At 33.1% G+C, this 129,393-nt stretch overlaps 11 protein-coding genes across 16 annotated transcripts in view; 4 read left to right on the forward strand and 7 right to left on the reverse strand.

Annotated features, from left to right (window-relative positions):
* The window catches only part of LOC117783913, a 5,887-nt gene extending 1,101 nt beyond the window's left edge, over positions 1-4,786 (reverse strand). Inside the window, exons 1-2 of the mRNA XM_034621522.1 lie at positions 4,745-4,786; positions 1-1,227 (exon numbers count right to left, since the gene is read on the reverse strand). The exon at positions 1-1,227 is cut by the window's left edge and continues 702 nt beyond it. Of these exons, the coding sequence (XP_034477413.1) occupies positions 1-1,227; positions 4,745-4,786 (1,269 nt within the window). The remainder of the gene's footprint in view (positions 1,228-4,744) is intronic.
* An 8,307-nt stretch (positions 4,787-13,093) lies between these two features.
* Positions 13,094-15,075, reverse strand: LOC117784002 (cathepsin L1). The gene is made up of 5 exons (XM_034621632.1): positions 14,962-15,075; positions 14,755-14,907; positions 14,299-14,685; positions 13,444-13,604; positions 13,094-13,357 (listed from the first exon to the last, which is right to left on the reverse strand). Exons 1-5 carry the CDS (start codon positions 15,073-15,075, stop codon positions 13,162-13,164), a joined length of 1,011 nt encoding a protein of 336 aa, XP_034477523.1. The 3' UTR covers positions 13,094-13,161.
* A 19,760-nt stretch (positions 15,076-34,835) lies between these two features.
* Positions 34,836-51,654, forward strand: LOC117789363 (paired box protein Pax-6). Its single transcript, XM_034628417.1, has 9 exons — positions 34,836-35,098; positions 36,632-36,812; positions 43,507-43,738; positions 45,669-45,842; positions 45,944-46,026; positions 47,598-47,864; positions 47,930-48,081; positions 49,654-49,862; positions 49,928-51,654. The coding sequence occupies exons 1-9, from the start codon at positions 34,836-34,838 to the stop codon at positions 50,020-50,022; spliced, it is 1,656 nt and encodes a 551-aa protein (XP_034484308.1). The 3' UTR covers positions 50,023-51,654.
* A 4,147-nt stretch (positions 51,655-55,801) lies between these two features.
* On the reverse strand, positions 55,802-67,426 carry LOC117790980 (plexin A3). Its single transcript, XM_034630992.1, has 9 exons — positions 67,042-67,426; positions 63,436-65,025; positions 60,978-62,223; positions 58,048-60,387; positions 57,777-57,972; positions 56,996-57,382; positions 56,804-56,934; positions 56,593-56,738; positions 55,802-56,342 (listed from the first exon to the last, which is right to left on the reverse strand). The coding sequence occupies exons 2-9, from the start codon at positions 64,693-64,695 to the stop codon at positions 56,175-56,177; spliced, it is 5,874 nt and encodes a 1,957-aa protein (XP_034486883.1). The 5' UTR covers positions 64,696-65,025; positions 67,042-67,426; the 3' UTR covers positions 55,802-56,174.
* A 765-nt stretch (positions 67,427-68,191) lies between these two features.
* On the forward strand, positions 68,192-68,821 carry LOC117785628 (eukaryotic translation initiation factor 5A). The gene has a single exon (XM_034623779.1). It carries the CDS (start codon positions 68,258-68,260, stop codon positions 68,738-68,740), a length of 483 nt encoding a protein of 160 aa, XP_034479670.1. The 5' UTR covers positions 68,192-68,257; the 3' UTR covers positions 68,741-68,821.
* Positions 68,822-70,021: 1,200 nt separating this feature from the next.
* Positions 70,022-72,500, forward strand: LOC117793348 (ATP synthase subunit beta, mitochondrial). The gene is made up of 3 exons (XM_034633682.1): positions 70,022-70,154; positions 70,855-71,169; positions 71,225-72,500. Exons 1-3 carry the CDS (start codon positions 70,091-70,093, stop codon positions 72,364-72,366), a joined length of 1,521 nt encoding a protein of 506 aa, XP_034489573.1. The 5' UTR covers positions 70,022-70,090; the 3' UTR covers positions 72,367-72,500.
* Positions 72,501-75,533: 3,033 nt separating this feature from the next.
* On the reverse strand, positions 75,534-89,433 carry LOC117790252 (calcium/calmodulin-dependent protein kinase type II alpha chain). Of its 6 annotated transcripts, none has more exons than XM_034629738.1 (16): positions 89,222-89,432; positions 85,569-85,858; positions 85,388-85,482; positions 85,264-85,323; positions 84,850-84,904; positions 84,168-84,493; positions 83,286-83,380; positions 83,034-83,156; positions 82,833-82,959; positions 82,688-82,780; positions 81,733-81,789; positions 79,067-79,132; positions 77,944-78,019; positions 77,765-77,859; positions 77,577-77,691; positions 75,534-75,950 (listed from the first exon to the last, which is right to left on the reverse strand). In XM_034629738.1, exons 2-16 carry the CDS (start codon positions 85,631-85,633, stop codon positions 75,806-75,808), a joined length of 1,593 nt encoding a protein of 530 aa, XP_034485629.1. In that variant the 5' UTR covers positions 85,634-85,858; positions 89,222-89,432; the 3' UTR covers positions 75,534-75,805. The 6 variants fall into 6 exon arrangements, with proteins under 6 accessions (XP_034485629.1, XP_034485549.1, XP_034485709.1 ...); XM_034629658.1 differs by having other exon boundaries at positions 77,944-78,022; XM_034629818.1 differs by lacking the exon at positions 81,733-81,789 and having other exon boundaries at positions 89,222-89,433.
* A 2,317-nt stretch (positions 89,434-91,750) lies between these two features.
* Positions 91,751-97,164, forward strand: LOC117790169 (lipoma-preferred partner homolog). The gene is made up of 9 exons (XM_034629529.1): positions 91,751-92,168; positions 93,779-94,274; positions 94,527-94,795; positions 94,859-94,912; positions 94,978-95,260; positions 95,323-95,613; positions 96,533-96,590; positions 96,655-96,775; positions 96,849-97,164. The coding sequence occupies exons 1-9, from the start codon at positions 91,956-91,958 to the stop codon at positions 96,969-96,971; spliced, it is 1,908 nt and encodes a 635-aa protein (XP_034485420.1). The 5' UTR covers positions 91,751-91,955; the 3' UTR covers positions 96,972-97,164.
* Positions 92,680-93,414, reverse strand: LOC117790629. Its single transcript, XM_034630165.1, has 2 exons — positions 93,044-93,414; positions 92,680-92,887 (listed from the first exon to the last, which is right to left on the reverse strand). Exons 1-2 carry the CDS (start codon positions 93,378-93,380, stop codon positions 92,793-92,795), a joined length of 432 nt encoding a protein of 143 aa, XP_034486056.1. The 5' UTR covers positions 93,381-93,414; the 3' UTR covers positions 92,680-92,792.
* Positions 97,165-97,708: 544 nt separating the features above from the next.
* LOC117790088 (apolipophorins) lies at positions 97,709-110,529 on the reverse strand. The gene is made up of 8 exons (XM_034629405.1): positions 110,418-110,529; positions 109,962-110,055; positions 109,171-109,200; positions 101,499-108,733; positions 101,163-101,383; positions 98,470-100,606; positions 98,219-98,339; positions 97,709-98,149 (listed from the first exon to the last, which is right to left on the reverse strand). Exons 2-8 carry the CDS (start codon positions 110,020-110,022, stop codon positions 97,827-97,829), a joined length of 10,128 nt encoding a protein of 3,375 aa, XP_034485296.1. The 5' UTR covers positions 110,023-110,055; positions 110,418-110,529; the 3' UTR covers positions 97,709-97,826.
* A 3,616-nt stretch (positions 110,530-114,145) lies between these two features.
* LOC117784092 (inhibin beta chain) lies at positions 114,146-121,334 on the reverse strand. Its single transcript, XM_034621752.1, has 6 exons — positions 120,830-121,334; positions 120,481-120,673; positions 118,876-119,895; positions 116,346-116,611; positions 115,623-116,275; positions 114,146-114,296 (listed from the first exon to the last, which is right to left on the reverse strand). Exons 1-5 carry the CDS (start codon positions 121,289-121,291, stop codon positions 115,625-115,627), a joined length of 2,592 nt encoding a protein of 863 aa, XP_034477643.1. The 5' UTR covers positions 121,292-121,334; the 3' UTR covers positions 114,146-114,296; positions 115,623-115,624.
* Between the last annotated feature and the right edge of the window lie 8,059 nt (positions 121,335-129,393).

Below are 129,393 nucleotides of genomic sequence, written 5' to 3' on the forward strand. Positions count from 1 at the left end.
GACCGCTTCGGTTATTTTGCGAGCATTCTTGAGAACGGTGCTACAATTCGACGGATGTTGGGATTCGTTTTTTATAATACTTGCATTAAATGGCGATGCATTTATTTCCGATCGGATCCATGATGGTATCGGGCAGGATTCGTTTTTATTTTTTGAATGGTGCTGTTGCTGCTGCTGTTGTTGCTGCTGTTGCTGTTGGTGTTGTTGATGTTGTTGCTGCTGCCACATTGTGTAGTCAACGACAAAGTTTCTGGAAAGCGGCATTATAGATAAATCATGCTCATTTCGCAGTGATTGCAGTGGAGATAAAACCGTCGAACGATGATGATGATGGTGATGATGCAGATTGAAGGGCATACCAACAGTTGTTGCCACTGCTGTAACACCAACAACCGCTGCAGCGGCAGCAACAGTGCTGTAATTATATTGCTGATCCAACGATCTTTTCGAACATGGCATCGTCTCCTCGCTGAGGGATAATCTTTTGTCATCACTGTCACATTCTATGGAAGATTCCACCAAGCCAGTTGTTGAAGGCGTTGTTGTTGTTCTAGTTGTTGCTGTTGCAGTGATTGCTGGTGAGTTCTGGGAATTGCGATTGTTGTTGCAGCTCACAAGTCGCTTTCTTGTGCCACCATTAAACATTGCCTTCACATCCTCCCAAGCATGAACAATCTTCTCCTCCTGTTCATGTCCGCAGAGTGTCATATGACGACGCCAGGAATTAAAATTAGCCGCATCCGGCTGAATATATCTATCGTTGGTGGTCAAGCGATGCGAATGAAATATGAATTTATTGGGCGAGAAAAACATTCCACAATAGGAACACTTGATGCACTTGGCACGAGATGAATTATAGCGCGATGGTAGAAATGATCCTCGACATCCCCAAGCGCATTTGTGCTGTACGTTGAATGCAAAATCATCCGGTAATCGCGGGGGTGTATTATCACCCAAGAAACTCTTGCACAGCCGTTCAGCTTCACGGCGTGTTATCATTCCGCATCTACGCGAACTTACCGGCATTGCGCCGGCTCTTCTCAGTATTTCCAACTGGACGGGTGTGCACTGTACACAGGTTATGCCCAATGCCACTCGTCGATTGTGAATCTCATTGTAGCTGAATTGCTTGAGAAGAGTATTTGAAATTTGCGCCAAACACAGACGTTCCTGGCCCTCAATGTACAATGATACGATTGGTATACCATATAGCAATACTGAACTAACCTAAAAAACAAAAATGGATAAGGGAAAATACATATAATATTACTTAGTTCATAATAAAGCACTCCTCCCACTCCGAAATAACATGTAAGAACACCAAGAGAAAAAAGGAACTGTTCTAATTTTAGCTGATTGGTTCCCTACACAATTATTCTCAAACTACTTTTTCCATAAATAAAAGAATATTTCTCGCAGCTTTTTGATAAACTTTAAGTTGTTATAACTTTGTCAAATTTCCACCAATTTTAATAAGTAATGTACTTTTAGACATTATTTGGCTTTTAAATTGATGCTGCGTTTAAATTAACCTTTTTTCAATATTTTCAATTTTTGGACAACTCTCATAACTTTATTAGATCTTAACCAATTTTAAAAAGTAATGTCTTTTTAAACAGTATTTGACTTCTTAATTAATGCTGCATTTAAATTGTTTTAAAGCATGACCTATTTAAATGTTGTCTAAAATTTTTTCATTATTTTCCCTTGTAAATTTTTCGAAAACTGAACTTTAATAACTTTGTCAAATCTCAACTAATTTTAATGAATTAATAAATTGATGCTGCATTAAACTTTTTTTTTCATTACATACAAAATTTTGTTTAATTAAGGGGTATTTAACTTTTTCCCAAAATTACCTACACAAAAATACGAGGTAAAGTCTAGTGTAGTATTTCTGGTCTCAATTTTGTGAACAAAATTCAGTTTAATCTAAAATTTTAAATAAAAATATAAATTAATAAAAAAAAAGCGAAAATTGGCATTGTGCACTGTGAGCAAAAAGGGTGAGCTCTTTGTACATAAAAATTACTTTTTGCGCAGTGCCGAATGCCAATTTTCGCTTTTTTTTTTTATTAATTTATATTTTTATTTAAAATTTTTAGATTAAACTGAATTTTGTTCGTCTCAAAATTGGATATCAGAAATTTTGGGGCCAGAAATTGCTTTCGTCACTAGACTTTTACCTCGTGTAGAGGTTTCTAAACTAGCGGGAAATTGAAAAAGTCGTAAAACAAACATTTCTAGATTTTCAAAGAGGAATAAATCCCCATCATTACATCTTAGCTTTTTTAGCGCTTTGATACAAACAGACAAACAGACAAACAAAGAAACTAACTTTTCATTTCATTTTGAAAAGTCCACTAAAAATTTCAAATTTATTTATCTTTTGAACCAGTTAACGGATTTGGGTCATCGAGGTATCAATCGACGCGTATTTTTGATAAAAATTTTAAAAAATAAATAATTTTACCAAAAGCCCCAACGGCCACAAGCTGCGATCATACAAATTTTCCCTCCACTTACACCCCGTATCTCATGACGCAGGTGAATTAGAAAAAGTTTTAGTATGCAATTTTGTAAGTTAAGACTAAACCTTTCGATCGGTATATAACTCGATCTGATCGGACAGTCGTAGCAAATTTTTCAACTTAGCTGTATATATAGTTAGTCGCCTTTCGCACCCTTCGTGCTGCTTTCGTCACTAACGCGAACTGCCGTCCGCAGTGATTGTTTTTAATGTTTCCCTTGTATATTTTTATAGAACTTTCAACTCTCATAACTCTTTCGAATCTCAACCAATTTTAATGAACGATGCATTTTTAAACATTATTTTTCTTCTAAATTTATGCTGCATTATTAAATTAAATGGTATATAAATAGTATTTAAAAATTTCCCAAAATTACCCATTTTTCTAATATTTTCCCTTGTAAATTTTATTAGAACTTTGAATTCTCATAACTCCGTCAGATTTATTTTTAATTACGGAGTATTTAAATTTTTCCTAAAATTACATATTTTCTTAATTTTTTTCCTTGTAAGTTTTGCGAAAACTTTTAACTCTCATATATTTTTAAAATCTCAACCAATATCTATTTAAACATTATTTATCTTCTAAATTGGTGCTGCATTTCAAATTTTTTTTTGATTAAGGGGTATTAAACATTTTCCAAAAATTAACTATTTTTCTAATGTTTTCTCTTGTACATTTTTATGGAACTTTGAACTGTCATAACTCCGTCAGATCTCAACCAATTTTAATGAACGATACCTTTTTGAACATTATTTGTCTTTTTCTTCTTCTTCTTGATGCTGCTTTTTAATTTTTATTTTTAATTAAGGGGTATTGAAAAATTTCCTAATATTACCGATTTTTCTAATGTTTTCCCTTGTAAATTTTAATAGAACTTTGAACTCTCACAACTCTGCCAAATCTTAACCAATTTTAATGAACAATGCTGTTTTAAACATTAGTTTTCTTCTAAATTTATGCTGCACTACAATTTTAAATTAAGGGGTTATTAAAAATTTCCTAAAATGACCTATTTTTCTAATGTTTTCTCTTGTAAATTTTTATGGAACTTTGAACTCTCATAACTCCGTCCGATCTCAACCAATTTAAACGAACGATGCCTTTTTAAATATTATTTGTCTTCTATATTGATGCTGCATTATATTTTTTTTTTTAATTAAGGGGTTATTAAAAATTTCCTAAAATTACCTATTTTTCTAATGTTTTTTCTTGTACATTTTTGTAGAACTTTGAACTCTCATAATGAAAGACATAATTTGACTTCTTTATTAATGCTGCATTTAAATTATTTTTAATTACGGAGTATTTTAATGTTTTCCTTAATAACACATTTTTTTAATTTTTTCCCTTGTACATTTTGGGAAAACTTTAACTCTTATATCTTTTTCAAATCTCAACCAATGTCTATTTAAGCTTTATTAGACTTCTTAATATTAATCATTCTTAATCATTATAAATCGGACATTAAACTTTAATAAATTTTAAACTTTAATAAATTACAGGATGCATCTGACCCACTGTCAATCCAAAAATTAACCCAAATTCCCGACCCAGTCGCGAGCAGATAATAACGTCTCCTCCTGGCGATGGCATTAATTGGGAATAAGTTATTATAATCTTGAACCTAATGGATGGCGTTTATAAAAGTAAATATTTACGACAATCTCTTGAAAAACATACATTTGGTTACTCTTTTAATGGCCGAAAACAAAAAAGTTTGTACTGTATTGTCAATTTGCTGGCACCTTTTTATTTAGTTTTATCCAATAAAGAATCAAAGCACGTAAACTGCAATTGCTCAAGGGAAACATTTGTCTATTTTCGATTTATTTTCTGGGCGTAAGGAAAGCAAACACACCCCAACAATAAATTTATATGTGAAAAGCGTCCTTATTCTTAACGCATTATTTGTAGATAATCCAATTAAAATAAAAAACGTTCTAGTCGTAGAATTATGTCACTTAAATAAAAGTATCAAAATAGTTTTATTAATTTATTTAACGTTCACTTAAATCGTTCAACAAAAAGATAGAAATTATTATATAGTATACCTACAATTTTAAAATTGTAATTTAAAAAACACAAAATGATAACTATGTTTAGTATCTAAAATAATTTAAATGTGAAAATCTTGATACATTTATTTTTTGATATAATGAAAAAACATTGATTATATGAAATAATTAATACATTTTTGCAAGTCAACGTACGTGATTTGATTTTTGGGTTACGGGTATTTGATTGTTTTCCATTCCATTTGATGGAGTTGAAGGCCGAGTGGATCTTTGAATAGGCTCAGGGAATGCCATTTGTTAAATTCTGAAAAACAAAAGAATTTTCCAAAAATGTATACATTTATTAATATTTCCCTTTAATTTTCTAATAAGATCAAAATCTAATCATATTTACAGGCTACGTAATAAGAAAATATAAAATATACTAAAAACGCGACTGTAGCGACTATATATATATATATATTTATTAAGTTTGAAATTGTCAGTAAACTTTTAATAAAAAAATAGCTAAACTAGAACCATTCAAAGTATTAGTTTTGACAGCTTTGAAAGCCAATATGGTATGTGTTGTACAATTATTTTGGCACTACAAATTTATTCGATCTCAATGCGAGTCCGAATCCGAGTCCGAATCCGCCCCTTTATGAGAGGAGTTCCCATCCGCATTCAATTATATTATGCGTGTGAATGGCATAATTGAAAAGGAGATTGTCCCTAGAGACAATTCGTTAAAGATAATAAGGTTACGAAAAAATGTGGTAAGGCACAGATTGTTAAGCTTACTCTTAATGTATTCCAAGGCAAAAGCGAAACAAATGATTTTTGGACTTCTTAACTCGTAAAAGGGAGGAAGGCCATCAGAGGGTTGAACGAATTACAAACCAGTGAGGTAAATAATGACAAAATTCTGTTAGTATTTATAAAAACAGCAGATTGTTAACAAATCTGCCAGATGTACTTATTTAGTCGGCAAAATAATAAGAATACACTGGTGCTGTTTCCGGCATGGCTAGGGAATTTTTGAATTGGGGATGAAACGTAATATATACAATGTATACAGCTATTGGTTTGATACAACATTATAATAATACAACGTCTAATAATTTTTTTCTTTCCGTGTTATATTCATATATTAAATTGATTGGCAATCAACGAGCACCCCAACTCCTAAAAAGCTAAAAATATAATATAGGTAAATAACATCTTGAACAACTTTTGTATGCAAACTTCTTAAAGAAAAAGTTTGATTTCGAAAAAAAAAATTTTGTTTTGGTATTCGGCGCTGCGCATAGAAGAAGACATTTTTTTTCATTATTCGTGTACTAAATTAAATATAGTCTGTCAAAAAATTGGATATTAAAAATTTTGGGGCACGGCAAGACTTTTGTGACTAGACTTTAACCTCGTAAAGTGGTTTTTTTTTATGTTACCATTATTTCAAATTATAATACCTAAAAAGTGCGTTTTTTTTTTAAGTTATTATTATCTTAAATAATGTTGCCTAAAATGTTTTACTATTTTCCAATTAAAAGTAATAAATATTTAAAAAAAAAACTAAGAAACAATTGAGTATATAAAATAGGCCTTTTTAGTAACCCTTCGATAGTCTATCATAAATATATGCTTACATAACTAAGCACATTAAGACACATTTACACATAAACAGACACGCCGCCAGCTACAAATATATTTACTTGTATGTATGTTTTGGAGTCAATGTTCTCATTTTGTTCCCTTGGTGCGGTAAATAGTGTTGAGGGTAGAGACTTAATCTGAGTACCTTTTACTTATCAAAAACAATAAGTGTTATTATATCATTGACGATTGCTACAAGTGTCTACAACAAGTTAGCATGTCAAAGCAATTACCTTAAATTAATTTAAGTGCTTTGTTTATATTTTGGTGTGTGTCCTGTACTGTGTTCACTCCCTGTTGCTCTTCAGTTCTCATGTTTCAATTTAAAGACCACTTGAATTGTTGTGCTCGACTTGCAGATACTGTGTAATTAAATCTAAATTTTTATACAGCAAATAAGCGAATATTTTTTAATTTTAAGGGCTTTTTCTGCTTTTGATGTATAATTCTATTTTGTGTTTTAATATTTTACTTTTCTATATAATAATAATACATATATTTTCTATTTTTAGTGCGTACAGGGTATACATCAAGGGTAAGTACACCATTGAAATAGAAAACGATTCGATTTGAGGGTTGTTGAAATTTGAAAGCATATGTCCTTATGACGAATACCAATACGAATACGAATACGTAAGCGAATACTCGAACGAATAGAGACAGATAAAGATACAAAATACCCACTGATGAGTTGGCAATAATTCGGTTGAGTGGTTACTGTCAACAGGCAAATAATAGGTGTTCCATTTAAGGGCGGGTAGACATTATTACACTGATGCCGATCCCAATACCGTTGATGGTCTTTTGTTTACACGTAAAACATCATGCATATTTAATTGGGTTAAATTGCTGGACGATTAACGTTTTTAAACGAATTGAAATGAAATGAAATGCGCCGATAATTGAGTTTACTTTGTCTAATTACAAGTGCTTTTCCTACAGGTAAGTACATAAGTACCTGTACCTGTAGCCGTAGCCATAGAAAAGCTGCAATCCACCTGAAATTCAACAGATTTAACAATTTGCCGACAACTAAATCCATCTAAAAATAATCGTATAGTTCTTTGAAATCGTTTTCAATCATATAACGACAAGGATCCGATGGTTGTCTAGATCATTATTAGCCCAATTGATAATAATTAAATTTTCCATTAGAAAATTTCGTTTTTTCTAGAACAAACTAACATAAAACTTTTCGTTGGACAGAGGGATATGTTTATTGCTTACATTGACATGCAAACTTTTAACTTGACAAATCTCAACCAATTTTAATAAATAATGTATATTCATAAATTTTTTGACTTCTAAATTGATTTTACATTTAAATTATTTTTCATTAAAGCTTATTTAAATTTTCTTTTAAAATTCCCATTTTTTCAATTTTTCCCCTTGTAAGTTTTTTGACAACTTTGAACTCTTTTAACTTTGTCAAATCTCAATCAATTTTAATAAGCCATGTCTTTTTAACTATTATTTGACTTATAAATTGATGCTGGTTTTAAATTAATTTGAATTACTGACTATTTAAATTTTTTCTAAAATTGTCCGAGTTTTCCAATAGGTCCCAATTGAGTTTTCCATTTAAAAATTTTGTATTTTCTGGAACAAACAAACATAGAAATTTTTGTTGTACAGAGAGATATGTTTATTGTTTACATTGACTTGCAAAATTAACGCGACGGTAAAATGAATATGGGACCCGGTCACTTGAAAGGAACCAGGTTCCAAATTGAAAAAGTGCTTCTAAATTGTTTAAGCCGACGGAATAGTTCAGCATTAAAAGGAATATTTTAATAATCAATAAAATCAGTTTCAGTAGGAAATTTAACTACAAAAAATATTTACAGTTCAAAAATTAGGAATAAAATGATTGAAAAACAAAAATGTATGTCTTATTGCCCGATAAAATTGTCTCAGCTATGTTGTGTAAAAATTTCAGCCTCCTAGTTTTTACGGTTTGAGCTGCGCAATGATCAGTGAGTCGGTCACTTAGTCAGTAAATGCGGACAGAGAGATTTATATATAGATTCATTAAACTGTTAAAATCTTAATTTTCTTTCAAATATATATTCGAATAACTGATGAATAGGATGTTCATTGTGACTGTTATTGAGCAATTGTGTACAGTTCAATATATAAATAAATTAATTGTTCACCTTGTATGAATGACCAGCAGCTATTGAACAAGAGTATTAGCACATAGAACACTATTATCATTGATAATTATCATCATTATAATTGTAGTCAAGATGATTCACTTAAATTGGGATAATACCCAAGTAAAAACTTTGCTTTCAATTCGAAAATTTTTGGGAATTAGCGCCGTATTGAAGAAATCTCGCGTCACGGAATATCCACGAAGACTGAATATGAAAAACGATTTAATATCCGCAGGTCCAAGTTCTCCTGAAAGCCACCATCCACCATTCCAATTTCCCAGCGTGTCCAATAAATAAACAGTAGCTAACGAAATTAACCAATGAGAAGAGCTTTTCTAGGTTTTAAAAATACTACTCTCTCTATCCGGAATTTTACTCGCCAATAATGGTAGGATTCGCGATAAGGGCGTGGTTCCGGATTTCCGATACGCATGCGCCCCAAATAAGACTCCTCCCAAGGATGGTCTGAATTCCAGCACCCTCTCTTCTCGTCTCACTCTTCACAATGGGAACATAATTTGCACATAACACGTATTTTGTATTTTGAATTCAACGAACTGTGAATATTGCTTTTAATTTAATTAACTTTTCCAACAAAATTGTTGCCTGAAAATTAAATTAAGCGGTTTTTTTTGGGTACATAAGTTATACATACATACACACGTGTATGTATGTATCTTTGACAGGTAATGTGATTATTAGCCCAGTATTCAAAGTGTACAGAGATTACCGGATTTGTGACAATGTCTGATTGAAAGGTTAATGAACAGAGAATATAATTTAGATAATTGAGATAAATACAAATTCATTTATTATTTTTAAAAATATCTTTCTTTTTTTCCCAAATTGTTCTAAGAATCATTGACATTTATAATAAAATGAAAATTCATTAAAAATATATGTATATTTTGCAAAAAAAATACTAGTACAAGTAATATAATAACTACTTAGTATTAGTAAGGTCAGGGATTTAACGAAAGGTATCGGAAACGTGAGGATTTTATCAAAACAGTTTTTTGACTTACTGTGAGCACAACTATAAATTAATTTATTAATTTTATTTATTTTTTTTTAATTTGTATTCTATTTATTATAATTAGCTGCGAAGATAGGAATACTAGGCATACAACAGTCGAGTACCTTGACAGTAATGTTCTTACATGTTTCTACATTATTTTTTAACCCTCTAACAGGCAAAATCGACATAGTCATTCAATCAAGTTGATATTTATTTTATAAGTAGATATAGGTTAAATAAGCTTAAGGTTTAAATTTCATAATTTTCCGTTGGCTGTAACGACCGTCAGGTGCAAATACTGAAGACAGTCTGTAGACGGTCTTGTCGGCTTGAGCGTGAAAAAATATGGCCGTTCGCTTGCATTCCATGCGACTTTTGGCGATAACCTTTGCTATTTATTGGTTCTAGCGTTTTTTTTTTTGAGTTAGTAATCAATAATATAATTATAACAATATGCCTTAAAAAATTTTAATTTAAATTTAAATAATTATTATAAAATATATCAATTTGTGAGCAGTTTTAAATGAACAATTGCTTGAGTTGACCGTTACTATGTAATATGTGAAAAATCCCTATTTACAGCTATTTTTTTAAGATAGATGTCTTAAAATATATTTTTTTTTGTAATGGTTGTCTTAAAAAAATTTTGGGAGATAGATTTGTATAAATTGAGCATTGACTTCTACTAAAATACTAAATACATGCATAATTTTTCCTTTTTATCCAGCCAAATTGAAAAATGATTTGCATTATCATATCTTTATCTAATATCAGATGAACAGCTCGTTTCCAGTGATTGCTAAGCCGGTCAAGTCATTGCATGCCATTTCCTTGAAGGAAACAAGTCCTGCTGCTATTTTTGTAAGGAACTCTGCATGCTTTAGCTGCTCTCCGATCCCATACTCTGAATCGGAAACTTGCAATACAGGAACTAACCTGTATAATATGTTTGCATTAGTGGTGTGGAAAAGCCACTCATCATAAAGTAGAATAGCTTTCTTTCCTATCTTCATCCTTGGATTGTAACTGCCCATAAGGCCGTCCATCAAAGGGACTCCTTCAAATGTAATTTTTGTATTCCTCATTTATTTGCAGGCAACTGATTTCTTCCATATATAACTTCAGCATCCTGCCATAATGCAGTGCTTTAGCTATTTCCTCATTGGAATTGGCTCTGAGCAGTGGTGCTATTCCAAAATATATAGATGCCAGCCTACCGCACTTGTTATCTTCCCACAATACCGAATTTACGAAAACTCCTTGAATCTTGGAGCAGAACTTGGCGGGAAGTAGACTGGATTTGAGGAGTAGTTGGTTCATGTATGGGCAATGAAGATCGAATGCTTTAGAAAGGCTTGAAGCTTGCAGTTGTTCATGAAAATAGTTCTTCTACATCGATGGGTGTAGGACATACACTTTAGGTGAAACTGTTGCCTGAGTGTCCTGGGAAGCATTGAATGAGAGGCTTAAATCTTAAAGAAATGCATCGAAATTATCATTTTCAATAATTTTCCAGTTTTCAAATGGTTTTGGAATAGTTTGGGTTTCTAGATCAAATGTTGTCGACAACATAATCGGAATCCCATCACTTTTATCACTGTTAAACTTATCATCGCTTCTACCGAATCTATCAACTCAACCAAATGTTCATTTAAAATTGCTAACAAATTAATATATTTTATAAATAATAGACACTTAAATTTAAGTAAATTGCATATTTGTAGCTGTACTAGTGTTTACCAACTCAAAAAACTCGTTAAAAGTCGCGTACGATATTCCCTTGTGATGCAACGGCCATATTTTTTTCACGCTCAAGCCGACAAGACCGTCTACAGATTGTCTTCAGTTTTTAGCTTTTTAAGAGTACTTCTAGCTGTATTTTTCTATCACTGCGGACGGCAGTTCGCGTTAGTGACGAAAGCAGCATGAAGGGTGCGAAAGGCGACTTTAAATATATACAGCTAAGTTGGAAAATTTGCTACGACTGTCCGATCAGATCAAGTTATATAATGATTGAAAGGTTTAGTCTTAACTTACAAAATGGCATACTAAAACTTTTTCTAATTCACCTGGGTCATGAGATACGGGTGTAAGTGGGAGGGGAAAAATTTTTATGATCGCATCTTGTGGAGCCGTTGGGGCTTTTTGGTAAAATTATTTATTTTCTAAAAATTCTTATCAAAAATACGCGTCGATTGATACCTCGATGACCCAAATCCGTTAACTGGTTCAAAAGATAAATAAATTTGAAATTTTTAGTGGACTTTTCAAAATGAAATGAAAAGTTAGTTTCTTTGTTTGTCTGTTTGTCTGTTTGTATCAAAGCGCTAAAAATGCTTAGATGTAATGACGGGGATTTATTTCTCTTTGAAAATCTAGAAATGTTTGTTCTACGCCTTTTTCATTTTCCCGCTAGCTTAGCGGGAAAACGCTAGATCCCGCTGAAATTGAAGCTTCAACAGTTTCCAGACCATAGAAGCTACAGATATGTCCTATATATCATTGGAAAGGTGTGTTTGAGGGCTTTTATGCGTACCTTTCTAAAGTATTCAGATAACATTTTACAGGTGATATAATGTTTTTAAGCTTACATTTTGGCGAAATCTGACAAAACGGTTCTGTTAAATTTTATTATGTTGTAATACGTATAATTTCGCGTTTTTTGATATATGAAACATAAATTTTGGTTGAGGGGTTTGGAAGATATTACCTGTTAAGTGAATAAAAACATTTTCTATCGGTCGAAAATCATGCTTTAGTACGAAAAACTTTTTGGTTTTATGAGATATCTCAACCAAACTGATACAATATGCATTTAACTTGGTTTTATATATCCTGACCAAAGTTTTTTCAAATCGGACTACTATATCATATAGCTGTCATAGGACCGATCGGGTCAAAATTAGGTTTTAGAATAAAAAAACTTGATTGTTTAGTGAGACATTTTAACCAAATTGATAGCATATGCATTTAAGTCAGTTTTAAAAATCCTGACCGTAGTAAGTTCTTATCGGACCACTATATCATATAGCCAAACGGTCCAATATTAAGTCATAGTATGAAAAACTTATATATTCTGATCAAAGTTGGTTCTAATCGAACCACTATATCATATAGCTGTCATAGCACCGATCGGGCGAAATCCAATTCTTAGTATGAAAAACTTTTTTTTCATAGTAAGTACGGGGTCTCCGACAGTAGAATATGCTCAGCGAAGCCCCCTAGTTTTTCTTTATAATTAAAAAAAAAAAATTTTTTAAATATGCAATACGGTTAACAACTTTATAAATTTATATATTTAACTTAAAAAATAAAAATAAAAGCGAAAATTGGCATTCGGCACTGCGCAAAAAGTAATTTTTATGTACAAAGAAGCTCACCCTTTTTGCTCACAGTTCACAATGTCAACTTTCGCTTTTTTTTCATTAATTTATATTTTTAATTTAAAATTTTTAGATTAAACTGAATTTTGTTCGTCACAAAATTGGATATCAGAAATTTTGGGGCTAGAAATTGCTTTCGTCACTAGACTTTTACCTCGTTTAGAGGTTTTTTTTGTGGGATTTATTTTTCTACAAATCATAAGAAAATAATCTTACCTACTAATTCACAAATAGATAGACTTAGTCAATATATTTCTTTTTGGCGATTGAAATTGCAACTTTATTGTTCATAATTAAAATTGGTATTTTCCACAATTTTAATGTTTAACAAAGTTCTGTAAAATAACGGTTCATCGGAAAATAATCATTGCTTTTTATTATAAAAGATAATTAAGACTGTATTTTTATAATTACAAGTTAAACTATGGCGTAGGCAGCGTAATTCGCAATACCACATAAGTTAATACCTTTGCGGAGTCTCATAAGTCCGGCTTCCCCCCATCTTTCTCCCCACCAGTTTTTTAGTATCCAATAGTCTTTGTCGAATCCAATCACTAGCATTGCGTGATTTACAGAAGCTGATGAACAGGAGATGTCATCATATACTCCATCACTACGAGTATAAAATATTTATAGTACAATTAACAATATAAAGTTGTAGAAATTTCTTCGACTTTCACCAGCAATTTTTAATCTTACCTATATAATTGAAATGTTTTTGGAGTGGCATTTATAGAGACTGCAATTGGACCAATATGAGCAACTGCTGCTTGTATTGCATTTTCATCATTTGGCGGCAAAATAGCCCAAGATGTCACATTGACAACAGCCAGTTCTTTTACAAATTGACAATTCCCTTTCTGTAATAAAATAAACCAAATTTGATTTATAGAAAATAACATATTTACTTAATTTATCTGTATATAATAATTAACAAAAATTTAAACTTAATGACAGTTTTTCTAAAAAAAATTTTTTTTGTTATTTTAATTATGGGATATTTATAATTTTCCTAAAATAACCCATTTTTCAATTTTTTTCCTTAAACATTTTTGGACAACTTTGAATTCTCATAACTTTGTACAATCTCAAGCAATTTTAATAAGTAATGTTTTTTTCATCATCATTTGACTTCTAATTTGATTCTGCATTTAATTTACTTTTAAATATGGGATATTTAAAATTTGACTAAAATTACCCATTTTCTTAGTTTTTTTTTTTCTTGTAGGTTTTTGGACAACTTGAACTCTCATTACTTTGTCAAATCTCAACCAATTTTAATAAGTAATGTCTTTTTCAACATTATTTGAATTCTAATTTGCATAATTTGCAGGCAAATCTTTTGGCAATTTTGAACACTAACAACTTTGTAAAGTCTCAACATTATTCGACTTCTAATTTGAAGCTGCATTTAATTTATTTTTAATTATAGGATAAATAAATATCAGTTAAACTTGTGTGTGACATTTTTCTAACATTTAGCAGCTGTAGTAATTAATTTTATGTTTCTAATCTTCTGAATTATTTCAAATGGATTATTGATATTAATATTACCTTTGAGGCATATCTATAATCTAGAGCTCTCATGAGACCCCCTGTGGCCTGTAGATATTTCAGGGTATTCCGCAATGATCCACCCGTACAGCCTCGATTGCCATAGGGTATACTGCAGTCCACAATTTGCTGTTCACTCAAGTCCAGTATTTTGCCAGTTCGCTTGAAAATCTGTCCTTCTATACTTTGAGCTATACTGAAGGCATAACAAGATCCGCAGGTTTCTTGATTATGCGATGTTGTGATAAAGCCTTTTTTGCGCCAGTCAAAACTATCTGGAACATTATTCATAAGCGTTGATCCGACCACATCGGACATATTATCCAATGTTGAATTCGGCTGATTTTTTAATAGTCGTAGGTAACCTTTCAGATACGAATTCGTGGTCTGCAAATAAAGGATTGTTTTATTTTGACACTTTTGTATATAAACTTATATACAGGTTTATTTAAATACCATATCTGCCATTGTGTTTGTAGATAATCTAAAGCTGCTTTTCCCATTTTCGTAATCTTTATTGTGCTTGTCGACAATTTCTTGATTCACTTCATATGCTTTATAGCTTCGGATTTCATCGTAGACACGTCTATAACTTTTATTGTTAAATATCTGTAACGATTTTCCTTATGAGTCTTAAGGTCTTTTAAGTTAAATTTGCATCACCTTAAAATTTTCAAATTCTTCACTATATTTGAAGCTTGATTCGTTTTGCTGGCACTTAACAAATTCTCCATTTAGGAAATTGTATATTATAAATAATATTACAACTGACCGCATTGCTACACTTTGAAAACTGAAATTTTAATATCATATATAAATGTATGTATAGCTTATAATTATTCGATTCGTATATGCATTCGCAATTCAGCGATATTACTATACTAAAAATGAGCCAACAACAGGGTATATTAGTCAGTATAAACCAGAGCTCGTAACGTTTATAATTCTTAAGATTTAAATTAAGAAAACTAAAATAAATGAATACAAAAATTCAGAAACTAATTAATTAATTATAATTCCTTTAATATACAAAAGAAAATAAAAATGATAGAGTACAAAAATTGAAAAATTTAGTAAATTTAAATTTTCGGATTTAAAATAACATTTCAGCTCCTAAAAATGAAGTTTACAATGCATACTTTTGTATAATCAAAATAGAATAGTAATATAATATTGTCATTAGAGTTACATTGCGATTTTAAGTAGAAATTGATTTCTAATCATTAATGAATAATTTCTTAATATAAATAAGGAGAAAGAGGTTTTTTTGTATATATTTTTTTTAATTTATTTTAGAATTAATTATAAGCTAAGAAACAATAAGTACAGGGTAACATGCAGTCGCGTGCGCTCAACTATAGCCTTTCTGTCTTGTTTGATTTTGCAAGGTAATGCAAAACATATTCAAGATACAATACTAATATATATATGTGCCATAAATGAATGATCCGATTGCAAGTGTTTCAATTTCAAGGGGGTGACTGTGGTCATAAGTTAATGCTAAGCACACGACTCAAATTACGTTTAATGACCAATTAACGGTACAAGCTACAAACCTATTTATTATCCTATTGAATTCAACCTTTAAGCATACCTGCATACAAACATATAAACCTACATATCAAAGGAACTACCCCAAGGAACAATTCTCTTCTAAGCATTTGGTTGTCATGCAATATTTTATTTAATGCCAACGGTTGATAGTCCCCTAATTGATTGATAATATTTAATATAACAAAAACATACAATCTTTTAAATGGAACATTTTACATAAGTTACTGGTCTGCTATATATTCATTTAAACTAGTTTAAAATATTAATAAAAACCATAGAAATCATTTTTTTAAACAATTTTTTCACACTCTATTGCTATAGTTGAATTTTTAGTATGTGCATATTTAAAAAATACTTAAATGCCAATCGGCAATTCTGAAATAGTTTTATTTCATATGTATAACTAAATATCATTTCATTAGCACACCTTCCGTCTGTTAAATTCTGTTTCGTTAAATAATCCTTAGAAACCTTAAACCCGATAACTCAGCTGAACTGCTTGCTAGAATATTGTACCGAATTTATCTCTGTTTCGTTAAATAATCCTTAAAAATCTTGAACACGAAATCTTAGTTGAACTGCTTGCAAGAATATTGTACCGAGTTTAACGAAGCTGATATGACGAAAAATAGAATTAGACACCAACCTTTTTGTAAGACTTATTTCATGACATATTAGCTTGTATCTTAACCTTTTTGCAGATGTGTTTGCACTGCTTTCTATGTAGATTGCCGAACCAAAGCTGGTACTGTAAAAGCCAAGACACAAACCACTTTAAGAAACATTATCTTGAATCTCAACTTTTCTAATATCGAACCGGTTATGGCTGAGACTAATCAAACTATCGGTTAATAGAATTGGTGAATAGTTATTTAAGACACAAACCCAATGCTTGGACAAAAACCAGTGAATACATAAAATTGTAGTTTAGAATTGCTTGAATCGCACATCAAAAAAACTACAAGTGCTGACAAAAGCTGGAGAAAACAGGTTTAAGAAAAAGATATAGAATAGATTGCATAAGTTGAATTTTAGCAATAGATGACGCTTTGAACTTTTGACTTGCAAGAAATAAATATAATATAAATATAAGCAATTTCTTTTTAAACATTGTTAGACATTTAAATTATTTTCCACAAAAAAGTATTTAATATTTACCTAAAACTACCCACTTTTTCCCTTGTAATTTTATGGACAACTTTGAAATCCTATAGCTTTGTCAAATCTTAATCAACTTTAACAAGTAATATATTTTTTATCAATGTTTGAACTCTAGATAGATGCAGCATTTAAAGTATTTTTAATTGTGTGATATTTAAAATTTTACTAAAATCATCCATTTTTTCAATTTTTTTTTTTTGTAAATTTTTGGACAACTTTGAACTCCCATAACTTTGTCAAATCTCAACCAAAGTAATCATTATTTGACTTCTCAATTGATGCTGCATTTAAATTATATTTAATTAAAAAGTATTTAAAATTTTCCTTAAATTACCCATTTTTTATACTATTTTCCCTTGTAATTTATTGGACACCTTTGAACTCGCATAACTTTTTAAATTCTATTACAATTTTAAAAAGCAATGTCTTTTTAAATATAATTTGGATTATAAATTTATGCTGCATCTTAGTTATTTTATTTGAGAGCCGATTCAATTTTTTTTAAAGAACTGCCAACTTCTGTCATACTTATCCAGGTTTTTCCTTAATAACTAAATTTCTTGAATAACTACTACGTTATAATTCCATCGCATGCATAATATGTTATAATGCATAATAATGTTATAAATAAGTGAATTTTATAACCTAACTTTACATAGAAATTAGTTCCGATTTTAAAATAAGATCGAGGAAAGGGAACAGGTGGAGAAACTCTCAGGACTCATTCGATACACACCAAATATGCATTTCAATAGAACTCTGTATTTGTAATTGAATTTGCCCAAAGGCATTTGTTATTGGACGGGGTTGATTTTGAAAATGTTGTTATGCAAACTTCAATTCACAAGTCCCCAAATTCGTATCAGATGGAGAATTGCAAGATTTTAAATGGATGTGGCCATATATATAATGTTATATTAAAGCTGATAATACTTTGGCCATAAAAAAATTCCAATTCAAATCAGGTAAAATGCAGCAAAAGCGACAACGACAACTACAACTTAAGTAACAACAACACCGTCTCGTATATGCGTCTGTGTATAGTAGGGTGCATCGATATTTTTTTTTTACAAAATGGGCAACTGAAATTCGTAATTTACGGTCAATTCTAAGATGTTTTCACCCAGAAACAATAGTTCTAAAATCAATTCCTAGTCCCCACTTTTTAAGTTGAAAATGTTTGTGTTCTGAGTTCATGCATGGACGAAAATTGAGTTTAAATGACAATTTTTATTCAACGAAATTTTGAAAGTACCGTTCTTAGCAAGAGTTTTGATACAAATCCTGTCAGGATCGGACTAAAGTCACTGAAGATTTGATAAAAATAGAAAGCTAAAAATTAATAAAATATACATTTTCAACTCAAAAAAGCGGGGACTAGGAATTGATTTTAGAACTATCGTTTCTGACAGAAAACATCTTAGAATTGACTGTAGATTACGAATTTGGGCTACCATTTGAATTTTTTTTTTCACCCTTACAAATTGATGCACCCTAATGTATACACACTTCAGTCTCAGTGTGTGTATGTGTGTGTGTGTGCGCTAGTAGAGAGCCAGGGAAATCAGATTTATCTCAAAAAATTCTTATCACATGTCAATTTAGTTCCACTTGACGGGCTGATGCCGAGCGATTCAGATTCAGAGATGTGCTGAGTTGGGAGCTCTGGGCTCTCAATTCTGAGTTTTGGATTCTGAGTTCGGGGTTCTGAGTTTTGGGTGCAAAGCGTAAAGCCAAGCGGGATCAGCTGTTATTTTTCACGTTGCGGTTCGTTCGACTCGAAAATTAATGACACACACATGAAATGTGGAAAGTGATGCTGTCAACAACACTTGTTGGATTAAAGACATCCGCAACAATGCAAACAAAACAAAACAAATGCAATAACAAAAGCAAAACTAACATGAAAATTAATACCCAAAGCATAAGCGATAACATTTTCGGGTTTTTTCTTGAGTTGCAATATATTTATACAATTAATTTAATTGCAAATACATGTAGTTGACCTTTTCCTTATACTTGTAATTGTTATTTGTATAAGCTATGATAATTATATTTAGAAACAGTCAGACTTCAATAAAAAAATTGGAATTAAAATTTAAATTCAAGAAAAATTTAATTCTTCAACCCCTACAGTCTTTTAAGGCGAGAACACCTTGAATACATACTCTTATCATTACCTATCTACTTACGATAGGTTAAATACAGTAAAAAAAAAATAATGATACTTTGTCTTATAAAACAAAAAACATTAACATGGGGATGCAATTGGTTTTAAAAATTTATATTTAATAGTCATAAGTGTATTATTGAAAAGTGGTGATATTTTGTTTGTTGTCAACTTTCTTGACTTTTTTTCAATTTTGTTAAATACTTTGAAATCAGTATAAGTATTATTATTAAAATTACAAAATAATTATTATTTTTAATTTATAATTTGAGTTATACTTTTAAACTTAAGCAATTATCATTATTTTTTAGTTAAAAAAGATTTTTAAATTAAAATTCAAGTTGTTGCTAATTGAATTAATTTAATGCTTAATTTTCGCAGTTGTAATGTATAATTTATTGAAGATCCAAGTTGTAATCAACATATTGTAGCTTATAATTTTAATAATAATGAGAGTATTAATAAATTATATTCATAAAAGGTGCAGGGTATCTCACAATTGAGCACTCTCGATTTACTTTTTCTTTTGTTCGGTTTGGCGCTTGTGTCACTTTCAATAAACAACTTAAAGTCCAATTTTGAATAAGGATAGTTAACATTTTTTTGTATAACGTTGAAAATATTTAACGCTTCAACACAGCAATAAACGCATTAATTCCGCTTGAGTTATTGGTAATCTTGAGATTTCATAAATGGACTCGATCTGAAACTGAAACTGAAACTGGCATAAAATCAATGTTGCTTGCATAGTTATTTAATTATTGTAATTAATCAATATTTAGATTTAATTACTATTGTTAGGTCCGTTTGAATGCTAGCTTGAAAATATCCACTATCATTTCTCAAAGTTGCAATTGAGCCGTCTTCTATCGTCTGCTTTTTCTTCTTCTTCACCTACAACCCCATAAAACGATTGTAGAAATGTGCCACTACCAAAAAAAAAAGTGTTCCCAATCCGAATCTGCCAGTATGTCTGCTAGTTATGTTGCTCCTTCGGTGTGAATACCAGGAGCGAAACTTGCACAGTGGACAAATAACAAAAAATATTAGTAAATGAAAATTCAAAATAATCTTTTTATTTATTTATTTAAAGTCTACTAAAAGAATTCGACACAAGAGTTAATTAAAACAAAAATATAAAATAATAATTATTAAAAGTGTGAATTTCATTATTACAACACAATGTTATTACCAAGCAAGTATCTTGTATAAGCAATTGGTGTTTTGCATTTTAATTATTAGGTTGACTTAATTGAAAAAAATGTTCTTGAACTTATAAAACGGTTTTACTTAGTTTTTATTAATACATTAACAGTCGACGCTAATATTTAAATGAATTATCGTAATAATAATTTCAAAAATACTAAGCATATAAATGAATCATACATTTTAATTAATTAGAATGCAATATAGAAATTTAGAATATTTGGTTTTGATTTAATATACGATTTTTAAGAAAAAATCATAAACTTGAAATACAAATAATTTAATTTAAAAACTCGAAAATTGGATTCGAATTTTGATTTCTATAATTTAATATAAGCATTTTAAAATTAGAATTCTTATTTTAAACTTGGTCCACTATTCGTTCGAGATTCACAGAATAAATTTGATCAAATCAAAAGTTAGTAAGTATAATAAGATTTTCTAAAATAAATCACATTTTGGCAATCAATAAACTCGACTCATTTTTCTAGAGTCTAACGTATTTAAACTAATTGCTTAACTAGATTACCCCACTGTGCGACTGCAGTGTGCGGTGAATGCGAGTGCGCACTGTCTGAACTGAACACAGAACACTCTGTTCTTATAGCTAGGGTGCAAAAATTCACAAAATTTACTGCGAGCATCATAGCTATTGCTTTTGTTGCTTTTGTTGTTGTTGTTGTTTAGTTGTTGCTGTTGTTGTGCTGAAGCTCCCTTTTTCCTTTTCCAACTCAATGGTTAATTGCCCAGTCAACTGGCAGGGAGAGAGCGAGAGAGAAAGAGAGAGACGACAGGCAAGTAGAATTAAGCTATAGGTCTATCGGTACTATTTGTCGTTCCCATTCCCGTTCCCATTCCTGGTGATGATGGCCATCCACCGCAGTCGCGGCCAAATCCTCATTGTAATTGTCGTCATCGTCATCGTCATTTTCATCGTCATCTTTATGCCGTCAGTCTGAGTCTGGGTGCATCGCATTGTTGTTTAAATGATTGCTGTGTTGTTCATTATTGCGTTCAAAGAAATAATAATGAAACAAAGCATTGTTCGGACCATCGCCGAAGCTAAAGCCAAGCCAAATTCATGCACCCTATAGGCAACAGACTGTTACGGATACGGAGACGAAAACAGAGACGGACAGGGCGTGAATTGTGTTTGTGTCTGTGTGTGAACATCGTGAGTAAAAGCTCTTACCAAGTACATACAGCTTGTCAACAAATATGCATATATTTTTTTCCTAAAAAATGTTAAGCCAAATTCGTAATCTACGGTCAATTCTAAAAAGTTTTTCCAAAGAAACCATGGTTCTAAATTTAAAATTTTCCTATAGTTACCGATTTTCTTAATTTTTTCCCTTGTAAATTTTTGGACAACTTTGAACTCTTATAACTTTGTCAAATCACAAACAGTTTTAAGAAATTATGTCTTCTTAAACAGTATTTGACTTCTAAATTAAATTTTTCATAAATTGACCGATTTCCCAAATTTTTTCCCTTATACATTTTTGGACAACTTTGAAAGTTAAGCTTTGTCAAAACTCAACTATTTTTAATAGGTATCGTCTTTTTAAACAGTATTTTACATTTTATTTTATGCTGCATTAAAATTATTTTTAATTGTGGGTTATTTAAAATTTTTCTGAAAGTTTTTGGACTAATTTGAACTATTTTTAATAAATTGTGTCTTTTTAAACAGTATTTGACATCTGAATTCATATTATATTAATATTAATATTTAAAATTTTCCTAAATTTAACCAATTTCTTAATTTATTCCTAAAATAAACCATTTTCTTAAAAAATATAAAGCTTGTACTTTGTCAAAACAGTTACTTGGCCAACTGTATAAACACTAGTTGTCGGAAAAGTTGGCTAACAATTAGAGATATTTATTCATATGTCTATGTTTCGCATAATTCTCACATTGCTATGGATGGCTGAACATGTCCCACACAGGCTGAGGAAAAAGCCGACTGCTAATTTAACTTTATCAACACAGATACGCCCTCTTTGGTATTAACATGAGTCCCTGCAAGGACGAAAATGTGTGAGTGTGTGAGTGTGTGTGTGTGTGGCCACCAGCAAACACGCACGCGTGCACACACACACACCCAAACACAGAGAGAGATACACACACATAGAGACACCCCAATAGCAGCAGGATCAGGATCTGGAATTGGTGGTAGGCCAGTTGGCATATAAAAAACACCTCATTCAGCCTTAAAGCTGAGCCTTTCCGCCCTCCGAACAATTTATATAAAAAAATGGGTATCCCTTTGATTGTTTTTTGGGATTTTGCATTATTTCATTTCAATGATTTTGAATTCAAGAAAATTGCCGTAACATTTGTTATACAATAATTTAATTTTTTTTTTTGTTCCTTATCCCACTCCAATTTTCATTCAACCATCTAAAATAGTATATGGAAAATGTACAGATATAGCAATGCCTATTCTTATGGAGATATTTTTATTTATTAACAAGATCGGTAAACGGTATACATAAATTAACAATCTACATTTAGAGTCTCTTTCTTACAATAGGACAGATGAACAGACAGGACTCATAAACTACATATTTTTATATTTTATTAATAAAATATGTCTTCATCTGTCTGTTACAAAATGACACAGTGAATTTCTTATTAAATTTTAGGGATACCAAACTGATAAGCAGTAAAAAGTACTTTATCATTGTTATGATTGACATTGACATTTCATACGATTATTGTGCCCCGGCTAGAGTGATTGAGTAGGAGATCAAGGAGACACTAGATGTACATTGTAGATGTGCCTCAAGATTATACAAAATACGAGATGGGAAACTCTGCAACTAGTTTTTGATACAGGTGCATTATGCTATGACACATATGTCTTTTTCTTATTCTTCTGAGTTAAGTATATTCAAGGCAGTTATAGCAAACAAATTATAAAATCTGTAATTCATAATTTTAATAATAGAAAATACATATTTTTATATTCCATACACGAAAACGTAAGTGAATAAAATGAATTCTTGGTAATTGCAATTCTTTTGTTTCATTAGTCCTGCTACAGTTTTCACTTTCAGGAAGATATTTATCGGATTAAAATTTCTTTAACCTGTTCTAATTTTGAATCGGAACATTATGCGGATTTTAATTACTTTAATTAAACTCCTATAGAGTGAAAATCGTTCATTTTTATATACTTAGCCTAAGTGCAACATCCAAAAATACATTTTAAAAAACTAAATTTCATTTTTATTTAAATTTCAAAACCCGAACCGGTTTGTGTTATTATTATGGGATAGGGAACTATAACTGCTACTTATATGATCAATTGTACCCAACTGTGAGTCTATAGCTCTTTTATTAACCCTACCTTAAAAAAATCTATATCTGCATGACTCCATTTTATAACAGTTTTAACTCAGCCAAATACTATCTTTATAAATCTTTTAAATTACAATCTGACAAAAAAAAAACAAAAAGTTTTATAGAACAGGTTTCCAAAATTTTTAAAATTATGTACTAATAAAGAGTATGGGGATATAAAGTGAAGAACATTGCTTTTAAAAAATGGTTGGTTTCTGTTAAAAGTTAAAAAAAAAAACTATTATATTTTGAATTTGTATGATATTTAAATATTTTTTTAAGACTAACGCATTAATTGGAGGTAAGAAAATAAAAGTTATCTTTTATTTTTAAATAAAAATTATGGAATAATTAAGGTAAAATGTTATTCCATAAATTTTTAATTTAAAATATGAATTAATTGGGATTTATGTATATTATAAAAATTATAAATAGTTGAAAGTTGGGAAGAGTTAAGTTTGATTTTTAAATAAAAGTTAGCCAAAAGCTAGTTATTGCATAATTTTTAATTACCAATATGAATTAAATGTGAATCAAGTATATTATAAAAATTATAAATAGTTAAAAGTTAGAAAGTAAGAGTTACTTTTGATTTTTAAATAAAAGCTATAGAACAGTAAAGAAAAAAGGTTATTCTATAACTTTTAATATAAAATTTGAATTAAATGTGATTTATGAATATTTTAAAAATTAAAAATAGTTAGAAGTTTTTGGAGCAGAAATATAAACTTTGGTGTAATCCAAACATATTACAAACTAAATAACTTATAAGATTAAACTATAATTGTTAGTAGTAGAATATTCAATTCAATTTAATGTTTTCACTAATAATTATTTATTCAGTTCGATGATGACATGAGTACGTTGGACAATGTAAGTCAGAAGAGCTTGTGTAATATCATTAATATCGTGTACACCTACAGCTTAGCATTGGTGACCACCTACTAATCCCTTTTTACATGTGCATGTTTAACGTACTCCTTGTCTGTGTGTGGATGTGTGTGTGTGTGTGTGTGTGTGTGTGTGTGTGTGTGTGTGTGTGTGTGTGTGTGTGTGAGTGTGTGTGTTGGGCTTGTGTTTGCTTTCGACTTGTATTCGATTGGGTCTTAAAACAAATACACACTCATATCTATGTATGTATGTATGCTTATCATAGCCAGTAGTCCATATAATTAATCACATTTGTGTGTGTGCCCAATATGTTAATTAGTTTTTGGGTCTCTGTGGCGATTCAGGAGGATACTTACGAACCTTACCTCTACTCTCAGCTCATTCAGATTATTGACAACATCACCCCAGCGGTGTAAAATGTACACTGACACAAAAAAAATAGGTTCGAGAAAAATGCGTCGAGAACATACAATTCTCAAAGAAAACACATCTTTGTTTTCAGAACATTTTAATTAATAAAATATTAATAAAACACAAAATACGTATATATTTTCAAGAGCACAGAATTAATGTTCAGACGGGTTTTTAAACATGTTATATTTTTATTGCTGTTTTAATTTAATATATATACATTTTTTTAAGTGATATGAAGAGTGGGATTCGAAAATCCGTGTTTTTAATCTGAGCCATTTTTAAAGAAAAATATAACATATTGATATGTTCCTAACAGTTTAAGATGTTTATTTTTATACAAGGTCTAATGGTTGGGACTGGACAATAATCAGGGACTGGACAACAGTCAGGTCAAAGAGTTTTATATATATAGATTAAGAACTGCGACTTGTTAAATCAACATTCTTAGTATTGGTAATTTGGTCTTCAAATTGTCATATTTTAAGAACAAATTATGTAAGATATATATTTTTAATTTAAGAAGTTGGTCTTTATTTTTGTTAGTGTATAAGATGTCTCTGATTTGCACAATTGGTGCTTGTCTGGTTTGGCACTTGATAATTGGCAGCCAGGCGACCAACGATCGATAACAATAAAATTGTTAAAAGCGCAAAATGCCGCAAAGTGTGTAATTTTTCGATGACAGGGACAATGAAAAGAGAGAGAGAGAGAGAGCTGGCAACCCTGGGCGAAACAACTCTATTTGAATTCATCAACGGTGTGGCGTGTTTAAGCAGTTTGTCAGCGACACGTGACCGACCGAACGACTGTTCCTTTCTAGTTCGCCTGGCAACAGCAGGCGGTTGATTTAGATTGGGCTTTTTTTCTCTCTTTTTTTGGGGGAATGAGTGGGTTGAGCAGCAGAGCGAACGATTGACTGCGTATGCCGATGACGTAAAGCATCAGCATCATCATATGAGCATAAGGGTACAGAGAGGAAAAGCCACCCCCCAATTATTATATTTAGTTGTGCTTGCAACGAGGTGTACTAAATAGAGATTTAAGCGCCTGCCAAGTCTGTAAATGCTCACTTGGCTTGTGGTTGTCAACGCAACTGCCTATGGATACTCTTTTACTTCATTCTAATTGCTTATGTATAGTATATCTATCGGTGAAAGTGAAGCGCAGAGACTGAGAGGAGCAAAGCAGTTACATCTCAAACGTATGCCTCTTAAATTGATCCTTGGGGACTGGACATTTATCTTTGATTGTTGCCGCATTGCTGAACCCTTTGACAGTAACTGACAGAAATTTACTCATATCCGTTGAACACAGTTGGAGATCACCTTATCCCTGTGCTCCTTAACAATTTATTCGAAATACAGAGAAATGTTTTTTATTTCATTATTTTTATAGGCTAAAAATGGTTCAATTGCCAATTTGTAGGATCAATTTAGGAAATAATACATAATTAATGTTAAATTGTATTTTTTTTTAATTAGTAGATACGGTAATATATATTTAATAACAAAAAGAGTACAAAAAAGGTATGGAAATGTAAAAATAAGTTGTCTTACAAGTGGTTGTCTTTATCTTTAAGAATTTTTGATACAGATATCATAACTATTGTTATATTTATTTGCAAGCAATTACAATAAGTAGTCACATATTTAACAAACTCCATAATAATGATAAAGCCCACGGTATTTTGATAGAAGCTAAGCCAAGCTCAAATGCCCATTAATAAAACACCCATTCAATGGTAAAGCTCCTCAGTTTCGAGTCCTTTTAAGCTTCAATGCAATCGTTGCGTTTTCATGAATTCCACAAAGATTCTCAAATATAATCGAAGTGTAAAGGGTCTGCTTTGTAGCTCAAATGCCAACACGTGGCCTTTATTTCTTTCCAGCGTAGAAACCGCCAATACTCGTATTCAACACCAACAAATCCCGCCAGGACATTGTTATAGCTATGAAAAATAATTTTAGCTAAATTATCATGTGCATTATTTTATATTTTTTTATTACTCATTCGAAAATGCAGTTGAAATTAGATTTAATAATAAATAATCACTTGCACAAGTTGTACAAATATCATAAGTTTATCAAATGTGCCCCAATTTGAGCTCTATATTCTTTTGTACTTTGACTTTAAATTTATCTTCACAACAAACAATTAAAAGAAAGTTAAGATATGTTTATAACATCGAATTGAACGACTGCAAGCTTGTACAGTAAAAGGGATACCGATACCTTTTTAAGGCTAGGCAATAAATTAATAAATGACGGTAGCTTTTAGTAAGCCAATATTACGAATCTGATTCAGCACGCTCCATTGTTAATTTCCCGTGCACACGCACACGTCTTCCCCCTAAATACACTTTACTATTAAACAGAACGGAACCAGTCCAGTTAAAGATACCGGGTATTCGAGTTTAACATGGATTCTGACGATTCTATACAGTCACTCTCTCTCTCTATCCCCCGACAAACTGCCGGCACGCCTTTTGCTCCTTATGGATGGTGCGCAGTTATTTAAAATAATATTTCCGAATCCGGCAAGTAATACGCGGCGCGTGCACATAGACGGACTGCCACTTCAGGACCCAGAAACCAGTACCCAGAACCCATAAGCAATGGCTTGAACCAGTTTACTAACGAGTACAAGTACTTTACCAGAGCATATACATAAAAGTATATTAAGAAAAAACTAATTGTGTTGACTGAATATACAGACCGTTTAAATTATTGCATGAAGTTCGTATTTTTGACACCAGGAATCAACTTCCACACCTTTCAACCTTTCAAATGATACTGAAAATGCACCTACAGGAATATAACTAAAACTTGAAATAAACTAACTAAACATAGTAAACGAACCAGAAATAAGGAAACAATTATATAATTATATGTGACTAAAAATCAAAAATGTTATTGTTGAGTTTTTAAAATTAATTATTAAACATTATATAGTAACTACAAATGATGAGTGCCGTAAATAATGGGCTTTAGCTTGTAGCACTAAAATAAAAGAAAAAAATTAATTAAAAAAAAAAACATTCATTCTTTGATTACATTTAATGAAAAATGGGTAAAGGTCTGTTATATGTAAGATAAGACTTTGAAACTTTGATGGAAAGGCATCAAAAAATCTGATACTGTCTTTAAGTTAAGATTTACGTTGACCTGAACTTTAAGTCTCCTATATTTAATTTTAAACATATTCTTATTTTACTCCCATTATTTAAATTTGTTAGATTTTCCTACTAATAATTGATATTGATAAATAATGGCTATAAAATATAAATAAATGAATAAACGCTTTTAGACTATCGCCTGGATTTCTTTCACAATTTTTGTATTTTTTTGAAATAAGTTTGAAATAAATGTGGTGACTCTAACTGTTTTAGTTACTCAGATAGTCGTAATTACTTGTTTTAATTGATATCTACAGCTGACTTAGCCTGGCCCAAAACGTATATACTCTTACACGTGCCAATATATGATTGCAGGTAGGGAACCCAGGGGCGTTTTAACATCCATCCATCGGTCCTTTTCACAACAGCTCACAATAAATTTGTACATTCACATAATTATTTGTTCGAGCGTGTGTGTGTGTGTAAGTATAGCCTATTTTAGTTGTTATTCATGCGGTCGAGTACAACAATGCAACAAACATTTCATTTACGAGTAGGATAGTTCCTGATTTCAAGGGTAGACTTCGCTCGGATCCGCTTGGATTGGCTTGGCTCAACACAGCCCTCTAAGTAGGGGCTGACAGTCCTTACGTTTACTCTCAACGCAGCGGGTACTCATACTTATACTCATACTCATACTCGTACTTGTATTGTGTTTAGTGTAACTACTTTGACCTCTTTTGTTATTATTATGAGACCTTACCATCCATCGCCATCAGTTGATGTTGTTGTCTTTCGGCATCGACTGCGGTTTTTTTGTTGGGTTCATCTTCTTTGTTATCTAAGCTAAATTATCTCCCTATTTTCTAACTCTCTCACTCTCTCGTCTTCAATAATATCTATACCCTGTGACCATTGAAAATTAACAAAAGGAGAATTACAACTTTGTAAAAATGAACAGAACAAACAGAAGGTAGAATTTCTTACACTATAAGGTATATCTATATATATAAATTTATTTGTCCTCATTCTGACTCAGCATTATACAGGCCAAACCTCTTGACGTGGGACCTTCATATTTGGGGACAATATTCCTAAGATAATTTCATGCATATATAAAGTATCTATATATACATTTGATTAAGTAATTTTAATTTGAGTATCAAGAAAACACCACCAAATTTTTAAGATATTTGCGTATAGATTTAAATGGACACAGGGTAATTCGTAGTCGAGCATCCTACAGTTCATGCGGTTTTTTTTGCTTCATAAGCCATCGACTGACGTTGACTGCAACTGCGGCTGAGTTTGTGGATTATGTTTTAGTCTGGCACAGAGACGAGCTCAAAGTAGGTATAGAAATCAGGTCCGGGATCGGAAACGGGGAATGGAAGAGGGTTTGGGATTGCGATCGGTATCGGGATGATTGTGATTTGGCAAATGTTACGCATATTACCTTTTGTTTGTTCTCTTCGAAACAACAATGAGAGAATAGAGAGCTGTTGTCCGCACCTTGGGATCGTCAAATAATTTTGTTGACAGAGCTAATCAATAGGCCAGCCTTCAGTTACACCCCTGACCTTCCCCCTCCCTTCCTACGTCAGTCATTCCGCAACTCACGCCCGCCAGACTTTTCACTTTCATTCAGACTAGGTTGCGGCATTTTGTGAATATGTGTTTTTTACAGTAGGTCAGAACTCGAAGTTCACAATAAATGTTTATGTGTTATTTGATTCCAAAAGTTTCCAGAATTTTAATAGTTGAATTAAACTAATTTTGATACAATGCTCGTTTAATATTAAAAAATAGAAAATAATATTTGAATTATGTTTTAAATCTACCTTATTCTAATTTTATCTTCATTTCAGTTTAGAATTCTGAATTGTAAGTCTTAATGTAGACCTAAGAAAGGAAAGACCCTTTTTGTAGAGTACACCCAGAATATAATTTTCTTTTAAAATACAATACACAATGTAAAAGAAATTAAAATTTTTCACACATTCCAGAAAATCTGATTCGTCACCTCCACAATATTCCATGCAATTTTTTACTACACTCGAAAGCCGTGCCAGGAATTTGTCGCTTTGAAGAAGCCCTCGACTCATTTGCTGGTTCAATGCTGGCAAACCCGATGTGGGTGAGATGGGTGTGTAGTGAGGGAGTTGGTAGAAGTTGGAGTGAGCGGGCCGTTGATGCGTGTGACTTCAAAAATCCCAAAAACGTGTCGGACAGCATGTTGAAATTGACGTTCTCTTGGCTTACACAGGGGCATCGGATTCTGTATTCTGGATAGAGTGAGTACCATTCAGACGTAACACTGGCGCAAATGTGGCTAGGGTTTGAAATGGGGGGCGGGGGGTTATGTCTGGAATATAGAAGCTTCTGCGATAATTTTGAGGGTAGAAATGATTGAAATGCCAGTTTTAACTTTTCAGACATTCCGATTTGTATATCCTATGTCCATTAAGCCAGACAGAAGGCTGTTGAATATTTCTCGTCAATTGAAAGATATATATTTAAAATACATAGTGAGCAACAATAGTCGTCTAGAATTAGCCTGAATCGGTTAAAACTCTTTAGATCTTCAATCGATAAACACAAATCGATTTTCCAACTATTAAAGCTTAAAAGAATATCACTGCGAACGGCAGTTCGCGCTAGTGACGAAAGCAGCACGAAGGGTGCGAAAGGCGACTAGCAATATATACAGCTAATTTGGAAAATTTGCTATGACTGTCCGATCAGATCGAGTTATATACAGATCGAAAGGTTTAGTCCTAACTTACAAAATGGCGTACTAAAACTATTGCTAACTCACCTGGTTCATGAGATAAGGGGGTGTAAGTGAGAAAGGAAAAATGATTCAATGATTGTAGCTGTTAGGAGATTTTGGTTAAATTTTTTATTTTTAAATACGCGTTGATTGAAAAATGTATTTATTCACTTAACAGGTAATATCTTCCAAACCCCTCAACCAAAATATATGTTTCATATACCAAAAAAGGCGAATTGTACGTTTTACAACATATTAAAACTTAACAGAAATCGTTAGAGCCGTTTTGTCAGAAATCGCCAAAATGTAAGCTAAAAAACTTTATTTTACCTGTAAAATGTTACCTGAGTACTCAAACACACCTTTCCAATGATATATAGAACATATCTGTAGCTTCTATGGTTTGGAAACTGTTGAGGTTTCAATTTTAGCGGAATTTATCGTTTTCCCGCTAAACTAGCTTTTTTCAAAAAGTCGTAGAGCAAACATTTTTAGATTTTCGAAAAGGAATAAATCCCCATCATTACATTGAAGCTTCTTTAGCGCTTTGATGCAAACAGACAAACAGACAAACAGACAAAAAAAACTGCCTTTTCATTTCATTTTGAGAAGTCCACTGAAACTTTCTAATTTATTTATCTTTTGAACCAGCTATCGGATTTGGGTGATTGATGTATCAATCGACGCGTATTTTTAAGTAGAATTTTTTAAAATAATAAAAATTTTATTTTTTTTTTACCCAAAAGGCCCAACAGCACCATTAGCTGCAATCATCTAAATTTTTCCCCTCCCACTTACACCCCCGTATCTCATGACCCAGGTTGGTTAGAAAAAGTTACGCCATTTTGTAAGTTAGAACTAAACCTTTCGATCGGTATATAGCTCGATCTGATCGGACAGTCATAGCAAATTTTCCAACTTAGCTGTATATATTGTTAGTCGCCTTTCGCACCCTTCGTGATGCTTTCGTCACTAACGCGAACTGCCGTCCGCAGTGATAAAGTTAAAGTCAAAAGCAAAAGCAATTGCAAAAATTTCTGATATCCCAAAAAATAAACTCTACACGATATCCAATTTTGTGACGAAAAAAATAAAGCTTAAAATAAAAATTGTAAATAATAATATAAATTAATAATAAAAAAAAAACACGAAGATTGACATTCAGCGCAACGCACAGTTACTGCGCACAGTAACTAATTAAATAATGCTGCATTTAAGTTATTTCTTATTCTGGGATTTTTCAAATTTTCCTAAAACAACCCATTTTCATAATAATTTCCCTTGTACATTTTTGGACAACTTTAAACTCTCATAAGTTTGTTAAATCTCAACAAATTTAAATAAGTAATGTTTTTTTAACAGTATTTGACTTCTAAATTAATGCTGCACTAAAGTTAACATTTTCCTAAAATTACACATTTTCTTAATATTTTGCCTTGTACATTTTTGGGCAATTTGAACTCTCATAACTTTGTCATATCTCAACCAATTTTAAGAAGTAATACCTTTCTAGACAGTATTTAACTTCTTAATTAATGCTGCATTTATTATTTCCAACTATGGGATTTTTAACCCATTTTCATAATAATTTCCCTTGTAATTTTTTTTGACAACTTTGAACTCTCATAACTTTGTCAAATATCAACCAATATTATTAAGTAATGTCTTTTTAAACAGAGTTTGACTTCTAAATTGATGCTGCTCCTAAATTTGTTTTTATTAGGAGCTATTTAAATTAGTCCTAAACCTGCAAGTTTTTGAACAACTTTTAACTCTCTGAATTTTGTGAAGTCTAAACCAATTTGTATAAGAGCAAAACCTGTTTATTCAATATATGACTTATAATAGGTACATATTTTTCTTAACATATTATATTCCATACTCTTTAAATTTTTATTTAAGAAGTTCTTGTTACTCAGGAATTTATTTAAGGAGTTATTTGCTAATCATAATTATGCGACTTACAGTACACACTCGGCTCATGGATTCGTAGTCCTGAGCAAAGTAAATGCTTTTAATTGCCACATACATATGTTAAATGTATGTATGATCTTTGGTGCGTGTATGGTGTTTTAAACATTTACAAAAATATATTTACATACATACAGAGTGATGTGTAAGAATGTATACACAAAAATGCAAAAAAAAAAAATGACAGCTCTAACTGAAAATGCTCAACTAACAAATTCCCTGTACTAAAGTCTTAAGTTCTTAATTGGAATTATAAATAACGTTTGCTTTTATTCTGCTCATTATTTACCTAGATTTCTAATAGTACGGTTGTAATTCAGTAGAAAGTTGCAATGATATTTCGTCGGTTAAAGTTTCTTTTTAAATATTTATGTTGTACTAGTTAATTTAAGGGTTAGAATCCTTTTAAATAGTAACGCTTAAAATATTTGTTTTTCTAGATTAAGAAAAATAAGTGGTTCGACAAAATGTTATGTTTTTTGTTGTTTAATTTTTAATGGAATTTTTTAAACTATGCCAAGAATACGATTTTTAGAGACTGAAAAGCTCATTGAATTTTAATATCCCAGTAAATATTATACTCAACTTTTCCTAATGTTTATCACTTCTTTTGTTTCAAAATTTTGGCATTTTTAGCATTATTTGTTAAAACACTGGTCGGGAATATTTATCGTTTGGAATCCTGTTTGTCTATAAGTACTGGGTATAAGAAACCCACGGAAATGCATACATAGATCATGTATCTGCATACATATGTACGGTATGTTGTATGTTTGGTATGTTGGTATGTATGTATGAATGAACATATATGAGATACAACTAGTACTTGCTGTCATAGTATTTGTAGCATGTAAGTATGTATGTAGTTGTATGGATGGATGTAGTTATATTTGTATTTGTATATTTGCCAGTCGTCGTCGGTCCGTCCTTATTAAAGTTCCTTGCAATTTCTCGATTATAAATGGCTGCGAAAGGTTGAGATGATGATGATTCTACGCCCTGTTGCGAGTATAGCAGTGTTGTTGTCCCATTTTCGCAGAGTTCGATGTTAGTATCGTTGTTTCGCTTGACGGCAGCATAAGATTTAGAGCGAGTCATCTCGCTCGCACTTGGGCAAACAAGCTGGCAAAATGGCTGCGCTTGGGCATTTGCCGTTTGCCTCTAACCTCTGGGGTGTCGGGTATGATAATGATATAGTACCCTGGCTGGGCAGGTCTGGTCTTTCGCTTGAGAGCTCATTAACGTTTCGCTTGGCTAACCAGTTAGTCGTCGTCAACAATTTCGTTCAAGGCACACCAACAACGCCGCCGCAAGTTTGATTATTTTACATTTGATTGCAAACAAATTGTTGGGAGAAGTGACGCGCTCGCAATCCGTGGCGTTGCCGCCGGGTCGCTGGCTGCCTACGGCAGATCGGGACCAATATACGTTCATACATATATACATATAGTATTTCTCTCAAATCCGCAATAATTCAAGAGCACATGACAAAAACGTGAGAAATCGAGAACGTATTAAAATAAATATTCAAGTGCAAATAATTGTACTTAAAAGCAAGAGCGTTGAAAACCAACTGGCGATCATATAAGTACAAAAAAAATGTATATTAATTTCAAATAGAAATAATATTAAACAATAACAAGCCCGCCGATTGGAATCACAAATTTAAATGTAGATTAGCCTAGTGCAGAATATATAAGTGAATAATGCAAATACGACTCCAAGAAATACACAAATGGATAAGAAAAAGCAACAAAACAACGAAATAAACCATAGTCAATAGTCAATTTCTCAGTGCAATCTCTGGATTTAACAAACAAAGGGGATAAATTCAACATACAACATATTTAAGACTACGACTAAGACTAAACGATATTGGTAAATTGCATCGAGAATCTAATTTAAAAAAAATTTAATTTAAAAGTGTTAAAATGATGCTAACAACGGAACACATCATGCACGGTCATCCCCACTCATCGGTGGGCGTGGGGATGGGTCAAAGTGCACTATTCGGATGCTCAACTGCAGGTCACAGCGGAATTAATCAGCTTGGTGGGGTTTATGTTAACGGTAGACCCCTACCGGATTCCACACGACAGAAAATCGTCGAATTGGCTCACTCCGGCGCACGCCCATGTGATATTTCCCGAATACTTCAAGTTTCAAACGGATGTGTTAGTAAAATTTTAGGCAGGTGAGAGATGACGGTATAAGTACTAGCTATATACTAAAAAAAAACAGATTGATTAAAAACAGTCTCGTTCATCTAATTCATTTACAATCGAATTCGTTCACATTCAGAAATACAGTTTGGCATAATAGTCAAATTTTAGTTTTCAAATAAATAATTCTATTACTATCGTCGAAAATTTGGATATATATCTATTCATATATCTATTATAAGTTCTTAGAACTGAATTAAATGTAAATCAAGCAGGCTAATCTAAATTCAAAGTCCCGACTTTTAGATACATACATGCATAAAATGTTTAAAAACTAAAACCAGCCATTGCGACCGTTATATTCGCCCGATCTTGTTGCGATTGAGTAGAAAGAGATATAATAAGAATACATAACAATAATTACCAAAAGCTTTTGAATTGAAAACTGGGAAATTAGGAGCTAAAGAGCTAGCAAGAATATATATTTTTTATAGGGCCAGTCCCTGTTACATAAATTTCAATTAATACAATATTTCCTCATACTTGTTTTTTAAGTAACAGGTATATCAAGATCCCTTTTTTTCTATGTCAAACCAATTATCAAACTAAATTTAACAGAGTTACTTTCTTAATAATTAATACAAAAGCATTAAAAAAAGCACACATACAGGTGTGTTCTACAAATTTATAACTGCGCTAATTGTTAATGTTCCGGAAAAAAAGAAACCATTACTTTCAAATGTCTAAAAGAATTTTGAGAGATTTGACAAAATTAAATATTTATTAAATTCTATAAAAATGCAAAAAAAAAAAAAAAATATGTTTGAAAATATTAAATCTCTGACATTTTAGGAACACCAATATTTTGAATGGTTGTTTTCAAAAACATTTCTCTTCAAATCTCTAGGGATTTCGGGAACACACCTGATAGACAATCTGAGAGTCGACCTAGAAACTAGAATTTTGACTATTTTAAGTTTTAAATGCCTCTCCCCTGCCCCTTTCAATACTTTTTTATTCTGCATCAACCACGTAAGCTACAGTGCTTATATTGAATATACTTTCTTACTAAAATACATTTTAAAAAATACAAAAAAAAAATTTTAAAAATAAACAAATAGATTATTTACCTGATTAAAATCGAGGTACACATTCAGTCCAACATTTATTTGTACACTCCATAATAGAGTCTAGTTTACTAATAAAACAAAATATTTTCCAGCATGATAAAGGAGCATTTTCAACATTTATTTGAAAAGCAAAACAAATTATAAGACTGTAAATCAGGGTATTATAAAAGGTTATAAATAAGCGTACGATTCCCCTCAGCAAATATTTGACTTTTCGGTGTTCTGTAAGGTTTTATTTAAATAGATCAAAAATTTTAGGCTTCTTTGAATTTCTTATTGTTGAGTCGATGTCAATTTATTCTAATATTGTCTTAATTAAAAAAATTTTAAATACATAGTACATAAAAGAAACCAACAAGTTTTAACTTGTCTTTTAAAATAATTTGTTTTTTCCTGTTCATATTAATATAAGGAAAAATGTATCTCTATTTGTAGATACTACGAAACTGGATCAATAAAACCTCGAGCGATAGGTGGTTCAAAACCACGAGTAGCTACAACGCCCGTCGTACAAAAAATTGCCGATTACAAAAGAGAATGTCCTAGCATATTCGCGTGGGAAATAAGGGATCGATTGCTGTCGGAGCAAGTATGCAATAGTGATAATATTCCAAGCGTAAGTACTTCGCATACTTATTACCTTATACTTGTTTTTCTTGCTTACCGATAAACCGATAAATATTTAGTAGCAAAGAAATCGATGACTCCAACGAATAATTAAACAAGTGGGCGGTTACAATCAAGCACGCTCGACAGTAGGCTACCCTGTGTCCAGGTACTCTGTACTGAGGTTGATTTTCGACCAATTGTTCCTATGGCAGCTATATGATAAATAGAACCGAATTAAACCAAATTTGGTCAGAATGTTTAAAACTAACTTAAATGAATATTCTAACAGTTTGGTTAAGATATCTTAAAAAACAAAAAACTTGTTCATACTAAAGGTTGATTTTTGAACGATCGGTCGTATGACCACTATATAATATAGTCGACCGATTTGATCGAACTTCGGTCAGGATGGACAAAACTAAGTAAAATGCATATTCTATCAGTTTGGTTAAGAGATCTAAAAAAACAAGATCTTTTTCATACTAAGACTTAATTTTCGATTGAGCGTCTCTATTGCAGCTATATGATATAGTGGGCCGACTTAAACCAAATTTGGTCAGGATGTATAATACCTTCATACCAAGTTTAAATTGTCTAGCTCTTATGGATTCTGAGATCGACGCGCTCAAGCAGACGGACGGACGGACAGACAGACGGACAAGGCTCAATCGACTCGGCTGTTGATCCTGATCAAGAATATATATACTTTGTTACCTACATTCTGCCAAACACATTATTTATTTATTTATTTATTTATTTATTTATTTATGCACGACTAAAAGCAGTCGGCAAACAAAAAATTACCGAGTATAAGAATTAAGTTAAAGATTAAAAATACAAATATAATTAAAAATAAATTATGAACTGTAACGAGAAAAAAAATTATAGTTAGATCTGGGGTAAGCAAAATTATAAATGATCCAACATTTGTTGCTAGGATTGGGGAAAACCCAGAAAAACCCAATCAGATCAATTAAGATTAGTATTGTTAATAGTATAGATAGATATGTTAATAGATAGTATGAATGTTAGATTAGTATAAAGTAGCATAACAAGTTATTAGTATTAGTAAGGTCAGGGATTTAACGATAGGTATTGGAAAATTGCGGATTTTAGGGAAGGGAGAGAGAGTTCTGAGGAGAAAACGTGAAAGAGGCTATTATAGGTAGTGCATAAAACACGAAACGAATCGTGTGAAGCGTAATCAGTTGTGCATGTAGATAAAAATAAAGGCTTGTAATTCCTAGTAGACCTGCGGGCGACCGAAAAGGTGAGGCGGGCCAGAAGGGAACTAGAATCTATCTCGCCAATAATCAATTTGTGAAGAAAAACAACACCAAGAGTTTTCCTACGATTAATTAAAGACGGAAGATTGAGAAGGCGAAGCCTATGGGAGTACAGTGGTAAACGAAGGTTGGGATCCCAGTTAAAACCACGTAAGGCGAAAAGCAAAAATTGCTTTTGAACTGATTCAATTCGATTCTGGTTTATTTGATACTGTGGGCTCCATATGCATGAACAGTATTCCAGGATGGGACGAACTAAAGAAACGTAAAGGAGTTTAGTGGTGAAAGGATCATTAAATTCTTTCGACCAACGCTTAATAAAACCAAGTACTCCCTTGGCGTCATTAACTATAGTGGAGATGTGCAAATTGAAGCATAATTTGCAATCAAATAAAACTCCAAGATCCTTTACAGTTTTTATACGTTGCAAAGGGGTATTGTCAATCGTATAAGAACCTAAATAGGGCCTAGTTCGACTAAATGTCATGAACATACACTTTGAACAATTGAGATACAACTTATTGGCCGAGCACCATAGTTGCATAGCGTTCAAATCGTCTTGCAGACGATTATGAAGAAGGGGATCAGTGTATGAAAAGATAAGCTTTACATCATCTGCATACATTAAAATATATGAATGGGACAGAATAGTGGGTAGATCGTTAATGAACAGAGTGAAAAATAAAGGCCCCAAGTGACTACCTATTATACCCTTTTTTGCCCATTTTCAATGGCTCAGGCTATCAAAAGTATTAAAAATTTCAGTAAAAATTAGTGATTGAGCAAGAACTCAATTATTAATAAATTCGTTATCATATTTAAATGTGTTGGGGAATCCAAACGTTAGCCGCAAGGTATCTATTAGTCGAGCACTCTCGTTGTTACTTGTGGACTTATCCTTTTGTATCCGAATGTGCAAAATATAATTAGCATTGCCATATACTATTGAAAAGTACATCTTAATGTATTTGGAGGGTTGTTGCTTATATTATTTGCTGGTACATAGGCTCTAAAATAAAAATGCGACTATCAAGATTGTAGGAAAATAGCAACAAACTGAATTCAGTAGTAGCTGAGTTTGGCATGGACAATGGATTAAGTAATTTGAAAACAATGCCAGCCCATCGCTCTTAAAAATGGATGAGAATTTAGATACACTTTGATGTAGAGCTACTCATCCGCAAAAAGATATTTTTATTATTCGGTCAGGTAAACAAATTCATCTAGTTCAGCTAATCCCACTCCGTGTACACAATGAAAATGAAAAGAGAGCGGTTGGCGGTTTACTTCAAACCCAAGAACCCATGAACTTTAAACCTAAACCTTAACCTAAACCTAAACCTAAACCATTGAAAGACTCTAGGAGCGAGCAGTAAATTATTATATATAGAGAAACATTGTTATATATTAGAAACATTGTTGAAATAAAGCCACAATAGACATTGCGGTTGTGCCTTAAATGCCACAGACAGCTATGTACCTATTACCAAGCTGAAAACCCTGTTGCCAATTCTCAGATACCCCCTTACATATATACATATGCATAAAAATTGAAATTATTTCTGATTTTTAATAGTACACATTTAAAGCAAAGTTATTTAAAAATGGATCATAACCGTTAGGAGGAATAGACAAAAAATGTCTTTTAATGGTTATTTAAAGACATATTTCATATAACAATTATTTGTGAATAAAATATCAAAATTAGAAATTATTGCTATTATTGATAATTATTTTTTATAAGAGTTATTAAAAATTGTTTTTTAATAAAAGATTTTACAGACGTTTCTTAGAAAAGAAATAAAATAAAAGCCTTAAATAATATTTATTTTTGAGCAAAAAAAAAGTTACATTTTTTAATAACTAGTATATTTAATTAAAAAGCAATAAATTCCTAATGGAAATGTTTCCTTGCAAATAAAAATTTTAAAAAATTTGTATTCAAAAAAATGTTATAACAGACTGAAGAAAATTCAATTTTAGTAATTATTTGAAAATTCATTTCTTTAAAATTTATTTAACACAGTTTTGTCGATAAACATAATAAAATTCAGCAATAACCATCATTCGTATTAGTTGTTAATAAATTTTCAATTTTAGCAAAACCTTTTTATACATTTATTTTAATATATATGTATATTAAAAATAGCATAGCATGAAATGAAGTGGGACAAATAAGCTGTGAGTCACTGTTTGTGATTGCAAGTTTCAATTATAGGTACAGCTTTCTACCGTTTTTCCATCTGACATTCCGTCGGAAATTTCGAAAATGCCGTTAAAGCGCTATACAATGATATAATTTATTTTGCTTTTTATAATCCGTACGAATAAAAGTAAAATTGTATATTCAAATATTAAGGATAAATATAAATATGAATGTACGGGAAAATGTAATGTAATTTGAATTAACGTTATTACGAAGCAACGAAATGAAAAATGGGCGATGCATATCGCAGTAAGATAATTAACCGGACCAAAACAACCTCGACAAAGCCATTTGTAAAGAGTCGTATACACATACATACTGTACATACTGTGCATATATATGTATGTATATATATGTGCTTATAGGACCCCTTTTCCAAATCGGAGTGGAAACTCAGTCTACAAGTTGGAAATCACCCCTTTTAAACAGAAAATATTAGAACAGAAATTCGTATTTATTATGTATGTGTGTGTGTGAGTGTGTGTGTTTGAATAACTAGTAGTAAAAATGAATTTGGGAAGAAGTAAAGATTCGATGGAATTAGTGGTCGATAAAATTAAATGCTTAACGTCATTTGTTGCATAATGTAATGTGTATCCCAAAGGCATTCGGCTTACAAGATTCCTTCTTGATGTATTTTAGTATGCGTGGTGTGTGGCACATACATATACATATGTACATTAGGGTGCATCGATTTGTATGGGACCAAAAAATATCAAAATGGTAACCCTAATTCGTAATCTACGGTCAATTCTTAGATGATTTCACCCAGAAACCATAGTTCTAAAATCAATTCCTGGCACCCGCTTTTTGAATTAAAAATTTACTAATTTTTTAAATTTTTAGCATGTTATTATTAGCATAGCTTAAGTGTTTTTCGTCCGGTCTTGACAAGTTGGGTATTAATACTTTTGTTAAAACCAGGACCTTATAAATTTCATATAATAAAAAGACCAATTGCCTTTAAGACGCAAACATTTTAAATCAAAATAATGGGAGTAGGAATTGATTTTAGAACTATGGTTTCTTGGTGATAACATCTTAAAATTGTACTTAGATTTCGAATTAGAGTTACAATTTTTTTGTGGAAATAAAAATCGAGGCACCCTAATGTACATATTATACATAATTATGTATGTGTGTACATCTGAGTTGGACAAGACGAATGTTTGAAACGGCGCTCGTCAGGGTCCTCTATCCTTGCCATTAACAAGAACATGGAAAACAGCACTTTCAGCCTTAAGTGTTGCCACGTGTCCTGCGCATTGAACTTGCCATTCCTTTTCAATGGGATGAATGGAATGCTTGTGGTACTCCTTGATGATGACGCTGACAATATCGCACTGTTGCACTGTTTCGATTTTAATGAATCGCTGGCCGTTTTATATTTTTACATAAAGAGATCAAAAGAGATCAAAGCTAAAGCTAAAGGTAAAGCTACATCTGAATGTAAGGGTCGCGACAGGACTTCGGCACTCTAAATATGCCAAGTAATTTTATTTTTTTGCTTTTAAATTAGTCATAATCAGTTAAGAATGCTCACTTTACCGGTGCTTACAAGTTCAAAAGTCTTTTTTTTTGACAGTTGATGCTGACTTTACAAGTAAATACATACACAGAGCTAAATAGTCAAGCATTTCATACTTAAAACGGTACATTTCAAACTTAGTTCTCAATAAGGTTGAAGCTACTAAAGTACAAGAATTTAATTATTTTAGTATTTCAAAACTTAAAATTACTTTAAAGCGAACTTGATTTCAGAGCAATGTAAGCTTTATTAATATCTCAGTTCCTATCAAACTGCTCCTAATTACATACAAGCTAGAACCATTTGGGAACTCTATTTTGACAACGCAAAATAATTTTATAAGTGTTTTCTGCAAAAAACCAAGTGCCGAAGTTATAGAAAGAATTTTCGTTCTCATTAATAGTCATTTTAGAATTTTACTAGATTTAATATAATTTTTTTTTTGTATCAATTGTAATTCCTTTTTTTAGTAATTGCTTTTTATATCACTTTAATCAAGTTACTGCAAACATTATTTATTTTAGCGACTTTTTTTTGTCAGTGTACATTATCAGTCTTATGATTACTTTGATCGTGAGCTTTTAAGATTCGCTTAGTGTACTTATAAACACCAAGATATGGAAGAAAAAACGGACATCATAAATTTGGAAATTTAATTTAAAAAATATTCAGTATTTAAAATTTGGGAAAATATAATATATTTCTACATTTTGGGAGTAATGAGAAAATTTTACTTAATCTGCATTCAAATTATTAGCTTTTTGAGATTGAAGAGTACATAAAGACAGAGCGGCTGACAGACGGATAGACTAAGGAACGGGACTAAACCAATTCAGCTTCACAAAACCCTTTAAAAAAACTACAATTTTACAATATTTTTTTTTTGTTTTACAAAAGCATTTTACTAGAACTATGTTTAGTGCAAAATATAGATTCTGTTGATTTGAGGTTATTTTTGTCTGCATTTCATTACAGTTTATTATGGTTCTAAGAAAAAGTTTAAAAAATAAATAATTGTATTAGTTATTAAAGAAAAAATAAAGGATGTAACTTTTTTAAATTTTAACGAAACATTAACATGACTAACTGCATGTAGTTTAAAAGTTAAAAAAGTTTCGACTTTGGCACCGACGCAAATTCCAATTGCTTTTGGTTTGTTTATATTCCTGGAACACCCCTGATGTACATAGAGTAAATAATAATATAATTCTATGTTCAATTTTACATTTTCTAACTTATGAGTGCAATTTAATAAATGCAAATATATAAAAATATAAGTAATACAAATGTAAGCAATACATACACATATGAGTGTGTGCCTCTGTTTGTGTACAGATTTTTACATTTGTATGTTTTGATGCCGACGATTGCGTGCGTGTAAATACGTTAGCCTTATTTGCAAAACGTTTGCAGTTGCGTCTCACAAGTGTAACCGAATAAAATGTTGTACTCGATAGTATAGCCATCTCGCTCTGGTGAACAACATGAGCACGGGATTGGCCAGACTGCCATAGCCAATGGCAGCAAGTTGCATTGTTGTATTTTAGCATTTGAGGGTTGAAATGTGAATCAAGCTTAACGAAGCTCACTTTATACAAATACTTACTTACTAAACTGTATGTGTGTGTGTGTATGTGTTTGTGTGTGTGTGTGTGTGCCTGAACATTGGCTTTAATTGCAGGTTTCATCTATTAATCGGGTGTTGCGCAATTTAGCTTCACAGAAGGAACAGCAGGCTCAACAACAAAATGAGTCTGTCTATGAAAAGCTTCGAATGTTCAATGGACAATCCGGTGGTTGGGCCTGGTACCCCGGCAATACGACGACGGCCCATTTGACGCTACCACCAACGCCCACGGCAGTACCAACGAATTTATCGGGTCAGATTGTCCGAGATGAAATTCCAAAACGCGGTAAGATACAAAAACTAACATTAAGATCGAAAAAATATTTACAAAGCCCATTTTTGTCATAAGTTTGACAAATCTTGACCGGTTTCCTTCCGGAATGTAAATTTTATATTGCTTTGACCTCTAATTTGATAAATAATATTTTTGGCTTCATTATCAATTTTTCCATGGGTCACTGTCCATTTTCTCCATACTTTTCCTCAGACACTATTTCAGACTTAAAACTATCATAGCTTTGTCAAATCTTGACCGATTTCCTTCCGGAATGTCAATTTTATATTGTTTTGACCTATATTTGTATTCTGCAACAAAATTGGAAAATATAATATTTTTGACCTCACTGTTAATTTTTTCCATGTTTTGGGTCATAGTTCATTTTCTCCCTACTTTCGCTTAGACACTATTTCAAACTTTCAACCGTCATAACTTTGTCAAATCTTAACCGATTTTCTTACGGAATGTCAATTTTATATTGTTTTGACTATTTTGATTCTGCAACAAAATATAATATTTTTGCCCTCACGGTTAATTTTATCCATGTTTTGGGTCATATTTTATTTTCTTCATACATTGGGTCACTGTCCATTTTCTCCATACTTTTCCTTAGAAACTATTTCAGACGTCAAGCTGTCATAACTTTGTCAACCCTTGACTGATTTCCTTCCGGAATGTCAATTTTATCTTCTTTTGACCTCTAATTTGATTCAGCATCAAAAATTGCACTGCACTGTGATTCACTGCAATTACTTCACTAACTGTTTACAACTGTATATAGTAAAGACCGTTTTTCACTTAGTGCGGTGTATTTGCCTATTGAAAATGAGACAAAGCCAATGAAGTCAGTACAGATTGCCAATTACTCAGTTACTGACTCAGTCAGTCAGTACAAGAGCAATTGTTTATATAGTGATGATAAAAACAACCCCAAGGAGTCGTTTGCAACATTGAAAACATTTTGTCACAGATGATCAAACATCAGGGCAAACAAGTAGTTAATTTGTTGGTCATTTGTTATTTGCCATTAAATCTAATTGAGGAGAGGATTTCGGCCTGCTTTCAATTGTTTTTGTTTATTTTTCGATCGATAAATAAGGCTGACATATGTTCGTTTGCCAATAAGCAACATTCTAGCCCATTCAATCCCATTCAATCCCGTCCCTTCCATTTACCGCTTCAACCACATACTCGTAATACACAAAAATCCGTTTGCTTCTGGTTTCTTTTACGAGTACTCGTATTGTGTCATATGTATGAAGAACGGAAAAATACGTGCTGGTCAAATGTTCCGTAAAGATAAGAAAAGCAATCAGTAAAATGAATTTCAATCAATTGAAATGCTGCAATAGTTTCATGGTATTACCCAATCTTTTCGAGAAATCATTGAACGGAATTATTTACTTTTTAAATAATACAAGTAATTAGTTTTGAGAGGCTCAAATCTGGGTTATCTAAAAAAATATGAAAAATTCTTGTCACAAACTAGGTGGAAATCTTGTCACTTTCGCGATATAACGTTACAAATTTTAGTTAAGCTTGTGAAATAAGTAAGTTGATAGTAACATATCAAACTAATTCATGGAAAGGAAAACAACATTTTTTTATTATGGTTTAAGAATATTTTCTTCCAAATTCGCATTTTTCTGGATGATGTCAAAAAAGACTTCCATTTTTTGTAGCGTTCGCGATGCATTGTGCTTTATAAATAATTCGAAAACGACAAGTCTTCAAAGCTTGTCAATTATAATAAAAATAGTGTTGATAAAATGCATAAAAAAAGTAAAAAATTACAATTTTTCCATTTTTTTTATTTCATTTAAAGACGTACAAATGTCGCTGTCTCGATCCTGAAAATACCCATATATTATGAATAATCCAAGCTAAGAAAATTTAGTTTATCTAATTTAGTTTAATCAAAGTTATTTCCTATTTGTAGATATTTATCCAGGCGACATTTCCCATCCAAATTCACATGAAAGTACATCGGATGGTAACTCCGATCATAATTCATCCGGGGATGAGGATTCGCAGATGCGACTACGATTAAAGCGCAAATTACAGAGAAATCGCACTTCTTTTACCAATGAACAGATTGATAGTCTGGAAAAAGGTTCGTCTTTAATTAAATCTATTAACCTTTTACATTTACGATTATTATCTGAGATGTTTTCTCGTTTTTCTATATTTTTTGGAACTTGCTATTGGCAATAGAATTTGAAAGGACGCATTATCCGGACGTTTTCGCACGGGAGCGGCTTGCAGAAAAAATTGGTTTGCCAGAGGCACGTATTCAGGTTTGTCACTTAGTTTTGTTTAATTATATTTGGTTTCAGCTCTATTTTTGTTTTGTCATTGTTTATTTTGAATTGAATAGTATTGTTATGTTTACAATTGTAAAAAGGGGTATATGTAATCCCAAACAATTTACTTGGATCTCTACAGTTCAAAAATATCCGACACTTTAGACCCATCCGTTTTTTTGACGGGGGTGCTTAAAGTATTGTAACCGTTTGTTTATTATAGCTTTGATCCATACGAGTAAGAGTCGAGTCGAATTGAATCGAGTCGCAAGTCAAGTCAATGTCAACCCTCAACTTGCACCCCTCTTGCTATTTTGTTATTAATGAACTTTTTTTTGGATTTTTATCGGGTATGAGTACGGCTTGAACCTTCATCGTTCATCGCTCATCACTGTGCTTATGATTATTTTGTATAAGTGAATAAAAACAATTTGACTGTAAAAACACTTGAAACTACTTGCGATTTTCACATTGACTGCATCCGGGATACGGATCCGGAGGAACAGCAAACTGTTTAAGAGTTTCCAAACAAGGGAGCCCAAAACTGATGATTACTCAGTACAATAACCCAATGTAATAAATGTCATCCATGAAAATATGAAAGCATAACAAATATTGTAATCCCATTCACCCTTTTGTCACCAAAATATTAAAACTCCAAGGGTTCTTTCGACTGCGAGGCTTATATACACATTCATTACACTTCGAACTTGAGTCGAGACTCAATGAAACGAATTGTGGCACTTGAGAATTTATTAATGTCACATCCTTGATGTGAAAATCGAAATGAAACAACAACTGCTATTTTTTCTTTAGTATGAAATTGCAAGTGCTTTCAGTTTTGCATAATCACATTTATCAAACATCAAAAGTAATTAGGGGTCGCAAATAATATTTATATTAATTTTTACAATTAATTTAAACTCTCTTTTTCGATAAATTTTGTAAATTTATAGGTCAACAATGAAACTTTTTAATTTTTATTTAAAAATCATTTGGCAACTCTTTATTTTAAATGGAAAATACAAATTATTTTTCAATTTATATAATAAAATTCAAAAAATATTTTAAAAATTAAAAGTTGAAAGTGAAAATCTCTAAAAACATTCAATACCTTTCATAAGATACTTCAAATGTCTTTAAAGAACACATATAACCTTAATAATAATTGCAAAATGACTTTTATATTTGATTTTTTAAATAAAAATTTATAATAAGAGCTCTGGTTTAATATTTATATAAAACTTAAATATATAATATAATATAATAATTGTTTTTTTTTTTTGTATTATTTTTAAATTAATTTTCATAATTTAAAATCATCAAAAAAAAACTATAATTCTAATAATTTTAACATCTGGACCCTTATTATAATAACTTATGCAAAAGTTAATTAGCTTTAACTTTAACAATTTCTGTACTATGTATATTTTATTCTATTCTATGCTATTCTATTTTTTTCTTTTTATGTTAGTATTTAGTTATTTTTGACTCTTTTTAAATATACATAAGTATAGTTGGGAATTTATCGAGATACTTATTTGTGGAATACAATTCTTAATTAGGTGTGGTTTTCGAATCGACGGGCCAAATGGCGAAGGGAAGAAAAACTGCGCACTCAAAGACGCTCGGTTGACAATGTGGGCGGTGGTGGCAACTCTGGACGAGCCAGCACAAATAATCCTGCTGGAGGCACTGCACCTACTAGTACAACGGCGGCCAACAATTCCACTTCCGGCATTGTCAGCTCAGCCGGAACGGACGGAGCCTCGGGAGCATCCCATCCAGGTAACAACAACAACAACCTGGCTGAGACTTCTAATGGACCAACAGTAAGTACTACATTTGTGTAGTCTGAAATAAATAAATATATATAAATATGAATATTTAATTCCAGATACATGGAGGAGATGTTAGCACTGCACATACCAATAATTCTGAGAGCCCGCCCCTTCAAGCCGTTGCACCCCGCTTGCCCCTAAACACTGGTTTCAACACAATGTACTCATCTATCCCGCAACCCATCGCAACAATGGCTGAAAATTACAAGTGAGTCTTCTCCATAAAACAATATAAATGCAATTTTTATACATATATATGTAAGCTATATACAAATATATACAAAAGAATATATCCTTGTTACTTAAAGTGCAATCTATTATTGTATCGAGAAGAATCTTTTCCAATTTAGCGATTTTTTCAAACTTTTCTCTAGACAATTTTAAGCAAACTTAACACTTTTAAAACTTTGTCAAATCGTATACGATTTTGATGATGAATGCCTTTAAAATGATTTATGGAAATATACAGATATGTGCAAAATAATAAGAACAGCATTTGTGAAAACTTAACTTGATAAAAAAAATTGCTATAAAAACATTTTTATAATAAGCATTAGTACTATTATAATAGTACATATATTATATCAAAAAAGAATGCATATCCTGTTATGTAATCATGAGATATTCCAATATGTAAGTTGGTATCCTTGATACCCACGAGCCCAGCCAGAGACCCAGCCAGATTGGACCACTAAAAATTTCACATACAGAAAATTTTGAAGTGAACCTGACATCGTTTGGAGTTACATATTATGGTCAAATGAGCAGAATGTGGAACAGTTCGGTTAGGGTACTGACCAACAGTAGTTTAGAAGCCGTCATAAGCATAAATTTGGATGCTTAGACCATTAAGCACGGTGTTGTGAGACCGGTGCTATAGGGACGAAAATTCTTCCATGTGGTTTAGTCTACATCTAGGGTCGTGGACATCTTGGATGCAACCATTGCGTTGGAAATATTATAGAAAGTGTTATGCTGAAGATTAGATGACAAAAGTTGGACTTCTCCGCAAGTAAATGACCCGAAATTTACACCAAGGCAAGCGGCGTGTTAAATCCGATGCCACAATATTGATGATATGAAAGAAACGTCTCAATATCCCAACCCCCATCCAAAAGAAAAAACAACTTGGTTGAATATTATAATCTTCATATGCCACGCTTTTTTAGGATCTATAGACTGCAGATGTGTCAAAATGATCCAGAAAATTGGTGGATATCCTTCCTGATATAGGAATCTGTAATCCATTAACATCCATCTTTGTTTTTATTTTTTCGCACAGCTATATTTTGACTATACACAACAAAGTTGATGTTATAATAGATAAGGACATAACAGGATATGCATTCTTTTTGGATATAAATAGCTTAACATATGTACTATTATACAAGTACTAAGACTTATTATAAAAATGTTTTATAGCAAATATATTGTTTTCACATATGATGTACTCATTATTTCGCACACGTCTGTATGTAAAAATTTTTCAACTCTTTTTCTAATTTTCCCAGGCAAATTTGCAAATCTCATTACTTTATCGAATTTGAACCAATTTTAATAAGCAATGTCTTTTTAGTCTTTTAGTCTTTTAGTCTTTGAAGTCTAAAAGCTTTATCAAATCTTAACCAATTTTAATAAGAATTGTATTTTTAATCATTATTTGACTTTTAAATTGATGATCCATTTAAATTGTTTTTAATTAAGGGATACTAAAAATTTTCAAAAAATTACCGAGTGTCAAGTGTTAATTCAGTATTAATTTTGATATGTTTGCTTTCAGCTCGATGACATCGTCATTAAGTTCTATGACGCCCACATGTCTGCAACAAAGGGATAGCTATCCATATATGTTTCATGATCCGCTATCCCTGGGATCTCCCTATGCGACACACCCACGAAATGCAACATGCAACCCTGCGGCGGCTCATCAGCAGCCACCGCAGCACGGAGTCTATGGTAACAGCTCGGCAGTGACAACAGCTAATACAGGTACTGATTACTGATAAATAAATTAGTAAATAAATAAATAGATAATTTGATTTTTTACTTTTCAGGAGTGATTTCTGCCGGCGTTTCGGTACCTGTACAAATATCGACGCAAAATGTATCCGAATTGGCTGGCAGTAATTATTGGCCGCGACTTCAGTGATCCTCGATCTTTAGCTTGCCAACGGAACTGCTTTCCAAGGCGGCAGCAGCTGCTGCAGTTGCTGTTGCCCATGTTGTGGAGGAGCAGCATCAGCATCAGCATAAGCCCTCTATGGATATGGATAACCCACCAATGCTTATACCACAAATAGCACCATCTTCAGCCATCTATTTCAACTTGACGGAGAAGTCAACCACACAAACAAGTCAACATCTAAATCTAAATCTTACGCCACCGACAACTCCATCTGTATCATCCGTTTCCGTGATGTCAACACCACCATCCTCCATGTATACCGGTACTGCTCCGATTTGTCATACAAACGCCCAATCTCAAATGCCAATCCAGAATTCGAGTAGTTACCCCTCGTCAGTTCATTGTCATCTGCTCTAACAGAGTTAGTCATCTCAAATAATCATGTTTTTTAATGCCTTATCAAAGAGAAAAAAGAAAGTTCAATTTAATTGATTATGATTATTTTCTGAGGGTAGGGTCATTCGATTGTGTTCTTTTAAAATCGTGTTTCCAATTAAATTAATTGATCAAATTCTATTCAACTTTAAAATCAGAAAGACCAAACCAGGTTTGATATCAGGATTGAATATAGGAACCTTAATCTAAAGAAAAATAACTTCAGGAAACCATTAAGAAAATCTCTCTTTTTACTAACTTACAGACTGATTGACAATTTGACAATCAACGCAAAGTTAGTTTGTTTAGTATGGTGGAAATGTTAAAATCGACGTTTTTATTCTTTGTCCGAGCGGATAAAACTTTAAACTTAATTGCAAGGATCTCTGCCAGAAGTATATCTGTACATGTCTTACCGATTTTAAAAATTCGTCTACCTATACGTGTTTGATTGGCTTCAAAGTCTTTTTATTATAATTACTAATCTAGAGCCAAAGAGAATCTTCTTAAATTTACCAAAAAATAGATACAACTTTTAAGTTATTAGATTATCACATTCAAAATCCCAAAAAAAAAATATATATATATATATACATATATATATTTATGAAAGTTGTTACCTTTTTATTTATTTTAAGATTAGAAAAGTACTATACAAGAGAGGCTTATACAAGAAAGCAAACAAATAGTAAACCGAAAATATCGAAGGATAGATTCTCTTGTTCACGAACATTCTGAACTTCGGCTTGACTAGTAGAATTTGGATTGGGGTTACAAATGTATGAATGAGGCTCGTGCGTAACGTTTCAAAATTGATTTCATCATGTTATCTGGATAAGCACACATATACATACTCAAAAAAAAATTAATGTTAAGACACTAGACAAAAAAGAAAATAGATCAATATGATCCCTTATAGCGGAGGGGAATCTAACGAATACAAATAAAAAAACGAATAGAATTGCAACGAAATTTGAATTACAATTCCAACAATGACAACCATGCCAACCATACATCCTAAAGCACCTCCCTAGAATTAAGAAATACAATTAAGTTAAATAAAGTTAATTATAGAATCGATATTTATGTATTGTATGTATTTAACCCATGGTTCGAATTTACGTATATGTAGATCAAGTGGATGTAACATTTTAGTATACTCGTATATCTAATAATTTCAACAAGAAAATAATAAATTCATATATGTATGTAAAAACAAAAGTAATCTTTTTTAATCTATATATGGGTATACCCAGGAAGAAAATATAAAATGTCTAGCCTAGAGATATGGAAAAGCTGTGCGTAGTTTCCGTTAAGGAATATCCATTTCATAGGTCTTGAGCTTCTGTATTGAAATTCGAAAGAACATACCTTTTTGAGCTCACCGAAATCAGGACTATCGATTGCCATTTTAGGATTTACAGTATCGTTCAGTATAGAAAACTGATCTCAAAAATAGAAAATCGCTGATATTTGCTAAATTAACAGATCGATTTAAACGTCCTCTGGTCCATCAATAGTACTGTTTAAGAAGCATTAGTTGTCGCTAGTCTCATCGAGAACCTTCAAAGGATATTCCAGTTGTTGCTTATTTTTGATAAACAAGGAACTGTTTATCTATACATATTTGGAATTAATATGATTAGAACTATCTAAATGCAAATGGTCTATAGTCGTTAAAATGACCGAGTTACGACCAACTTTCTGATTTCATGACGAATTTTGTACCTGTGCCTCTTCTATAAAAACACCGCTCAAAAGTATGCAGCACTTTTCTCAATGCATTGCAACTAAAAGTATACAATAAATTACTTACCCATTGCAACTAAAAGTATGCAACACATTCTGTATAATTACTTCTATAATAATGCAAATTATAAGAAACCATTCGATACCCCGCTGAAAAAAGTAGAAACTGTATTTAACAGAGCAGCCTACCGAGTTAACTCAGATCTCATTACGTTGGAGCTTAAACCTGTTAGGAATTCTAAGCATCAATTGATATAAATAATGCCGCGCATAAGTCCGCAATCTTCTTAATTCAACTATTATTTTATGATCATGACAAAAGTATGCAGCGGTAATTTTTTCTGAACACAAACTGCAAAAGGCGCGCAATTTAAATAACGGTCTTCTGTGATTTTATTTTTCTATAAACAAGTGAAAAAAGTTGTCCGGTAGTATCGAAAGAGACCCAATGTTGGTAATTTTCTCACAAATTTTATTCGTATATTTTTTAAAATACTTTACACGCACAGACACACATAGATGCAAATACAATAATCATATTCTGATACAGTTACATTGTAGTTATGAATTTTGTTGTTTGGTTTTGTTTTTGGTTGTTTTTTTGTTTTTTGAAGCTTTTAGTGTGAGTTGGAGCTGTTTTTGGCTTACTCATAAATTACATTTGATTAGAGTTGTAATGTGGCGATAAAACTGAATGAATCAATTACATATAAACCCATACATAGACATATACACATACATATTTGACCATTGACCGTGTTCGCATGTAATTCATTTGGAGTTATCGCTATAGGACTAATCGCAATTTAACTAAAATTGAGTTTTGATTTTTTCCTTTGAAAGTGATCAGCATATTTTCTTATGTTCGATTGAAATAATTAGTTATAAAGCTTCTTCATACTCTGGATATCTATTTAATAAACAGAACAAAGAAATAAATTGTTCAAACAAATCAAATTAATATATGTATCTAACAGATATGTTGACAACAGCGGAAGCTTTAATATATTTATTTATGGATTTTTCATTATATATTTCGAGTTATGTTAATTACATACTTATAGCTGACAGTTGTATTATATTTCATTCAGCTATTCTTAATTTCCATTCGTAGTAAATATAAGATTGCTAGATTAATTAGACATTAATGTACATCTTTATTATGGACTATGTATAGATTAAGTTTCTTACGCACAACCACAAAAATTTTTGTATGCATATATATCCTTTATCTGGTACATATATATATTATACAATGGTAATGAGTAATATTTAAACTGAAATAAAGATTTTGAAAAATCAAACTAAAGTATAATAAAAATAATGTAGTTCTTATATTTACATACTTATTGACGCAAATTTCTTTCCTTTCTTTAAAAAATGCAAAATAATAAGTATTATAAACTTTCAGATATCTGTGCCAGATGACATTTATCAATATATTTATTTATATATACACACATATACATATGTGTATGTATACATGGTTCTGTATCGGTGGTTCAAAAGTACATATGTTTAAACATATATAGCTTACTAAACACCCTATAAATATATTGCAGAAGGCGCATGCACGACGTGAAAATAATAACATTTAATTGAAACAAAATTAAAACAACAATACTAATGACTGTGTATTAATGTGTTCAGTCTTCAGGATACAGTAAAAACATCAATTCTACTTATTTTAAAATTTAAGCGAATATAACAGTTAAAATATTATTTTTAAATACATTAAAAATCCAGCAGCGTCTGCGTCAAATATCTAAAGCAGTTTGGAACAAAAATATATTAATATTACATTAATTGAAGTTTATTCATGTACATACTTAGTTGTTTGTAAGTAGTTATTGGTGGGTTATTGATTTTTTATTTTCATCTTTTTAGTATAAAATTATAGTTTAATTCGAGTTTTATATTTTTGTAGGTCTTTGTTTGATATCCATAAGTTAGACGGTTATTCACATCGTATATTCATATATTATTATAATTATATTTTAGATATTTTTGAAACATATTCTAAAAAAACAGATAACTAAATTGCAGTAATTGAATTTAATCGCGACTTTACATCTTTAAAAACTGAAAAATCGTTGCTAAATTAAATTTTTGATTGAAATATATACCCTAAACTCTGCTGTATTAAAAGAATCGTAAGTCAGTAAAACCAAATTCAGTAAAAATCAATAAATTGATACAGTTTCTGCTAAAGAAAAGTTTAAATCAACGAAAAGCCCAAACTTAAATCTATTTATACAAGTCTACATGCTCTTTCTCGTAATTCTGAGCTTTTGCTTTTTAATTCTAAGAGTTTGCTTAATTATTTATTAATAAAATACAAACATACACACAGACATACATATAAAACATTTTCTTGCTACAACTCACTTATCGATACTAGATACATACATATATACGATGTACGTTCATCATATACTTATCTATAATACATACATATATATGTATATTCGATTAGTGACAATGAATTGACCAGACGAACCTCTGAAATTAACGAATACTGAATGAGTACGATGTACAGCAAGGTATTCGTATTCGAACACGATTCAATCATTTCATGATTAATGAATGACTGAATAAATTACTAGTAACTTCAAAATAAATGAAAAACAAAATTAATTAAATGAATATAATTTATTCCATTGCACTATTGTAAGCAATAGTTTTTGTTTAAAAGTAGATTATAATTAGAAGTAAAAAATAAATAATTTACATACAAGATGTTATTGAATATTTATATCATTGACCAAAAATGTGATTTAATTATACTTATAAAAAAAATAATGCACATCAATAGAATGAAAACAAAAAATTGCATGGCGTATAAATTAAATGATCGATTGGTATTCCCTATTCCACATAAAGTTCGTATTGCTCGGATCAGAAAATCCTGCTAATAATTGGTAAAGTTATTATTATACATTTTTCCAATATCGATTTTCTATTTACTTTTGTTTGTAGCGTTAAATGCGGGATCGTAACGGTACCTTGAGCTAACGGTACGATTCGATTAGGTTAAGTTAGTTAGTTGTTACGCTTAGTTTCTTTTCTGTAGGGTTACCAGGTAACATAGTATTTCATAGATAGAAATTTTGATAAATACAAAAAACTACAAAAACTATTTTCGTCTGTTTTACTACACGTGACATTGTAGTTTGCAATTTTTCTTATCCATTCTTTTATACAGATTCATAATTAAGTATAAATTACATTTTACATACATATATATATAGATACATAAACTTGAAATTAAAATATCAATTACTTGTTGTTGTAATCAGTCGATTTTTGCCTTTTGGATTAATTGTATATTATTAAATATATATATTAGCCAATAATTATCATATAAATATTACTTACATGCAGTACGTACACATACATAAACATACATATGTATCCATCCCACATATACATACACACGAAGAATATGCCAAAAAAAAACAAACAATTAGTTAAAAACTCTGATATTTTTTTCCTTGACATGTAGTGTAGTGTAGTGTAGTGATAATCAATGGAATGCTGCTTGTGATATTATTGATAATGAATGTGCAGAGTTATTGTTCATTTTAATTATTTCTTCCTTTTACTTTTATCGTTTTCCTTTTACTTCTTGTTCTTTATGGCAGTAGTATTATTTTGCAGCTTGAAATATCATGTCCTGCATCACATAGTACACACATTACATATACATACATACACATATAGGTTAAATATTGGAACATATCAATATACTTCACATACTATACTATATTAGTATATATATATTCATTATGAGGCTTACACATGCGGTACACTTACATATACATACATTCATACATATATGCATATGAAATGTTATGGATAGAGAATGGCATTTCCTGCTAAATTCTAATTGGGTTGATGATAATACATAAAAACATTCAATATCATATTATCATATTATTCTTCTCATCTATTGTTTTTGTTATTTGTTTTTTTTATCAATTGGTTGAGATTTATTCAGCCGACATTATATTGTGAACCTGTTCCAATTTAAAAGCAAGTCGTTGTTTTTGCGAAAATTCATCCTCCTCCAAAGTGACCGTTAGCTGCTCATTATACTTGACAGCGTAAGTGTAGAGCTCATGTAAAGCACAATTTGTATTAAACTCGGTTGTGTGTAGCTGAAATGTCAACAAATAAAACAATAGGAAAGTTAGATATATATAGTTTGCAGGATAAATTTAAATGAGTCAGTCAGTCAGGACAAACAGTTTTATATATACATATATAGCTTGTCTGTTTGCTTTTGTATACAATATTGTACATTTATACTTATATAACCGATTAAACAAAAAACAGACTTTCGACCTCTTATATTTTAATATTTCAAAATAAGTAAAATTCCAAAATTTATACAATTTTTTTACTTACTCTGGACTCTTCAGCGAGCATTGCATTCATGTCCTGATCAGATATTGACGACATATCCCTAATATCTCTGTAATATCGGTCAACCCACTTGCGATATTCGGGTATATCCTTTGCGTACAATAATTTTGAGCTTGGCGAATCTTTGCCTACAATAAAACAAAAGGATTAATATTAAAAAATAATAACAATAAAAATAGAGTTGATATCATACCTAATCGATGGTCGGAAGTCGAACAAGAATCCATAAATGTTTGAGCCACGACAGACAGACAAGAGTCCACTATATTCGATTTATGAATATCAAATACAAAATTTGGATTTTTTATCAAGTTCACCCAAAACCTGTAATCAAGTAAATCGCGATAGAATTAATAGTAATAATAATAGTTAGATTTAAACATACCGCAATGGTAAACTGTTGCTCTTCCAGGTGTGGACCACTTCTGGATCAGTAATTCCATGCAAAAGGGCTTGGTCATCCAAAAAGTCAAACATATATTTAATTGCCAGGGGCAATGCAGATCCTCTATGAGCCGTACTGAATATTGTCTCAAAGAGATCATCCACAAATTTCTGCAAAGTACCCTTAGTTGCCAGCAGTCTTGTCAAATAGATTTCCGAGACGAGTTTATTAACGCGTTCCCCTTCCTTTTGTATGTCACTGTCATGATGTTTAACCAAATGCCAGTATTTCAATCCATTGTCATGCATATCATTATTCAATGGACTGCCAGCACGACTGAACGTTGGCGAAGATGATGTGTACTTCGATATATTCAGCGTTTCGTACCTATAACGACAATTACAATTTGTATAAGCAATAGAATATAAATAGAACTGTATTTTAAATCAAAATTTTTAATGCATATAGCAGGGACCCTAACAATTATAATTATGTATTATACTTCAATTTTTATATTAATATTAAACCATAACTCTTATTTTTAATATTAATTTGCAATATTTATTTCAAAAGATTTTTACATTAAATTTTATATTTGCAAAACTTAAAATATAACTTTTATATTTGAGTTTTATTTATTATTTTTAAATAACGATAGAAATGTAATAATTATTTCATGATTTTAATAAAAAAGAGAGAGTTTAAATTCATTTTAATAATTAAAATAATTATTATTTGCAATTTCTGGTAGATATATAAAAAAAAAAAAAATAAAACTTACTTGTGAGATTTTTCGTTTTTATCGGATAAAATGCTAAAATTATAGATGGAACTTTGCTTGGGTACAAGACTGAGTCCAGCACCATCTGGTACATTGTAATGCTGCAATGTGTTCAATTTTTTCCATTCACTTTCCGTTTTCGAAGTGGCATCCTCATCATACAATATAACCCGTCCAGTTGCTCCGGTTCGCCATTCTGTTACGGGTAATATTCAATAATAAATATCATTTTAAATAATGAATTAGATGAGTGTGAGAAAAAATGACTTACCCAAGTCTAAATCATCTTTACGCGGCCTTTGACTGGATGGTATATTCTTATAGATAGTTTCCAAGCATTTCTCCTTCACTTGGCCAATCGTGTCACAGTCGAGGACCTTAACGGACACATTCTCCGTATGAGGTGGCAACATATCCAGGTTATTGCAAAATATGGGCTGCTGTATAATGCTGGCATTGACAGTCATTGGTCGAAAATCGATGGATTGACGGATTAGTTTCTCCTCGCTTAAGGAATAACGTGCCTCATGAGTACAGGCATCGACTGGTCCCTTATCCACCTGTCCCTTAACAGCACGAAATAGCATATAAAGCGGTTCTCCAGCGCATTCCTTTAAAAATTTGTATAGGAGAAATGTGAACCAAGCACTCAGCATTTTTTCAGCCACACTTTCAGTACGACGCAGCAATAGTTTTGGATGACTTTTGCCCTCAATGCACTTCTCAATTAAATCGCCCAATAATGTCTTCAATATATCCGTGCAATATTCGAGCTTTGATTGTAGGGTTACCATTATTAATGAGGCGACATTAACTCGCTCTCGCATCGAGAAATAGCGATTGGACTCCAGTGTGCGTATAAATAGCAAAAGGAATGTTTTATTCATTATAAGTTGAGCAAATAAACGCAATCCTTTCTCTTTGCGCAACAGCTCGGGCCGCTCCCATTGCAGGACAATGTGATCCTCATGATTGGGGAACAATATCTTCATGGCATAGGAGCGATAATCCAAAAATGGTATACCACCCGATGTCAGATCGCCCGTGAGGTCTGTCATTTCGGTTTGGAGTTCGGCAAATGCCTCCTTGCATTCGGCAGCGACACGTAGCTCCAAAATATCCATTTGCTCCTGCATATTGCGTAGAACACGATTCGATTCCGAGGTTTTCTTTCGGTACGCGACAAGCAATGCCACAAAGATCAATAGGAACACAACACTGCCGGCAATGACGCCAAATACCACATTGTCGCCCCAGTCCATTATGATGTTGGAGGACTCGTAACTGAGAATCCCGATGCGATACTCCAGCGACGAGCCGATGCGGACAATCACCTCCGGTCCACTGGGACTATCGCTGGCAGCAGCGGCCTCTGTCGGCGGTCGACAGGTCAGTTGTTGTCGCGATAGTGATGTTATATTACAGTAACCATTGCCGATCTTCACCTCGACATCGGTCTCCTTGCACGCCCGATCCAGATTGCGTCCGTTGATGGTTAGATATTCGCTCTTAAAGTATTTGACACGCTCCTCGAATGTAAAATATTCGGGATTCGGATACAGTTCAAAGTAATTGTTGTGCGTCTTGGATAAATTCTGCACTCGCAATACATTATCCATAAGGAAGCCGTATTCCAGCAACTGTGGATTCTCCGGATCAAAGATTTGTCCCACCTCCGTCTCAATAACTGGCGACGGACATTCCATTTCCGTATCCGACATCACTCGACACAGACTCGCATACATGCGATCCTTGTAAAAAACATAGATGCTCGGCGCTTGGATGCTTGTAAACTGAGTTCCCGTGACTGCAATCCGGATGCCGCCAGCTGGAATGCCCTTTGGCACTTTAATTTGTCCACTAGGACCAGAGCTCACTTGCTCAACGGTTGGATCGAGTACATATTTGAAATTGTAATCGTTAAACTCTCGCGGCCCATTGTCGAAGGACATCTTGAGGCGTCCTTCAATGATGCCCGGTGACGGGGAAGTACGGCAAATTGTCTGAGACGAGTCCGTGCTAATGATCTTACACGGCAAATGATCGTTGATGAACGCCTGAATTCGAGATCCTGCATTCAAATGTTTGCCCAATATCCGGATCTGTGTTCCTCCCGATGTTGGACCAAATCGCGGATGAAAATTGGAGATTTTCGGATCAACAAATTCATAGTCCTCCTTCGATTCACCGCGATAATCACCGATTTGGACAACAATCCTTCCATTTCGGTACATTTGCTCGCCGGGACTGTCCACAGTGCAAACGATTTGTTTCGTGTCAATGTAGAACTGTTGAAATGGCATACAATTGATGCCGGCAATTCGAACACCCGAATAGATGTCATTATAGTTCTTGCCAAGGTTAATCCCTTTAATCGTTATATTTGTACCACCCTCCCAGGGTCCAGTTTTGGGACCAAACGAATGTATCTCCGGATTTGGGCAGATCTCGCTGCGATTCAACCAATCGGTTTTACCCTCATTATTCTTGTTGCACTGCTCAACCACCTCGCATGTATTCGTGGACGAGCACCAGCCGCAATTATATTTCTCATCCAGGGCCAAACATATTCCACAGCTATCGGCCATATCCCGACATCGATATATCACAACTGTTAATCAAAAAACGATACCAAATCAAATTAAAATTAAAATAACGTTTTAAAAGACATTGCTCATTTGAATTGGTTGAGATTTGACAAAGTTATGAGTTGTTTAAAAATGAACAAGGAAAAAAATGTTAAAAATTAGTAATTTTAGGAAAATTTTAAATATGCCTTTATTAAAAATAATTTAAATGCTGCATCAATTTATAAGTTTAATAATTATTAAAATGAAATTTTTTATTAATATTTGTTGAGATTTCACAAAGTAATAAGACTTCAAAGATGTTCAAAAATTTACTTGGAAAATAATTTAAGAAATGGGTAATATCCCAATATTAAAAATAATTTAAATGCAGAATTAATGAAGAAGTCAAATACTGTTTAGAAAGACATAGATTATCAAAATTGGTTGAGATATGAAAGTTGTGAGAGTTCAAAGTTTTCCAAACGTTGCCAGGGAAGATGATGAAAAAAATTGGTAACTTTCGGCAAAATGTAAACATAATTAATTTAAATTAAAAAATTATTATAAGTTTTCCATTTTGAAATTTGGAATAATTATGAGAGTTTAAAGAAAGGGTTTCTTTGCGACTTACCGTGTATATTGTGGGGATTATCGAGGGGCTTCGATCCACCCCAGATGACGGCGAAGGTGGCTGTCAGATTCGGAGATCGTGATGTATATTGAAACTCCATACTGTCACAATATATGGTATCGCCGAGTAATTGAGCATTTAGGCTCGTGACTCGACCTTCGATATTAAACTGGCAAACGAAACGTGTCTGCACAATGAATTGCCCGATGATGTGAACCTTGACCTTGATGGATTTACTGGTGCCGGCGGCGACAAGAACTTCACTGCCATCGCCGGTGGCATTGATGGTTGGACAGAAGCCGGGGCCGGAACGATAGCTAGGACCAATACGGCTGACACCGGTTACCAAGATATCATTGCGACAATTCTCCGCCGTATCGTGGGTGCAACGATGTGCCTCCACACACCAATCGCAGGGGAACTCCGAGGAGACACAACGCGTACACGAAGAGTGGGTGCTACAATCGAAGAATGTAAAGTCGGTGGAGACGAGATCGGGTCCGTTTCTGGTGCGAACCGAGAGCTTGGCCGTAAAATGATGTTTGCCCTGCTCAATTTGTGGCAACATATCCGTTCGCGGTGTGGTACAATTGACCCCGTTGCGCTTCTTGGTGGCATTCGTGAACAGAGCCTTGTCCTCGGTGGTGAAGGCGCAGATTAAGTTCTCCTTTAGCTGCGGTAAATGATCGATAATCAGCTCCAAGGTGCGGGCGGTGGTGCGCTGCAATTGATGTGGCACTACACTGGTGATTGTGGTGCATTTCCCAGTCTTATAGCTCACCCAGTACAAAGGATCATTCGCATCGTCCTGGCAATTGGACCGAGGACTGCATTTATTCTCTAGCGAACACCAGCCGCAATATGGATCCTTGGCACCAAGACATTCACCACATGTTCCAAAGTCCGCACAGTCATAGACCTTTACTTTGGACACCTTCCGTTCGGACATGACATAAATGTATAGATTCTGATTATCAAATTGCATGTCCTGATTAATGGCTGATCCCACATCCACAGCCAAACTGGCATACTCATTGGCAATTGTCGATGATTCAACCACCACCTTCTTAACATATCCATCAACCGTTCCAATAAACACAACCGTATAGCCGCTGGTACTCGTCGCTGCCACCGAAGTCAGCCTAGTGTTGAACATGGCCACGGGAACAGCGGTGATCGGTTGCTCTCCTCCCAGCGGCGAGTTCACGTCCAAGCCACAGAAATCCTCGCCGATCGTTTGCAGTTTCTACAGCGATAATAACATACAAGTAAAGGGTAATATATTTGAAAAACTAAATTATACAATTATAAAATGAATAAATTTATCATTATTTATTTATCATTATCATTTATGTTTATAAGTAACAATAATCATTAAAATTCTCACTAAATTTCTCATCATTAATTTATCATTATAAGTTACACTTATCATTATCATTATCTTTTTTATTTTTCAATAAAAGTTTTATTATAACAAATTAAATCATAATCATTATTTCTAATTTGAACTTAGGAATGAATTTAGGCAAAACTAACGGGAAGGTGCTAATATCGAGCATTCTCGACTGTCGGAGACCCCGTACTTACTATGGCAAAAATTAATAATGGAAAAAATTAAAAAAAATGTTTAGATAACTTAAATGCATATTCTATCATATTGGTTACAATGTCTCATAAAACATAAAAGATTTTCATACTAAGACTTGATTTTTGCCCGATCGGTCCTATGACAGCTATATGATATAGTGGACCGATTTGAACCAAGTCATTTGCTTATTGTATCAGTTTGCTTCAGAAATCTCATAAAACAAAAAAGTTTTTCATACTACTTGATTTTTGACCGATTGTTCCTATGGGCGCTATATGATATAGTTGTCCGATTGAAAAAAGAAACAAACTTGACCTGCCTGCAATATAGAGGAATCTACATACCAAATTTGGTGTTTGTAGCTTTTAAATTGTTCTTATAATATGGATATGAAATTTTATTCGATTTGTGGACATGTAATTATTCTAGACAAAAATCATTTGTAAATTAAAAATAATTCTAATTCTAATTTTTTCAATACTATCATCATGAGAATTAAAAACAAAAAAAAACACTGCATAAGTTGCATTTTTGAGCATAAAAATAAAACTCAAGGAATATTTATGATTTTATGATTTTTATTTCTATGCTCAAAAATAATGAATGATTTTTGTTACAGCTTTAAAGTATACGTGAAATTTATAATTATTTCGTGAGTAAATCGATTAAAATGGAACATTTGAGAAAGTAGACGAAGATTGGTACATTTTACGATCTTTTTTAAGTCCCTCTAAGTGAAGGATTTTTTCAACTATTTTTTACCGCCCCTGCATTTATCTTTTTTACATAATGCAATAACTAATTAATCCTTTGAACTGATTAAAGAAGAAGAGAAGCCACTTTCTAGTTGGAATAGAGGGAGTAACTTACCGTTAAAACACAGGGCATGCTCGGAGAAATGAAATCAAGTCCTCGCATTCCATTGCCATTGAAACAGAATTTAATGTTTTGCATGAATTTGCGACGAATTGACTTTAAGGAATAGATGCAGAGAGCCGAGTTGTTGGTGGGAATGTTGCTATCGCCTTTGGAGAAGACAGCAAAAAGGACATCGTCCTGGATGGTAATGCCCAGACTCTGGGCAAGATCGGAGCTGGGTTTGCCCAAGAAACCGGCCTGAACCAAGTTGAATTTGGTGCCGCCCTGAGCCTCACTGATGCACTCCACCGGAATCTCAGTGTACGAATAATAATTGGAGTCCTCCTGACAGATTCGCACCAGTTTCGTAATGTACTCCTTGGGCGATGAATGATGACTATGCTTCAGTTGTGTGGTTAGGAAATATGAGAATCTCTCCGAACTGAAACCGTATACATAATTCACCAAATACGTTTCCCTCGCATACGAATTGATAAATGTTCGGGTGCCCGTTGTGACAGCCGATGAGGCGATTTGAAACATTTTCGTCTTCTCCAGAGATCTGGATGCCACCGCGGGTATTTCACTCCGATAGGGTGAATTATTAGTGTAGGTAACGCCGACATACATCACATTGGTCACCGGATGTTGTGGTGGTCCTGGCGCTATAAATGCCACCGTCGATGAGTTGGCATCATTGGCAACCACCGCATCCGGCACTTCATGCTCCACAATGCTTACATTCTGTAAATTTCTCACAGTGCATGTGCCCTGGAACAATGAACCGCATGCAATTAATCTCGAGGTGGCCCGATCAATCAGTAACACCTTATTATAGTTATTTGTCGGCTTGCGAACGGCATTCAATGGACAATCGAGTATTGTGCATTCAACAGAATCATTTTGTGGACCCGTTTTCACCGTCTCATGCAGTTCCAGATCCGGCGACAATTGATACAATCGATTGACGCCACCAACAAAAACGCGTCCTGTTATCGTGTCCACAAGCAAATGATTTAACATAGTATCAAATTTGGCTACATTTGTAATAATGCTGCTGGTACTCAAATTGCCATTTCCCTGTCCATTTCCATTGTCAGCGATATCTGTTAAATTGACTTTAATCCTATCACTTCCGATTCCTCCTCCTCCTCGTATAGCCATTGCTGTTGGCATTTCCAGAGGCTCATTGCGATTCTTGGTTATAGCAATTGATGATTGCGATAGTTGGAAACTAGTAAGCCATACCACAATATATAGTAGCATATTCATTTCCACAATCAATGCGATAATCGCCACAAAATGGCGATCAATGCTAATCCAAGTATTGGGGATTCCCCAATTTCAATAAACTGTCTATCTTTGTTCTTTGCTTTTGTTATTGTTTTCCGTTTGCTACCTTAAGTTTAAATTTAAATGTTTAATGACGCTTGAAGAAAATTTCGTGTTATTTAAAAAGCGTTTTCTCTTTCTGATATATCCATTGTCTATCATATGTACTACGACTTGACTTTGAGAATGCGTCAACTTCCACTTGTTGTTGTTGTTGTTGATGATGTTGTTCTTGTTGTTGTCAGCTGCCACATTATAATTTGATTTTATCTGCAATTGCACAGAACAAAGTGAAATAATATAAATCAGTGAGTAATTCATCACATAATATATTACATTTTATCATTAATGTAATTGTTGTATTTAACTTATATTTATAGCTTACTTGCTTTGTTTTTTTAATCAATTGATTTCATGACATATATTTTTATTTTCAATCGCAAATTTTGATTAAATTTTGTAAACAAAAATAAATGCAAGAAAAATTAAGAAAACTAACTTTCGAAAAGTTTAATCATAACTTTGTCAATTCTAGACCGATTTCCTTGCAAAATGTCAATTTTATATTGTTTTGAGCTCTATTTTCATTCTGCATATAAATTAGAAAATATTATATTTTTGACATCACTATCAATTTTTTCCATGGGTATGGTCACTGTCCATTTTCTCCATACGTTTCCTATTTCAAAACTTCAAACTGTCATAACTTTGTCAAATCTTGTCAAGAAATTTGAAATATGAAAGAATTTCATAATTATTATCATAAATCATACTAACAAACTTTTTTAAATATATAAATAATAAAGATAAACAGGACAAAGAATTTTATATATAGATAACATATAATAGTAAAATGTTATTAATAATTAATTTGCTCTATTTAACATTCATTGAAAGCTTTTTTTTAAGTTTTATGATATTTTTTTATTTAATTAGCCACATATTTTATTTAAATTTAGTACGAAAAAATAAGAAAATTATAAATTTCGATAAGTTTAATATTGAAACTACAAAGTAATAATTATAATTAGAGAATTGTCAGTGCAATTATTTAATAATTTTTTTTAATATCATAATTATCATTTTAAATCATATTAATAAACAATTTAAAATTAATAATATATTTAAATAACATACTGTATTACATTTTATCATTAAGTTAAATTAATAGAGAAATTTAACATTTATTTATAGCTTATTTGTTTTAATTTTCAGGATATATTTTTATCTACTGTTAACTTTGATCTGTTGAAAATTTCATTAAAATAAGCAAGCCAAAATAAATACAGGATAAATTTAAATAAATTTAATTTTCGCAAAGCTTAGCATTGAAAATATACAAAGCAATATTTACAATATATTACAATACAATATTTACTAAATAAAATATTGTCAGAACTTAAATTACGTTACTATCATAAAGCAAAATAACAAAGTGTTTTAAATAAATCATATATATAAATAATCAATATATATTATTTTTGGATTAATTAGGCGCATATTAAAAAGGTTATGGGTAAATTGAACTATACCGTTTTCGTTTTAAGGACCAGGGGAATATATTTAAATTTACTCGAAAGATAATTAAAAGTTTAACTAATCTCGAAGAAACTTTTAAGTTTTTTTTTTTAAAAAAGCACATATTTGTTTTGGCGAAAATAAAATAAACACCTTTTTTTTATAGAAGATTGTGGTTATTAAAGCAAATTTAAAATATAAATATTTAAAAAACATTAACGTTTTGTGATAACAATTTCTTGACTCACTGTATGTATGGGGAAATGTATATGAAATGTGAAACAATAGGAACATTAATCGCTTCATTTGACGGCATTCACAATAGAGAATCCAAGTTTCAGATAACCAAAACTAAATGAACGTAAGATTACATTAGTAATGAGTAATTTGGTATTTCATCAGTGCAGGACTTAATATGACTGATAACTTGAGTGAGGCACTGTCGACTTGTTGTATATTCTACCACGCCCATTGTTACAAGTGTGAATGCAACAAATACATGTAAGCATACTACAAATACAAATATATACTTGAATTGATAACGAATTAAATATCGGCAAATTGTTATATTAATTCATCATTGTTATATTAATTGTTATAATTGAAGCAGAAAAAGAAGAAGAAGAGAACATCCCGATGTACATATGAATGGTAGAGATATACATATATGGCAGTGCATATGTTAGCATTGTGTGCGTGTGTGTGTGTATTCGGACAATACATGCGCATGCTGATTATGTTTTCTTGCATTTACAAAGCTATACTTACACTTATAGTCAAAGTCTTACATGTTGCAAATTGTATTCATTTTAATGAATTTAATATATATGCACACAGCACGCACATCGTTGTAATTTTATAGATAACGTTTTTTCTCACAATTTGACGCTTCACTTTTCACAATTGAAACACTTTTTGATGTGGGCGTTCATGTCTACATACTTATATGATGTTTGCGCACATATTTGTGTGCAATTCGGCGCAATAATATGAATGTTTGTTGCAAATCTGCACTATAGATTATTGAATGCAGAAAAACACTTCTAACTTGATTTTTTGCAATATAAATGGACATATACTTTTTGTGGCATCAGAATGACACACACACACATTCTCATATTAAACAAACATACACCGACGAAGTAGAATACAACTCTTCAATTTTCAAGATGTCGGATAAGGGCTGTGTAAATATCATCGATAATCGATACATATTTTCTTGCGATGATATATTTTGCAATATTGCCAAATTGCTGACACTGCATTTAAATAGTAAAAAAAAGTGGATATTTAGCTAGTTTTAAGTGGAAACACGGCATCGATGTATTAAAAGATTTCAAGTTAACATTACACGTTTTTCATATCGAAATATTGGGGGTATTCCTGAGCAAAAATTCAGATTTGGTTTTATTACAGATTTGGTTTCGCCGACTAGCTGTTTACAGCTGTTCCATAATAAAGGTGTACGGCTGCTAGACAAAATGAAATAAAATACGGAAAGTGCGGTAAATCTGCAAGTGCACTATTAATAAAAAGTCTACAGCTGTTCCATAATAAATGTGTAGGGCTGCCAGACAAAATAAAATAAAATTCGGAAAGTGCGGTAAATCTGCAAGTGAACCATTAATAAAAAGTCTAAGAAAAAGGTTTTTACACTATTTTTTGTCAATTTGTTATTTTGCCGTTTTTTTTTTAATTCTCCAATTCAAAATCTGATTAAGATTTGCTTAAGCCAAATCGAAAGTAAATCTGTATCTGATTAAGGAATAAAAATATCAGCAGCCCTTTGTCCGATACATTAAAATATCGATAACATGTGTTGAACATTGATCAAGTATCTGAGTGCAACCGTTGTCGATATGAGTCAAAATGCACCAATGTTTGCGAAAATTGCCCATCTTTAGAGTGTGACCACTCTACCATCTCTTTTTCTTCCGTAGCGTGCCGCGTGTAAAGTTTTTGTTAAGAGAAACATTGTTTGAAAATGGACCATGATGATGACCAACATTTTGATATTGGAGATTCAGGAGCAGCCACTACCTACCCGCTGCAATGCTCAGCCCTGCGCAAGAATGGCTTCGTAATGCTCAAGGGACGCCCCTGCAAAATCGTGGACATGTCTACCTCGAAGACGGGCAAACATGGCCACGCCAAAGTCCATCTTGTGGGCATCGATATATTCAACCAGAAGAAATATGAGGATATTTGCCCCTCCACCCACAATATGGATGTGCCCCATGTTAAGCGGGAGGATTACCAGCTCACCGATGTGAGCGACGATGGCTACCTCACATTAATGTCCGATAATGGAGATCTTCGCGAGGACCTTAAGGTGCCCGATGGAGCTCTAGGAATTTCTCTGCGCTCCGATTTCGATGGTGGCAAAGATATTCTGTGCACCGTTATGAAGGCCTGTGGAGAAGAGTGCGTTATTGCCATCAAAAACAATGCTGCTCTTGATAAATAGAAAAACCCCGATGCTGAAACAGAACATTGAAAGAGTAAAGATGTAATGAAGTAATATCAATAAAATGTTTCAACAATACAATTGATATTTTACATAATATTTGAAAATAAAGTCAGTCTTGAATTGGTAAACTCCTTTAAACTCGTTCTTAAATCCTAAGCTAAGTACTAACGCTCATTAGGCGAGCGGAATTTATTTGGTAAGTACTTAGTTTTACAGGCAATTTGCATTAGTATGTACAGTGTATGAGAAAAGTATTCGCAGACCAATGCGTGCATATTTACATACATACATATTCACATCAACACGTGGGTTTTCCCTGCTAGTTTTCGCAGCTGCTACTTATTATGAACCACCTGCAAAAAAGAAAATGCCTTTAAATTATTTTTAAAATTAAAAATCAAATATGAGATTTGAATCTAGGTAAAACAATTTCTTGACTAACTGTATGTTCATACATACATATGAATGTCATTGTACATGGGACTGGAGAAAATTCCTGCTTTCTGTTACTTGATATGTACATACATTTAATTAATTGGGGTTATTCATCAGCATTAATTAATTTAAATATTCATAAGGGCATGATTATCTGCATGTATGTATGTAGCTTAATACATTTTTTTCTTTTCATTGCTAGATTTAGAAATTTTATAATTGCAGAAGTTGGAAAAATTTGATAAAATGCTATGAGAAAATCCATTTTTTTCAAATGCGAAAACAATTTTGACAAGATACATATGTATATATATTTTAAAATTATAACGAAAGCCGAAAAATATAAGAATTGTTGTCTAAAAATTATTATCTAATTTTTATTGTTGATGCATAATAAATAAATAGTAAATTATGTAGTCGATAGTCTAGCAATAAACATATTAATATAACCTATTATATTAAAAAGAACTTATGTGTAATAATTGAAGTAAATAATAAATATATATTGAACAAATAAACCTAATGGAATATCGATACGAAAACAACTATAATATCGATATATATGTAGACGCAGCCATTTGCATATATAAATGTGTGTAGAAATACATCGCATATCGACAGCTTGGCGATTATTAAATTATATAGTCAATGGACTAGTAATAATAATATTAATATTAGTTATTTTATTACGAAGAACTTTTATATAATTATTTAAAGTAAATTATAATAGTATATTTACCAAAAATGAGCTAGTCGTATATCGATATAAATAAAGCAATAGCATCGATATATTTACAAATGCAACCATTACTATCGACGATTGCAACTGTGTGAAAAAGTTATGTATTCACATTCCGATTCTGGCCAAGGAAAAGGAGTAGTTTGTACAATACGCCGTTAGTAGGTCGAAAAATGTTCGCGTTACGTGCTGCCGCTAAAGCTGATAAAAATTTGCTGCCATTTTTGGGGCAATTGTGTAAGTAGCAATGAAATCAGTTTTAAAAGAATGCAATTTAAATAAGTGATCAAGACACATGTTTGAATAGATTTTTAAAATGTCTATTGCCTATTAAAATTGACTGAAATGGTTTGGACAAAACTCGGACATAACCTAACATTAAATGAATAGAACAGAAAAAATTGATTGCATAATAATATAAAATGTAACTTTTGTCTTAATAAATAAAGCTGAGCGATTGAGCTATTCTTAATAAAAATATTACAAATGACATTTAAAATTTGAACTTGAAGTGCTTACATAAGTTTAACCAACCATAATTTTTTTTGTACATGAGTGATTTTCAACTTGAGCATAATTATAAATTATTATAATTTGCAGTCTTATTGTGCCGAATAATGTAAAAGATGAAATGGGCTTAATTTATTTCAAATAATTCTATTGATTTGCTGAATTCGCTATATAATATATCGATAAATGAAATAGATTTATGCCATCACTGTGACGTAACACAAGAGCCATTGAAAATTGCAAGGCTCTCTCAGCCAAGATGTATTTACAAGTCACCTTATTAAATACATCTTGCTCTCAACAGTGATGGCAACACTGCTGCCAACAGTGGATGGCACAGTAAACTAACAGACTATGTTATTGTAATGTTATGGCATTACAGACACAGATGTATTTAGTAATATTATTTCAAATATTAATTCACCAGCTCGTGGTCATGCCGCCAAAGCAGCTGCTAAAGCGGCCGCCGGAGCCAATGGCAAAATTGTGGCCGTTATTGGTGCCGTCGTAGACGTGCAGTTCGATGAGAACTTGCCGCCAATTTTGAATGCGCTGGAGGTGGACAACCGTTCGCCGCGTTTGGTGCTGGAGGTGGCCCAGCATTTGGGCGAGAACACCGTGCGCACAATTGCCATGGACGGTACTGAGGGTCTGGTACGTGGACAGAAGGTTCTCGACACTGGCTTCCCCATTCGTATTCCAGTTGGTGCTGAAACCCTGGGACGTATCATCAATGTCATTGGTTAGTACATGGAATATACATAAATATATGATATAATATATAAATCCAAATCCAGGTGAGCCCATCGATGAGCGTGGTCCAATTCCCACGGATAAGACCGCTCCCATTCACGCCGAGGCTCCCGAATTCGTGGACATGTCCGTGGAGCAGGAGATTCTGGTCACTGGCATCAAAGTGGTGGATTTGCTGGCTCCCTATGCCAAGGGAGGTAAAATTGGCCTCTTTGGCGGCGCTGGTGTCGGCAAAACTGTGCTGATCATGGAGCTGATCAACAATGTGGCCAAGGCTCATGGTGGTTACTCCGTATTCGCTGGTGTCGGTGAACGCACCCGTGAGGGCAACGATCTCTACAATGAGATGATCGAGTCTGGTGTCATTTCTCTCAAGGATAAGACCTCGAAGGTCGCTCTGGTCTACGGACAGATGAATGAACCTCCAGGTGCCCGTGCTCGTGTTGCTTTGACCGGATTGACCGTTGCCGAGTATTTCCGTGACATTGAGGGACAGGATGTGCTGCTGTTCATTGACAACATTTTCCGTTTTACCCAGGCTGGTTCCGAGGTGTCTGCCCTGTTGGGTCGTATTCCATCGGCTGTCGGCTATCAGCCAACATTGGCCACTGATATGGGTACCATGCAGGAGCGTATTACCACTACCAAGAAGGGTTCGATCACTTCGGTGCAGGCCATTTATGTGCCAGCTGATGATTTAACCGATCCAGCTCCAGCCACAACATTCGCTCACTTGGACGCCACCACAGTGTTGTCGCGTGCCATTGCCGAATTGGGCATCTATCCGGCTGTCGATCCCTTGGATTCCACATCTCGTATTATGGATCCCAATATCATTGGACAGGAGCATTACAATGTCGCTCGTGGTGTACAAAAGATCTTGCAAGATTACAAATCCCTGCAGGATATTATTGCCATTCTGGGTATGGATGAGTTGTCCGAGGAGGACAAACTGACAGTCGCCCGTGCCCGCAAGATCCAGCGTTTCTTGTCCCAGCCATTCCAGGTCGCTGAAGTCTTCACCGGTCATGCTGGCAAACTGGTCCCATTGGAACAAACCATTAAGGGCTTCTCACAGATTCTAGCTGGCGAATACGATCATTTGCCCGAAGTTGCGTTCTACATGGTTGGTCCCATCGAAGAGGTTGTCGAGAAGGCCGATCGTCTCGCCAAGGAAGCTGCCTAAAATGTGGCTAAATATCTACCATCCAAATATGATCCTTGCGAACTAAATATTCAATTGAATTAAGCATTAAAGTTGTCAGAGAAATTACACAATTTCAAAACCTTAAAGGAAACAATAAAAACTAATTAAATATATTCAAGTCTTTTTAATATCTTCAATGTCATCACCTTGAGATTTAGGTCATATTTAGATTACAATTTAGAGAAGAGAACACTGACATTAAGGGTACATATTAGTTTAGGTAATAGAAATAAGGGGGCTCCGTGGGCAGACATCGTCGACGCCAATTTTTAAAATAAGCCTGATATAGGTCAACATCCTAAGTTGCTCATACTCTTATAGTCTCAGAGATAAAGGTGTTCAAAGGGGTGTACCAAAATTTGTCACGAATCGAATTGACTCTTGTACCCATTTTTGGGTAAACTAAAAATCTTCGGTTTACTATTTTTGAATGAATTTCAATTTGTATCGTAACATTTAATTTGAGCTCTTAGTTTTCATCTAATTAAATTCAATGAAATTTTTATTTTTAATTAAAAATTAATATAATAAATGTTGTTTAGACTAAGTTGAAATGGAAAATAAAATTGGATGTACTTACATAAATCTATTATACCTTAGTACACTTAGACTCCATTTAGAATTGAATGATATTTGTAATATTTATTAAGTATGCATTTGTATTTCGATAAATCATAAATATGGTATAATAAATATTTATTTGTAGAGTTTATTATCGTTATTCGCGTTATTTTTTTTTGGTTTTTTTTTCAAATATTTTTATTGTATGTATTTTGAGGACATCAACTACAGCAATTAATTTGAATAGGCAACCGTTATTTGTTGTTGTTTCGCTTGATTTTTTTTTTGTTTTGTTGTTGGGGACATTCAATAAACAATTTAGTTACACAAATTCATTCAGTGTCTGTCTGTGCTTCATAGTGTTCTTAACAACTGTTTGATCGCTTTTGAAAAGTTGAAAGGATTTGTAATAATGTTTTTGTTCTTATAATTGTATGTATATCATAAGTATGGTTTAGAATATATTTTTAAGAAAACATTTTAATAACTAGAAAATTGTTAATTTATATTTATTCCTGTTAATTTGGTTTCGTTTCGTTTTGTTTTATTTTTTTATTTTCAAAATATGGATTAATTGAAAATGCAATTACGACATTCAACAGCATTTACCTTTAGAGCTCCTGTTTTAAAATGTATTATCGTTATTTATAACGATCTTTTTTTGTTAATATTTAAATGTAACAATATCTGAACTAATAAATAGATGGATTTCCAGATACAGTGAAAATGAACCACTTGTAAAATTAAAAATTTTTGTACACTCTGTATAAATCAGCTTTTTAATATAACAAAGGTCGCAAGAATTGATAAAAAATTATTGTTAGTCCTTAAGTAAATAACAAACTTAACACTTTAGTATTCCACTTATTTCGTTGTGCTTTTTTAAACACATTGTTTTTATGAGCTAGTGTAAGAGTTTTATTCTAATTTGTTACTGTTCAGACACGGAAAAAAGACTTTGGTGAAGTTAAAAATTGAGATGATATAATTTTGATCTGTTTTTGAAATATGCAAACACCTTAAAAATAGTGTTTTCACTGTTATTTGCGACCTCTGGAATATAACGTTAAAGCGTTTATCTTAAATCATGTTCTTAATTTGCATTGTTTTTGAAATTTGAAATTTTGGGTGCTATTAGCATTTAGTTTTCACTTTCTTGACGTTTTTGTTAAGTTTTGTTTTTTTTTTGTTTTGTTGTTTAGTGCACAAGTATAATCTTAATGTTTATATGATAGAATCATGCATACGCGTACACACAATCATACACTTTACATACACCTAAATATACACAATCAGATTTACATAGTTGTATAGAGACTTATCCTATTTTCTGCAAAAACAATATAAATACAAATTACAAGAGTGTATAATAACGTGATATATCGTCAAATTGTCGAATTTCCAAATTGTTTATCTTTCAAGTTGCTTTCGTTTTTAGTTATGAAAGTTTTATTGTAATATTTATATAAAATTCGAATATTATTTTATAGAAATACTCATTATAATAATCAAGATAATAATAATAATAATATCAGAACAATATTGTAATTATAATAAAACTTGTCATTTAACTATTATTTTGTATGTATTATCTGTTTACATATATATATATATATATATATATAGATATTTATTATGCACGTACTCGTATTTAAGTAAATATATATATATATATATATATATATTCGCATCGAAGACCTTACTTAGAATGAGTAGGAATACTTTTCCCCAATTTTCGATACTTATTTTTAGATTTGGCTCACGAATGTCAGATACCAATAAATTGCAGCTATAATTTATACTTTTCTTTTTTTGTTAACAATTAGCTATATTTCTTTTGTTTATTTTTGAGTTTTATAATCATGTTTTTTGTTTTTATTAATATTATTTTTTGGTATAGTGAAATTTGTTAATGCTATTAACTAATGCTCTGCAATTTTCTATTTTCATTCATAATAATTTAATTATTTGTGTATTTGTATTTTGTGTGTATGTATGCACGGTAATTTCCTTGCTCATTTCGATTATCCTATATATATATGTATATATATCTATATGCATGTATATATATGGTATCTGAATTTCGAATTTCATAAATTAGTATAAATGTCCGTATGTGTGTGTTTGTAAAGAGTTTAGATTTAAAATTTATAACGTGTTTGAAATAGTAGAGATTTTTTATTATTCTTCTTTTCTTGATAACGCTTGGATCCAACCAGGCTTGGATATATGCTGTGTATGTGTATATGCAAGAAACACAATAAATTCATTTAAGAAAAAATTAAAGTTGTTCTTGATTTCTGTACTTGCTTCTGTGTGCTAATGTAGGTGTGTGTGTGTGTGATCAGATAAAATGTTGTAAGATGGGACAAGATATTTCTTAGATCTTTACATTTTAATAAATTATTTATTATTTATATACGAGTACTTGTTTGTCTGTCATAGTCATAGTCAAATATTTAGTGGATACATTGCTACTACATTCATTTTTTTTTTTAAGATACTCGTAGCAGATACACTTGGGACTGAGAAAATAGAGCAATATGAACCGACAATATATCCGTCGACTTTGAAGTTTAGCTCCATTCTTTTTATGTTAAATCAATTTATTAATTATTTATTTGGTAAGTAAGTGACTAGGCATTAGTCACAGTTGATGGTTGACGGTTGATAGTTGACGAGTGCACCATAGTTACAATTTACTGTACTGTTGCTGTTGTTGCTGCTGATGTTTATTGTAATGCTTCACACACTTCATTTTATATTTTCATACTTCATTTATCGATCTAATTTTGCATACATCCAACATTCGGCTTTTCCGTGTCTGTGTTTGTGTCCGTATCCGGGTTCCTGTCGTCTACTTCTGTGGCACAAAATCAAAAGTCGTTGCCCCGCTGATCTTCCCCGATGCACTCCGATGAAAGTGGACATTTTGCCATTTGTTGTCGCGTCTGTGCCAGACACGAGTCTCCTCCGACTGATGAGTGTGTGCGTGTCCTTGCCTATAAGGAATTAAGTCATTAGTCTTATTTATTTTTAACTATATATATATATATATATATATATATATATATATCTCCAATCACAATTATAAAATCCTGTAGTTCCTTTAAATTATTTATTCAATTTAATTTTCGAAAATTCATTTATAACTAATTCATTTAACGATTTATTTTTCTTAGTCTTATTATCATTTAAATATCATTTCAAAACACAATTATAAAATCTTTACGTTTCATTATATTGCCAATTTATTATTAAATTTAAATTTTGGTAAATTCATTAATATTATTTAAATAAATTTCAAATCGCAATCTTTTGGTTTTTTTTTTAATTGTTAATTTATTATTAAATTTAAATTTAAGTCAGACACCGGAGTTAATATTTATGAGTTTGACAAAATTGAAGCCCAAAAAGCCTTCAAAAAGAGTGGTCACAAAGACACATCATATATTTTTGTACGGCATATTCGAAAATACAATAAACTTTTATTTTTAAAATAATTATAATATTTCATGTTTTATATAACAACTTAACCATAATTCTTATTTTCTATTATATTTAAATTAATTTAATTTTATTAAAATTAAAAAAAAACCTCTACACGAGGTAAAAGTCTAGTGACGAAAGCAATTTCAATTTCTATAAATTAATAAAAAAAAGCGAAAATTGGCATTGTGCACTGTGAGTAAAAAGGGTGAGCTTCTTTGTACATAAAAATTACTTTTTGCGCAGTGCCGAATGCCAATTTTCGCTTTACTTTTATTATTTTTTATATTTTTATTTAAAATTTTTAAATTTTACCAAAACGCCCCAACAGCCCCATTAGCTGCAATCATTAAAATTTTTCCCCTCCCACTTACACCCCCGTATCTCATGACCCAGGTTGGTTAGAGTATGCCATTGTTAAGTTAAGACTAAACCTTTCGATCGGTATATAACTCGATCTGATCGGACAGTCACAGCAAATTTTCCAACTTAGCTGTGTATATTGTTAGTCGCCTTTCGCACCCTTCGTGATGCTTTCGTCACTAACACGAACTGCCGTCCGCAGTGATAAGAATTACTTTTCTACTTATAAAAAATTGAATTCAGCATAAATTGCCAATTTATTATTAAATTTAAATTTTAGTAAATTAATTTGTAATTAATTGATGAATAAACGGTATATACATAAATTTAAAAAATCCCAAACATTAAAAAATAAATTTTTTTAGTTTTTATTTAATTTTTCTATATATTTTTGTTGTTTTTTTTATATTTTTACGGATTATTTAAATAAGGTACATAAACTTATAACTTGAATATAATATTAAAAATAAATATGAAACATATTAAATATGAATACGTTTTAATCAATTTTTCGGCATTTATTAAATAAAATTGATTTAATAAATATTGTATTTTTAATGAGATGTTTTCTCATTTCTTTTTCTGTTTTTTTCTTTCTTAGCATTTAAGTATGTTTTTAGTTAAATGAAAGTGTAATATATTTAATTTTGATGACGAATTCTTATTAAATCTAACATGAAAAAGTCAAATACAGTTGTATTTGCTTTTAATTTTTTTCCATCAGTGAAATTGGAATGTGACTTATGTATACTCTATAATTTTAACTCTATACTCACTTGTCAATGTACTGTGTGAGCCTTACATAGGCGATGCAAGCGGCTTCTTCTCCCAGTAAATGTACATGGGGATTCAATATTGTAGTGTTAATGGCTTTGCAATTTTTACCAAGAACTGTTTATAACACAAATAAATAAATGGACATGAAGAATATGTAGCATTAAGTTATTGATGAGTTGTTATTTACCATTTTCAAAATAGAATTTGTGAAAATCAATTCCTTCGACTAAATTGCCTAATGCTTCTGGTTCGAAAGCAGTTAAATGTGGATCACATATTTTACTGGAAATAGTTGACAAAAAATTAAATAGTATCATTCGATTATTAGGTTATATCGTAGGGTATTTTAAAAAATATAAAACGTACGTATATCCATCGAAGTCACCGCTGTTGATTGCCTCAATCAACTGTTCAGTGATCTTGATTATTTCCTGTCGTCTGGCTGCTTTGAATCAATTAAGTTGATAGTTAATAATAATGATTATTATTCACATATGTTTGAAATGTGTCAATAAACTGTTGCACAGAGATTACAACCACGGATGAATTTTTCGATACGATACGATTACGATAGAGTAGGATGAGAATTACATTTGAACGATCCAACGAACCAACCAACAACGCACCAATGAAACAGCGTAACAAAACAATCATAATACAATCACAATACAACAAAATTAATAATTTTGTTTAAAATTAATAAAATAATAAGTAAATTGTTAAAATAAAAAACCAAAATCTATCCTACAAGTAAGCACGCAAAACTACGCAACTACAGATAAATAAAATGAAATGAAAACGTCTAGACTTCAACGTATATTTTCCATTATAACTTCGTTCATTTTTAAATACAATAGTTGTCACATTTTCAAATCCCTCCGTCGATTCGCATAAAAAAACATTATTCACTTCACTTGGTATATATAAATGTATTTGAACACATAGGATTAGCATTAAAAAACCCGGGAGCACGGCAAAATAATATAAATAAACTATGTGTAAAGAAAAAAAAAGCATTAAATGTGCTCAATTAAATACAAGTACAAAAGAAATGTTCAATATTTGTGATAATTTGAAACCGCAAAGACATTTTTATAAATTTGCATAGATGAGTATTAGAGTGGGTCAATTTTTTTTTTGCGACAAAGCGGTTATGAAATTCGTAATCTACGATGAATTCTAAAAAGAATTGTCCAAGAAACCATATGTCTAAAATCAATATCGAGTTTCCTCTCTTACTCCATACAAATTGACCCACTCTAATGAGTATACTTGTAATATACAAGATAATGAATTTTATAATGTAGACTGTAATTCTTGTATGCAGTGTAGAATTATCATTGTAGCATAATATCTAGTAATTAGTAACAATTAATTAATAATTATGCTAGTTATTAACAATAGGCATGCGGGTGATTGTTGAAAACAAAATGGGAAGAAATTGGTAGACGCATTTCGGAATTATGGAAGGACTGAATGACATACATACCTGAAGAGCATTGTGAATTTCCTGAGATTTGCTGGCAAGTTTTTGCAGGACACACAATCCTTATTTCTAAAACCACGCATTCATACATATGTGTACGTATATATAAATATATATATATATATATATATATAAGCATTGAAAATAAATATATATTTTATGTACATACATATATGTAGATAAAATGAATATGACATTAAAGAAAACGAAAATTCTAAGTAAGTGTATTTGGTTTCTTTGGTTACCTCTTTATTTGTATAGAAAATAAATGGAAGGACATTTTAAATGTTCACCTAATACACAAATTATTTGAGAGACTGCTAGAGACCGAACTACTGTCTACATATGTACATGTTTGTGTGAGTGTGTGTGTGTTTATATATATATTAGGGTGCATTGATTTTTCAGTACAAAATTTAACCCAAATTCGTAATCTGCGGTTAATTTTATGATGTTTTCTCCTAGAAACCATGGTTCTAAAATCAATTCATAGTCCCCGATTTTTAAATTGACGAAAAAGATATTTTCAGGAAAATTTTCCTTTAATTCCATGAAACTTTTAAGGACCTGGTCCTAACAAGACTTTTAATACCAATTTTGTCAAAAGCGAACTAAAAACAATTAAGAAATGCTAAGAATAACATGATAAAAATGTCAAAAAAGTACATTTTTCAACTCAAGAAGCGGGGACTAGGAATTAATTTTAGAACTATAGTTTCTTAGAATTAAGCGTAGATTACGAATTGGGGTTGCCATATTTCAATTTTTTTTCGGCCCACACAAATCGATGCACCCTAATATATATATATATATATTGAATATTCAACCTAAGGCTGTTAAAATGTATTCGACTCATGACGCGAAAAATGCTCAACATCCAGAAAATACAAGAAATACAAGGGGTACATATATATATATATATGTAAAGAATATTGCCCGAGCTTTCATTATTTTTCTGTTGAAGATAGCTGATACTTGTGTGTATATTTATGTAGATAAAAAAATACGATGCTAGACACATGTATTGAGACACATGAAGATACAAATACTTGAATTTGAGCATTGACGAGGGGAAAAGCAATACATACTCGCAGCCGAATTTATTGGTTCCCTTTATAAGATAAACAGCAAAAATTTAGCATGCGATCTGCAATAGATCAGAGAAAGAGAGAGAGAGAGAGAGAGAGAGAATATAATACATAAATCATATACATGTTTCATATTCCGTCTCTTGGATATTTGGAATTTTGAATATGCCAAGCAATAATGGATCATACCAAAGACTATATATTGACCATACTCACCTCTGAGGCGGCATTTGGACTTGATCTTTATCTGGACTTGATCTATATTGGCATTGACAGTGGTATTGGTATTGACAGTGGTATTGGCATCTATTGTGGTATAGCCAGTGCCAAACGGCATGGCAAATGACTTTGTTGTAGAGTAGCAGGTCGTCGAATTTACTTTGATCTGGGCCCCTAGTGTTTAAAATGATTTGTACCGTGAGTACAACAACAAGAGCTTTAATCTCTGCCTGCAAATCTTGCGTATTGCGTATTAGTAATAACAAAGACTTTTCAAATACAAAGATAAGCAAATGCTTCCAAAAATTATTAAGATTCAATTAATATTAGGAAATACTTTATTTTTCATTCAACTAAGAGCTTTCTTATTTTTATATTTATTCACACATGAATGTTATAATATTGCTATAATTGATCTCTTGATTTTATGTATATAGTAAATCGATCGCTCTCTATCTCTCTCTTGTAGACATTAAAATTTTTAAGCTTGTGATTATTTTAAAGTTAATGTTGGACAATTAAACAGTTGTTAATATCAAATAGATTTGAGGGATTAAGGAATGTACACAACTTGTTTAAGCCCCCTGACAAAAAATCTAACATTTTCTGGGTCTGTACATTGAGAATCCTCTTAATGTTCTTTAACATATGTTGTGTTAATATTTTAAAATTGCCAATCTTTGTATTTTAAAAATGACTTTGGATAAGCGAAGCTCTTTCAGACAGAGGAACACGATTGGACAGAAGGATCAACGCACCTATCTTTCGATTGTTATAAAATCTGTTGTCATTTTGTTAAAGTTGATTGAAGCTTGAAGGGAATGTTAAAAGCTGACATGTTTGGAAACTGAATTCAACGGCCAATACTTTGGTTTCCTCTTTTTAATTATGATAGTACTTCAAGAAACCTATCCAGGGCGTATTAATCTTGCAAAATTACACAAAATTGCCTATTCATTAATTAATTAACGTGTTAATATTATTTAAATCGCGGTATGGTAGTCAGCTGATAAAATTAAGTTTTGTTAAATGTCGTTTTTCATTTTAATCCAATGTTAGAAGCTCCACAGCTGAAATTAAAATCAAATCCATATTGACAAAAAGTCTTCAAACCAATAGCTCTACAAATTATAACAACCTTGATCTTGATTTGATAAGCAAAGTCATAAAATCCTTTAATTAACTGCATACAATAACTACCTAAACATTCTGATTCTGTTTCAAGAGTATGTGTAGGTTAGATTCTGGTTAAAATATGATAGATCTGATGTTAGTATAATGTGTATGTGCGGATATTTAATAAGAACAAATCAAAAACAAAACGAAAACGAAAGCAATTATAAAATGCTGGTGAAAATTTACCTTCTGGGTCTTTTGATATGACTGTGGTACTGCGATCAACGATTCCTTTTTTATCTTCTAAAAAAAAATAAATTTCATAATTGAAAATGCAGTAGTGTTGTGGACTCGAACTTTAAATAGTCAGTGTGTAATTGCGTGTGTATTTCACCATATTCTCAATCTCAATTAAAATTCTGAAATTCTTAAATTACCAAATCCCCATTATCAACACGCAAATACACAAGGAGGAGTAGAGTTTATTATTATCTCATTTTTGCTTTCAAAAGTTTATAAAGGTGCAACAACAAAAGAATTTATTTTGTAAAAAACAAATGTGCCGAAAAGTTAATAATGAAGTTAAATTAAGTATGTAGTTCGAACAGCTTTCGCAATTCTTGCACGGTTTTCACTAACAATCAAAAATATGGTTTGAATACCGGTTTTGAATGAGGATCGATGTATTATCGATTTTAAATTAAATTTGGTTTTCTTTATAATCACAACTAACGTTGGGTTAGATTATTTACTATGACTTTGTTTAAAACATAGGTAAACAGAAATTAATGAAATAAGAAAGCATAAGTCACAGGCAATATAAATATAAATAATATACGACAGCTATTAACGACATTGAAGAGCAAAAAAAAATACACATGCGAGTAAATAGCATAAATTCAAAAATGTACGAACAATTGGAATAATAGCCTCTGTATGGAAAACAGAAAACAATAACCAAAAACTAAAAAAACAGATCTCATTTGGATCGTTTAATAACTCATTAATAATTCAGATATCTTTTGCTATATGCAAGTTATGTAAATTGGATGAAACGACTGCACCAATTAAACCTAACGATTTGCCTCGCTCCTCTTTCTATATATACTACTGACATCCGCGATCAATCGATCAATTCTATCGAATCATTGAATATTATAGTTTCAGATCTGTAAATGTAAATGTAATCTGAAATATTTACCCTTGACATCATCGTCTTCAAGTGTTGTGCTAGACGAATCAGTTGATTCTTTCACCTGAGATCCGTCCCCTTTCTTGGTGATCATGCTTCTGCCTATATAGAAAGATTGAGATATTACATAGATCTATGCATAAATAATACATACTAGAGAAGTTCCTGGTGGCCAGCATTGTTGTTAATATAGCGCCTTTAAGTTTGCGGCGAGCATTGAATTTCTTGAGACAATCCACTGTCTCCTGGCGATGGACTACAGAAGCCACACGTTCCCGTTGCTTATAATTTTAAAGAAATATATTCAATATTTATTAAATTCAAATCGAAATGCATTTAGCATGCAAATACGTACACATATCCACGGATGTTTCAGGGCTTCAGCTGCTGTTATTCGCTTATTTGGATTTACAGTGAGCATTTGATTAATTAAATTTTTAGCCTCTGGCGTAACAGTGTCCCATTCTGGCGAAGGATACTAAAATAGCAATAATAATTTATCCAAATCAGAGTAGAGAGCATATCAGTACAAAGATATTTTCAATATTTATTTTAAGATTGGAATTAAAGTGTCGAATTTCAAATAGGAATTTAGTATAGCTCTTACATCGTACGCTCCAGCCTTGATTTGTGAGTACAGTCGATGTTGATCCTCGTCCCAAAAAGGCGGATAGCCAACAAGCAATATATAAAGAATGACACCTTTACATCAAAAAGAATATATATAAAAATTTTTAGTAATATTTGTAGCATAATGATAATCAGGAACCGCAAGGATTATAAGTTATAAAATATACCTATATAAAAATAACTATTCGGAAAGGTTATATTCGAGATCCGGACCTTAGAATACCCGTTACTTATTTCAATATATATATATATATAAAAGTACTTTACAAAAATTACCATCTAATGAAAACTACAGTATACTTTTAGGTGATTGTATTGCATTAATTATTAATAACTTTGGTTAGCTATTACTGCCGTTCTACTTGTCTGATCTTGCTGCGATTATGTGAGATAATAGATAATATTTATATATAACATTAATTACTATAAAAAACGTATTATCTTAAAAAATGTTTGCTATATCGACTCGGCTGTCGATGCTTATCAAGAATATATATACTTTATAGGGTCGGAGATGCCTTTTTTTCCCTGTTACATACATTCCAACGAACCCAATACACCCTTGTACTAATTTTTTTTTTTTAACTTTTAATTAACTTTTTTTTTTTAGTCTGTACAAAATAATATTAAAAAACAATAAAATTTTAATTTTCACTTGGGAGTCTTGTTATTTTTTTAAATTTTTCAATAACAAACTATTTTAAATAGAATACATTTAAACAAAACACTAAAAGATGTCTTTTAGTATTTTTGCTTTTTTCTTGCGATTCCTGATGAAAATATTATTAGAGTTAACATTAAATTCTTGGAGGAAACATTAAATATTTGTTCAAGTGTTTATTTAGTTTTGTTGGCTTACCGCATGCCCATATATCTACCGATTTGCCATATGGCTCCTTCTTTAACACCTCGGGCGATAGATAACCGGGAGTACCAGCAAATCCGAACCAGGCTTGATGATCGCCTTGTACTTCAATGGCTAGACCAAAGTCAGCGAGTTTCACAGCTGCACCCTTTGCCTTACTAGCTAATAGTAAATTCTCTGGCTTGAGATCTCGATGCACCACACCATTTTGGTGGCAGTGATTGACCGATTCCAATATTTGTTGAATACAATGTGATGCATCAGCCTCTGAATAAAATTCACGTGCAACAATATCTTCAAATAGTTCACCACCAGTTACACTGTAAAATGCATTTATTTCTCAAGTCAATTCGTTTGATTTTTGCTAGTCGAAATTTTTTGTTGTATTCATTTTTGTTTTGTTTTTTTGGGGGGGTAAGTTTTTGTTTTTTAAACAACTTTGTGTTAATACTAAGGTTACATGTAAATGTAATTAGTAATTGAGTGTGCAGATTTTAGGGAATTACATATCATACATGTATTGTAAGTTAAATAAGAACTCAAAGGGGAAAGGATGTACTATGAATCTCAATAAACAATAGTCAAGTCATTGTATTGCTCTATTCATTATTGTTGTATTTTAAAAACATCATCGATGTTAACAATCTCTTTAGGTAGCATTTTGATGTTTACTTACAGGTCGAAAACAAGATAATGATAGTTCTCCTCCTGAATGCTGTCATGCAATCGAACTGAAAGGGTTTCAAGTTAAAAATATAATATTATTAACAGTATTATTCCTATTCGAACAAGACTTAACAAAACAAATGCACTTCATTTAAATATGGAAGTCTCAATAAATCTACAAGAAATCTGTTGACTAACTATTTGCGTCGGAAAGGCTATTTATCGGGTTTTAAAAAAATTAAGGTTATTTGTTGTTTATCAAGAAATTCATAAATTTTTGATAATAATTAAATTTTAATTTTTAATGTTAAAATGAACCCTATTAAATATTCGACAATCTAAGACTTTCAGATTTGATTTTTCTTTAACTAATAACTCTTTTCTTTTATGCTTAATATTTACAATCAATCTACCAGTATCGTACCAATATTAGGATGGTGTAATTTTCTACAGATACGCGCCTCTCGTTCCAATTTTTGAAAATCTGTAATCGATAAGTTTGCAGTATGTTGTTAATTGTACTTAAAAATGTTATATATGACTCTTACCTCGTGCTGTTAGCTTCTTGGTGTTAATAATCTTAGCCGCAAACTCGAATCCCGTTGACTTTTGGACACATCTCTTTACGATCGAAAAGGCGCCTCTGCAAAAATCAAAAAGTCAAATGTGATGATATGATATATGTCTCCTTAAATTTTGTATTCTTTTTTTTTTTTGGCGTTAACATACTTTCCAAGTTCTTCTTTGATATCATAGTTGTCGGAGAAACGCGTACAGGCTGCTGGAGCAGCCATCGCGATGGCACACTTGAGAAAATCTATTGTGTGTGTTGTCTAGAAGAGTGTGCGCACTTGACCGATCCGATTATGTCAGTTATTTGCAAGATATGCCTATATATATGCTGAAGTATATCCTATTTTCTGAAACTGACTCTCGACTCTTGATCTCGCTTCTTTATTTCAGACGGCGATGTTTTCTTTCGATTTTCGGGGCAACACTTTCTCAATTAGTTGACGCTTCTGCAGATCAAATATAAAATATATAGATACTCATAAATATTGAAGAAATTGATCACCAATATAAAATATAACTATCAAGAAATTAAATTAAGTTTAAGTTTATAAAAGTAAATAAACCTTTATAGTATACATCGATTTTTCCTTGATGGAGCTTTTAGTTTCGATAAGATTCATAAATATACCATGTATGAAAATAAAGGATACTTTTTCATTTAGCCATCAAATGGTCAAATAAAAAATGAATGTTTGATAGTATTTTATATAAATCCATTTTTTTTTTTTAAATAAAAATTAAATGCTAATTATTATAAAAAGATTGAAAAATAACATTTAACATAACTTTTTGATAATTACTTTTATTTATAAATATAAAAAATAAAAGTTTATCCTGTTTCCAGGCTGCTGCATCCCGAACGTTTTTCCATTTATCAAGACATTTTTTCGGGTTCAATTATTGTATTTGCGGTCCCTGCTTTTTAAGCCTATTTAAATCCTAGCTAAACCTTTTCCAGCAAAAGGTTTGACTGGAAGTCAGTCAAGTATATGTATAAATACAATTTTGTAGTCTATAATCCCTATTAAGATGTGTAATTGTTTTAATAAAATACATCCATTGGGTTTAAATTCTATTAAATTTGTTATTTTTTATTAATTCATTTTTAACTGTAATTTTTGACCTTTTCCATAATTTGATTTTAATATTAGTCAACTTTTCGTAGTTAAAACTAAATATATAAATGAATATTTAAAAAATGTGAACATTTTGAAATAGCACAACATTAACTGAACGAACAGTGTGTACATACATATATAAAAATAGGTACATATTATGCAAGTATTTACACCAAAGAAACTTGTGATATGGATATGGGGGAGGATTTTAACTTGTTGCGAATGTACAAGTAACCTGTATGTATATATGTATGTATGCATGTATGTATACATGTATGTATGCATGTATGTATGTTAACTAATGCATGCACTTGTATGTATGTAAATTTTTTTCAGATATGCCGTTAGGCAAGTAACTGTTTTGGCAAACTAAATATTGAATACACAATTTTTAGGTATATATTTTTATTATAGTTTGAAGGATCCTTAAATCAATTTTAAAGAAAATAATAATTATTTATTTATATGGCAAAATAGTTATTTGACATACTGTATATACGTAGGTGTTTACATACATACATACACACATACATGTTACTCTTTACTCTCTTGCTTCCATTTTCCATTCCATTTTTGCTGCGCATGAATTTTCCACCGTTATTCCAATTGGCAGTAATGTCGAAAATATTAACACATACATATGGATATACATATGAGTATATAAATACACGGTATACACACATCCATATGTATCTATATATTCAGTATATACTGGGGTATCTATGTAAGTGTAAAAAGATGTCTGAATTTTCTATTAACTTATGTACATTTAAAGGATGCATACAATAAAATAGTTAATAATAATCAAATGAATAATTTATTTATGTTAATTTAATTGCTTGAAATACTTCAGATAAAGAAAGATGAAAGTAAAACGGTAAATAAAACGAATATACTTGTAAGTATGTAAGAATGTACATCAGATAAAAATGTACATATACTTGAGCAGATATAAAAATGTTATTAATTCAGAAAATGTTCTTAAACTAAATACCAAACAAAAAAGATTGTATATTCGTTGAAAAATAAAATATATGCGAATTTTTGGTATTTGTCCAAAGAGTTACATGACCAACTGTATTAATACTAGTACAGGATTTAACTCTAAAAATATTTTCCTGCATATTCGAATATTTTAAGTACATAAAGTATGTATGTATATGTAATAAATTGGTGTCCTTTGGAAACTGGGCGAGGCTTAAGGGGAACGGAACGACTGTCAGTTGCTCAAATAAGTGTTTTAACAACCTGCAACATTCGAATATTTTTTAATTATATATTCGCAAAACTTATTAAATTATATTTTATATGAAAATATATTTTTTTTTACACTATTTTCGTTGTAAAAACAATTACTTGATATGACTATACTATATACTATGACATATATGTATGGATGTGTGCTATATTGAATACATTTTCCTAAATTTTACATGTATTAATATACAGATATATATATGTCGGATGAGTATGTATAAATATAGATAGATATTTATGTACTTAATACATAATTCCAAACAGACACACATACATATGCATACATTTTCTTTAATTCACACACACACACTAAAGTGAAAAATACCCACGCATATAGAAATTGAATATATGGAATTTATATATATATATATATGATGGTATATTTATATATGCACGTATAAATTTGAATCTCCCGTAGATCCGATAATAAATAGCGGTAAATAGTAGCACCACACAATTTAACATAACATTAACATTCATATATACATAGTTATATATATAAATGTATGAATGCATATCTAATAAATAGAAACATACAAACACACACTATCCGTATATAGCTCAAGTATGATATAAAAGTAAAAGTATATATGTATACATATATCTATTAAATGTGTTACACTATTGTATATGTATGCATTTACATATATACACGATTAACGGGACCAGGCGACACGCGACTTATGTATATACGTACGTACATACATATATATATGTATATGCTCGAATTATTGTTTCGTATTCGGTATCGAATCGAGAACGTCCGTTGGTTAGGAAAGCGAATTCAATACTGATGGCAGCATCAGGAGTATGCTATAGAATTGTACATCTACACATATATATACACAAACATACATATGCTTTACATTTCTGTATCCCAGGTCGCCACAATGCTCTCACATCATTTGTATATTCGCTCTGTCTTAACTATTGGATTTTGTGAACTAACGCATTGGAGAGAAAGGCCGAGAGAGAAAGTCTCCACTCTTTGACGCATGACCGACTGACCAAAAGCTTTATTTACTCCTTTCAAAAGCTTTTTGACGCATGACCGACTGACCAAAAGCTTTATTTACTCCTTCAGAAAGCTTTCGGCTTCAGAAGCTCTCTTACCACAGAGGCGAGAGCTTTCAGTGTGCTATCAACATGAAAATGAAAGAAAATGAAAATAAATCATCTTTGTATTAATTCAAATTCTTACTTTTCTCTTAATATTTCATATTTTCAATGCATTCGGGAATTAGTATATTTAATAAATCTTATCATAACGGACCGCAAATAATCATTATTCTTACACTTTTGAAATGTATGCAGTTGCTCAAGTAATTGTTTTTAAAAGGTAAAAAATTTACGCTTTTTATTTGCAGTTACTTAATTCAACTTCAGATTTTACTATACGCATTTCAAAATTTAATTTCATGTCAAAACAATTACTTGGCGCACTGTAGCAATGCTTGCATATGTAAATTTACACTGGGTTTGCAAAAACAACCACAGGTGGTTGCCAATCCGCAGTCCGGACATTCCGCAGCTATATTTGCCGTATAAACTCCCTGCTGTGCTGCTCCCGAAATTCACTGAATTTACTTTCCGTTATTTTTTTGTTTCTTTTAATAATGCCGACTGCCGAAAGAATAATATTATTAATATTGTTAGCTGCACATAGTATCGATTATTATTGTTTGTGTGCAATGTATCAAAATTAGAGGTGGGATCTCTCGTTTAATTTGCTGAATAAGTTCAATCGTTCATTTTTGAGTTGTGAACTAAGTCAGTCATTTAGTATGTACGTCAAGTTAGCAACGAAAAACGGAACTTGGTTCATGAGTCGGAACCAGTTATGAATTTCATCATTTTTAAATGTTTTTCGACATTATATCAATAAAGTAATGATGCAGAATTGTAGATAATTGTTTTATTTATAGTTTTAAGCAATATTTTTGGCAATTTCAGCCTTTGATTTGGGTAAAACAAGTAAGGATAAATGTGAAAAAGTTTACGTTTTCACCATTTCTTAAATATCTAAGCTCAGAGCGGACGGCCCCGAAAACCGCTAATGCACGATTAAAGCCCACGGTTTCACCTTTCTAATGGGACCATATTTAGAAAAAGTTTTCGGAACGTTTTTGAGATATTTTGGAAAGAACGCATCTACCTCAGTGAAAGGCTCATACAAAATGACCGCCAAAATCAATGCCTGGTTCTCAAACCTTAATATCTTTTCTCAGGAAGAACGGCCCAAAAAGCGGCACATATCAAATTAAAGCTACAAGTTTGGAGAAGCTATTTCAATTTAATTTAAAGAAAGTTATCAGACAGTTTTTGAGAAAATTAATTAACCCCAATAAGTTCATGAGCAAGTCCTATCGAACTAGTAGCTCCAACGTGAACTGAACGACTACGCAACAGAAAGCTGACTGATATGGCTCGGATATATATGCGTATGTCTAACTTTTTTGAGCGCGCGGCCCCAGATGCACGGTATGTGGGAGTATAGGCCTTAATTTTACTAACATTTTGCTGCAACTTTCATTAATTTCTATTTTCTATTTTAGCTGAAATGGCTCGGATATATATGCGTATGTCGTCCTATGGGATCGCAGCCCGATGTCACATCGTACGAGTGAGTCAGAACCAATTGCCAGCCACGAGTATGGCCAAAGTTCTAAGTTGCAGAGCTGCAAAAAACGTTCGCTTGTTTCCCTTTGTACCGCCCAAAATAAGCTCGACGCCGCTGTCTTAAATAATCATTAATATTTATTGGAAATATAAATGGAATGTCGTACATAACAAAAAAGTAGAACAAAATTATAAATTAAAACTTATTTAAAATTAAAATAAAGTAAAATTAAAAATATAATCCATTCAAGTAAAAGTAAAGTAAAATTAAAACTAAAGATAAAGTATAAAATGAGATAGAAAAGGTTAATAAAATCAGTTCAAAGTAAAAACGCGACACAACACAAAACAACAAAATACTACAGATATATACATATATGTACATATACATGCCCATAAACATATATCGCCCCTTCACCTATCCAGAGAGCTCTTTAGGTAGGCAAGGTAGTCATTAAGCGATACATATTTACATTTACAGATAATCACACACTAATCACAATCCCAACTCACCAGCATGAATACAAATATATATATATATATACATACAATTCCCGCGGCGTCTCCGCATCGTTGTCTTGCCAGCTTACCTATGGCAAGTTTGTTGCGTTTGCAACATCGATGTGTTCCTAGCCTGTTTTGTTTGGGTCTTCCTTGTTGCATTGTTGTCGAATTGTATGATTGTTTGATACACATATACCTGTAAATAGAAGTTAAGATACTATGTTAATTATGGAGAAGAATCATATGACGGGATAATATAATACTTACCTGATGATGAAGATGTTCGTTTAATTATCGATATAGGGGAGAGGGAAAACACGATGGCCAACACAGGATGAAGTGGGTCCATTCGGTGGCCAACATGAGGGAGATGACGTTGAGGTGGTCATCTCAGGCAGGGCGGGTACGTCTGGGTCCGGAACCGGGATCCTGTTTGGACGAGAGGTGGATCAGTGTTAGATTTTGTGAATATTTGTTTGTTTGCTTGCCGTTTAGTTGTTGATTGCAGGTTTTGTTGTCGTCTGTTGTTGATTTATGTTGTCTTTTGTCGTAGTGTTGTAAAGTGCAGTATGTTAGCAGATGTTTTGTGTATCGATGGTGTAATCGATTGTTCGGACTGCGGGCCAGGGATGGGACTCTACCCTGAGAACCGATGAGCCAACCGGCGCGACCCAAGGAGAAAAATCAGTTCGAAACAAAACGAAGGGCTGACAAATTAAAAGTACGAAAATTCGATGACCCGAACAGCTGAATGCTGCTACAGGGCTGCAAAAAGACAAAAATGTCCAATATTTTACATAAAATAATAAGGTCTGCCAGATCGGGAATTTTTGATTCTGGGGAAGGTGGCAACATTGTTATTAACTAGACAGTCAAACAAACAAATTCCATTAACTTTTATTAAAATTTTCAAACTTTTGAAGAATATCATGTCTTTACATATTCCCAATTGATGCAAGCAAGCTAAAGATATATCGACTTTATTCACGCAATTGACTTGCCGTTTTTAGTAAAGAATCGATCGATTGGGCGAGGCTTGTGCACAATGGATTCCTTGGAGGAGCAATTAAGGCAGCTAACAATATTGAACAGCAGGACGAAGGATGACGAAGGATATGTGAGAACCGGAAAGGTAGCAGCTCTGGTGGAGAACTTGCAGCAGAAAGTGTCCGCTGAACAGTGCAATGTTCATGGCAAGTCCAAAGTGGCACCGACAATTCCCCCAAAACCTTTTCGAAAATCAATGGAAATGCCTCAGGTACACTAAAAAAAATCAAAGTACATGGTATAATTAAATATTATTTAATGAATTTATTTTCAATAATTGCAAAAGTTATTAAAAGTGTATGCAAATTAAATAATTATCTACCAAAATCTTTTCGAAAATCAATAGAAATGCTTCAGGTACACTGATAAAAACCAAGTGCATGGTATAATTAAACATAATAAAATTAATATTATTTATATATTTGAAATATGTAATTGCAAAAGCTCACTAATGTGTATTTCAATTAACCATGTTTCAAAATATTAAATATTTTAATATATATTATATTATATAAGGTTGTCAAAAAAGTCTTGCGGTATTTCCGCAAGCTTGTCTTTGCAAGCGCGTAGTTCTAGTTGTATTCGTCGCATCGGTTCACGCTAGAGCTTTTTGGAAAGCTATTTTACACGCGCTAACGCGTGTTTGATTTATTGTTGTTTGTTTTTAGTCGTTCGTGAGTTATAGCGTCGCAAACATGGAGCAAAATAAAGAGAAAATACGGCATATTTTACAGTACTACTACGATAAAGGCAAAAATGCATCTCATGCTGCCAATAAAATTTGTGCAGCTTATGGACCCGATACAGTTTCCATTTCCACCGCACAACGATGGTTTCAACGTTTTCGTTCTAGTGCAGAGGTGATCGAAGATGCGCCACGGTCCGGAAGCCTGTCGTCGAAAATTGCGATAAAATCGCTGAATTGATCGAAAGAGACCGGCATAGTAGCAGCCGTAGCATCGGCCAAGAGCTGGGCATGAGTCATCAAACCGTTATAAACCATTTGAAGAAGCTTGGATTCAAAAAGAAGCTCGATGTATGGGTGCCACACGACTTGACGCAAAAAAACATTTTTGCCCGTATGGATGCATGCGAATCGCTTCTGAATCGCAACAAAATCGACCCGTTTTTGAAGCGGATGGTGACTGGCGATGAAAAGTGGGTCACTTACGACAACGTTAAGCGCAAACGGTCGTGGACGAAAAGCGGTGAAGCTGCCCAGACGGTGGCCAAGCTTGGTTTGACGGCAAGGAAGGTTCTTCTGTGTGTTTCGTGGGATTGGCAGGGAATCATTCACTATGAGCTGCTCCCCTATGGCCAAACGCTCAATTCGGACCTGTACTGCCAACAACTGGACCGCTTGAATGCAGCACTCATGCAGAAGAGGCCATCTTTGATCAACAGAGGCCGAATTGTCTTCCATCAGGACAACGCCAGGCCACACACATCTTTGGTGACGCGCCAGAAGCTCCGGGAGCTCGGATGGGAGGTTCTTTTGCATCCCTCGTATAGTCCGGATCTCGCACCAAGTGATTACCACCTATTTCTGTCCATGGCGAACGAGCTTGGTAGTCGGAAGTTGGCCACAAGAGAGTCCTGTGAAAATTGGCTCTCCGAGTTTTTTAACAACAAGAAAGCGAGCTTCTATAAGAGGGGGGAACTCGTCATCGAACAAAACGGCGCATATTTGACTTAAATCGCATTATTATAACCAATTTTATGAACAATTGAAAATTCAATAAAAATACCGCAAGACTTTTTTGACAACCCTTTATATCAGAATTACAAATAATTGAATAATATTTTTGTTGGTTTTTTCAGGTGCCACTCAGCAAACTGGTTACAGATACTCGAGAGCCATTATATTCGCAACCTCTGCATAGTTTAGAATTGGGAGCCATTAAAGATACGAAAACTGTAAGCGAATTCAGACCCGGATCAGGATCGATGCTTTTTCGTAAGCAGCCAACTTACGCAACTCAAAGTGCTGAGAAATCAGCGACCTTGGATAATCCGGCTGTATTGGAACAGCAATTGGAAGCATTGGCATATCATAAACTGCAGATGGAAAAGAGAGGTCTTTTGGGGTTAAAGGGTCATGCAACTGAACAACATTCAACGGTCCCAAGCATTCCAAAACTATCCTCAACATCTCTCAGTGCACGTAATTTAACAAGCAGCCAAAATGCTTCAGCTTACAGCAATCTGAGAACATGTCCAGATAATACAAAGCCTGAATATATGCATTTATCTACACGCTCCGAAAATAATGCTAGTATACTATATTCAAATATACAACAAACCGTTACACAAAAAAGTAAGTCTCTAAAATAATACTTCAACCTATTTTTAATTGAAATTATTATTTTTTAAAATATCATTCATTTATAGTAACTTTAAAAGAGCGTAAGATGTACCAATTCTTTAAGAGTTATCAAACCAGAACTGATTTTGATGTCTTTTTAATCATTGTTTGCCGTTTTAATTGATACTGAACTTATATTTAGTTGATTTAGGTCGATTTACAAATTTTCAAAGTTATCTGACATTTTTAACAACTTTGTTACAGATTTAAAGCCAATTTCAAGCATGGAGCCGTTGCCTGGGCAACTTTCAATTTGTACAAGCTCCTTCATAAAAAAGGACTTTGATGATGAACTACCGCCACCACCAAGTCCGGTGAGCTCTTCTTATAGCGAGCTTCGGCGAGCAAGTGATATCTTCAACAAGGCCGTAGTAAATCCACAGGAAAATAATGTAATTCATGGGCAATTGCCCATGCCCGTAGTTTCACACGGAAATTATGCCAACCATTATGTGCAGAACACAACTCCCAAGGTATGTATAAAACTCTTTGTCCTGACTGACTCACTGAACATTATTTATTTATATATATTTCAGTACTATCAAGGCAAATCCTGCGCGGACTATTATGGCTATGGTGGACTATCTCAGGTATAAAAAATGATTGTGCTTTGATTTTATTAATTATATCTGGTTTAATTGCTTTTTTTTTTTAGACCTCTTCAACGTATGATTCGATATATGAGCCCATTAATCCCCGTCCGCCTAACGATAACACATTACGAACTAATTATAATATGTATGCGAATATCAATCAAAGCAATATACCGATCAATTCCACAAATACTGAAAATACATCAATGTACTGCAGTGGAGGAATCGCTACTGACGAAAGTATTGATCCAAATTATTCGAAAAGGGATACAGATACAATTGACGACAGTCAAAGCAATTATCACTTAACACCAATTGATTCAACGAATGAAGTTGAGAGCTATGGTATGTATTTTAAAGTTAGATTGAAAATACAAAGTATTTATCAATATATTTTGTTTTCTTAGGACGTTGTTATAAATGCGGCGAACGCGTTTTAGGCGAGAACAGCGGTTGTACGGCAATGGATCAAATTTATCACATTTCGTGTTTTACTTGCACCGAATGCCAAATAAATCTGCAGGGAAAACCATTTTATGCACTGGAGGGTAATCCCTTTTGTGAATATGATTACCTACAGACCTTGGAGAAGTGTTCCGTTTGCCTCAAGCCAATTCTGGAGCGGATTCTGAGGGCGACGGGCAAACCGTATCATCCACAATGTTTTACGTGTGTTGTGTGTGGAAATAGTTTAGATGGTAAGTCACAATCGCATCAATCAATATCAACAATAAACACAATTTAGATAATACAATTTTGAATAAATATACAATTAAAGTTTAACATTTGAAGTAAAATATTTAAGTATTAAAATTTAGATTAAATTTTATGGGTTATTTACAATTTTCCTAGAACTACCCATGTTCCTAATTTATTCCTAGAACTACCTACTCTCATAATTTATTCCCTTGTTAATTTTTGGACAACTCTCATAACTTTGTCAAATGTCAACCAATTTTAATTTTCGTAGAAATACCCATTTTCTTAATTTATTCCTAAAATTACCGATTTTTTCAATATTTTCCCTTGTACATTTTTGGAAAACTTTGAACTCTCATAACTTTGTCAAATCTCAACCAATTTTAATAAGAAATATCTTTTGAAGCAATATTTGACTTCTAAATTAATGCTGCACTTAATTTATTTTTAATTTTGGGTTATTTAAAATTTTCTTAAATTACCCATTTTTTCAATATTTTCTTTTGTAAATTTTTAGACAACTTTCAACTCTCATAAATTTGTCAAATCTCAACCAATTTTAAAAAGTAGTATCTTTTTAAACAATATTTGACTTCTTAATTAATACTGCACTTAATTTTGGGTTATTTAAAATTATCCTTAAATTATTAATTTTTTCAATATTTTTTGTCAATAACTTTGTCAAGTTTCAAACAATTTAAACTAGTAATGTCTTTTTAAAAATTGTTTGACTTCTTAATTAATGCTACATTTAATTTTTTTGAAGAGATATTTTTAAATCAATATAAAATTTAAAAAATAATTTAACATTTAAAGTATAGTATTTAAAAATTATAAGTTAAGTGATTCCAATCAGACCATGAAAACAATGAAAAATAATACAATTTATCTTAAGATTAATTTGATTTTTATTTGCAGCAATTCCATTTACAGTTGATGCCACTAATCAAAATTACTGTATTGCTGATTTTCACAAGTACGTTAATTTTAATTTTTTAATTTTTAAGCATACGCAATTAAACAAATTTATTTAAATATAGAAAATTTGCACCCCGATGCTGTGTATGTAAGGAGCCGATTTTGCCGGAACCTGGTCAAGAGGAAACTGTGCGCGTAGTCGCCCTAGATCGAAGCTTTCACTTGGAATGCTATAAATGCGAGGTTAATAATCATTTTATTAAGCCACTATTTAAAATTGTGATGCGAATAAATGTATTTCTATTTTTCCCATCAGGACTGTGGCCTCTTATTATCCTCGGAAGCTGATGGACGAGGATGCTATCCTCTAGATGATCATGTTTTGTGTAAAAGCTGCAATGCTCGCCGTGTACAAGTTTTGACAAATCGCATGACCTAAGACTCTGGAGATAGAACAGCTTCTTATTGATTAAATTAACTAAAATTCTCATAACTATTATTTTCACTTTAATATATCATATGCATTCCAGTCAAATGTGTTACTCAACTCATATAGTTAAATAGGTAGTCCGTAAATATCCATTCATAAATTAAATCATATTAACGCACGGCCGTTAAATCATATACTTAAACTTTTGATTACATTATTATGTATGTGTCTATTTGTAATTTATTCATTCGGTATTTATTTTTATTGAACGAAACCCTATACATTATTTTGTTGTTACTTTGAATTTCGAAAGGACATTCTTATTTGTACTCAGCAGAGCAGAGCTGTCAGTTGACATTTAAGGAGTTACAGAATCGTTTATTGAAAATTTGATTAATTTTTGTATAGGGGGACATGAGCTCGATAAGCTTCAAAGGTTATTCGAGCTATTGCTTATTTTTTAACAACAAATTTCACGATACGTAATTTATTTCTGATCAGAAATTAAATTTGTTTGCATTTTTAGCAATAATAAGGTAAAAAAATAAACTTTTATGAATGCAATTATATTTATTGTCTTTTAGAAAATTAACTTTAATAATGTCTGTTAAAACTAGTTTAAAAACAGGCTGACCATTATATATCCATGTCCAACGCAATTTTAATAATGGAAAAATGAAGGACGGATTAAAAAAAAATGTTTAGAAAACCGAAAAGAATAATAAAACGGCGATTTGTTTAAAGTTTGTTTCATTCGTAAGCTGTTTTAATAATTTAGCTGAGAATTAAAGTTTTCTTAGATAAAAAATGCAGTTAAAATATAATGCCATTATTCATTTCATCGAATATAGAAATCGATGGGTTTTACGCGGCCTTGGTTTTCTTATTTGGCACAAAGCTGGACGACTTGATGGCGCACTTGTGTTGACCAAATAATCCAGAAACGGGCATACAGCGACAATCACTGACGGTTTCGGTCTTAAAGAGTGTGTCGGCAATGGAGGATGTGACCTGGTTAAGTACCTTCTTCTGATCAGCGGCCTTTAACTTGTCAAAGTTTTGTGTGGCGAATGCCCAACCTCCATTATTGAGTACAAAATCAATGCCCATATCATTTTCAAACTGCAATTTGGGTCGCTTCTTGTTATCCTTGCCATCCAAAGTCGCAACTAAACGTGCATTAAATCCTGCAGAATACATTTTGTTTTAATAATAATGTGTAATGCGAATCTATGCATATTTATTTGGATACTTACCAACTAGTTTCTCAGCTGATACACCCTCTAAAGCAAGTCCCTTAATAGGTGCTATTAAATGGAGGAGCGCACCATCGAACCGGGTCACTGATCCTGTGATATGAGCACGGACGAGTTTCAACTGCGACAGAATAATGAAATATTAGAAATTACTCAATTATACAATTATATTTTTAATTATAAGAATTGAAAAATAATTCAATTGGTTTTTAATTGAATTTGATTTTGAAATATATAGTATGCAGACTTACCCAATTGCTGTAGTCGAGAGAGTCACTTCGAACGCCAATAATGGTCTTGGCTGCACCGGCACGGAATGGATAATCGAGGGCCAGTTGGAAGGCGTTCTCATCGGACTGAGGCACAATGGTCTTAATGAATCGCTCGAGAGTTTTGTAAATGTCGAGAACTCGCTGTTCGGTGATGATTTGCTCGACACAATTGTCACAGAAGGTTTTGGGTCCGTTCAGTTGAACATTTGCCACATTTCCCTTGAAGTTGATCTTGCCATTGTCGCTGGTGAGGAGAGCCGGATAACGTTTCGTTTCATCGAAGGCAATGACACCGACTTGAACATCGCTAAATCCACGGCTCTTCAATGCATCCCGAATCTCGGTTATGGCCGGTGCCACAAGATTGGACAGCACCTTGGGTGTAACATTCACATCCACGACAAACACAACATCCGCCTTGTTCGTTGGCGTTTTCACGGTAAACTCTTCGTATAGCTCACGTTGACCCACGGGTCCGGCACATTTGAGACAACGTTGCGGCAGTAATACCATCTTGTTCTGGTGCTTCAGAGCCGTTCCATAGGCCAGGGCGAATGTGCAGGCAACGGATTCCTTATCCTTCTCAGCCGCATCCTGTACGGCAATGTCGCACGCCTTGCGGTACGGCCGGGAGTCCAATGCCAAGTAATTCAGCACCAATGAGGATTCAACGCCAAAGATCTCACTGCATATATCATTGCGATTCTGGCTTTCCAACTGGGCCTTATTAAAAGCCACCGGATTGCACTTGCCAACGCCGTAGTCATTGCCCAGGGCAGCCGAGTCCTTGGCGAGGGTTCCGTCGATCTGGAGGTAGTCATCATAGGGCTCGGCGTTACCGTTGCCAAGCAGACCGCGAGTCTTGCTCGTGTAAAAGCCGTTGACCATCACCTGGCACACCTTCAAGTCCGTCGTACAGACAACTGTCACGCCGTACACGGAGTGCAGGGATACGGTGTGGAATTCACGCCAGGCATGAAGTCCGGGCAAGTGTTGCGGATACTCGACGGGTTTGTTGTTTACCTTGAGGGCGGTGGTATCGCTAACCTCCATAAAGTTACCGTCCCTGTCGACCAATGTGATGGATTTCAATTTGCCGTCGGTGATCTGGCCAAAGATCGTAAAGTTGTTATCGACGCTATCCTGGGCGAGGATGTACTTGCAGTTGCCGGGATAGGCAAAGGTCCGTCCATCGAAGCTGAACACATGCTGGCCGTTCACCAGCTGGCCGTGCAGCTCGAACTTCTGGAAGAGCACAGAGTACAGCCAGGAGGAGTACAGGTCTTGTTTGGTCACCAATAGGCTCTCCCAGTTCTCGTTCAATATGAAGTTGATCACACTCGAACGGAACGAGAATACGGTCGGTATCTGGGCCAGCTGATCGAAATAGTTGGGCAGATAGGATGTCCAGCTCTCAAGATCTGTAGCCGGAGATCCGGTCAACGCTCCCGTATTGCCCTCAATAGCTGACCAAATGGAACGCAGCGATTTGATCAACAGCTTGGACAGATCCTCCAGCCATTTCTCGTCATTCACCTGCGTTTGCTTCAACTTGGCATCGAGATATTCATGCAGCTTCTGCAGGAATTCACTAGTTTCCGTTGTCTGTGGCAGAATGTGCAATTGGTTGAAGATATTGTTCAACAACTCCAAGGTCTGTTCAACCAATTTCCATTGCTTAATCTTCGCCGTGAATTCATCACGTACAGCTTCAAATGTCGGCAATTTTGCTATATATTCCTTAATCTCATTAATTGCATCTTCGCTGAGATTGACGATTGACTTAATCAACTCCTGAACGGCTTCATGCACCGGTTTGAGCGTCTCATTTATTGCCTTTCCATAGTTCTTCAATGCTGGCCCGTACTTCTCTAGCCATTCGATCATATCCTTGAATGCCCTTTGATACGCATTCACAATTTCCACACGAAGTTGTCCAATTACTTGGGTCATTGAGACAACCAATTGTTCCCATGCCTTCAATATGGAGTTCTTCCACAATTCTTGCAACTTCTCAAAGACCTCCTCGAATGCCTTGTGCAATTTCTCGTAATTCTCCGACAGTGTCTTTGTGACATCATCGACAAATTTATTGATCTTTTCAACGAGATCACGGCTGTATTTGAAACAAATGAAATAATAAAAAAGAAAAACAGATGCATCAACTTAACCTTTTTGAATAGATACCCAAAGCTCTAATTTTTATATTCGGTTTTAGTGATGTAAAAATATATCGATTTTCGTAGACGCGATTATCGAGTACTTCAACTCGATGATTATTTTGACGATCCATCGAGTTGACTATATCGATTTCCATTAAGAATCGACAACTCCCTGGGGCTTGTTTATCGTACTTAAATTGCAGAATTAAGCTAAGTCCTTTAAGTTTTTAAGAGCGTCCGTAATAAATAAACTACAAAATTGTCCAAGTTTGAATTAGGCATGCAAGCAATGCAAGAAAAATAAGATTTCTAAAAAAAAGTACGAGTGTATTATGTGATAACAATTACGTTTTCAAATTAAAAAAAAAGTTTTTTGAAAAAACGCGATATTTGCAACTCGATCTACTATTTTCAGATATGACGTCAACTCGATGCTTATTTTTGGCGATTTTCTGTTTCAATATATAGGTGACTCGATCTAAAGTTTGAGTTTACATCACTATTACTTACATGTTATCAAAAAGTTTTGCCAGTGAGGGATCGCTTTCAAGCTCCTTAACAATCGATTTCAATTGATTTTCGTAGCCGTTCTTTAATTTTTCAAAGTCTGGAGCGCTCTTCTTAACTAACTTGAGCTTCTCATCAAAATCGTCACGAACCTTTTCAAAACGTTTCTTCAACTTCTCAGTAATAGCATCGGTTTCCTTCTTCACTTCTGCTTCAAAGGTATTCTATAAGAATTTCGAAACAGGTAAATAGAATCTTTCAACTGAATTTCAAAGAAATTTTACATGTTTCTAAAAAAGTAACTGAATAAATCAACTAAAAGTTAAAAAATGTGTTTACCTGGAATGCTTTGACCTCATCGTCGTTGATTTTATAGGTGGTTTGAAGGAAATTGGCTGCATCGAGAGCAACACGTCCATTGGATAGAGATTTGCCGCCATTGCCAGAGACATCGAATTTAAATTCTTTGCCCAATTTGAATTCGGCATTGGCATTAACTAGATTCTGTCGACTTAATGAGAACTTGGCCAAGTTTGGCTGCAGTTCGGTGTGTACTTCGACAGGCTTTTGGCCAAAGACTTGGAATTTCGAATTGATTTTCGCTGAACGCTTCTGTGTATCGAAATCAGCTGTCACATGGAGGATCTGCTCGTTGAGGCCATTCACGGATAACTCGACGCGATCCTTGTTGCCAAAGATCAGGGCACCAGCGTTGAGGTCCAGGCTACTGATCTGGAATTCGGTGCCAGCACTGAACTCCTTCGAATCCGTGTTGAGAGCCGTGTGAGTGTTGAACACGTACTCGAATTGTAGACCGGATGAATAAATCTTCTCGTTGGATGTGATGTTAAAGCTATTGAAGCCCTTGGATGGATGTGTATTACGTAGCTGACTCGAGACGATCACTTTCTGATCTGGCGTTCTGAATATGTCAAAGATGAATTCGCTATTCACAATCTGTTTGTCCCGATTGGCATCGACGGTGCCGGAAACAGTCAATGCTCTCATTGTCGGGTGCTCAACCTTGAGTTGACCCTTGGAATTGAAGGCGACCTGCTCCACACCGGATATATCGAGAACAGCCGATACTCTGGCCACATCATTGGGTCGCTGCAGTTTATCGATATAGAATGCCGCCGATTGTTCATAGTGACCAAAGATCTTGCCACCTAAGGGCAACTTTTGAACGGTCTCGAACAAAATCTGTCGCTTTGGTAGCGTCAATTTGACGGTTGATCCCGTGGGCAGAACATTTGCATTGACCAGATATTTGAGATTATTACCAGAGATGTGTCCATCTAGATTATATTCGAATTTGAAGCCCTGACGAACGCTCTTTGACTTAAGCTCGAGCTCGTAGGGATAACCGACTTCGCGGACATCGACGAGAACAAGAACTGCGTGCTCGGAATGATCCAAGTGCTTCTCATCGAGAGTAACCGTCGACTGCAGCTGAATGTTCATACACTGTTTCTTCTCCTCGCAGAGAGATTGCTTCAGGTTGAACTCCTTGTTGGTCACCTTCAGGGTGGTCACACCGTTCTTGGGTCCAACGTTACCATTTAAGGTATAGGAGAAGCCAACTTCTTGATCGGTGCTCAGGGCAAAGTGTTGACGGGTTAGTGTAAAGCGGCCCGAGACGGGTTTACCATTGTACTGCACCTGACCTTGTCCATCAATGATGGACTTGTTTTGATCCCTCTTCAGGCTATAGGAGGCAGTACCCGACAGGATAGCACCCTTTGCATTCTTCACATTCACCTTGATGCTCTTGGTCTGAGCTTTCACATCCAGGACATAGCTATCCCACTGCAACTTCTTCGAGTTCCAGTTGCCAAGGATGTAAAAGTCATCAATGCTCGTATACGATGCTTCCGCATTCAGTTTCAAGTCGAACTCGACCATTTGCTGGATGTCCACAGTGAGTTTTGCCTTACGCTCGCCTAGAATCTCAACGATGCCCACAATTACAATGGGTTCTCCGGTTGCAGGACTGGCACGCACATCCAATCCCTTCTTGTGTGCGGAGGCAAACAGTTTGCTCTCCAAACTATACGACTTGCCGGCATTCTTTAGCTCCGCGCTGAGAGCATAGCTGTCCTCGGCTGCCTTTTGAGCGCGCAGCTGAATCTCGAGATTCTTCACCGACTCGAAGCTGGTATCGAGTTTAAAGTGTAATGCTGCCGCACTGTCAACCAAACTGACATCACCATTGGTTTTGACGTACTTCTCTCCATATTGTCCATTAAATCCGTATTTCCATTTGCCACTTGCCACTCCTTCCGCAGTGGAGAGTGCATCCTGGTGATCGTTCTGGTAGCTGCCATCGAATTTCACGGCGCTTGCCAGATTATTATTCTGGAGATCAAAGGTGTAGGTACCTTGTTGGGGGGTGCCCTTCCAGACGGTGTTAATCTTGGTGTATTGTCCATCGCCGGTCTTTGAATTTAGCTGGAATTCCAGATTGTGGGGTCCATTTGCAGCTCCCTCGACGGGTTTCAATACTTTACCATGACTGCTTAGCTCCCAGGTTTTGAATTTGGTCTCGGGTAATTGCAGATTAGCCTGTACTTCATAGGTACATGGCTTATTAGCCTCTCCCACATGATAATTGCCGTTGAGGTTCGCCGAGAGGCGTTCACCAAACTTGCTAGAGATGCGTCCGATCGCATGTTGTGCACTGTATTCATCAAGCATAACGGACAGCTCCACGGGCAATTGATTTGGGAAGTTACCCTGTACGGTTAGACCTAGATCGAGGGCTTTGTTTGCACCCTTTGGCAGATTCTTGACATGATAACTGACCTCGGCCTTTTCACCACCGTAAGCAGTGACCACCAGTTGACTGTTGACCGATAATTCCTTGGTATTCGAATTCATCTTGTCCAGTTTTCCTTTAAGGACAACGGAACGCTTCTTGCCATTTCCGGGCTGTTGTTGATTGAGCTGCAGATCGGCGGTACCTTGAGTGATGTGTGTCTTGGCATTTGTGGTGACATGTCGATTGATGCTACCATCGAAGATGTGTCCATCGGGTGCGGTAAATGTGAATCCTCCCTGAATATCGCCATTGATGCGCCAATCTCCCTTTAATGCTCCATTCGCTTCAAACGAAATCTTTTTGCCATCGGCATCGAGGACATTCTTGGTCGTGAATTTCATTTTTTCGGCTACGTTTTCCGTTTTCAGATGCAACTTCTTATCGCCATCAATGGTTACACTTACGTCCACATCGTATTTGGGAGCCAGCACGTGGAATTTGGTATCGAGTTCGATCTTATGCTTGGGATCCGTTTTCAGTGTCTCAATGGTGGCGGTGATTTCCCCCTTCCCGTTTTTGGCCACCTTGAATTCACCCTTGGCATTCAGTTGATTCTTAAGTACCAGATTTACCTTTGCCGCTGAGATCTTATCCAATGGATGCTGTGATTCCGTTGTCAATTTGACGAGTTCCGCATTGTTTTGATTGACACGGAAGTCACCGGTGGTCTTCTCTGGTGTACCAATGACTTTAAGGATCCATTGCATGGGCTTATCCTTGCCAAAGAACTGGGCACTTCCCTGCAGATCGATGAAAACATCCTGGGCCGTATAGCGCTGTCCCAGACTACCCTTGGCCGTTAGAACCGTGCCGCAGGATGCGCTCAGACTGTGCTCCACCTGCAAATGATTGCCACTGGCATCGCACTTGGAATTGATATCGATCGAGTGTTTATTCAGCTTCGCTTTGGCCTCCAATTCATAGTCACGCACTGATCGCTGATTCGATTGATATTTAATATTGACTGATGCCGTATTTTGATCACGAACAGCCTCCAAATCGAACTGGAACTTGTTGACATCAACGTTGGACTTGAGCTTCAGAGTGGCAACATTCTTGTTCTTATTGTCGACACTCAATTCATGTGAGAACTTGGACGATGTCAGGCTATTCGACTTGTCGCCCTTGACAAACTCAAAGTTCGTCACACTCTTTGCCGAATATGTCATCGCCTTGCCAGTCCACTCAAGAGCATACAGATTTTTGCCGACCGTCAATTGAGCTGAAGTGCCGTAGACATTCTCAGCGGCATGTTCATCATTGACAAACAGACCGGCTGCATATTGACCATTGTCCACTTTGAAGTGACCCTTAACCAAAAACGATTGCTGTCCAGGTGCAATATGGAGTTCAGTATTCAGAGAAGCGGGTCCAACATCTGCCCAACCATTGAGCACAACACGTCCATTGCTGGGTGACAAGATTTGGAAGTTTTGGAAATTGTATCGTGCCTGCTTTTCGCTCGATTTCTGTACCACAATTTTGCCATCAGCCCGATAGCCATTGATGTTGTTTGTGACGCCGTTCTTATCGTGGATCTCAATCAGCGGCTTGTACTCGTTGCCATTCTTAGCAAACCCAATTTTGCTCCTCTTCACATCCTTATCCTGCTCCAGCTGGCCGTAGACGACGAGCTCGTGACTGTCATTGGATATGCCGGCCTCGATAGCTAGATGATATTGCGGGTTATCAAGGGAGAGACGTCCGTAGGTCTTTGGATTAGTGCCCAGTTCAACGGCAACACTCGTATCATGGGAGACCTTCGACCCGGGCGTGCTGTACTCGAGTTTCCACTGCTGACTACCCGAGGGTAGTTTCGAATGGGTGCCCTTAAAGTTGAATTTACGCTCGACGGTCGTGTAGACGGCGATTTTGAACGGTTTCGACAGATGGAAGTCATCGACATGAGCTAGTCCTTGGCTATTTACGGCTGAAATATCCTGCAGAGTTGTCGAGCTCTCCAAACAAATATTGACGCCAACAATCTCCAGTTGATTGAAACAGAGCTCGTGCTTGTCCGACGATCCTGTAGATTTGTGCTTCTTGGATGACTTGAGTGGTACCGCTTTCAATTGCTTGTCATTCTCGGCAACGAAAAACTCGGCATTGAGCTGAACATCGACCAGTTCCAGACGTTCGCGTGGCATGTCCACATCAACATTGAATCCTTCACCATTATTGATCAGAGAAACGGTCACATCACTACCAGTTGCGGAATGTGCGGTGCTTACGACACGAAGTCCTGTGGCCAGGACCTGGGTGTTAAATCCAAGCTGCGCATTCACATTCACATCAATGCTGGGCACGAATTTCAAACGATATTTGGATCTCTGCCAATTCTGCTCGAGAATATCATTGACATCGACATTAACGGCAAAATCGATTTGATTTGAGGCAAATCCTTGTGCTCCAAATTCCAATGGCACACCCAATCCAGTGGGATAGCTCAGTTCCACATCGAGGAACAGATGATGAAAGTTGAATTGCTTCTCAAAGGACGACAACTCCTTTTTGACCTTGTCGAATGCGTCCGAGAAATGCTTGATAATTTCATCCAAAGTGCCTGGTATGTTATCACCCAGACTCAGGAAACTTAGCTCCGATCCAAACAGTTTCAATGACAAATCCAAGTTAAGATCTTGTGTACTCTTACTGCCATAGGTCTTGTACTTCTTGGCCGTTTTGGTCGCATCATCGGCGATGGAACGTCTATGTCGACCAGCAGCACCGCCAGCACCGCCAGCACCAACAGCACCTCCTGCCTCAATCAGCTTGACAATCTCATCAAAGTCCTTGTTGAGCAGTCCCTTGGGTCCCACATAGTACTCGAGCAAATTCTCCAGATTCTCCTGTCGCACGCTCGCCTCAAATACATTGAAATTGGTGCCAAAGATCTCAGCGGAGACATTCAGACGTGCCGATCGTGGTAGGAATCCGTGCTGCGAATAGATGAGCTTAGAATCCGTGCTAGCACTCAGACCCAATGCGTCCAGTCGGTAGGAGAGGCCACTGTTGAAACTGTAGCGTCTGTAATCCTTAGGAAATTGCTTGGTCACACGTATATTCTTGAGATGGTAACGCTGTAGGTCTCGGGCCGCATCTGTAGAGTCGCGAATGGTCTTCAAACTGGACTCGATAAAGCCGCCCACTTGGTAGACCTCTTCCGAGTTGACAATCTCCGATATTTGATTAGCCAGCTCGGCAGTTGGGCAATTGATGGCCGCCAAATATGCCTCGATGCGCAGCTCGGAATCTTCATTGTGATCCTTCAACAGCTCAAGGGACTTTGCGCTCAATGCTCCATTGCAGCTGGAGGAGGAGGATGAAAAGGCCTGCAAAGCAGCCACACGAATGCGATTTGAACGGCCGGGCGAGACGCACTCAGTCAAGGCGGCAATGATGTTGTTGTTATTGACCAAAAAGTGAGCATTTCCCACGCCCTTCAGCACGTTGACAATGCGATCCTCGTCCTGCTTGGTGTTGGGCTTGCAGTGCTTCAGGCTATCTACAAACTTCTTGGCAATGGGCTCAATATCGGCTTGACAGGCGCCGTTGCGGGCGCAGTACTTGGAGATAAGACTGCCAACAACCAAATAGATCTCCTTTGGGGTTTGGGGCAACAGCTGGGAAGCTGCCTGATTGAGGGTATCTCTGTCCACCGATTCGACCATGTTCAGCGATAATATGGCCAGCAGTTTCTCCGTCTCCTCGAACCTACTGAGCTGCCTTAGAATCGCTCTAGCCGATTCGGCGGTATTTGTCCGGAATAGGGCATCGAGATAGACCTTGCGGGCCAGGACCTTATTGGGATGCGGCACAGCCGACAATTCCAATAATGTATCCATATCCGAATGGCGAAGCAGTCGTATCAGTTCAATAAACTTCTTGGCGGTATCCTTCTTCACATAGCCGCTGGTTAAGTCCACCAATTCAGAGAGCGCCGTCTTCAGAGCAGCAATATTTTTGGTTGCATATGTGTCGGATTTTTGGAAAATGATGCTAACTCCATGATTGCCAGTGGCTGGAGCAGCTGCAGGCGTTCCACTCGCACCATTCTTCAGCTTGAGTGTGGTCAGGACCTTGGCACTAATATCTGAGTTACCCTTCGCACTGCCAGCGAACCTGTAAAGCTCCTCGAGTTGGACACGCTCAACGACACCTCGCTCGATTCTCGACTCCTTGCTGTAATCGGATTGCAGTAGCGCAGTGGAGGTGACCCCGGCCTTATCATTGATAACGCCAGACAGCAAGCCATTGTTGACATGCTCGCGATGGGCGCAATTGTTCAGATTACGCACTTTCGTGATGGTCTCGCCATTGCCGGACTTTGAGCTCGATACGTGGGTCGGACATTGTCCAAAGACGTCCACTTCTCTCTCCCCCTCTGATCCGGATCCCGATTGTAACAGCGATATGATGGCGCGCTTAATGTTCAGCGAGTATTCCGAGTCACTGCCATCCACACAAATCTCTGGCTCCAACTGACCACTGACCCAGGTAAAGTGCACCGGCTTTTGGATATTTGTCACCAGCTTCTTCTCAACCGACTCCTTCGTGTTGATGACCTTCACTGCGCCAACTTGCAACGTGTAGCCACAGTTTCCACTCGCAAAGACCTTCGCCGATCCGCTGACCTTGAGACTCGTGTCATCTGCTTCGCTCACTACGCCGGAGCTTAAGCCAACCGTTAAGATGCTCTCAAATCCATACTCGTAAAAGTTTCCGCTGGTATATTTCAACATTCCATTGTCAGCTATTTAAAAAAATAAAAAGTAAAAACATATGCCATTAACTTTATTTAAAACTATTTTTTTTCAAAACAATATTTTATATAAAAAAACATTATTTTTGGCTGCAATTTATGTCAAAAATTGTATATTGTGCCAACTAAGCAAATTAAAAATTAAGACGGCAATCAATAATTAATAAAAAGTACTCATCGAGAGTTTTGACAACTATGATAAAAGTAGGTAATTTTGAATATTATACCTAGCGCCATAAATAAACTTATGTTAAGTGGAGTATCAATTCAGATGGCAAATAAATAATTCGAGTTCAAAGTTTAGTGATTTAAAAACTACAATGTAACTCTTATCATAATAAAAGGATAAAAACCAGATATTTTAAAATATTTATGGTCGCAAGGAATACAAAAAATATTATTTTTAATATGTATAAAGTTTTACTTACATCGGGGGCATCCTTTTTTGCAGCTACCATCTATAATAGAAAATAATAATATACGTTAATTACGAATAAGAAAAATAAATATGGTACCTAATAAGAATTCCAAATATCTTGTATAGAAATTTCAGAAACAAAAAAAAATCTTTAATAATCTAAAATAAGGATGAAGAAAAGAATCATATCAATGTATCTATTGACCGTTCATTTTTTAAATTAATTCTGAAGACGCGTAATTTGAGGAAAATTTTTAATACTCTTAATAAAATAAAATTTAAGTGCAGCATTAATTTAGAAGATAAATACTGTTTAAAAAGAGATTAATTTTTAAAATTGGTTGAGATTTAACAAAGTTATCAAAGTTCAAAATTGTTTTAAATTTACAAGGTATAAAATTGCAAAAATGGGTAACTTTAGGAAAATTTCATATATAAAATGATTTCAAATAACGTTTAAAAAGAAATATAGACAAGAGTCATTGATTTCCAAATCTGGCATTTACTTATATTTATATACATATATTTAGGCTAAATTTGTAGCTCAAAAAGACATTGTGGGACTCAATTAAATTCAATAAACTGGTACAATGCCCACAGGCGTTCAATTTAATAATATTACTTTTTTAGTATCTATGTTTGCTTGTATATAAATACATATGTAAGTTAAGCTACTTGTATATTATCTCGATTAAGAGAGACATCAAAGTCTTTAAGGACTTACTATTTAGTAGCAAGTCAATAAAATGTGAATTAAATGTATATGTTGTTTCAATTAATTAATGCAGTTTGTTTACGTACCGGCATTGATTGTACCCACTAGTAAGAGGGCACTGATAAGGATTCCATTCCATCTCGCCATTTTTTCGATTATTTCGGCCCCCTTTGGGTTAGCCTACAGTCAAATGAAATGAGCAGTACTCAATAATTATTACAATAGATTAATACTATGTATTATAAATATTTAACAACTGATAAAAATTTGTTTTTATTTTCTTTATCAAAGATTTACTTGAAAACATTACTAAGTAATTAAGACGATAAATAAACACAGCGAAATGGATACACACTACTATTTAAGCAGTTGAATTTATTAGGTGACTTTTAATTTTAATATTTTATTATATTCTGTCAGTCTTTCAAAATACAGGTGCACTGAAGTACCTAATATTCAATTGTAATATTCATTAATACGAGTGCGAGTATTTTATTCTTTCACGTATATTAAGGATTCAGATTTTAGTATATTTGTTATACCTTATCACCACGGATTAATTCACAGCAATTCCTTTAAGGGAATTCACAAATACAGAGAAACGACACCGACTCTCGATCTTGAACCGACGACAACCGACTTCGAATTAAGCCGCATTTTCCACTAGAACACAATTTAAATACGTCGTCTATCTCTGTGAGCGGGGAAACATAAGTAAATAATATACATAATATGTCCATATATATATATATGTATATATATATATAAATACAATGTATGAGTGCCTGAATATGTGTGTATGTCTGTTGAAGTAAATAAATAAGAACGCACTGGGTGTATTTCTTCTTTCTTTCTAAATTTTCAGCTCTCACGCGGTCAAGTTGCTCTCATGCATAGATAGAAATGTGTATGAGTACTTTATATATGTATATTTGTTCACACGTAAGTATTTCCGTTATCAGACGATGGATTTAAAGCATTCGACCCCAGCTTAGTTTTTATTTACACACCCAGTACACATCTTTAAATAAATGTGTGTAGGTACACTTTCAATATGTTTGCAGGAGTACAATTATTTATTTTCTCATATAAACAGTCGCCAACAGAATATTTCAACCAGTTGCTGTAATATGAATACATATGTGTGTAAAATTTAAAAACGATCCAGTTATTACCCAAAGATTATTCCTTCAATTAAGTTGATTTGCTTTAAAGCTAAACTTTAAAGAAAAGAAGAAAATTTAGCCAGCTAATTAAAATATTTTTTACCAGTTTTGGTACATTTTTTCAAATATTTGTTTAATGTATGCATATAACTTTGTTTTATATCAAAAATTTACTGAAAAATTAAATTAATATATACGTACGTATCTTTCAATGTATTTTTGTTATTTTTTATTTTGTTATTGTACCTATAAGTAACTGTACTGATACCAAAATACAAGGAACCTCTTACCAAAATAGTTGTTTCCGAACACAAAACGGAACATTAATTTGTTTTATTTTGATTTCCTAGTTTAATCCATTACTTAGCTTATGGTTTTTAAAACTGCTGCCTGAAATTAGCTGTTACCCACTGTAGATGTGCATTTACAGTGGACACACATATTCTATATATGTAAGTGTGTGTGTGTGCGTCCAATGTACTTGCCTTTTCCTATCTGCAGCTGCATTTGTAGATGGGATAACATTTTGTTTTAAGGTACAACGAAAACTGTCGAGGGTTAAAAAATTTCGAATCAATTATTGATCCGTTGATCGGTCGAATATGCTATTGTATTTGTTGAACTCAACGTATAGTTAAATAAATAGGAATTAAATAAATTTTGTGATAAGGTTTTGAGACCTGTGATCTTATAATCGACGAGTTCAAGGCCTCACACAAATCTTATGACCATTAATATGCATCTATTATTATTTAATTATAGCGACAAAAATAATGTAGACATATTTGTATTTGAAAAGAGATACTAAGTTGTCTTGTGACATACGTACAAACATATGTACATATGTACATACATAGCCTTATGTACGTGAATTGCAGTTATTGCCTGATAAGAAACTTTAATCTTTAATTAAAAGTTGTTTGAAAGCAAAAACGAGGCTTTCGATAAGCGCAAAACGACAAAATGACTGAACGATTATACCTGACAGAAAAAATTACAGTTCACCAGAAATTTGCTTAGTAGGTTCTTTAAATCCAGGGAAATATCATCGCATAGGACGAAAAAAATTCAGAGACCCACATCAATTATTATGTTTGGGAATTTCCTATATATTATGGACTCTAATGAGTTAAATTGAATTTTAATTATGCTTTCCGTTAGATGTATTTTAATTTAAGTCAAAATCAACTTCATTAATTGAGATTGATCGACTATGAGCTACCCTGGGATCAGTCACTTAGAGAATAAACATGATCCGAGTGTGGAACACATCCAATTTATAAGTAAGCAGAATAGGTAACACCTCAAGCTTACTTTCAATGGGTATAAAAACCAAACCAAATAAAATCTATTTATCAGTACCCCTGTTTTACCGAGTTTTACTATAGGGCAACGAACTTCTTGAGAGTAGCTTACATTACACTCACGATTATAAAGACACACTCTCATACAGCTATATACACGTATATATAAAACTCATTGTGATGACTGACTGACTGACTGATTGGCAATCAACGCCCAAATCGTAAGAGCTAGGAAACTGAATAGTTAATTGGTTGAAAACTATTGTACGAAATTTATATTCAACTAAAAGATCTATGTCAAAGAACAATCTAAATCTCTTCCTACCCAGAAGTTTATTTAAAATATGTATCAATTTTTTAAGAATCTTCCGTCTTGATTTAAATGTTTTTGAAAAGTGACAACCACGCAATTGAAAAACCGTTTATTTCAACTTTTAAGCTTATAAAGTCTAGCAATACAAGTGCAACGTCGGGTTACGTTATCTTTTAAGAGATAAGCAGTGATTGATTGAATTGATTCCTGTACCTCAAAAGATTGCATTCTATTATAGCTAAGTGAAAATGTTTAGCCCCAGACATTTCCATTTTCGCGTGAGAAAACGGAAGCTTAAAATTCGAAAATAATTACCTGAAATATTAAAAGAATATATTTAAATTAATTAATAGACGAAACACAATTTAAAGCTTAAAAATATGACTTTATTATTATTTAGTTATTGACAAATTAACAAATTTCAAAGTTATATGGGTTTTTTAGGTTTGGATTGGTTCTGAACAACGCTATTCTTATCTGTTGTTTTTCTCCTATGTTGAAATTAATTTAATTTGAGTGTTAGTTAACTTCATAATGCCCACAAATCGAAATTTTTATTAAAGAGCTTTCAATTTGGTTAACTTAGTTGTGTAGTACATACATCTGGAGTATGTATATACGACATAATGTAAACAAATACGGATAGACCTACATGAAATAAATTTGATTTTTTTGGCTAAAAGTTTGACCATATTCGAATTTGCTTAGGTAAGCATAACTAATAAAAAACCGGCTCGTAATGAAATATTTATTGAGTACTCGTCTTTTATTCTAACTAGTTGATAAAATCGTTCGATTAACCGAAGCTTTTTGATGCCAATTCCAATGAAATATATATCTTTATCTATACTTTTCTAGTACATGGACTGCCTATGATTTTTTAAATACAAAGTATTGCTTTCATTTTCGTAGAGTTATTAAAAAAAGTCATCTTTAAGTGGATAGAACCACTTTAAAAAGGTGACATATGATGCTGGGAATTTTCAAGACAAGAAAGATTTCGATTAAGATTTTTATTATTATTATTATTTTTTTTTTAAATAAAATTTTGAGTAAGCCATAAGTATAAGTATCTATTATGTAGAATCAGACAATACAGTTGATAATTTGAATTTTAACCATTTTCATTACTATTATTTTTTTGGTAAGATTTCTTTCAATTTTTGGAATTAGCATAGAATTTGAATGTGAAACCCTATCTGACATTCTGGCTACGCTACAGCACAGCTTTATTATTTATTTAATAAAGACTCTTTTAAATGTTTAGGTATGCACTTTAGTGTTGTTTCTTGCTGATGTAGGCACTTTGTAAACGTAAATACTTGTACAATGTAAATACAAGTATATATTAATTAATTTATTCCTTCAAATAGACCTCAATCGCTTTAAGTTGAAATATATAAAATATTCTGATTTGAATTGCATACGAATATACATGTGAGTATATTTGAAATCTCATATTAAATTGTTGCTAGATTTTCTTTTTCGATGATTGTTATTTGTATCCAAAATGTACTTTGCACTTTAGCTAGTAAAAATAATTACGATAGTTGCCCTTATTGAAAAATATAGTTATTACATTATTATTTCAACGGACGGAAAATAGTTAAGTAAATCCAGAATACGATCCATCCCATACTGCAAAAAAAAACAGAGAATTTTATGTTGAAAGATCCAAACAAATCCATAATTTAAAATAATTTAAATGCAGCATCAATTTAGAAGTCAACTAATGCTAAAAAACATATTGTTTATTAAAATTGGTTGAGATTTAACGGAGTTATGAGAGTTGTCAAAAAGTGTGCAAAAGAAAAAATAAAAAACTTGGTAAAATTATAAATATTGTGAGAGTTCAAAGATAATAAAAACTATGCCAGGGAAATGGGTAATTTTAGTAAAAAATTAAAATTTTCCTAATTAAAAATAATTGAAATGTAGCAACAATTTAGATGTGAAATAATGTTTAAAATGATATTGTTTGTTGAGAACTGACAGAGTTATGAAATTTCAAAGTTGTCCAAAAATGTTCAAGGGACAAACTAAAAAAATGGGCAATTTAAAAAAAAGGTAATTATTCCTTGATTAGAAATAATTTAAATGCAGCATCAATTTAGGAGTCAAATAATATTTAAAAATAATTCCACTAATAACTTAGAAACTTAAAACTAGGAAATAAATAAAATAAGCTCAAACAATTCATAATTTTAGTTAAAAATTAAAATTTTCCTAATTAAAAATAATTGAAATGTAGCAACAATTTAGATGTGAAATAATGTTTAAAATGACATTGTTTGTTGAGAACTGACAGAGTTATGAAATTTCAAAGTTGTCCAAAAATGTTCAAGGGACAAACTAAAAAAATGGGCAATTTAAAAAAAAAGGTAATTATTCCTTGATTAAAAATAATTTAAATGCAGCATCAATTTAGGAGTCAAATAATATTTAAAAATAATTTCACTAATAACTTAGAAACTTAAAACTAGGAAATAAATAAAATAAGCTCAAACAATTCATAATTTTAGTTAAAAATTAAAATTTTCTTAATTAAAAATAATTGAAATGTAGCAACAATTTAGATGTGAAATAATGTTTAAAATGACATTGTTTGTTGAGAACTGACAGAGTTATGAAATTTCAAAGTTGTCCAAAAATGTTCAAGGGACAAACTAAAAAAATGGGCAATTTAAAAAAAAAGGTAATTATTCCTTGATTAAAAATAATTTAAATGCAGCGTCAATTTAGGAGTCAAATAATATTTAAAAATAATTTCACTAATAACTTAGAAACTTAAAACTAGGAAATAAATAAAATAAGCTCAAACAATTGATATATAATATTTTCTGATGCTCGTTTGATCAAATGCAACAATGTTGTTATATCAAATATAATACATTCGAACGGATAATAAACATAAAGAATCAGCTGGTAGCTCAGTATTTCTTTATTTTTTTAGTGGGAACTTACCTTTAAGGGCAGCCGCATTCGTCAACGACCATTTTTGGTAGGTCGCGTTTAATAATACCATCGTCGCCATAGTATATTAAGGACATGCTCGAGAATTTGACTGGAGCACAACAGGGTCTCATGCCATTGAGGAGACCCATTTTTCGGTATTCCTCGATAAAGTGAGTATGGAATGTTTGAAATGTATCGGGTGTTCGAAAAGGTCCGGTACACTCGCCCCTGCAATAATTGGCAAAGTATCCTCTTGGTGCGATTATCCAGTCGTCCCAGCCGAGCGCCTTGAATGAAACATAAAATGATTCCTTGCAGCATTGTCCACTTGTGGTACCACCGCAATCCACAGCCCGCCTCCTCACACGCCTTGGTCTTGTCGATTCCGTATGGAGTACGAGAAATGGACGGTTTGGGTTAACGTGACCGGTCGTTGTTGTAGTTGTCTTCATCTTCTTTTTTGTGGCCTGTGACGACCATTGGAACAGATGCAGTGAGTATTGGCTACCACAGCCAGTACAGTCGATCAACAGGCGCAAATTCTTATCCTTGCTATCTCTATACCACTCACGTATGGTTTCCGTCAAGTCAAACTTTTGCCAACCCAAATGATCAGTGTCAACTTCAAATGAGGCACGGAATAGAAAGGCTTGATCCACGGCCTACCAATCGAATTAAAAATAAGGAATCTAAACAAATTCTAGGACGGATAATTGTAATATATTCGATTACCTTGTCAGTGATATTTATCCCTTCGGTCATACGGAATACCCATATTTTGATCCTTTGACGGGGTACATTTCCACCATACTTGATCCTACGCTTCCTGTCTATCAACTGTTGTATTTCCAGATTCATCTCCGATTTCGAATCCCATTCATTGAGCTGTTTCTCGATGCGGATATGCATTTCTGCACTTCTTATCGATAGCTTTTGATTAGGTACGCGTGTTTTCTGAGGAGCAAACTCAACTATACGATACTGATGATATTGCATTCCTAAAACACACAAGAAAAACGTTGATTATATATTTCAAACTGCTTCATAAAATCATTATCTTAAGGAAGATTCTTTATAAAGCTAGATAAATTCTTATTAAATAATTTTAGAGGAATTTCAGGAACGGATACAATTCAAATTTAATTTGATCTGAACACAGTCTATAAATATTAAATTTATACTTTAATGACTTTAATATAAAGTTCCTTTACAAATAATTGCCGTAAGTTAAGCAGATGAGCGCTCAAAGGATTATAATATAAAGTCTCCTGAAGGCTAAATAAGTGCTAAGGTAAGGAAAGGTAAGGTAGGGCACTTTAGCAATGGTTTTTTTTATCCTTTTTGCATTTTTAATTGTTTACTCTGTCTGTTGCTCTTGTTTCACACCTCGGAACAATAGTGAAAGTACTTCAACTCACATCAACAGTCTGCCACAACCACTCAGACGACAGGCACACAGTACTTCTACACGTATGCAGGTAGTCGGTAGTCGGTGGAAGGGTCGGGGGTTGAGGGCCGGGGGCCGGGGCCGGGGCCGGGGGCCGGGGAATCCTGCAGGCTAGACGAAAGTGGCTACTCAGTTAGACGTTAGACGAGTGTGCACAGTGGTTTCTAAGTCATTTCTTAAGTCAAAACTCCGAAAACTAAAATCAGCATTGTATACAGATAAAAAGCTAAGTTACTGTTTACTGTTACTGTTTGAACATTTACATACCTTTAAATTCAACTATTTTTAGCTTTGCTTTTAATGTTTTTCACTTGTTATTTTTTAGCCAAGTCAATATAGTTGATTTTAATATGAACTATGTTATTTTTATATATTTATTTATTCATCAGTAATGTTTTTTGACAGTGTACGTACCCAACACCGTCTTAAATGTGTCTACCCCCCTCAAAGCATGACCATTTATACACGCAACTCTCCACAGACTCTCCTTCCTCTCCCTATCCACTATCCACGCTGTCTATGCTGTCTCCTCCATCTCCTCCATCTCCTGCCATATTTTGCTTAGGCATTGCCTTGTTTCGGTTAGACGTATTATTTGTCTGCCTCTGTGTCTGTCTCTGTCTCTGTCTCTGTCTCTGTCACTGTCTGTTCTCATATCAAATACTCGTGCATGCATATGTGTGTATGTGTGTGTATGTCACTTAGATATATCTTCATATGCACATACATACATACATATATGACGTGACTCATGAAAAGCTTAACGAACGCATACTTTTGGTATTGTTTTGCCGGTTTGCAGTATTACTACTCGAATGCATTTCAGTCTGCCTATAGATAGACTAACTCCCAATTCTCCCATTCACATTTACATTCCCATTCCCGTTCCCTTTCCCATTTCTCTCTTCAAATCCCAGACATACGAGTAGACATGGATATGGACAAGGGAGTCGTTAAGTAGCAACTGCTATTGATTAAGTCTCGTTGTATTTTACACAAATTGCACCAGTTTTAGTTTAAGTTTTTCACTCCTTTTCTAACCCTCTCGCTCTCACTCTCTCTCTTTCCCTCTCAACATAAATGTAAACCAATGTAAATGTGAACCAAAATGGCGCTTAATAATGATAAAATGTATATTCCGCGAGAAATTGCTTAAGATTTGACAAAGCTAAAACAGTTTGAAGTTTGTGAAAAGTGTCAGGTGGAAATTATAGAAATTTAGACAGTGACTAAAAGCATGGGAAAGATGGACAGTGAAGGAAAAAAATGAAATTTCAAATTTTGACGCAGAACGAAAATAGAGGCTTAATAATGATAAAATTAATGTTCCGCGATAAATTCGGTTAAGATTTGACAAAGTTATGACAGTTTGACGTTTGTGAAAAAGTGTCAAATAGAAAGTATAGAAATTTATACAGTGACAGTAAGAGCAAAAAATGAAATTTCAAATTTTGATGCAAAACGCAAAAAGAGGCCAAATAATGATAAAATTGATATTTTGCGAGGAAATCGGTTTAGATTTGTCAAAGTTATGACAGTTTGAAGTTTTCACTCCACCTTCACTCTCAACCTCTCTCTTTCGCTCTTTCTATTTCAAAACTTATTAGTGCATATAAATATATTTGAATAATTTAAAACAAATTTAAAAAAAAAGCAATTACTTTTCAAATAGCACACTACTAAAAAAACTAAAATACTATCTTAAAGATTACAGATATATATATATATATATGTAGTGTGCAATTTGAAAAGTAATTGAAAAGTATAAAGTATATATATATATATATATATATATATATATAGATATGTACTTACCTTCCTCTGCAAATGTTATAATCTCTTGTGTGTTGCCAAAGAAGTCTTCGCGCTCAAATCCGACGCTTTCCTGATCAGGACCTGATCTAGACTCGTGGATCAATCGTTCCTCCTCTTCCGCGGAATTAGTACTAAATTTCTGTTCGGTGTCGATGTCTAATTTGTTGTTGTTGTTGTTATTTTGATTGGAATCCTTGCTATGGATCCTTGAGTTGTAATTGTTTAAATAAACTTGATCAATCTGCCCAAAGTTGCCGTCGTTATTAGTGCTATCACTATCACTACTACGATTTATATCTATAAGATATGTTGATTTACTGTACGCATTTGACTTTTTGTTTTTATTCTCCATGCTTTTGGCTGTACCAAACCGTTGTCGTCGGGCCTTAGGGGTTGTTCCAATTCCAGTTCCGCTTTCGGATCCGCTTCCGCTTCCGGTTCCTGTTGCTGTTCTTGTTTGAAGTAGATTTTGTTTCGGCCAATTGCCCGTTTTAATATTATTCCTATGTCCTGTCTCTGAATGATATCGATTCTTTCTGGCGTTGCGATTATCATTGGAAGTACTTCTGTTGTCATTATTTCTTATTGTATAGACAAAATGCTGACTTCGAGTATGATTGATATCATTGATCTCGGCCAAAGATCGTAGCCTTGATCGCCGTTCGCTGATTAAACCGACGCTGATCGGTTCGATCTCAAATGGAGCATCGTGTCCAACCATTTGTCCCCCATCAGCTCGATATATCGTCTCCCAGATGAACTGTTTCGGCAGAGGATGCGATACATTCGGCTTATGGGTGAGTCCCAGTTTCGTCAAGATCTGTCGTTTAATCGACTCCAAGCGCACACGATCGCTGAGCACAATATTGTTATTATTATGATTATTATGGTTTCGATTTGGTTTTATTTTGTAGAAATAATTATTATTATTATTGTTATTATTATTGTTGTTATTGTTGTTGTTGTTGTTGTTATTGTTGTTATTGTACTTGTTATTGTTGTAGTCTATGTGAGGGTTATCTGTGTAAATGTGACAATTGTAAAGTGTAAAGTTATGTAAGTTTTACAGTTGTCTGCATTTGTGTATTAATCGTGTATTTATCAACATATTTGCATATTTAAGTATACAATTTTACTTAAAACTACGCTTAAAATAATACAATATATATATACATATAAATATATTTATATATATGTATTTCACTTAAAATTTTAAGCTTTCGTCTTAAATTTAAAACAGCGCCAATCTATTTTATATTTCTAAGTGACAGTATGGTGAAAATGGACAGGGACCATCCCCATGGAAAAAATTGATGGTGAATTCAAAAATACTACATTTTCCAATTTTAACGCATAATCAAATTAGTCAAAAGGATTTAAGGAAAATTGATAGTGAAGGCAATAATATAATATTTTTCAATATTGATGCAGAATTAAAATAGAGGTCAAAACAATATAAAATTGACATTTCGTATGGAAATCGGTCAAGATTTGACAAACTTGTGATAGTTTGAAATTACAGATCAATGTTAATTCTATTTCAGTTAAATAATATCTTCAACATTGCTATCCTAATTATAAATTAATCAATAACAATGCACTCACCTTTATCGCCGTAAATGGTCTCCATCTCGAGTTGGCACAGGGTGCATCCTCTTTGAGTGACTAGATTTGAGGCATATCCGCTGCTGCCACCGATGGCATTGCAATTAATTAGCTTCACCTCCAGCCAGAAGAGTCCAATAAGCAGCCAGACGAGATTCGCCCGATTCCGTTTGCTTTTGGAGCAGTGTCGAGACTGCGACGGCGACAGCGACAGCGACTGCGACAGCGACTGCGACTGAGTTGAGCATGATGAAAGGAAGGAATTGAGGGACGGAACTCGAAGATCCTCAGTGGGAGGGCACATTTGCTGGAAGGAAAGGGAGAGGGAGAGACATGCGCCTTGAGAGACAAGACTGTCATTTCTCTGACTGGACTGTGACTGGAATCGGTTAATGTTTGTGGAATATTGCTTTAGCTGATTCTGTTGCCTTTTTCTATTGCATGTCTGTCTGCTGCCATTGTTGTTGTTGTGCCTGCGTCGGCGTCGACGTCGACGCCTACGTCGTCTCTTCTGTCTCTTTCGATTGTTGCAGAACATTTTGCACAAGTTGTTCGTCTTGAGCTGCTGATCATTGGCCAGAGTATAGGCGGCATAGGAGGCATAGGAGGAATGTTCCTTCAATTTAAGATCGCTGCTGTTGTTGCCGCTTGTTGCACTACTCGCAGACGGCATTGGTATCGATGCTATCGATGTTTTAACCGTTGTGGCACTTGCCACACTCAACTGACATCTCTTATGCTGCAGTATCATATAGCTGGTAAGCAGTGTAGACAGTGCTGCCACCCAATGATGGGCAATTGACAGGATCATTACAAATAGAACTCTCGGTGCTCGTATTCCAACATTTACTCTTGCCTTTCGTGCCGCCTTCTGTGGTGATGTTGATAACGCTGATGACGATGATGATGATGATGATGATGATGATGATGATGATGATGATGATGATAAAGATGATGATGATGCTGTTGTCGAGGGTGGATAGAGACAACAACAGCAGCACACTACAGTGCAACATCCCTGGCGGCAACAGAAGCACGAGCAATTAAAATAGCATTTGTTGTTGTTGTTGTTGTTGCTGGTTGCTGGACTGGAAGATCCCAATGTCGGCGCAGATGAAATCCCCTGCTGTGGCTCAAAGTCAAAAATCATCTTCATATTCAAATGTGTGTCCGTACTACATATTTCGGATATTTCTGAATCTGAATCTGAATCCAAATCCGAATCCACTGACCCAACTCCACATCCTGCGTGCTGTCTTCTTTTTTTTAATATTATTTTACTGAAAGTATTTACAAATTCATTTTTTTTATTAATACACATTTTACAAGATCAACTTCTAAAATCAAGAACATACATTTTAAATATATTTTTTTTAATATAAGACAATTTCAAAACGCTTCTTTTTAAAACCAAGATGTGTTTTTAAACTCATGTTCTCGATGCAAAATGGTGATTTTAGATAATTTTTTACTTACATATATATCATATTGACACACACACCCACACACATACATAATAAGGGATATTTGTAATTATATTTAAAATAATTAAATAATGATAAAGGAAATTTAAATAATTGAATTTAATTATTTAATTTAAAGAAATATTTGTAAATATATTCAAAATAAATAAATAATGGTGATGAAAATTATTAATTTAAATAACTATTTAAGATGAAAAGTATTGAAAATCAATAAATACTAAATAATTAAAAAGAATGCAAATGATAAATACAAATGTATGTATATAATTCTTGAAATACTTGTATGTATGTAAAGTAGAATAACATCGACATTTTATTACTACTACCAATTGTTTTATACTGGAGGGTTGAATCGAATCGAATCTCATATCAAAATGTAAGGCACAAAATAGGATTGTGTCATCTTGCTTTAAGCTTACAAACACTTCTATTGACTTGGCTTTCGGCTGTGTGGTTGTATTTGTATATGTATTTGTAGCTGTGTTGTAGTTATGCTTCATTCCTTTGCTCTTTTCCCGCATTCCGCAGTCCGCAGTCCGCAGTCCTACGTCCGTAGTCCTCAGTCCTCAGTCCGTAATCCGCAGCTGGCACTTGTATTTGGTCGCGTTTGCTTGGCGTCGTCTCGTCGCATCCTTTTGTCTGGCAGTTGCTACAAATGGCTTGTATGTGTGTGTGTGTGTGTGTGTGTGTGTGTGTGTGTGTGTGAGTGAATATTTGTGAGATACATATAGATACATTCATACATATATTCGTTAAAGCCTATGTATTTTGTACATATATGTACACACTCATGACTGATGACTTGTGCCGACAATTGTCTCTAGAATCAAGATTGTGCTTGTGTATTGTTTACTTTCTCATTGTTATATACATTAATATACATCAAATTAACGAATAATAATTGAAAATACAGTCCGAGAGCATGCTATGAAGTTTTACGAATTGTACGAATAATAATTGTAAATACAGCCGGAGAGTATGCTATGAATTTTTAAGAATTTTTCTTTGAGTAAATTTATTTATTTAACAGTCGTAATAAAATTTACAATTGTGATTTCAAGCTAACATTTATCTGAATTATGTTCAAATCTGAATTTAAAAACATTTTCCTATATTTTAATATTTATAAGTAAGAACACTCCAATCAAAATACCACAAAATACAGATATTTCCTCTTGTCTGGACTTCCTTCAAAACATACAAATGCATATATATAGAAAACAAACTTGATCGGAATATATTAAAGCCGCATTGTTGTAAATGCAGCATTAATTTAATGGGCAAAAAGGGATCACATAGGCATTGATCATTAAAATTGAGCCGTGATCACTAAGTTGGTCATATGACACATGTTGCAATTCATGGCCAGAAATCTATTCCACAACATATTCACATACATATAGAATTGCACATAAAGGCACACATATGTACATTTACATACATATATCCATTTGTCAATCACTTTTATACCAATACTTATACAAACATACATGTACAACACATATCTATATACAATTGTATATAATATATAAATAAAATAATATCAGAACATTTATTGTGTTGTGGAGTCTTGGCAAATTTTTTAATATTATGTAAAAAGCTTAAGTTTTAAATTTTAACTTAAAATGTGACATGCTTTTATTATGAAAAATTTATAAAATATTAATGCAAACCTTTGTTAGCATTTTATATCCACTTTTGAGCACTTTTGACAACATTAATATTTATTCTTCACTCCAAAACCAATTGCAAAAACAGTCTAGAACAATTCTCGTTGCGATGCTAAAATAACGTTTATTCCGCTCAATGTTAACGGACTAAATGACAAATTAAATAACGAACGTACGAGCTGACAGTCGGCTCCTTGCAGCTGGTACAGCGAGCACCCGCAAACAAAGATATTTTGCATTTGTTCAGGAATTTCGATTTTAAATTGCAGTGCTATCAACTTTCCTTTTGCATTTTCATTTATTCACTAACTAATTTGGTCTGTATTATTTAAATTGTAATGTTACTCGGCTTACGATTTTAAAATGTCAATAAAATTGGTTGTTGTTTGCGGGCGAATACTGTGTTTTCACTTTTGCTCCACCATATCGTATCTCGTATCAGCTGATGTTGCATACTTTAGGGGATGCTACTATGACGCTAGCTGACTGCTGCGAAACTTTCCAACTCCCTGGTCACACACAAAGTATTTATTCAAATGTATTAAATGTTTATCTCAATGAATGTGTTATAAATGCTAATAAGTATTTAAATTGAATAATAATTAAGAACTTTTGCACTACTCATTAATTTTAAATTATTGTACTTTATTTGCCGTGAAATAGCAAAAGCCTGCATTTAAATTCTGCAATAAGCGGTCTTCTATCGATATTATTTATCGATTTTATTCAATAGTGCTAAGTTATGCCGCTGCAAAACAATTTGAGCAGCCCTCAAAAAAATGCAAAATATCTACATGCCGCGCAATTTAAATAAATATGATTATAATTAACTACACAACTTTAATTGTTTTTAAATAAGTAATAAAATGTTAAGTGATGAAATTGTATACTTTCTTACTTTCTTTTCAAACTGTGGCGCCACATCTGGTTTTATCTTTGAAAAATGTAAAGAAATGAGTAAAATACAAATATTTCTACATAAAAATAAAAACTATTTTTAAACTATATGTAAACAGGTTTATAGAACACTGTTCTTGCGTTGGAATGAATTAAGAACTATATAAAAAATCGTCGTATGCTCACTTTATTTTTCTAACCGAACTTGGTCGATTGCAACATCTGCTAGCAAGTTCGATGTCGACAGACTTGATGTCGACAAGTTCGATGTCGGTATTCGACATTGTTTATCACTAATTACAATGAAAATGAAGAATTGTGCGCAAATTTCTAGTGTCTTGTGACAGTTAGCCGAGGAATTGTTATTACAAGGACTTAAATGCACATACATATTTTATAATCTTGCAAATTTACTTTATTTTTATTGTATTATGGTTGCTAATGATTCTGCGACATTCGTACGCATTCAACTTGAAAAAGTACATATCCCAAAACGTTTTTGAATTTTTACAAAAGGCGAAATATACAGCTTTTGATTAGCACTATAATTGGTGTAAAGGTTCATTTTGGTTAATGGTTCATTTTCAAGAAAATAACAAGAAACTAAGTCATTCCAAGTCAACCAACAGTTTAGACACTGATTTCAGCGAAACCTGTAGAAATATTTGAATGCGACTATTTTTAAAATGTTGTGCATTGATCCATCTTAATATTGTCTTTTATTAGTTTCGAAAATTTTGAGTCGCTTATTTTTTATTTAACTCCAATGCTATATAGAATCGAAGGTGCTTCTGAACGCCTGTTGCTTGTTGTCCAAAACTAAGTAAAACACCCTTTTCACTGTACAAACAAATTTCAGTACGTTCATTAATAATGTATTCTATGTTAAACAGACTTACCTTGATGAGGGAGAGAGAGAGAGAGAGAGAGAGAGAGAGAGAGAGAGAGAGAGAGAAATAGAGAGCATTTCCCCTTTTGCTTAAAATTATGGTAAATACAAAACGGAGAGTTTGGAGTCAGTAAAGTAAAGCTATGGCCCCATAATGTGCGGGTGAGTTTTTATTTTTTTTGTGTTAGTGGTTTGAGGAATTACGGTTCGCTGCTTCATTTCCTATAAACATATAAGTACTTCTGATCGCACAGACATACATGAAAGATACCTTCATAGATACATATGTACATACATATGTACATATGTGCATGTGTTAAGCAAACTTTTGTATGTATGCGTATACATATCAACATAATCGCACCCAATCAGTTTGATCCACAAACCTTACCATTTCTACTTCTTCTTTTCATTTTCGATAGCCCAAAATATTTATATTTAAATAAAAATCTGTAGTAGCTTTGAATTTAAATCGTTGTGTTAAATGGGTTGGGAGATTTGTACAACTCATGAGAATTCAAAGTTGAACAAAAATTTACAAGGGAAAAAATCAGGGAAATGGGTAACTTTAAGAAATTTTTAAATAACCATTATTTAAAAATATTTTAAATGCAGCATTAATTAAGAAGTCAAATACTGTTAAAAAAGACATTATTTATAAAAATTAGTTAAGATTTGACAAAGTTATGAGAGTTTAAAGTTTGTCAAAAATTTACAATAGAAAAATTAAAAAACTGGGTAGTTTTAGGAAAATTTTAAAATAATAAAAAAACAAAAAAATTTAAATATTTATATATGAAATACACATAATATAGGACGATCGGAAAAAGAACAAAAAATAATTCTATTGCTTTGCCGGAAAATGTAGATATATATGAAGATATTACATATAGATAGAGCTCATTGAAAATATGAAATATCGACATTTAGAAATATCATGTACATATTTACACACATTTACACAACTACATACTTATGTACATGTAGACACATATTTACACAACTACATACTTATGTACATGTAGATAAATTTATGTATTATGTCTATGTACAAGATATGTATTTAACTGTATACATACATACATACATACATACATATGTATATGGGTATGTATGAACGTAAGTATAATGATAATTTAGATTTTCCTTTTGTAAGATATGAGTTTTCTTTTATGTCTAATTTAATTATTGTTTTCTCTGTGGTAGGCCGAGTATGCTCTGCTTTAAAATACCCTATTTTACTTGGCCATATGTCTGGATACATAATTCTTATAATTAATATATTTAATTAATTCCTCAAATAAAAGTATTTTTTAGCTTTTGTACATTGTTAAATCGATTTATTTCCTTGCTGATATTAAAATAAAACAAGTAGATTCCCGAAAATTAAACTCTTTTTGAAATATCATATATTATTAAAACTACTGAATATCAATATAATCTTTAATTATTATTTATTTATTATTATTTATTATTAATGTTTTGAAATTGGTCAAATTTAGTACATATAAATTGATGACTTTATTTCATATATATATATAAATTTTTTTAATTTCATTTTTATTGATTTATTTCTTATCATTTTTTTTTTTGAATAAATCAATATTAAAATATATCTGCAATATGGAAAATACGGACAAAACACAACTTTTTTAATATACTTGATAATCGGCAACGAAGTGATTTTCATCAAGTTTTAACCATAGAGCACAGAGTCCGTTACATATTTATTTAGAATATTATAATAGCCTCCCGCAAAGGGTATAATAATGACGACGACGACGACGATAACAACAACACTTATTCACAGTGGCAATACAATAGCAACAACAGCAACAACATCAACAGCAACGGCAGCAACATCGGCATAAAGCAACAGTCAAAGACAAAAAATATATATATAAATAAAAAAAAAAAAGAAACGGCAGAAAAGCTGTCTCGGTTGGCTTGTAGACCGTGAAAAGCCACGAGCCACGATTGAAATACCGAATTTCATACCTAAAACATATGAATACTGATTGTTCAAATAAAAGACCAAGCGCTATGGATGACTCTACAACACGTACAGATTCAGATGGGCATATATACTCGTATTTGTATATATACACATATGTACTATGTATGCACATACTCATACATACACACATATCTACTTATTTGTCCAACTTTTTCTTCAACTGACTTATGAGTAAGTATACTGTGAATTATAGTATGCTTAATTTTCTAATATTTAATCCACGAAATAATAACGCACTTGAAGGACTCGTTTCTTATCTGACCCAATTATGGATAGATTAATGCTTTGAATATTACAATTGATCACTGCGGACGGCAGTTCGCGTTAGGGACGAAAGCGGCACGAACGGTGCGAAAGGCGACTTACAATATATACAGCTAAGTTGGAAAATTTGCTACGACTGTCCGATCAGATCGAGTTATATACTGATCGAAAGGTTTAGTCCTAACTTTCAAAATGGCATTCGACACTGTGCAAAAAGTAATTTTTATGTATGAAGAAGCTCACCCTTTTTCCTCACAGTGCACAATGCCAATTTTCGCTTTTTTTTTATTAATTTATATTTTAATTTAAAATTTTTAGATTAAACTGAATTTTGTTCGTCACATAATTGGATATCAGAAATTTTGGGGCTAGAAATTGCTTTCGTCACTAGATTTTTACCTCATGTAGAGGTTTTTTTTGTGGGATATAAGTACTACATGAAAAAATTAGATTACAAATCTTGTAATCAAATTAAAATTAATTTATTCATATTTTATAAATATTTCTTACTTTGAAATCGAACATTTTATAGAAGATATTATAATAATTTAATGTATTACAACTTTCTAGAATTAGAATTAAGTATTAGTGTTATTTTTAAATAAATAAAATATGTGAATTTATTGATTTCAAAAATATAATAAGGAAATTTAGATTCCCTAACTTGTAAACAAGCATTTTATAGAGGATATTATAATCATTATAATATAATAAGAAAAAACTTTAAGAGCCGGTGTTTCATTCTACTTAAGCGTTTTGATAATTATATTAGAGATATTTTGATGTAAAATGTATAGAAATTAATGACAAATTTAAATATATCTCTTTGATCAATTTTAAGGAGACATTGAAAAACCGGACCGAAGAATAATTATTGTTATTTTTCATCTCGTAGTCAAAAATTCTACAGTTTAGATATTAGCCAGAATATGAAACTTTGCAGTTATACATATATGTAGAGTAGTTGGGTAGTAGTTTCTTTTTGTATTTTAAAAGTTCACTTAAGAGTGCAGATCGTTGAACTCAGACCCTAAGTCCGATGTCTGATGTCGAGTTGAAACAAGGAAATAAGGTAAAGAAGAAAGGAAGGAAGCAAAGGCAGGCAAAATAATAAAAAGGGAAGGAATGGGGTGGTTTTTTTTTTTGTTTTTTTTTTTGTTGATCACCGACTCCGGCAACGGCGTCACGGTTGCATCTATAAAGCAGGTGTTCTGTATATAAAGCGCGGGCAATGGTAAGTGCTAAGAAGTTTTCTCTTGGAAAGGCGAGATCACGGAAAAACAAACTCAAACTTACACACATACATACTAATACTAGAATGCATTTTTTTATATACATACAAATATTTATGTTGATATGTATAAGCAGCTGTTGTTTTTCTTTTTTGACTGAAGCCTAATAGATGAAACCCATTAGCATTAAGGAGTTTTATTTAAGAGCACATTCTATTCAATCAGTTGATCATTTAATGCACATTGAACATATTTTTGATACGTGGGAATTGACCCTATAATGTAATCTTCAAATCAAATGAACATATTTTATTATATATAAAATTTAGGTTAAGCTAAAACTTGTCAATAAAAATAATAAATATTATTAAAACCATTTTCTAAATGAGAGAAATCTTTTCAAATCTAGCAATTTTATGTATTCTCTAAAACTATAATAACTTTCAGGTTTTGTACTGAT

Source organism: Drosophila innubila, chromosome 4 (genome assembly GCF_004354385.1).
Source record: "Drosophila innubila isolate TH190305 chromosome 4, UK_Dinn_1.0, whole genome shotgun sequence".
In the NCBI taxonomy this organism is placed as follows: domain Eukaryota; kingdom Metazoa; phylum Arthropoda; class Insecta; order Diptera; family Drosophilidae; genus Drosophila; species Drosophila innubila.

Bases quoted from the DNA above. Each gene is read 5' to 3' on its own strand.
- LOC117790980 (XM_034630992.1), bottom strand. From the start codon at position 64,695: ATGAATATGCTACTATATATTGTGGTATGGCTTACTAGTTTCCAACTA. The intron at 62,224-63,435 runs GTAAGTTACTCC...TTATCGCTGTAG, and splicing joins GCATGCCCTGTGTTTTAACG to AAACTGCAAACGATCGGCGA. The intron at 60,388-60,977 runs GTAAGTCGCAAA...TTTGATTAACAG, and splicing joins TAATCCCCACAATATACACG to TTGTGATATATCGATGTCGG.
- LOC117790088 (XM_034629405.1), bottom strand. From the start codon at position 110,022: ATGGCGAGATGGAATGGAATCCTTATCAGTGCCCTCTTACTAGTGGGT. The intron at 109,201-109,961 runs GTACGTAAACAA...TTTCTATTATAG, and splicing joins AGTGGGTACAATCAATGCCG to ATGGTAGCTGCAAAAAAGGA. The intron at 100,607-101,162 runs GTAAGTAATAGT...TTTCAAATACAG, and splicing joins GCAAAACTTTTTGATAACAT to CCGTGATCTCGTTGAAAAGA.
- LOC117790169 (XM_034629529.1), top strand. From the start codon at position 91,956: ATGGATTCCTTGGAGGAGCAATTAAGGCAGCTAACAATATTGAACAGC. The intron at 92,169-93,778 runs GTACACTAAAAA...TGGTTTTTTCAG, and splicing joins AATCAATGGAAATGCCTCAG to GTGCCACTCAGCAAACTGGT. The intron at 95,261-95,322 runs GTATGTATTTTA...TTGTTTTCTTAG, and splicing joins GAATGAAGTTGAGAGCTATG to GACGTTGTTATAAATGCGGC.
- LOC117784002 (XM_034621632.1), bottom strand. From the start codon at position 15,075: ATGCGGTCAGTTGTAATATTATTTATAATATACAATTTCCTAAATGGA. The intron at 14,686-14,754 runs GTATTTAAATAA...CTTTATTTGCAG, and splicing joins CAAACACAATGGCAGATATG to ACCACGAATTCGTATCTGAA. The intron at 13,605-14,298 runs GTAATATTAATA...ATTTTATTACAG, and splicing joins ATTATAGATATGCCTCAAAG to AAAGGGAATTGTCAATTTGT.
- LOC117790252 (XM_034629658.1), bottom strand. From the start codon at position 85,633: ATGGCTGCTCCAGCAGCCTGTACGCGTTTCTCCGACAACTATGATATC. The intron at 83,381-84,167 runs GTAAGCCAACAA...TTTGATGTAAAG, and splicing joins GGTAGATATATGGGCATGCG to GTGTCATTCTTTATATATTG. The intron at 77,860-77,943 runs GTACGTTTTATA...AACTATTTCCAG, and splicing joins GGTGACTTCGATGGATATAC to TAAAATATGTGATCCACATT.
- LOC117785628 (XM_034623779.1), top strand. From the start codon at position 68,258: ATGGACCATGATGATGACCAACATTTTGATATTGGAGATTCAGGAGCA.
- LOC117789363 (XM_034628417.1), top strand. From the start codon at position 34,836: ATGATGCTAACAACGGAACACATCATGCACGGTCATCCCCACTCATCG. The intron at 43,739-45,668 runs GTAAGATACAAA...TCCTATTTGTAG, and splicing joins AGATGAAATTCCAAAACGCG to ATATTTATCCAGGCGACATT. The intron at 49,863-49,927 runs GTACTGATTACT...TTTACTTTTCAG, and splicing joins AGTGACAACAGCTAATACAG to GAGTGATTTCTGCCGGCGTT.
- LOC117784092 (XM_034621752.1), bottom strand. From the start codon at position 121,291: ATGATCCTGTCAATTGCCCATCATTGGGTGGCAGCACTGTCTACACTG. The intron at 119,896-120,480 runs GTGAGTGCATTG...ACATTTACACAG, and splicing joins GACCATTTACGGCGATAAAG to ATAACCCTCACATAGACTAC. The intron at 116,612-118,875 runs GTAAGTACATAT...TGTGTGTTTTAG, and splicing joins TATAACATTTGCAGAGGAAG to GAATGCAATATCATCAGTAT.
- LOC117790629 (XM_034630165.1), bottom strand. From the start codon at position 93,380: ATGGAAGACAATTCGGCCTCTGTTGATCAAAGATGGCCTCTTCTGCAT. The intron at 92,888-93,043 runs TCCATACGGGCA...TGCCGGTCTCTT, and splicing joins TCAGAAGCGATTCGCATGCA to TCGATCAATTCAGCGATTTT.
- LOC117793348 (XM_034633682.1), top strand. From the start codon at position 70,091: ATGTTCGCGTTACGTGCTGCCGCTAAAGCTGATAAAAATTTGCTGCCA. The intron at 70,155-70,854 runs GTAAGTAGCAAT...TTAATTCACCAG, and splicing joins GCCATTTTTGGGGCAATTGT to CTCGTGGTCATGCCGCCAAA. The intron at 71,170-71,224 runs GTTAGTACATGG...ATCCAAATCCAG, and splicing joins ACGTATCATCAATGTCATTG to GTGAGCCCATCGATGAGCGT.